This window comes from Miniopterus natalensis, chromosome 1 (assembly GCF_054644295.1).
Source record: "Miniopterus natalensis isolate mMinNat1 chromosome 1, mMinNat1.hap1, whole genome shotgun sequence".
Lineage (NCBI taxonomy): Eukaryota > Metazoa > Chordata > Mammalia > Chiroptera > Miniopteridae > Miniopterus > Miniopterus natalensis.
This window is the reverse complement of record NC_142081.1, coordinates 94,605,126-94,746,381: the sequence shown is the minus strand read 5'-3', so window position 1 is coordinate 94,746,381 and position 141,256 is coordinate 94,605,126.

Here is a 141,256-nt window from a genome sequence, read left to right as displayed (position 1 = left end):
TAGGGTTAGGGTTATGTTGAGGGCTAGGGTTAGAGAGACGGTTAGGGTTTCGATTCGACCTAGGGTTAGGTTTATGTTCAGGGCTAGGGTTAGAGATCCGGTTAGGGTTACGATTGGACCTAGGGTTAGGGTTATGTTGAGGGCTAGGGTTAGAGAGAAGGTTAGGGTTACGATTGGACCTAGGGTTAGGGTTATGTTGAGGGCTAGGGTTAGAGATCTGGTTAGGGTTACAATTGGACCTAGGATTAGGGTTATGTTCAGGGCTAGGGTTAGAGATCCGGTTAGGGTTACGATTGGACCTAGGGTTAGGGTTATGTTGAGGACTATGGTTAGAGATCCGATTAGGGTTACGATTGGACGTAGGGTTAGGGTTATGTTGAGGGCTAGGGTTAGAGAGACGGTTAGGGTTACGATTGGTCCTAGGGTTAGGGTTATGTTGAGGACTAGGGTTAGAGAGACGGTAGGGTTAGGATTAGACCTAGGGTTAGGGTTATGTTGAGGGCTAGGGTTAGAAAGACGGTTAGGGTTACGGTTGGACCTAGGGTTAGGGTTATGTTGAGGGCTAGGGTTAGAGAGACGGTTAGGGTTACTATTGGTCCTAGGGTTAGGGTTATGTTGAGGGCTAGCGTTAGAGAGAGGGTTAGGGTTACTATTGGTCCTAGGGTTAGGGTTATGTTGAGGGCTAGGGTTAGAGAGACGGTTAGGGTTACGATTGGACCTAGGGTTAGGGTTATGATGAGGGCTAGGGTTAGAGATCTGGTTAGGGTTACAATTGGACCTAGGGTTAGGGTTATGTTCAGGTCTAGGGTTAGAGATCCGGTTAGGGTTACGATTGGACCTAGGGTTAGGGTTTTGTTGATGGCTAGGGTTAGAGAGACGATTAGGGTTACGATTGGACCTAGGGTTAGGGTTATGTTGAGGGCTAGGGTTAGTGTTCTGGTTTGGGTTACAATTGGACCTAGGGTTAGGGTTATGTTCAGAGCAAGGGTTAGAGATCCGGTTAGGGTTACGATTGAACCTAGGGTTAGGGTTATGTTGCGGACTAGGGTTAGAGAGACGGTTAGGGTTACGATTGTTTCTAGGGTTAGGGTTATGTTGTGGGCTAGGTTTAGAGAGACGGTTAGGGTTATGATTGGACCTAGGGTTAGGGTTATGTTGTGGGCTAGGGTTAGAGAGACGGTTAGGGTTATGATTGGACCTAGGGTTAGGGTTATGTTGAGGACTAGGGTTAGAGAGACGGTTAGGGTTACGATTGGTCCTAGGGTTAGGGTTATGTTGTGGGCTAGGTTTAGAGAGACGGTTAGGGTTACGATTGGACCTAGGGTTAGGGTTATGTTGAGGGCTAGGGTTAGAGATATGGTGAGGGTTACAATTGAACCTAGGGTTAGGGTTATGTACAGGACCTGGGTTAGAGATCCGGTTAGGGTTACAATTGAACCTAGGGTTAGGGTTATGTTGAGGACTAGGGTTAGAGATCCGGTTAGGGTTACGATTGGACCTAGGGTTAGGGTTATGTTGAGGGCTAGGTTTAGAGAGACGGTTAGGGCTACGATTGGACCTAGGGTTAGGGTTATGTTGAGGGCTAGGGTTAGAGATCCGGTTAGGGTTACGATTGGACCTAGGGTTAGGGTTATGTTGAGGGCTAGGGTTAGAGATCCGGTTAGGGTTACAATTGGACCTAGGGTTAGGGTTATGTTGGACTAGGCTTAGAGATCCGGTTAGGGTTAAGATTGGACCTAGGGTTAGGGTTATGTTGAGGGCTAGAGTGAGAGATCCGGTTAGGGTTACAATTGGACCTAGGGGTAGGGTCATGTTGATGGCTAGGGTTAGAGAGACGGTCAGGGTTACGATTGGACCTAGGGTTAGGGTTATGTTGAGGGCTAGGGTTAGAGAGACGGTCAGGGTTACGATTGGACCTAAGGTTAGGGTTATGTTGAGGGCTAGGGTTAGAGATCTGGTTAGGGTTACAATTGGACCTAGGGTTAGGGTTATGTTCAGGGCTAGGGTTAGAGATCCGGTTAGGGTTACGATTGGACCTAGGGTTAGGGTTTTGTTGATGGCTTGGGTTAGAGAGACGGTTAGGGTTACGATTGGACCTAGGGTGAGGGTTTTGTTGATGGCTAGGGTTACAGAGTCAGTTAGGGTTACGATTGGACCTAGGGTTAAGGTTATGATGAGGGCTAGTGTTAGAGATCTGGTTAGGGTTACAATTGGACCTAGGGTTAGGGTTAAGTTCAGAGCTAGGGTTAGAGATCCGGTTAGGGTTACGATTGGACCTAGGGTTAGGGTTATGTTGAGGACTAGTGTTAGAGATCCGGTTAGGGTAACGATTGGACCTAGCGTTAGGGTTCTGTTGAGGGCTAGGTTTAGAGAGACGGTTAGGGTTACGGTTGGACCTAGGGTTAGGGTTATGTTCAGGGCTAGGGTTAGAGATCCGGTTAGGGTTACGATTGGACCTAGGGTTAGGGTTATGTTCAGGGCTAGGGTTAGAGATCCGGTTAGGGTTACGATTGGACCTAGAGTTAGGGTTTTGTTGATGGCTAGGGTTAGAGAGACGGTTAGGGTTCCATTGGACCTAGGGTTAGGGTTTTGTTGATGGCTAGGGTTACAGAGTCAGTTAGGGTTACGATTGGACCTAGGGTTAGGGTTATGTTGTGGACTAGTGTTAGAGATCCGGTTAGGGTAACGATTGGACCTAGGGTTAGGGTTCTGTTGAGGGCTAGGTTTAGAGAGACGGTTAGGGTTACGATTGGTCCTAGGGTTAGGGTTATGTTGAGGGCTAGCGTTAGAGAGACGGTGAGGGTTACGATTCTACCTAGGGTTAGGGTTATGTTGAGGGCCAGGGTTAGAGAGACGGTTAGGGTTACTATTGGTCCTAGCGTTAGGGTTATGTTGAGGGCTAAGGTTAGAGATCCGGTTAAGGTTACGATTGGACCTAGGGTTAGGGTTAGTTGAGGGCTAGGGTTAGAGAGACGGTTAGGGTTACGATTCGACCTAGGGTTAGGGTTATGTTCAGGGCTAAGGTTAGAGATCCGGTTAGGGTTACGATTGGACCTAGGGTTAGGGTTAGTTGAGGGCTAGGGTTAGAGCGACGGTTAGGGTTACGATTGGACCTAGGGTTAGGGTTATGTTGAGGGCTAGGGTTAGAGAGACGGTTAGGGTTACGATTGGTCCTTGGGTTAGGGTTATGTTGAAGGCTAGCGTTAGAGAGACGGTGAGGGTTACGATTGGACCTAGGGTTAGGGTTATGTTGAGGGCTAGGGTTAGAGAGACGGTTAGGGTTTCGATTCGACCTAGGGTTAGGTTTATGTTCAGGGCTAGGGTTAGAGATCCGGTTAGGGTTACGATTGGACCTAGGGTTAGGGTTATGTTGAGGGCTAGGGTTAGAGAGAAGGTTAGGGTTACGATTGGACCTAGGGTTAGGGTTATGTTGAGGGCTAGGGTTAGAGATCTGGTTAGGGTTACAATTGGACCTAGGATTAGGGTTATGTTCAGGGCTAGGGTTAGAGATCCGGTTAGGGTTACGATTGGACCTAGGGTTAGGGTTATGTTGAGGACTATGGTTAGAGATCCGATTAGGGTTACGATTGGACGTAGGGTTAGGGTTATGATGAGGGCTAGGGTTAGAGAGACGGTTAGGGTTACGATTGGTCCTAGGGTTAGGGTTATGTTGAGGACTAGGGTTAGAGAGACGGTAGGGTTAGGATTAGACCTAGGGTTAGGGTTATGTTGAGGGCTAGGGTTAGAAAGACGGTTAGGGTTACGGTTGGACCTAGGGTTAGGGTTATGTTGAGGGCTAGGGTTAGAGAGACGGTTAGGGTTACTATTGGTCCTAGGGTTAGGGTCATGTTGAGGGCTAGCGTTAGAGAGAGGGTTAGGGTTACTATTGGTCCTAGGGTTAGGGTTATGTTGAGGGCTAGGGTTAGAGAGACGGTTAGGGTTACGATTCGACCTAAGGTTAGGGTTATGTTCAGGGCTAGGGTTAGAGATCCGGTTAGGGTTATGATTGGACCTAGGGTTAGGGTTAGTTGAGGGCTGGGGTTAGAGAGACGGTTAGGGTTACGATTGGACCTAGGGTTAGGGTTATGTTGAGGGCTAGGGTTAGAGATCTGGTTAGGGTTACAATTGGACCTAGGGTTAGGGTTATGTTCAGGTCTAGGGTTAGAGATCCGGTTAGGGTTACGATTGGACCTAGGGTTAGGGTTTTGTTGATGGCTAGGGTTAGAGAGACGATTAGGGTTACGATTGGACCTAGGGTTAGGGTTATGTTGAGGGCTAGGGTTAGTGATCTGGTTTGGGTTACAATTGGACCTAGGGTTAGGGTTATGTTCAGAGCTAGGGTTAGAGATCCGGTTAGGGTTACGATTGAACCTAGGGTTAGGGTTATGTTGAGGACTAGGTTTAGAGAGACGGTTAGGGTTACAATTGGTCCTAGGGTTAGGGTTATGTTGTGGGCTAGGTTTAGAGAGACGGTTAGGGTTATGATTGGACCTAGGGTTAGGGTTATGTTGTGGGCTAGGGTTACAGAGACGGTTAGGGTTATGATTGGACCTAGGGTTAGGGTTATGTTGAGGACTAGGGTTAGAGAGACGGTTAGGGTTACGATTGGACCTAGGGTTAGGGTTATGTTCAGGGCTAGGGTTAGAGATCCGGTTAGGGTTACGATTGGACCTAGGGTTAGGGTTTTGTTGATGGCTAGGGTTAGAGAGACGGTTAGGGTTCCATTGGACCTAGGGTTAGGGTTTTGTTGATGGCTAGGGTTACAGAGTCAGTTAGGGTTACGATTGGACCTAGGGTTAGGGTTATGTTGTGGACTAGTGTTAGAGATCCGGTTAGGGTAACGATTGGACCTAGGGTTAGGGTTCTGTTGAGGGCTAGGTTTAGAGAGACGGTTAGGGTTACGATTGGTCCTAGGGTTAGGGTTATGTTGAGGGCTAGCGTTAGAGAGACGGTGAGGGTTACGATTCGACCTAGGGTTAGGGTTATGTTGAGGGCCAGGGTTAGAGAGACGGTTAGGGTTACTATTGGTCCTAGGGTTAGGGTTATGTTGAGGGCTAAGGTTAGAGATCCGGTTAGGGTTACGATTGGACCTAGGGTTAGGGTTAGTTGAGGGCTAGGGTTAGAGAGACGGTTAGGGTTACGATTCGACCTAGGGTTAGGGTTATGTTCAGGGCTAAGGTTAGAGATCCGGTTAGGGTTACGATTGGACCTAGGGTTAGGGTTAGTTGAGGGCTAGGGTTAGAGAGACGGTTAGGGTTACGATTGGACCTAGGGTTAGGGTTATGTTGAGGGCCAGGGTTAGAGATCTGGTTAGGGTTACAATTGGACCTAGGGTTAGGGTTATGTTCAGGTCTAGGGTTAGAGATCCGTTTAGGGTTACGATTGGACCTAGGGTTAGGTTTTTGTTGATGGCTAGGGTTAGAGAGACGGTTAGGGTTACGATTGGACCTAGGGTTAGGGTTATGTTGAGGGTTAGGGTTAGAGAGACGGTTAGGGTTACGATTGCACCTAGGGTTAGGGTTATGTTGAGGGCTAGGGTTATAGAGACGATTAGGGTTACGATTGGACCTAGGGTTAGGGTTATGTTGAGGGCTAGGGTTAGAGATATGGTGAGGGTTACGATTGGACCTAGGGTTAGGGTTAGTTGAGGGCTACGGTTAGAGAGACGGTTAGGGTTACGATTCGACCTAGGGTTAGGGTTATGTTCATGGCTAGGTATTAGAGATCCGGTTACGGTTACGATTGCACCTAGGGTTAGGGTTATGTTGAGGACTAGGGTTAGAGAGACGGTTAGGCTTACGATTGGACCTAGGGTTAGGGCTTTGTTGAGGGCTAGGGTTAGAGATATGGTGAGGATTACAATTGGACCTAGGGTTAGGGTTATGTTCAGGACCTGGGTTAGAGATCCGGTTAGGGTTACGATTGAACCTAGAGTTAGGGTTATGTTGAGGGCTAGGTTTTGAGAGACGGTTAGGGTTACTATTGGTCCTAGGGTTAGGGTTATGTTGAGGGCTAGGTTTTGAGAGACGGTTAGGGTTACTATTGGTCCTAGGGTTAGGGTTATGTTGAGGGCTAGCGTTAGAGAGAGGGTTAGGTTTACGATTGGACCTAGGGTTAGGGTTATGTTGAGGGCTAGGGTTAGAGAGACGGTTAGGGTTATGATTCGACCTAGGGTTAGGGTTATGTTCAGGGCTAGGGTTAGAGATCCGGTTAGGGTTACGATTGGACCTAGGGTTAGGGTTACTTGAGGGCTACGGTTAGAGAGACGGTTAGGGTTACGATTGGACCTAGGGTTAGGGTTATGTTTAGGGCCAGGGTTAGAGATCTGGTTAGGGTTACAATTGGACCTAGGGTTAGGGTTATGTTCAGGTCTAGGGTTAGAGATCCGTTTAGGGTTACGATTGGACCTAGGGTTAGGGTTTTGTTGATGGCTAGGGTTAGAGAGACGGTTAGGGTTACCATTGGACCTAGGGTTAGGGTTATGTTGAGGGTTAGGGTTAGAGAGACGGTTAGGGTTACGATTGCACCTAGGGTTAGGGTTATGTTGAGGGCTAGGGTTATAGAGACGGTTGGGTTACGATTGGACCTAGGGTTAGGGTTATGTTGAGGGCTAGGGTTAGAGATATGGTGAGGGTTACAATTGGACCTAGGGTTAGGGTTATGTTGAGGACTAGGGTTAGAGATCCGGTTAGGGTTACGATTGGACCTAGGGTTAGGGTGATGTTGAGGGCTAGGTTTAGAGAAACGGTTAGGACTACGATTGGACCTAGGGTTAGGGTTATGTTGAGGGCTAGGGTTAGAGATCCGGTTAGGGTTACGATTGGACCTAGGGTTAGGGTTTTGTTGATGGCTAGGGTTAGAGAGACGGTTAGGGTTACGATAGGACCTAGAGTTACGGTTATGTTGAGGGCTAGGGTTAGTGATCTGGTTAGGGTTACAATTGGACCTAGGGTTAGGGTTATGTTCAGAGCTAGGTTTACAGATCCGGTTAGGGTTACGATTGGACCTAGGGTTAGGGTTATGTTGAGGACTAGGGTTAGAGATCCGGTTAGGGTAACGATTGGACCTAGGGTTAGGGTTCTGTTGAGGGCTAGGTTTAGAGAGACGGTTAGGATTATGATTGGACCTAGGGTTAGGGTTATGTTGAGGGCTAGGTTTATAGAGACGGTTAGGGTTACAATTGGTCCTAGGGTTAGGGTTATGTTGAGGGCTAGCGTTAGAGAGACGGTTAGGGTTACGATTCGACCTAGGGTTAGGGTTATGTTCATGGCTAGGTATTAGAGATCCGGTTAGGGTTACGATTGCACCTAGGGTTAGGGTTATGTTGAGGGCTAGGGTTAGAGAGACGGTTAGGGTTACGATTGGACCTAGGGTTAGGGCTTTGTTGAGGGCTAGGGTTAGAGATATGGTGAGGATTACAATTGGACCTAGGGTTAGGGTTATGTTCAGGACCTGGGTTAGAGATCCGGTTAGGGTTACGATTGAACCTAGGGTTAGGGTTATGTTGAGGGCTAGGGTTAGAGAGACGGTTAGGGTTACGATTGGACCTAGGGTTAGGGTTATGTTGAGGGCTAGGGTTAGAGAGACGGTTAGGGTTACTATTGGTCCTAGGGTTAGGGTTATGTTGAGGGCTAGCGTTAGAGAGAGGGTTAGGGTTACGATTGGACCTAGGGTTAGGGTTTTGTTGATGGCTAGGGTTAGAGAGCCGGTTAGGGTTACGATTGGACCTAGGGTTAGGGTTATGTTGAGGGCTAGGGTTAGCGATCTGTTTAGGGTTACAATTGGACCTAGGGTTAGGGTTATGTTCAGAGCTAGGGTTAGAGATTCGGTTAGGGTTACGTTTGGACCTAGGGTTAGGGTTACGTTGAGGACTAGGGTTAGAGATCCGGTTAGGGTAACGATTGGACCTAGGGTTAGGGTTCTGTTGAGGGCTAGGTTTAGAGAGACGGTTAGGGTTACGATTGGACCTAGGGTTAGGGTTATGTTGAGGGCTAGGTTTAGAGAGACTGTGAGGGTTACGATTGGACCTAGGGTTAGGGTTATGTTGAGGGCTAGGGTTAGAGAGACGGTTAGGGTTACGATTGGTCCTAGGGTTAGGGTTATGTTGAGGGCTAGGGTTAGAGATCCGGTTAGGGTTACGATTGGACCTAGGGTTAGCGTTATGTTGAGGACTATGGTTAGAGATTCGGTTAGAGTTACCATTGGACGTAGGGTTAGGGTTATGTTGAGGGCTAGGGTTAGAGAGACAGTTAGGGTTACGATTGGTCCTAGGGTTAGGGTTATGTTGAGGTCTAGTGTTATAGAGACGGTAGGGTTACGATTGGACCTAGGGTTAGGGTTATGTTGAGGGCTAGGGTTAGAGAGACGGTTAGGTTACGATTGGACCTAGGGTTAGGGTTATGTTGAGTGCTAGGGTTAGAGAGACGGTTAGGGTTACTGTTGGTCCTAGGGTTAGGGTTATGTTGAGGGCTAGCGTTAGAGAGACGGTTACGGTTACGATTGAACCTAGGGTTAGTGTTATGTTGAGGGCTAGGGTTAGAGATCTGGTTAGGGTTACCATTGGACCTATGGTTAGGGTTATGTTCAGGGCTAGGGTTAGAGATACGGTAAGGGTTACGATTGGACCTAGGGTTAGGGTTTTGTTGATGGCTAGGGTTAGAGAGACGGTTAGGGTTACGATTGGACCTAGGGTTAGGGTTATTTTCAGTTCTAGGGTTAGAGATCCGGTTAGGGTTACGATTGGACCTAGGGTTAGGGTTATGTTGAGGGCTAGGGTTACAGAGTCAGTTAGGGTTACGATTGGACCTAGGGTTAGGGTTATGATGAGGGCTAGGGTTAGAGATCTGGTTAGGGTTACAATTGGACCTAGGGTTAGGGTTAAGTTCAGAGCTAGGGTTAGAGATCCGGTTAGGGTTACGGTTGGACCTAGGGTTAGGGTTTTGTTGATGGCTAGGGTTAGAGAGACGGTTAGGGTTCCATTGGACCTAGGGTTGGGGTTTTGTTGATGGCTAGGGTTACAGAGTCAGTTAGGGTTACGATTGGACCTAGGGTTAGGGTTATGTTGTGGACTAGTGTTAGAGATCCGGTTAGGGTAACGATTGGACCTAGGGTTAGGGTTCTGTTGAGGGCTAGGTTTAGAGAGACGGTTAGGGTTACGATTGGTCCTAGGGTTAGGGTTATGTTGAGGGCTAGCGTTAGAGAGACGGTGAGGGTTACGATTCGACCTAGGGTTAGGGTTATGTTGAGGGCCAGGGTTAGAGAGACGGTTAGGGTTACTATTGGTCCTAGGGTTAGGGTTATGTTGAGGGCTAAGGTTAGAGATCCGGTTAGGGTTACGATTGGACCTAGGGTTAGGGTTAGTTGAGGGCTAGGGTTAGAGAGACGGTTAGGGTTACGATTCGACCTAGGGTTAGGGTTATGTTCAGGGCTAAGGTTAGAGATCCGGTTAGGGTTACGATTGGACCTAGGGTTAGGGTTAGTTGAGGGCTAGGGTTAGAGAGACGGTTAGGGTTACGATTGGACCTAGGGTTAGGGTTATGTTGAGGGCTAGGGTTAGAGAGACGGTTAGGGTTACGATTCGACCTAGGGTTAGGGTTATGTTCAGGGCTAAGGTTAGAGATCCTGTTAGGGTTACGATTGGACCTAGGGTTAGGGTAAGTTGAGGGCTAGGGTTAGAGAGACGGTTAGGGTTACGATTGGACCTAGGGTTAGGGTTATGTTGAGGGCCAGGGTTAGAGATCTGGTTAGGGTTACAATTGGACCTAGGGTTAGGGTTATGTTCAGGTCTAGGGTTAGAGATCCGTTTAGGGTTACGATTGGACCTAGGGTTAGGTTTTTGTTGATGGCTAGGGTTAGAGAGACGGTTAGGGTTACGATTGGACCTAGGGTTAGGGTTATGTTGAGGGTTAGGGTTAGAGAGACGGTTAGGGTTACGATTGCACCTAGGGTTAGGGTTATGTTGAGGGCTAGGGTTATAGAGACGATTAGGGTTACGATTGGACCTAGGGTTAGGGTTATGTTGAGGGCTAGGGTTAGAGATATGGTGAGGGTTAAAATTGGACCTAGGGTTAGGGTTATGTTGAGGACTAGGGTTAGAGATCCGGTTAGGGTTACGATTGGACCTAGGGTTAGGGTTAGTTGAGGGCTACGGTTAGAGAGACGGTTAGGGTTACGATTCGACCTAGGGTTAGGGTTATGTTCATGGCTAGGTATTAGAGATCCGGTTACGGTTACGATTGCACCTAGGGTTAGGGTTATGTTGAGGACTAGGGTTAGAGAGACGGTTAGGCTTACGATTGGACCTAGGGTTAGGGCTTTGTTGAGGGCTAGGGTTAGAGATATGGTGAGGATTACAATTGGACCTAGGGTTAGGGTTATGTTCAGGACCTGGGTTAGAGATCCGGTTAGGGTTACGATTGAACCTAGAGTTAGGGTTATGTTGAGGGCTAGGGTTAGAGAGACGGTTAGGGTTACGATTGGACCTAGGGTTAGGGTTATGTTGAGGGCTAGGTTTTGAGAGACGGTTAGGGTTACTATTGGTCCTAGGGTTAGGGTTATGTTGAGGGCTAGCGTTAGAGAGAGGGTTAGGTTTACGATTGGACCTAGGGTTAGGGTTATGTTGAGGGCTAGGGTTAGAGAGACGGTTAGGGTTATGATTCGACCTAGGGTTAGGGTTATGTTCAGGGCTAGGGTTAGAGATCCGGTTAGGGTTACGATTGGACCTAGGGTTAGGGTTACTTGAGGGCTACGGTTAGAGAGACGGTTAGGGTTACGATTGGACCTAGGGTTAGGGTTATGTTTAGGGCCAGGGTTAGAGATCTGGTTAGGGTTACAATTGGACCTAGGGTTAGGGTTATGTTCAGGCCTAGGGTTAGAGATCCGTTTAGGGTTACGATTGGACCTAGGGTTAGGGTTTTGTTGATGGCTAGGGTTAGAGAGACGGTTAGGGTTACCATTGGACCTAGGGTTAGGGTTATGTTGAGGGTTAGGGTTAGAGAGACGGTTAGGGTTACGATTGCACCTAGGGTTAGGGTTATGTTGAGGGCTAGGGTTATAGAGACGGTTGGGTTACGATTGGACCTAGGGTTAGGGTTATGTTGAGGGCTAGGGTTAGAGATATGGTGAGGGTTACAATTGGACCTAGGGTTAGGGTTATGTTGAGGACTAGGGTTAGAGATCCGGTTAGGGTTACGATTGGACCTAGGGTTTGGGTGATGTTGAGGGCTAGGTTTAGAGAAACGGTTAGGACTACGATTGGACCTAGGGTTAGGGTTATGTTGAGGGCTAGGGTTAGAGATCCGGTTAGGGTTACGATTGGACCTAGGGTTAGGGTTTTGTTGATGGCTAGGGTTAGAGAGACGGTTAGGGTTACGATAGGACCTAGGGTTAGGGTTATGTTGAGGACTAGGGTTAGAGATCCGGTTAGGGTAACGATTGGACCTAGGGTTAGGGTTCTGTTGAGGGCTAGGTTTAGAGAGACGGTTAGGATTATGATTGGACCTAGGGTTAGGGTTATGTTGAGGGCTAGGGTTATAGAGACGGTTAGGGTTACAATTGGTCCTAGGGTTAGGGTTATGTTGAGGGCTAGCGTTAGAGAGACGGTTAGGGTTACGATTCGACCTAGGGTTAGGGTTATGTTCATGGCTAGGTATTAGAGATCCGGTTAGGGTTACGATTGCACCTAGGGTTAGGGTTATGTTGAGGGCTAGGGTTAGAGAGACGGTTAGGGTTACGATTGGACCTAGGGTTAGGGCTTTGTTGAGGGCTAGGGTTAGAGATATGGTGAGGATTACAATTGGACCTAGGGTTAGGGTTATGTTCAGGACCTGGGTTAGAGATCCGGTTAGGGTTACGATTGAACCTAGGGTTAGGGTTATGTTGAGGGCTAGGGTTAGAGAGACGGTTAGGGTTACGATTGGACCTAGGGTTAGGGTTATGTTGAGGGCTAGGGTTAGAGAGACGGTTAGGGTTACTATTGGTCCTAGGGTTAGGGTTATGTTGAGGGCTAGCGTTAGAGAGAGGGTTAGGGTTACGATTGGACCTAGGGTTAGGGTTTTGTTGATGGCTAGGGTTAGAGAGCCGGTTAGGGTTACGATTGGACCTAGGGTTAGGGTTATGTTGAGGGCTAGGGTTAGCGATCTGTTTAGGGTTACAATTGGACCTAGGGTTAGGGTTATGTTCAGAGCTAGGGTTAGAGATTCGGTTAGGGTTACGTTTGGACCTAGGGTTAGGGTTACGTTGAGGACTAGGGTTAGAGATCCGGTTAGGGTAACGATTGGACCTAGGGTTAGGGTTCTGTTGAGGGCTAGGTTTAGAGAGACGGTTAGGGTTACGATTGGACCTAGGGTTAGGGTTATGTTGAGGGCTAGGTTTAGAGAGACTGTGAGGGTTACGATTGGACCTAGGGTTAGGGTTATGTTGAGGGCTAGGGTTAGAGAGACGGTTAGGGTTACGATTGGTCCTAGGGTTAGGGTTATGTTGAGGGCTAGGGTTAGAGATCCGGTTAGGGTTACGATTGGACCTAGGGTTAGGGTTATGTTGAGGACTATGGTTAGAGATCCGGTTAGAGTTACCATTGGACGTAGGGTTAGGGTTATGTTGAGGGCTAGGGTTAGAGAGACAGTTAGGGTTACGATTGGTCCTAGGGTTAGGGTTATGTTGAGATCTAGTGTTATAGCGACGGTAGGGTTACGATTGGACCTAGGGTTAGGGTTATGTTGAGGGCTAGGGTTAGAGAGACGGTTAGGGTTACTGTTGGTCCTAGGGTTAGGGTTATGTTGAGTGCTAGGGTTAGAGAGACGGTTAGGGTTACTGTTGGTCCTAGGGTTAGGGTTATGTTGAGGGCTAGCGTTAGAGAGACGGTTAGGGTTACTGTTGGTCCTAGGGTTAGGGTTATGTTGAGTGCTAGGGTTAGAGAGACGGTTAGGGTTACTGTTGGTCCTAGGGTTAGGGTTATGTTGAGGGCTAGCGTTAGAGAGACGGTTACGGTTACGATTGAACCTAGGGTTAGTGTTATGTTGAGGGCTAGGGTTAGAGATCTGGTTAGGGTTACCATTGGACCTATGGTTAGGGTTATGTTCAGGGCTAGGGTTAGAGATACGGTAAGGGTTACGATTGGACCTAGGGTTAGGGTTTTGTTGATGGCTAGGGTTAGAGAGACGGTTAGGGTTACGATTGGACCTAGGGTTAGGGTTATTTTCAGTTCTAGGGTTAGAGATCCGGTTAGGGTTACGATTGGACCTAGGGTTAGGGTTATGTTGAGGGCTAGGGTTACAGAGTCAGTTAGGGTTACGATTGGACCTAGGGTTAGGGTTATGAGGAGGGCTAGGGTTAGAGATCTGGTTAGGGTTACAATTGGACCTAGGGTTAGGGTTAAGTTCAGAGCTAGGGTTAGAGATCCGGTTAGGGTTACGATTGGACCTAGGGTTAGGGTTATGTTGAGGGCTAGGTTTAGAGAGACTGTTAGGGTTACGATTGGACCTAGGGATAGGGTTATGTTGAGGGCTAGGGTTAGAGAGACGGTTAGGGTTACGATTCGACCTAGGGTTAGGTTTATGTTCAGGACTAGGGTTAGAGATCCGGTTAGGTTTACGATTGGACCTAGGGTTAGGGTTATGTTGAGGGCTAGGGTTAGAGAGACGGTTAGGGTTACGATTGGACCTAGGGTTAGGGTTATGTTGAGGGCTAGCGTTAGAGAGACGGTGAGGTTTGCGATTGGGCCTAGGGTTAGGGTTATGTTTAGGGCTAGGGTTAGAGAGACGGTTAGGGTTACTAGTGTTCCTAGGGTTAGGGTTATGTTGAGGGCTAGCGTTAGAGAGACGGTTAGGGTTACGATTGGACCTAGGGTTAGGGTTATGTTGAGGGGTAGGGTTATAGAGACGGTTAGGGTTACGATTCGACCTAGGGTTAGGGTTATGTTCAGGGCTAGGGTTAGAGATCCGGTTAGGGTTACGATTGGACCTAGGGTTAGGGTTAGTTGAGGGCTAGGGTTAGAGAGACGGTTAGGGTTACGATTGGACCTAGGGTTAGGGTTATATTGAGGGCAAGGGTTAGAGATCCGGTTAGGGTTACAGTTGGAACTAGGGTTAGGGTTATGTTCAGGTCTAGGGTTAGAGATCCGGTTAGGGTTACGATTGGACCTAGGGTTAGGGTTTTGTTGATGGCTAGGGTTAGAGAGACGGTTAGGGTTACGATAGGACCTAGAGTTACGGTTATGTTGAGGGCTAGGGTTAGTGATCTGGTTAGGGTTACAATTGGACCTAGGGTTAGGGTTATGTTCAGAGCTAGGGTTAGAGATCCGGTTAGGGTTACGATTGGACCTAGGGTTAGGGTTATGTTGAGGACTAGGGTTAGAGATCCGGTTAGGGTAACGATTGGACCTAGGGTTAGGGTTCTGTTGAGGGCTAGGTTTAGAGAGACGGTTAGGATTATGATTGGACCTAGGGTTAGGGTTATGTTGAGGGCTAGGATTAGAGAGACGGTTAGGGTTACAATTGGTCCTAGGGTTAGGGTTATGTTGAGGGCTAGCGTTAGAGAGACGGTTAGGATTACGATCGGACCTAGGGTTAGGGTTATGTTGAGGGCTAGGGTTAGAGAGACGGTTAGGGTTACTATTGGTCCTAGGGTTAGGGTTATGTGGAGGGCTAGAGTTAGAGAGAGGGTTAGGGTTACGATTGGACCTAGGGTTAGGGTTATGTTGAGGGCTAGGGTTAAAGATCTGGTTAGGGTTACAATTGGACCTAGGGTTAGGGTTATGTTGAAGACTAGGGTTAGAGATCCGGTTAGGGTAACGATTGGACCTACGGTTAGGGTTCTGTTGAAGGCTAGGTTTAGAGAGACGGTTAGGGTTATGATTGGACCTAGGGTTAGGGTTTTGTTGAGGGCTAGGGTTAGAGAGTCGGTTAGGGTTACGATTGGTCCTAGGGTTAGGGTTATGTTGAGGGCTAGCGTTAGAGAGCCGGTTAGGGTTACGATTGGACCTAGGGTTAGGGTTATGTTGAGGGCTAGGGTTAGAGAGAAGGTTAGGGTTACGATTCGACCTAGGGTTAGGGTTATGTTGAGGGCTAGGGTTAGAGAGACGGTTAGGGTTACGATTGTACCTAGGGTTAGGGTTATGTTGAGGGCTAGGGTTAGAGATCTGGTTAGGGTTACAATTGGACCTAGGGTTAGGGTTATGTTGAGGACCTGGGTTAGAGATCCGGTTAGGGTTATGATTGGACCTAGGGTTAGGGTTATGTTGAGGACTAGGGTTAGAGATCCGGTTAGGGTTACGATTGGACGTAGGGTTAGGGTTATGTTGAGGGCTAGGGTTAGAGAGACGGTTAGGGTTACGATTGGTCCTAGGGTTAGGGTTATGTTGAGGGCTAGAGTTAGAGAGACGGTTAGGGTTACGATTGGACCTAGGGTTAGGGTTATGTTGAGGGCTAGGGTTAGAGAGAAAGTTAGGGTTACGATTCGACCTAGGGTTAGGGTTATGTTCAGGGCTAGGGTTAGAGATCCGGTTAGGGTTACGATTGCACCTCGGGTTAGGGTTATGTTGAGGGCTAGGGTTGGAGGGACGGTTAGGGTTACGATTGGAGCTAGGGTTAGGGTTATGTTGAGGGCTAGGGTTAGAGATCTGGTTAGGGTTACAATTGGACCTAGGGTTACGGTTATGTTCAGAGCTAGGGTTAGAGATCCGGTTAGGGTTACGATTGGACCTAGGGTTAGGGTTATGTTGAGGACTAGGGTTAGAGATCCGGTTAGGGTTATGATTGGACGTCGGGTTAGGGTTATGTTGCGGGCTAGCGTTAGAGAGACGGTGAGGGATACGATTGGACCTAGGGTTAGGGTTATGTTGAGGGCTAGGCTTAGAGATCCGGTTAGGGTTCCGATTGAACCTAGGGTTGGGGTTATGTTGAGGGTTAGAGTGAGAGATCCGGTTAGGGTTATAATTGGACCTAGGATTAGGGTTATGTTGAAGTCTAGGCTTAGAGATCCGGTTAGGGTTAAGATTGGACCTACGGATAGGGTTATGTTTAGGGCTAGAGTGAGAGATCCGGTTAGGGTTACGATTGGACCTAGGGTTAGGGTTTTGTTGATGGCTAGGGTTAGAGAGACGGTTAGGGTTACGATCGGACCTAGGGTTAGGCTTATGTTCAGAGCTACGGTTAGAGATCCGGTTAGGGTTACGATTGGACCTAGGGTTAGGGTTATGTTGAGGGCTAGGGTTAGAGATCTGGTTAGGGTTACAATTGGACCTAGGGTTTGGCTTATGTTCAGAGCTAGGGTTAGAGATCCGGTTAGGGTTACGATTGGACCTAGGGTTAGCGTTTTGTTGATGGCTAGGGTTAGAGAGACGGTTAGGGTTACGATTGGACCTAGGGTTAGGGTTAAGTTGAGGGCTAGGGTTAGCGATCTGTTTAGGGTTACAATTGGATCTAGGGTTAGGGTTATGTTCAGAGCTAGGGTTAGAGATTCGGTTAGGGTTACGATTGAACCTAGGGTTAGGGTTATGTTGAGGACTAGGGTTAGAGATCCGGTTAGGGTTACGATTGCACCTAGGGTTAGGGTATGTTCAGAGCTAGGGTTAGAGATCCGGTTAGGCTTACGATTGGACCTAGGGTTAGGGTTATGTTGAGGGCTAGGGTTAGAGATCCGGTTAGGGTTACGATTGGACCTAGGGTTAGGGTTATGTTGAGGGCTAGCGTTAGAGAGACGGTGAGGGATACGATTGGACCTAGGGTTAGGGTTATGTTGAGGGCTAGGCTTAGAGATCCGGTTAGGGTTCCGATTGGACCTAGGGTTGGGGTTATGTTGAGGGCTAGAGTGAGAGATCCGGTTAGGGTTACAATTGGACCTAGGGTTAGGGTTATATTGAGGTCTAGGCTTAGAGATCCGGTTAGGGTTAAGATTGGACCTAGAGTTAGGGTTATGTTGAGGGCTAGAGTGAGAGATCCGGTTAGGGTTACAATTGGACCTAGGGTTAGGGTTATGTTGATGGCTAGGGTTAGAGAGACGGTCAGGGTTACGATTGAACCTAGGGTTAGGGTTATGTTGAGGGCTAGGGTTAGAGAGACGGTTAGGGTTACGATTGGACCTAGGGTTAGGGTTATGTTGAGGGCTAGGGTTAGTGATCTGGTTAGGGTTACAATTGGACCTAGGGTTAGGGTTATGTTCAGAGCTAGGGTTAGAGATCCGGTTAGGGTTACGATTGGACCTAGGGTTAGGGTTATGTTGAGGACTAGGGTTAGAGATCCGGTTAGGGTAACGATTGGACCTAGGGTTAGGGTTCTGTTGAGGGCTAGGTTTAGAGAGACGGTTAGGATTATGATTGGACCTAGGGTTAGGGTTATGTTGAGGGCTAGGGTTATAGAGACGGTTAGGGTTACAATTGGTCCTAGGGTTAGGGTTATGTTGAGGGCTAGCGTTAGAGAGACGGTTAGGGTTACGATTCGACCTAGGGTTAGGGTTATGTTCATGGCTAGGTATTAGAGATCCGGTTAGGGTTACGATTGCACCTAGGGTTAGGGTTATGTTGAGGGCTAGGGTTAGAGAGACGGTTAGGGTTACGATTGGACCTAGGGTTAGGGCTTTGTTGAGGGCTAGGGTTAGAGATATGGTGAGGATTACAATTGGACCTAGGGTTAGGGTTATGTTCAGGACCTGGGTTAGAGATCCGGTTAGGGTTACGATTGAACCTAGGGTTAGGGTTATGTTGAGGGCTAGGGTTAGAGAGACGGTTAGGGTTACGATTGGACCTAGGGTTAGGGTTATGTTGAGGGCTAGCGTTAGAGAGAGGGTTAGGGTTACGATTGGACCTAGGGTTAGGGTTTTGTTGATGGCTAGGGTTAGAGAGCCGGTTAGGGTTACGATTGGACCTAGGGTTAGGGTTATGTTGAGGGCTAGGGTTAGCGATCTGTTTAGGGTTACAATTGGACCTAGGGTTAGGGTTATGTTCAGAGCTAGGGTTAGAGATTCGGTTAGGGTTACGTTTGGACCTAGGGTTAGGGTTACGTTGAGGACTAGGGTTAGAGATCCGGTTAGGGTAACGATTGGACCTAGGGTTAGGGTTCTGTTGAGGGCTAGGTTTAGAGAGACGGTTAGGGTTACGATTGGACCTAGGGTTAGGGTTATGTTGAGGGCTAGGTTTAGAGAGACTGTGAGGGTTACGATTGGACCTAGGGTTAGGGTTATGTTGAGGGCTAGCGTTAGAGAGAGGGTTAGGGTTACGATTGGACCTAGGGTTAGGGTTTTGTTGATGGCTAGGGTTAGAGAGCCGGTTAGGGTTACGATTGGACCTAGGGTTAGGGTTATGTTGAGGGCTAGGGTTAGCGATCTGTTTAGGGTTACAATTGGACCTAGGGTTAGGGTTATGTTCAGAGCTAGGGTTAGAGATTCGGTTAGGGTTACGTTTGGACCTAGGGTTAGGGTTACGTTGAGGACTAGGGTTAGAGATCCGGTTAGGGTAACGATTGGACCTAGGGTTAGGGTTCTGTTGAGGGCTAGGTTTAGAGAGACGGTTAGGGTTACGATTGGACCTAGGGTTAGGGTTATGTTGAGGGCTAGGTTTAGAGAGACTGTGAGGGTTACGATTGGACCTAGGGTTAGGGTTATGTTGAGGGCTAGGGTTAGAGAGACGGTTAGGGTTACGATTGGTCCTAGGGTTAGGGTTATGTTGAGGGCTAGGGTTAGAGATCCGGTTAGGGTTACGATTGGACCTAGGGTTAGGGTTATGTTGAGGACTATGGTTAGAGATCCGGTTAGAGTTACCATTGGACGTAGGGTTAGGGTTATGTTGAGGGCTAGGGTTAGAGAGACAGTTAGGGTTACGATTGGTCCTAGGGTTAGGGTTATGTTGAGATCTAGTGTTATAGCGACGGTAGGGTTACGATTGGACCTAGGGTTAGGGTTATGTTGAGGGCTAGGGTTAGAGAGACGGTTAGGTTACGATTGGACCTACGGTTAGGGTTATGTTGAGTGCTAGGGTTAGAGAGACGGTTAGGGTTACTGTTGGTCCTAGGGTTAGGGTTATGTTGAGGGCTAGCGTTAGAGAGACGGTTACGGTTACAATTGAACCTAGGGTTAGTGTTATGTTGAGGGCTAGGGTTAGAGATCTGGTTAGGGTTACCATTGGACCTATGGTTAGGGTTATGTTCAGGGCTAGGGTTAGAGATACGGTAAGGGTTACGATTGGACCTAGGGTTAGGGTTTTGTTGATGGCTAGGGTTAGAGAGACGGTTAGGGTTACGATTGGACCTAGGGTTAGGGTTATTTTCAGTTCTAGGGTTAGAGATCCGGTTAGGGTTACGATTGGACCTAGGGTTAGGGTTATGTTGAGGGCTAGGGTTACAGAGTCAGTTAGGGTTACGATTGGACCTTTGGTTAGGGTTATGATGAGGGCTAGGGTTAGAGATCTGGTTAGGGTTACAATTGGACCTAGGGTTAGGGTTAAGTTCAGAGCTAGGGTTAGAGATCCGGTTAGGGTTACGATTGGACCTAGGGTTAGGGTTATGTTGAGGGCTAGGTTTAGAGAGACTGTTAGGGTTACGATTGGACCTAGGGATAGGGTTATGTTGAGGGCTAGGGTTAGAGAGACGGTTAGGGTTACGATTCGACCTAGGGTTAGGTTTATGTTCAGGACTAGGGTTAGAGATCCGGTTAGGTTTACGATTGGACCTAGGGTTAGGGTTATGTTGAGGGCTAGGGTTAGAGAGACGGTTAGGGTTACGATTGGACCTAGGGTTAGGGTTATGTTGAGGGCTAGCGTTAGAGAGACGGTGAGGTTTGCGATTGGGCCTAGGGTTAGGGTTATGTTTAGGGCTAGGGTTAGAGAGACGGTTAGGGTTACTAGTGTTCCTAGGGTTAGGGTTATGTTGAGGGCTAGCGTTAGAGAGACGGTTAGGGTTACGATTGGACCTAGGGTTAGGGTTATGTTGAGGGGTAGGGTTATAGAGACGGTTAGGGTTACGATTCGACCTAGGGTTAGGGTTATGTTCAGGGCTAGGGTTAGAGATCCGGTTAGGGTTACGATTGGACCTAGGGTTAGGGTTAGTTGAGGGCTAGGGTTAGAGAGACGGTTAGGGTTACGATTGGACCTAGGGTTAGGGTTATATTGAGGGCAAGGGTTAGAGATCCGGTTAGGGTTACAGTTGGAACTAGGGTTAGGGTTATGTTCAGGTCTAGGGTTAGAGATCCGGTTAGGGTTACGATTGGACCTAGGGTTAGGGTTTTGTTGATGGCTAGGGTTAGAGAGACGGTTAGGGTTACGATAGGACCTAGAGTTACGGTTATGTTGAGGGCTAGGGTTAGTGATCTGGTTAGGGTTACAATTGGACCTAGGGTTAGGGTTATGTTCAGAGCTAGGGTTAGAGATCCGGTTAGGGTTACGATTGGACCTAGGGTTAGGGTTATGTTGAGGACTAGGGTTAGAGATCCGGTTAGGGTAACGATTGGACCTAGGGTTAGGGTTCTGTTGAGGGCTAGGTTTAGAGAGACGGTTAGGATTATGATTGGACCTAGGGTTAGGGTTATGTTGAGGGCTAGGATTAGAGAGACGGTTAGGGTTACAATTGGTCCTAGGGTTAGGGTTATGTTGAGGGCTAGCGTTAGAGAGACGGTTAGGATTACGATCGGACCTAGGGTTAGGGTTATGTTGAGGGCTAGGGTTAGAGAGACGGTTAGGGTTACTATTGGTCCTAGGGTTAGGGTTATGTGGAGGGCTAGAGTTAGAGAGAGGGTTAGGGTTACGATTGGACCTAGGGTTAGGGTTATGTTGAGGGCTAGGGTTAAAGATCTGGTTAGGGTTACAATTGTACCTAGGGTTAGGGTTATGTTGAAGACTAGGGTTAGAGATCCGGTTAGGGTAACGATTGGACCTACGGTTAGGGTTCTGTTGAAGGCTAGGTTTAGAGAGACGGTTAGGGTTATGATTGGACCTAGGGTTAGGGTTTTGTTGAGGGCTAGGGTTAGAGAGTCGGTTAGGGTTACGATTGGTCCTAGGGTTAGGGTTATGTTGAGGGCTAGCGTTAGAGAGCCGGTTAGGGTTACGATTGGACCTAGGGTTAGGGTTATGTTGAGGGCTAGGGTTAGAGAGAAGGTTAGGGTTACGATTCGACCTAGGGTTAGGGTTATGTTGAGGGCTAGGGTTAGAGAGACGGTTAGGGTTACGATTGTACCTAGGGTTAGGGTTATGTTGAGGGCTAGGGTTAGAGATCTGGTTAGGGTTACAATTGGACCTAGGGTTAGGGTTATGTTGAGGACCTGGGTTAGAGATCCGGTTAGGGTTATGATTGGACCTAGGGTTAGGGTTATGTTGAGGACTAGGGTTAGAGATCCGGTTAGGGTTACGATTGGACGTAGGGTTAGGGTTATGTTGAGGGCTAGGGTTAGAGAGACGGTTAGGGTTACGATTGGTCCTAGGGTTAGGGTTATGTTGAGGGCTAGAGTTAGAGAGACGGTTAGGGTTACGATTGGACCTAGGGTTAGGGTTATGTTGAGGGCTAGGGTTAGAGAGAAAGTTAGGGTTACGATTCGACCTAGGGTTAGGGTTATGTTCAGGGCTAGGGTTAGAGATCCGGTTAGGGTTACGATTGCACCTCGGGTTAGGGTTATGTTGAGGGCTAGGGTTGGAGGGACGGTTAGGGTTACGATTGGAGCTAGGGTTAGGGTTATGTTGAGGGCTAGGGTTAGAGATCTGGTTAGGGTTACAATTGGACCTAGGGTTACGGTTATGTTCAGAGCTAGGGTTAGAGATCCGGTTAGGGTTACGATTGGACCTAGGGTTAGGGTTATGTTGAGGACTAGGGTTAGAGATCCGGTTAGGGTTATGATTGGACGTCGGGTTAGGGTTATGTTGCGGGCTAGCGTTAGAGAGACAGTGAGGGATACGATTGGACCTAGGGTTAGGGTTATGTTGAGGGCTAGGCTTAGAGATCCGGTTAGGGTTCCGATTGAACCTAGGGTTGGGGTTATGTTGAGGGTTAGAGTGAGAGATCCGGTTAGGGTTATAATTGGACCTAGGATTAGGGTTATGTTGAAGTCTAGGCTTAGAGATCCGGTTAGGGTTAAGATTGGACCTACGGATAGGGTTATGTTTAGGGCTAGAGTGAGAGATCCGGTTAGGGTTACGATTGGACCTAGGGTTAGGGTTTTGTTGATGGCTAGGGTTAGAGAGACGGTTAGGGTTACGATCGGACCTAGGGTTAGGCTTATGTTCAGAGCTACGGTTAGAGATCCGGTTAGGGTTACGATTGGACCTAGGGTTAGGGTTATGTTGAGGGCTAGGGTTAGAGATCTGGTTAGGGTTACAATTGGACCTAGGGTTTGGCTTATGTTCAGAGCTAGGGTTAGAGATCCGGTTAGGGTTACGATTGGACCTAGGGTTAGCGTTTTGTTGATGGCTAGGGTTAGAGAGACGGTTAGGGTTACGATTGGACCTAGGGTTAGGGTTAAGTTGAGGGCTAGGGTTAGCGATCTGTTTAGGGTTACAATTGGATCTAGGGTTAGGGTTATGTTCAGAGCTAGGGTTAGAGATTCGGTTAGGGTTACGATTGAACCTAGGGTTAGGGTTATGTTGAGGACTAGGGTTAGAGATCCGGTTAGGGTTACGATTGCACCTAGGGTTAGGGTATGTTCAGAGCTAGGGTTAGAGATCCGGTTAGGCTTACGATTGGACCTAGGGTTAGGGTTATGTTGAGGGCTAGGGTTAGAGATCCGGTTAGGGTTACGATTGGACCTAGGGTTAGGGTTATGTTGAGGGCTAGCGTTAGAGAGACGGTGAGGGATACGATTGGACCTAGGGTTAGGGTTATGTTGAGGGCTAGGCTTAGAGATCCGGTTAGGGTTCCGATTGGACCTAGGGTTGGGGTTATGTTGAGGGCTAGAGTGAGAGATCCGGTTAGGGTTACAATTGGACCTAGGGTTAGGGTTATATTGAGGTCTAGGCTTAGAGATCCGGTTAGGGTTAAGATTGGACCTAGAGTTAGGGTTATGTTGAGGGCTAGAGTGAGAGATCCGGTTAGGGTTACAATTGGACCTAGGGTTAGGGTTATGTTGATGGCTAGGGTTAGAGAGACGGTCAGGGTTACGATTGAACCTAGGGTTAGGGTTATGTTGAGGGCTAGGGTTAGAGAGACGGTTAGGGTTACGATTGGACCTAGGGTTAGGGTTATGTTGAGGGCTAGGGTTAGAGATCTGGTTAGGGTTACAATTGGACCTAGGGCTAGGGTTATATTCAGGCCTGGGTTAGAGATCCGGTTAGGGTTACGATTGGACCTAGGGTTAGGGTTAGTTGAGGGCTAGGGTTAGAGAGACGGTTAGGGTTACGATTGGACCTAGGGTTAGGGTTATGATGAGGGCTAGGGTTAGAGATCTGGTTAGGGTTACAATTGGACCTAGGGTTAGGGATATGATCAGGTCTAGGGCTAGAGATCCGGTTAGGGTTATGATTGTACCTAGGGTTAGGGTTTTGTTGATGGCTAGGGTTAGAGAGACGGTTAGGGTTACATTGGACCTAGGGGTAGGGTTATGTTGAGGGCTAGAGTGAGACATCCGGTTAGGGTTAAAATTGGACCTAGGGTTAGGGTTATGTTGATGGCTATGGTTAGAGAGACGGTCAGGGTTATGATTGGACCCAGGGTTAGGGTTATGTTGACGGCTAGGGTTAGAGATCTGGTTAGGGTTACAATTGGACTTAGGGTTAGGCTTATGTTCAGAGCTAGGGTTAGAGATCCAGTTAGGGTTACGATTGGACCTTGGGTTAGGGTTATGTTGACTGCTAGGGTTACAGAGTCAGTTAGGGTTACGATTGGACCTAGGCTTAGGGTTATGATGAGGGCTAGGGTTAGAGATCTGGTTAGGGTTACAATTGGACCTAGGGTTAGGGTTAAGTTCAGAGCTAGGGTTAGAGATCCGGTTAGGGTTACGATTGGACCTAGGGTTAGGGTTATGTTGAGGACTAGGGTTAGAGATCCGGTTAGGGTAACGATTGGACCTAGGGTTAGGGTTCTGTTGAGGGCTAGGTTTAGAGAGACGGTTAGGGTTACGATTGGACCTAGGGTTAGGGTTATGTTGAGGGCTAGGTTTAGAAAGACGGTGAGGGTTACGATTGGACCTAGGTTTAGGGTTATGTTGAGGGCTAGGGTTAGAGAGACGGCTAGGGTTACGATTCGACCTAGGGTTAGGGTTATGTTCAGGGCTAGGGTTAGAGATCCGGTTAGGGTTACTATTGGACCTAGGGTTAGGGTTATGTTGAGGGCTAGGGTTAGAGAGACGGTTAGGGTTACGATTGGACCTAGGGTTAGGGTTATGTTCAGGGCTAGGGTTAGAGATCCGGTTAGGGTTACGATTGGACCTAGGGTTAGGGTTATGTTGAGGACTATGGTTAGAGATCCGGTTAGGGTTACCATTGGACGTAGGGTTAGGGTTATGTTGAGGGCTAGGGTTAGAGAGACGGTTAGGGTTACGATTGGTCCTAGGGTTAGGGTTATGTTGAGGGCTAGCGTTAGAGAGACGGTAGGGTTACGATTGGACCTAGGGTTAGGGTTATGTTGAGGGCTAGGGTAAGAGAGACGGTTAGGGTTACGATTGGACCTAGGGTTAGGGTTATGTTGAGGGCTAGGGTTAGAGATCTGGTTAGGGTTACAATTGGACCTAGGGTTAGGGTTATGTTCAGGGCTAGGGTTAGAGATCCGGTTAGGGTTACGATTGGACCTAGGGTTAGGGTTTTGTTGATGGCTAGGGTTAGAGAGACGGTTAGGGTTACGATTGGACCTAGGGTTAGGGTTATTTTCAGTGCTAGGGTTAGAGATCCGGTTAGGGTTACGATTGAACCTAGGGTTAGGGTTATGTTGAAGGCTAGGGTTACAGAGTCAGTTAGGGTTACGATTGGACCTAGGGATAGGGTTATGATGAGGGCTAGGGTTAGAGATCTGGTTAGGGTTACAATTGGACCTAGGGTTAGTGTTAAGTTCAGAGCTAGGGTTAGAGAGACGGTTAGGGCTACGATTGGACCTAGGGTTAGGTTTATGTTGAGGGCTAGGGTTAGAGATCCTGTTAGGGTTACGATTGGACCTAGGGTTAGGGTTCTGTTGAGGGCTAGGGTTAGAGAGACGGTTAGGGTTACGATTGGTCCTAGGGTTAGGGTTATGTTCAGGGCTAGGGTTAGATTTCCGGTTAGGGTTACGATTGGACCTAGGGTTAGGGTTATGTTGAGGACTATGGTTAGAGATCCGGTTAGAGTTACGATTGGACGTAGGGTTAGGGTTATGTTGAGGGCTAGGGTTAGAGAGACAGTTAGGGTTACGATTGGTCCTAGGGTTAGGGTTATGTTGAGGTCTAGCGTTATAGAGACGGTAGGGTTACGATTGGACCTAGGGTTAGGGTTATGTTGAGGGCTAGGGTTAGAGAGACGGTTAGGTTACGATTGGACCTAGGGTTAGGGTTATGTTGAGGGCTAGGGTTAGAGAGACTGTTAGGGTTACTGTTGGTCCTAGGGTTAGGGTTATGTTGAGGGCCAGCGTTAGAGAGACGGTTACGGTTACGATTGAACCTAGGGTTAGTGTTATGTTGAGGGCTAGGGTTAGAGATCTGGTTAGGGTTACCATTGGACCTAGGGTTAGGGTTATGTTCAGGGCTAGGGTTAGAGATACGGTAAGGGTTACGATTGGACCTAGGGTTAGGGTATTGTTGATGGCTAGGGTTAGAGAGACGGTTAGGGTTACGATTGGACCTAGGGTTAGGGTTATTTTCAGTTCTAGGGTTAGAGATCCGGTTAGGGTTACGATTGGACCTAGGGTTAGGGTTATGTTGAGGGCTAGGGTTACAGAGTCAGTTAGGGTTACGATTGGACCTAGGGTTAGGGTTATGATGAGGGCTAGGGTTAGAGATCTGGTTAGGGTTACAATTGGACCTAGGGTTAGGGTTAAGTTCAGAGCTAGGGTTAGAGATCCGGTTAGGGTTACGATTGGACCTAGGGTTAGGGTTATGTTGAGGACTAGGGTTAGAGATCCGGTTAGGGTAACGATTGGACCTAGGGTTGGGGTTATGTTGAGGGCTAGGTTTAGAGAGACGGTTAGGGTTACGATTGGACCTAGGGATAGGGTTATGTTGAGGGCTAGGGTTAGAGAGACGGTTAGGGTTACGATTCGACCTAGGGTTAGGTTTATGTTCAGGACTAGGGTTAGAGATCCGGTTAGGTTTACGATTGGACCTAGGGTTAGGGTTATGTTGAGGCCTAGGGTTAGAGAGACGGTTAGGGTTACGATTGGACCTAGGGTTAGGGTTATGTTGAGGGCTAGGGTTAGAGATCTGCTTAGGGTTATAATTGGACCTAGGGTTAGGGTTATGTTCAGGGCTAGGGTTAGAGATCCGGTTAGGGTTACGATTGGACCTAGGGTTAGGGTTATGTTGAGGACTATGGTTAGAGATCCGGTTAGGGTAACGATCGGACCTAGGGTTAGGGTTATGTTGAGGGCTAGGGTTAGAGAGACGGTTAGGGTTACGATCGGACCTAGGGTTAGGGTTATGTTGAGGGCTAGGGTTAGAGAGACGGTTAGGGTTACTATTGGTCCTAGGGTTAGGGTTATGTGGAGGGCTAGAGTTAGAGAGAGGGTTAGGGTTACGATTGGACCTAGGGTTAGGGTTATGTTGAGGGCTAGGGTTAAAGATCTGGTTAGGGTTACAATTGGACCTAGGGTTAGGGTTATGTTGAAGACTAGGGTTAGAGATCCGGTTAGGGTAACGATTGGACCTAGGGTTAGGGTTCTGTTGAAGGCTAGGTTTAGAGAGACGGTTAGGGTTATGATTGGACCTAGGGTAGGGTTTTGTTGTGGGCTAGGGTTAGAGAGACGGTTAGGGTTACGATTGGTCCTAGGGTTAGGGTTATGTTGAGGGCTAGAGTTAGAGAGACGGTTAGGGTTACGATTGGACCTAGGGTTAGGGTTATGTTGAGGGCTAGGGTTAGAGATCTGGTTAGGGTTACGATTGGACCTAGGGTTAGGGTTTTGTTGATGGCTAGGGTTAGAGAGACGGTTAGGGTTACGATTGGACCTAGGGTTAGGGTTATTTTCAGTGCTAGGGTTAGAGATCCGGTTAGGGTTACGATTGAACCTAGGGTTAGGGTTATGTTGAAGGCTAGGGTTACAGAGTCAGTTAGGGTTACGATTGGACCTAGGGATAGGGTTATGATGAGGGCTAGGGTTAGAGATCTGGTTAGGGTTACAATTGGACCTAGGGTTAGGGTTATGTTCAGAGCTAGGGTTAGAGAGACGGTTAGGGCTACGATTGGACCTAGGGTTAGGGTTATGTTGAGGGCTAGGGTTAGAGATCCTGTTAGGGTTACGATTGGACCTAGGGTTAGGGTTCTGTTGAGGGCTAGGGTTAGAGAGACGGTTAGGGTTACGATTGGTCCTAGGGTTAGGGTTATGTTCAGGGCTAGGGTTAGAGATCCGGTTAGGGTTACGATTGGACCTAGGGTTAGGGTTATGTTGAGGACTATGGTTAGAGATCCGGTTAGAGTTACGATTGGACGTAGGGTTAGGGTTATGTTGAGGGCTAGGGTTAGAGAGACAGTTAGGGTTACGATTGGTCCTAGGGTTAGGGTTATGTTGAGGTCTAGCGTTATAGAGACGGTAGGGTTACGATTGGACCTAGGGTTAGGGTTATGTTGAGGGCTAGGGTTAGAGAGACGGTTAGGTTACGATTGGACCTAGGGTTAGGGTTATGTTGAGGGCTAGGGTTAGAGAGACTGTTAGGGTTACTGTTTGTCCTAGGGTTAGGTTTATGTTGAGGGCTAGCGTTAGAGAGACGGTTACGGTTACGATTGAACCTAGGGTTAGTGTTATGTTGAGGGCTAGGGTTAGAGAGACGGTCAGGGTTACGATTGAACCTAGGGTTAGGGTTATGTTGAGGGCTAGGGTTAGAGAGACGGTTAGGGTTACGATTGGACCTAGGGTTAGGGTTATGTTGAGGGCTAGGGTTAGAGATCTGCTTAGGGTTACAATTGGACCTAGGGGTAGGGTTATGTTCAGGCCTGGGTTAGAGATCCGGTTAGGGTTACGATTGGACCTAGGGTTAGGGTTAGTTGAGGGCTAGGGTTAGAGAGACGGTTAGGGTTACGATTGGACCTAGGGTTAGGGTTATGATGAGGGTTAGGGTTAGAGATCTGGTTAGGGTTACAATTGGACCTAGGGTTAGGGTTATGATCAGGTCTAGGGCTAGAGATCCGGTTAGGGTTATGATTGGACCTAGGGTTAGGGTTTTGTTGATGGCTAGGGTTAGAGAGACGGTTAGGGTTACGATTGGACCTAGGGTTAGGGTTATGTTGAGGGCTAGAGTGAGACATCCGGTTAGGGTTAAAATTGGACCTAGGGTTAGGGTTATGTTGATGGCTATGGTTAGAGAGACGGTCAGGGTTATGATTGGACCCAGGGTTAGGGTTATGTTGACGGCTAGGGTTAGAGATCTGGTTAGGGTTACAATTGGACTTAGGGTTAGGCTTATGTTCAGAGCTAGGGTTAGAGATCCAGTTAGGGTTACGATTGGACCTTGGGTTAGGGTTATGTTGACTGCTAGGGTTACAGAGTCAGTTAGGGTTACGATTGGACCTAGGCTTAGGGTTATGATGAGGGCTAGGGTTAGAGATCTGGTTAGGGTTACAATTGGACCTAGGGTTAGGGTTAAGTTCAGAGCTAGGGTTAGAGATCCGGTTAGGGTTACGATTGGACCTAGGGTTAGGGTTATGTTGAGGACTGGGGTTAGAGATCCGGTTAGGGTAACGATTGGACCTAGGGTTAGGGTTCTGTTGAGGGCTAGGTTTAGAGAGACGGTTAGGGTTACGATTGGACCTAGGGTTAGGGTTATGTTGAGGGCTAGGTTTAGAAAGACGGTGAGGGTTACGATTGGACCTAGGGTTAGGGTTATGTTGAGGGCTAGGTTTAGAGAGACGGTTAGGGTTACGATTCGACCTAGGGTTAGGGTTATGTTCAGGGCTAGGGTTAGAGATCCGGTTAGGGTTACGATTGGACCTAGGGTTAGGGTTATGTTGAGGGCTAGGCTTAGAGAGACGGTTAGGGTTACGATTGGACCTAGGGTTAGGGTTATGTTCAGGGCTAGGGTTACAGATCCGGTTAGGGTTACGATTGGACCTAGGGTTAGGGTTATGTTGAGGACTATGGTTAGAGATCCGGTTAGGGTTACCATTGGACGTAGGGTTAGGGTTATGTTGAGGGCTAGGGTTAGAGAGACGGTTAGGGTTACGATTGGTCCTAGGGTTAGGGTTATGTTGAGGGCTAGCGTTAGAGAGACGGTAGGGTTACGATTGGACCTAGGGTTAGGGTTATGTTGAGGGCTAGGGTAAGAGAGACGGTTAGGGTTACGATTGGACCTAGGGTTAGGGTTATGTTGAGGGCTAGGGTTAGAGATCTGTTTAGGGTTACAATTGGACCTAGGGTTAGGGTTATGTTCAGGGCTAGGGTTAGAGATCCGGTTAGGGTTACGATTGGGCCTAGGGTTAGGGTTTTGTTGATGGCTAGGGTTAGAGAGACGGTTAGGGTTACGATTGGACCTAGGGTTAGGGTTATTTTCAGTGCTAGGGTTAGAGATCCGGTTAGGGTTACGATTGAACCTAGGGTTAGGGTTATGTTGAAGGCTAGGGTTACAGAGTCAGTTAGGGTTACGATTGGACCTAGGGATAGGGTTATGATGAGGGCTAGGGTTAGAGATCTGGTTAGGGTTACAATTGGACCTAGGGTTAGGGTTAAGTTCAGAGCTAGGGTTAGAGAGACGGTTAGGGCTACGATTGGACCTAGGGTTAGGTTTATGTTGAGGGCTAGGGTTAAAGATCCTGTTAGGGTTACGATTGGACCTAGGGTTAGGGTTCTGTTGAGGGCTAGGGTTAGAGAGACGGTTAGGGTTACGATTGGTCCTAGGGTTAGGGTTATGTTCAGGGCTAGGGTTAGATTTCCGGTTAGGGTTACGATTGGACCTAGGGTTAGGGTTATGTTGAGGACTATGGTTAGAGATCCGGTTAGAGTTACGATTGGACGTAGGGTTAGGGTTATGTTGAGGGCTAGGGTTAGAGAGACAGTTAGGGTTACGATTGGTCCTAGGGTTAGGGTTATGTTGAGGTCTAGCGTTATAGAGACGGTAGGGTTACGATTGGACCTAGGGTTAGGGTTATGTTGAGGGCTAGGGTTAGAGAGACGGTTAGGTTACAATTGGACCTAGGGTTAGGGTTATGTCGAGGGCTAGGGTTAGAGAGACTGTTAGGTTTACTGTTGGTCCTAGGGTTAGGGTTATGTTGAGGGCTAGCGTTAGAGAGACGGTTACGGTTACGATTGAACCTAGGGTTAGTGTTATGTTGAGGGCTAGGTTTAGAGATCTGGTTAGGGTTACCATTGGACCTAGGGTTAGGGTTATGTTCAGGGCTAGGGTTAGAGATACGGTAAGGGTTACGATTGGACCTAGGGTTAGGGTATTGTTGATGGCTAGGGTTAGAGAGACGGTTAGGGTTACGATTGGACCTAGGGTTAGGGTTATTTTCAGTTCTAGGGTTAGAGATCCGGTTAGGGTTACGATTGGACCTAGGGTTAGGGTTATGTTGAGGACTAGGGTTAGAGATCCTGTTAGGGTAACGATTGGACCTAGGGTTAGGGTTATGTTGAGGGCTAGGGTTACAGAGTCAGTTAGCGTTACGATTGGACCTAGGGTTAGGGTTATGATGAGGGCTAGGGTTAGAGATCTGGTTAGGGTTACAATTGGACCTAGGGTTAGGGTTAAGTTCAGAGCTAGGGTTAGAGATCCGGTTAGGGTAACGATTGGACCTAGGGTTAGGGTTATGTTGAGGGCTAGGGTTACAGAGTCAGTTAGGGTTACGATTGGACCTAGGGTTAGGGTTATGATGAGGGCTAGGGTTAGAGATCTGGTTAGGGTTACAATTGGACCTAGGGTTAGGGTTAAGTTCAGAGCTAGGGTTAGAGATCCGGTTAGGGTTACGATTGGACCTAGGGTTAGGGTTATGTTGAGGACTAGGTTTAGAGATCCGGTTAGGGTAACGATTGGACCTAGGGTTAGGGTTATGTTGAGGGCTAGGTTTAGAGAGACGGTTAGGGTTACGATTGGACCTAGGGATAGGGTTATGTTGAGGGCTAGGGTTAGAGAGACGGTTAGGGTTACGATTCGACCTAGGGTTAGGTTTATGTTCAGGACTAGGGTTAGAGATCCGGATAGGTTTACGATTGGACCTAGGGTTAGGGTTATGTTGAGGGCTAGGGTTAGAGAGACGGTTAGGGTTACGATTGGACCTAGGGTTAGGGTTATGTTGAGGACTAGGGTTAGAGATCTGCTTAGGGTTATAATTGGACCTAGGGTTAGGGTTATGTTCAGGGCTAGGGTTAGAGATCCGGTTAGGGTTACGATTGGACCTAGGGTTAGGGTTATGTTGAGGACTATGGTTAGAGATCCGGTTAGGGTAACGATCGGACCTAGGGTTAGGGTTATGTTGAGGGCTAGGGTTAGAGAGACGGTTAGGGTTACTATTGGTCCTAGGGTTAGGGTTATGTGGAGGGCTAGAGTTAGAGAGAGGGCTAGGGTTACGATTGGACCTAGGGTTAGGGTTATGTTGAGGGCTAGGGTTAAAGATCTGGTTAGGGTTACAATTGGACCTAGGGTTAGGGTTATGTTGAAGACTAGGGTTAGAGATCCGGTTAGGGTAACGATTGGACCTAGGGTTAGGGTTCTGTTGAAGGCTAGGTTTAGAGAGACGGTTAGGGTTATGATTGGACCTAGGGTTAGGGTTTTGTTGTGGGCTAGGGTTAGAGAGACGTTTAGGGTTACGATTGGTCCTAGGGTTAGGGTTATGTTGAGGGCTAGAGTTAGAGAGACGGTTAGGGTTACGATTGGACCTAGGGTTAGGGTTATGTTGAGGGCTAGGGTTAGAGATCTGGTTAGGGTTACGATTGGACCTAGGGTTAGGGTTTTGTTGATGGCTAGGGTTAGAGAGACGGTTAGGGTTACGATTGGACCTAGGGTTAGGGTTATTTTCAGTGCTAGGGTTAGAGATCCGGTTAGGGTTACGATTGAACCTAGGGTTTGGGTTATGTTGAAGGCTAGGGTTACAGAGTCAGTTAGGGTTACGATTGGACCTAGGGATAGGGTTATGATGAGGGCTAGGGTTAGAGATCTGGTTAGGGTTACAATTGGACCTAGGGTTAGGGTTAAGTTCAGAGCTAGGGTTAGAGAGACTGTTAGGGCTACGATTGGACCTAGGGTTAGGGTTATGTTGAGGGCTAGGGTTAGAGATCCTGTTAGGGTTACGATTGGACCTCGGGTTAGGGTTCTGTTGAGGGCTAGGGTTAGAGAGACGGTTAGGGTTACGATTGGTCCTAGGGTTAGGGTTATGTTCAGGGCTAGGGTTAGAGATCCGGTTAGGGTTACCATTGGACCTAGGGTTAGGGTTATGTTGAGGACTATGGTTAGAGATCCGGTTAGAGTTACGATTGGACGTAGGCTTAGGGTTATGTTGAGGGCTAGGGTTAGAGAGACAGTTAGGGTTACGATTGGTCCTAGGGTTAGGGTTATGTTGAGGTCTAGCGTTATAGAGACGGTAGGGTTACGATTGGACCTAGGGTTAGGGTTATGTTGAGGGCTAGGGTTAGAGAGACGGTTAGGTTACGATTGGACCTAGGGTTATGGTTATGTTGAGGGCTAGGGTTAGAGAGACTGTTAGGGTTACTGTTGGTCCTAGGGTTAGGGTTATGTTGAGGGCTAGCGTTAGAGAGACGGTTACGGTTACGATTGAACCTAGGGTTAGTGTTATGTTGAGGGCTAGGGTTAGAGATCTGGTTAGGGTTACCATTGGACCTAGGGTTAGGGTTATGTTCAGGGCTAGGGTTAGAGATACGGTAAGGGTTACGATTGGACCTAGGGTTAGGGTTTTGTTGATGGCTACTGTTAGAGAGACGGTTAGGGTTACGATTGGACCTAGGGTTAGGGTTATTTTCAGTTCTAGGGTTAGAGATCCGGTTAGGGTTACGATTGGACCTAGGGTTAGGGTTATGTTGAGGGCTAGGGTTACAGAGTCAGTTAGGGTTACGATTGGACCTAGGGTTAGGGGTATGATGAGGGCTAGGGTTAGAGATCTGGTTAGGGTTACAATTGGACCTAGGGTTAGGGTTAAGTTCAGAGCTAGGGTTAGAGATCCGGTTAGGGTTACGATTGGACCTAGGGTTAGGGTTATGTTGAGGACTAGGGTTAGAGATCCGGTTAGGGTAACGATTGGACCTAGGGTTAGGGTTATGTTGAGGGCTAGGTTTAGAGAGACGGTTAGGGTTACGATTGGACCTAGGGATAGGGTTATGTTGAGGGCTAGGGTTAGAGAGACGGTTAGGGTTACGATTCGACCTAGGGTTAGGGTTATGTGGAAGGCTAGAGTTAGAGAGAGGGTTAGGGTTACGATTGGACCTAGGGATAGGGTTATGTTGAGGGCTAGGGTTAGAGAGACGGTTAGGGTTACTATTGGTCCTAGGGTTAGGGTTATGTGGAAGGCTAGAGTTAGAGAGAGGGTTAGGGTTACGATTGGACCTAGGGTTAGGGTTATGTTGAGGGCTAGGGTTAAAGATCTGGTTAGGGTTACAATTGGACCTAGGGTTAGGGTTATGTTGAAGACTAGGGTTAGAGATCCGGTTAGGGTAACGATTGGACCTAGGGTTAGGGTTCTGTTGAAGGCTAGGTTTAGAGAGACGGTTAGGGTTATGATTGGACCTAGGGTTAGGGTTTTGTTGTGGGCTAGGGTTAGAGAGACCGTTAGGGTTACGATTGGTCCTAGGGTTAGGGTTATGTTGAGGGCTAGAGTTAGAGAGACTGTTAGGGTTACGATTGGACCTAGGGTTAGGGTTATGTTGAGGGCTAGGGTTAGAGATCTGGTTAGGGTTACAATTGGACCTAGGGTTAGGGTTATGTTGAGGATCTGGGTTAGAGATCCGGTTAGGGTTATGATTGGACCTAGGGTTAGGGTTATGTTGAGGACTAGGATTAGAGATCCGGTTAGGGTTACGATTGCACGTAGGGTTAGGGTTATGTTGAGGATCTGGGTTAGAGATCCGGTTAGGGTTACGATTGGATCTAGGGTTAGGGTTATGTTGAGGGCTAGGGTTAGAGATCTGGTTAGGGTTACAATTGGACCTAGGGTTACGGTTATGTTCAGAGCTAGGGTTAGAGATCCGGTTAGGGTTACGATTGGACCTAGGGTTAGGGTTATGTTGAGGACTAGGGTTAGAGATCCGGTTAGGGTTACGATTGGACCTATGGTTAGGGTTATGTTGAGGGCTAGGTTTAGAGAGACGGTTAGGGTTATGATTGGAAGTCGGGTTAGGGTTATGTTGCGGGCTAGCGTTAGAGAGACGGTGAGGGATACGATTGGACCTAGGGTTAGGGTTATGTTGAGGGCTAGGCTTAGAGATCCGGTTAGGGTTCCGATTGAACCTAGGGTTGGGGTTATGTTGAGGGTTAGAGTGAGAGATTCGGTTAGGGTTACAATTGGACCTAGGATTAAGGTTATGTTGAGGTCTAGGCTTAGAGATCCGGTTAAGGTTAAGATTGGACTTAGGGTTAGGGTTATGTTTAGGGCTAGAGTGAGAGATCCGGTTAGGGTTACGATTGGACCTAGGGTTAGGGTTTTGTTGATGGCTAGGGTTAGAGAGACGGTTAGGGTTACGATCGGACCTAGGGTTAGGCTTATGTTCAGAGCTAGGGTTAGAGATCCGGTTAGGGTTACGATTGGACCTAGGGTTAGGGTTATGTTGAGGGCTAGGGTTAGAGATCTGGTTAGGGTTACAATTGGACCTAGGGTTAGGCTTATGTTCAGAGCTAGGGTTAGAGATCCGGTTAGGGTTACGATTGGACCTAGGGTTAGGGTTTTGTTGATGGCTAGGGTTAGAGAGACGGTTAGGGTTACGATTGGACCTAGGGTTAGGGTTAAGTTGAGGGCTAGGGTTAGCGATCTGTTTAGGGTTACAATTGGACCTAGGGTTAGGGTTATGTTCAGAGCTAGGGTTAGAGATTCGGTTAGGGTTACGATTGAACCTAGGTTTAGGGTTATGTTGAGGACTAGGGTTAGAGATCCGGTTAGGGTTACGATTGGACCTAGGGTTAGGGTATGTTCAGAGCTAGGGTTAGAGATCCGGTTAGGCTTACGATTGGACCTAGGGTTAGGGTTATGTTGAGGGCTAGGGTTAGAGAGACGGTTAGGCTTACGATTGGTCCTAGGGTTACGGTTATGTTGAGGGCTAGCGTTAGAGAGACGGTTAGGGTTACGATTCGACCTAGGGTTAGGGTTATGTTCAGGGCTAGGGATTAGAGATCCGGTTAGGGTTACGATTGCTCCTAGGGTTAGGGTTATGTTGAGGGCTAGGGTTAAAGATATGGTTAGGGTTACAATTGGACCTAGGGTTAGGGTTATGTTCAGGACCTGGGTTAGAGATCCGGTTAGGGTTACGATTGAACCTAGGGTTAGGGTTATGTTGAGGACTAGGGTTAGAGATCCGGTTAGGGTTACGATTGGACCTAGGGTTGGGATTATGTTGAGGGCTAGAGTGAGAGATCCGGTTAGGGTTACAATTGGACCTAGGGTTAGGGTTATGATGACGTCTAGGCTTAGAGATCCGGTTAGGGTTAAGATTGGACCTAGAGTTAGGGTTATGTTGAGGGCTAGAGTGAGAGATCCGGTTAGGGTTACAATTGGACCTAGGGTTAGGGTTATGTTGATGGCTAGGGTTAGAGAGACGGTCAGGGTTACAATTGAACCTAGGGTTAGGGTTATGTTGAGGGCTAGGGTTAGAGAGACGGTTAGGGTTACGATTGGACCTAGGGTTAGGGTTATGTTGAGGGCTAGGGTTAGAGATCTGGTTAGGGTTACAATTGGACCTAGGGCTAGGGTTATGTTCAGGCCTGGGTTAGAGATCCGGTTAGGGTTACGATTGGACCTAGGGTTAGGGTTAGTTGAGGGCTAGGGTTAGAGAGACGGTTAGGGTTACGATTGGACCTAGGGTTAGGGTTATGTTGAGGGCTAGGGTTAGAGATCTGGTTAGGGTTACAATTGGACCTGGGGTTAGGGTTATGATCAGGTCTAGGGCTAGAGATCCGGTTAGGGTTATGATTGGACCTAGGGTTAGGGTTTTGTTGATGGCTAGGGTTAGAGAGACGGTTAGGGTTACGATTGGACCTAGGGTTAGGGTTATGTTGAGGGCTAGAGTGAGACATCCGGTTAGGGTTAAAATTGGACCTAGGGTTAGGGTTATGTTGATGGCTATGGTTAGAGAGACGGTCAGGGTTATGATTGGACCCAGGGTTAGGGTTATGTTGACGGCTAGGGTTAGAGATCTGGTTAGGGTTACAATTGGACTTAGGGTCAGGCTTATGTTCAGAGCTAGGGTTAGAGATCCAGTTAGGGTTACGATTGGACCTTGGGTTAGGGTTATGTTGACTGCTAGGGTTACAGAGTCAGTTAGGGTTACGATTGGACCTAGGCTTAGGGTTATGATGAGGGCTAGGGTTAGAGATCTGGTTAGGGTTACAATTGGACCTAGGGTTAGGGTTAAGTTCAGAGCTAGGTTTAGAGATCCGGTTAGGGTTACGATTGGACCTAGGGTTAGGGTTATGTTGAGGACTAGGGTTAGAGATCCGCTTAGGGTAACGACTGGACCTAGGGTTAGGGTTCTGTTGAAGGCTAGGTTTAGAGAGACGGTTCGGGTCACGATTGGACCTAGGGTTAGGGTTACGTTGAGGGCTAGGTTTAGAAAGACGGTGAGGGTTACGATTGGACCTAGGGTTAGGGTTATGTTGAGGGCTAGGGTTAGAGAGACGGTTAGGGTTACGATTCGACCTAGGGTTAGGGTATGTTCATGGCTAGGGTTAGAGATCCGGTTAGGGTTACGATTGGACCTAGGGTTAGGGTTATGTTCAGGGCTAGGGTTAGAGATCCGGTTAGGGTTACGATTGGACCTAGGGTTAGGGTTATGTTGAGGACTATGGTTAGAGATCCGGTTAGGGTTACCATTGGACGTAGGGTTAGGGTTATGTTGAGGGCTAGGGTTAGAGAGACGGTTAGGGTTACGATTGGTCCTAGGGTTAGGGTTATGTTGAGGGCTAGCGTTAGAGAGACGGTAGGGTTACGATTGGACCTAGGGTTAGGGTTATGTTGAGGGCTAGGGTAAGAGAGACGGTTAGGGTTACGATTGGACCTAGGGTTAGGGTTATGTTGAGGGCTAGGGTTAGAGATCTGGTTAGGGTTACAATTGGACCTAGGGTTAGGGTTATGTTCAGGTCTAGGGTTAGAGATCCGGTTAGGGTTACGATTGGACCTAGGGTTAGGGTTTTGTTGATGGCTAGGGTTAGAGAGACGGTTAGGGTTACGATTGGACCTAGGGTTAGGGTTATGTTGAGGGCTAGGGTTAGAGAGACGGTTAGGCTTACGATTGGTCCTAGGGTTACGGTTATGTTGAGGGCTAGCGTTAGAGAGACGGTTAGGGTTACGATTCGACCTAGGGTTAGGGTTATGTTCAGGGCTAGGGATTAGAGATCCGGTTAGGGTTACGATTGCACCTAGGGTTAGGGTTATGTTGAGGGCTAGGGTTAAAGATATGGTTAGGGTTACAATTGGACCTAGGGTTAGGGTTATGTTCAGGACCTGGGTTAGAGATCCGGTTAGGGTTACGATTGAACCTAGGGTTAGGGTTATGTTGAGGACTAGGGTTAGAGATCCGGTTAGGGTTACGATTGGACCTAGGGTTAGGGTTATGTTGAGGACTAGGGTTAGAGATCCGGTTAGGGTTACGATTGGACCTAGGGTTAGGGTATGTTCAGAGCTAGGGTTAGATATCCGGTGAGGGTTACGGTTGGACCTAGGGTTAGTGTTTTGTTGATGGCCAGGGTTAGAGAGACGGTTAGGGTTACGATTGGACCTAGGGTTAGGGTTATTTTCAGTGCTAGGGTTAGAGATCCGGTTAGGGTTACGATTGGACCTAGGGTTAGGGTTATGATGAGGGCTAGGGTTAGAGATCTGGTTAGGGTTACAATTGGACCTAGGGTTAGGGTTAAGTTCAGAGCTAGGGTTAGAGATCCGGTTAGGGTTACGATTGGACCTAGTGTTAGGGTTATGTCGAGGACTAGGGTTAGAGATCCGGTTAGGGTTACGATTGGACCTAGGGTTAGGGTTATGTTGAGGACTAGGGTTAGAGATCCGCTTAGGGTAACGACTGGACCTAGGGTTAGGGTTCTGTTGAGGGCTAGGTTTAGAGAGACGGTTCGGGTCACGATTGGACCTAGGGTTAGGGTTATGTTGAGGGCTAGGTTTAGAAAGACGGTGAGGGTTACGATTGGACCTAGGGTTAGGGTTATGTTGAGGGCTAGGGTTAGAGAGACGGTTAGGGTTACTATTCGACCTAGGGTTAGGGTATGTTCATGGCTAGGGTTAGAGATCCGGTTAGGGTTACGATTGGACGTAGGGTTAGGGTTATGTTCAGGGCTAGGGTTAGAGATCCGGTTAGGGTTAAGATTGGACCTAGGGTTAGGGTTATGTTGAGGACTATGGTTAGAGATCCGGTTAGGGTTATCATTGGACGTAGGGTTAGGGTTATGTTGAGGGCTAGGGTTAGAGAGACGGTTAGGGTTACGATTGGTCCTAGAGTTAGGGTTATGTTGAGGGCTAGCGTTAGAGAGACGGTAGGGTTACGATTGGACCTAGGGTTAGGGTTATGTTGAGGGCTAGGGTTAGAGATTTGGTTAGGGTTACAATTGGACCTAGGGTTAGGGTTATGTTCAGGGCTAGGGTTAGAGATCCGGTTAGGGTTACGATTGGACCTAGGGTTAGGGTTTTGTTGATGGCTAGGGTTAGAGAGACGGTTAGGGTTACGATTGGACCTAGGGTTAGGGTTATTTTCAGTGCTAGGGTAGAGATCCGGTTAGGGTTACGATTGGACCTAGGGTTAGGGTTATGTTGAGGGCTAGGGTTACAGAGTCAGTTAGGGTTACGATTGGACCTAGGTATAGGGTTATGATGAGGGCTAGGGTTAGAGATCTGGTTAGGGTTACAATTGTACCTAGGGTTAGTGTTAAGTTCAGAGCTAGGGTTAGAGAGACGGTTAGGGCTACGATTGGATCTAGGGTTAGGGTTATGTTGAGGGCTAGGGCTAGAGATCCTGTTAGGGTTACGATTGGACCTAGGGTTAGGGTTCTGTTGAGGGCTAGGCTTAGAGATCCGGTAGGGTTCCGATTGGACCTAGGGTTGGGGTTATGTTGAGGGTTAGAGTGAGAGATCCGGTTAGGGTTACAATTGGACGTAGGGTTAGGGTTCTGTTGAGGGCTAGGTTTAGAGAGAAGGTTAGGGTTATGATTGGTCCTAGGGTTAGGGTTATGTTGAGGGCTAGCGTTAGAGAGACGGTTAGGGTTACGATTCGACCTAGGGTTAGGGTTATGTTCAGGGCTAGGTATTAGAGATCCGGTTAGGGTTACGATTGCACCTAGGGTTAGGGTTATGTTGAGGACTAGGGTTAGAGATCCGATTAGGGTTACGATTGGACCTAGGGTTAGGGTTATGTTGAGGGCTAGGTTTAGAGAGACGGTTAGGGCTACGATTGGACCTAGGGTTAGGGTTATGTTGAGGGCTAGGGTTAGAGATCCGGTTAGGGTTACAATTGGACCTAGGGTTAGGGTTATGTTGAGGGCTAGCGTTAGAGAGACGGTGAGGGATACGATTGGACCTAGGGTTAGGGTTATGTTGAGGCCTAGAGTGAGAGATCCGGTTAGGGTTACAATTGGACCTAGGGTGAGGGTTATGTTGAGGTCTAGGCTTAGAGATCCGGTTAGGGTTAAGATTGGACCTAGGGTTAGGGTTATGTTGAGGGCTAGAGTGAGAGATCCGGTTAGGGTTACAATTGGACCTAGGGTTAGGGTTATGTTGATGGCTAGGGTTAGAGAGACGGTCAGGGTTATGATTGGACCCAGGGTTAGGGTTATGTTGACGGCTAGGGTTAGAGATCTGGTTAGGGTTACAATTGGACCTAGGGTTAGGCTTATGTTCAGAGCTAGGGTTAGAGATCCGGTTAGGGTTACGATTGGACGGAGGGTTAGGGTTATGTTGAGGACTAGGGTTAGAGATCCGGTTAGGGTAACGATTGGACCTAGGGTTAGGGTTCTATTGAGGGCTAGGTTTAGAGAGACGGTTAGGGTTACGATTGGACCTAGGGATAGGGTTATATTGAGGGCTAGGGTTAGAGAGACGGTGAGGGTTACGATTGGACCTAGGGTTATGGTTATGTTGAGGGCTAGGGTTAGAGAGACGGTTAGGGTTACGATTGGACCTAGGGTTAGGGTTCTGTTGAGGGCTAGGTTTAGAGAGACGGTTAGGGTTACGATTGGACCTAGGGTCAGGGTTATGTTGAGGGCTAGTGTTAGAGAGACGGTTATGGTTAAGATTGTACTTAGGGTTAGGGTTATGTTGAGGGCTAGGGTTAGATATCCGGTGAGGGTTACGGTTGGACCTAGGGTTTGGGTTATGTTGAGGACTAGGGTTAGAAAGACGGTTAGAGTTACGATTGACCCTAGGGTTACTGTTATGTTGAGGGCTAGGGTTAGAGAGACTGTTAGGGTTACGATTAGACCTAGGGTTAGTGTTATGTTGACGGCTAGGGTTAAAGAGACGGTTAGGGTTACGATTGGACCTACGGTTAGGGTTATGTTGAGAGCTAGGGTTAAAGAGACGGTTACGGTTACGATTGGACCTAAGCTTAGGGTTATTTTCAGTGCTAGGGTTAGAGATCTGCTTAGGGTTACGATTGGACCTAGGGTTAGTGTTTTGTTGATGGCCAGGGTTAGAGAGACGGTTAGGGTTACGATTGGACCTAGGGTTAGGGTTATTTTCAGTGCTAGGGTTAGAGATCCGGTTAGGGTTACGATTGGACCTAGGGTTAGGGTTATGATGAGGGCTAGGGTTAGAGATCTGGTTAGGGTTACAATTGGACCTAGGGTTAGGGTTAAGTTCAGAGCTAGGGTTAGAGATCCGGTTAGGGTTACGATTGGACCTAGTGTTAGGGTTATGTCGAGGACTAGGGTTAGAGATCCGGTTAGGGTTACGATTGGACCTAGGGATAGGGTTATGTTGAGGGCTAGGGTTAGAGAGACGGTTAGGGTTACGATTGGTCCTAGGGTTAGGGTTATGTTGAGGGCTAGCGTTAGAGAGACGGTGAGGGTTACGATTGGACCTAGGGTTAGGGTTATGTTGAGGGCTAGGATTAGAGAGACGGTGAGGGTTACGATTGGACCTAGGGTTAAGGTTATGTTGAGGGCTAGGGTTAGAGATCTGGTTAGGGTTACAATTGGACCTAGGGTTAGGGTTATGTTCAGGGCTAGGGTTAGAGAGACGGTGAGGGTTACGATTGGTGCTAGGGTTAGTGTTATGTTGAGGGCTAGCGTTAGAGAGACGGTGAGGGTTACGATTGGACCTAGGGTTATGGTTATGTAGAGGGCTAGGGTTAGAGAGACGGTTAGGGTTACGATTGGTCCTAGGGTTAGGGTTATGTTGAGGGCTAGGGTTAGAGAGACGGTTAGGGTTACGATTGGTCCTAGGGTTAGGGTTATGTTGAGGGCTAGTGTTAGAGAGACGGTGAGGGTTACGATTGGACCTAGGGTTAGGGTTATGTTGAAGACTATGGTTAGAGATTCGGTTAGGGTTACGATTGGACATAGGGTTAGGGTTATGTTGAGGGCTAGGGTTAAAGAGACGGTTAGGGTTACGATTGGTCCTAGGGTTAGCGTTATGTTGAGGGCTAGGGTTAGAGAGACGGTTAGGGTTACGATTGGACCTAGGGTTAGGGTTATGTTGAGGGCTAGGGTTAGAGAGACGGTTAGGGTTACGATTCGACCTAGGGTTAGGGTATGTTCATGGCTAGGGTTAGAGATCCGGTTAGGGTTACGATTGGACCTAGGGTTAGGGTTATGTTCAGGGCTAGGGTTAGAGATCCGGTTAGGGTTACGATTGGACCTAGGGTTAGGGTTATGTTGAGGACTATGGTTAGAGATCCGGTTAGGGTTACCATTGGACGTAGGGTTAGGGTTATGTTGAGGGCTAGGGTTAGAGAGACGGTTAGGGTTACGATTGGTCCTAGGGTTAGGGTTATGTTGAGGGCTAGCGTTAGAGAGGCGGTAGGGTTACGATTGGACCTAGGGTTAGGGTTATGTTGAGGGCTAGGGTAAGAGAGACGGTTAGGGTTACGATTGGACCTAGGGTTAGGGTTATGTTGAGGGCTAGGGTTAGAGATCTGGTTAGGGTTACAATTGGACCTAGGGTTAGGGTTATGTTCAGGGCTAGGGTTAGAGATCCGGTTAGGGTTACGATTGGACCTAGGGTTAGGGTTTTGTTGATGGCTAGGGTTAGAGAGACGGTTAGGGTTACGATTGGACCTAGGGTTAGGGTTATTTTCAGTGCTAGGGTAGAGATCCGGTTAGGGTTACGATTGGACCTAGGGTTAGGGTTATGTTGAGGGCTAGGGTTACAGAGTCAGTTAGGGTTACGATTGGACCTAGGGATAGGGTTATGATGAGGGCTAGGGTGAGAGATCTGGTTAGGGTTACAATTGTACCTAGGGTTAGTGTTAAGTTCAGAGCTAGGGTTAGAGAGACGGTTAGGGCTACGATTGGACCTAGGGTTAGGGTTATGTTGAGGGCTAGGGTTAGAGATCCTGTTAGGGTTACGATTGGACCTAGGGTTAGGGTTCTGTTGAGGGCTAGGTTTAGAGAGACGGTTAGGGTTACGATTGGACCTAGGGTTAGGGTTATGTTGAGGGCTAGGCTTAGAGATCCGGTTAGGGTTCCGATTGGACCTAGGGTTGGGGTTATGTTGAGGGTTAGAGTGAGAGATCCGGTTAGGGTTACAATTGGACCTAGGGTTAGGGTTCTCTTGAGGGCTAGGTTTAGAGAGAAGGTTAGGGTTATGATTGGTCCTAGGGTTAGGGTTATGTTGAGGGCTAGCGTTAGAGAGACGGTTAGGGTTACGATTCGACCTAGGGTTAGGGTTATGTTCAGGGCTAGGTATTAGAGATCCGGTTAGGGTTACGATTGCACCTAGGGTTAGGGTTATGTTGAGGACTAGGGTTAGAGATCCGATTAGGGTTACGATTGGACCTAGGGTTAGGGTTATGTTGAGGGCTAGGTTTAGAGAGACGGTTAGGGCTACGATTGGACCTAGGGTTAGGGTTATGTTGAGGGCTAGAGTTAGAGATCCGGTTAGGGTTACGATTGGACCTAGGGTTAGGGTTATGTTGAGGGCTAGCGTTAGAGAGACGGTGAGGGATACGATTGGACCTAGGGTTAGGGTTATGTTGAGGGCTAGGCTTAGAGATCCGGTTAGGGTTCCGATTGGACCTAGGGTTGGGGTTATGTTGAGGCCTAGAGTGAGAGATCCGGTTAGGGTTACAATTGGACCTAGGGTGAGGGTTATGTTGAGGTCTAGGCTTAGAGATCCGGTTAGGGTTAAGATTCGACCTAGGGTTAGGGTTATGTTGAGGGCTAGAGTGAGAGATCCGGTTAGGGTTACAATTGGACCTAGGGTTAGGGTTATGTTGATGGCTAGGGTTAGAGAGACGGTCAGGGTTATGATTGGACCCAGGGTTAGGGTTATGTTGACGGCTAGGGTTAGAGATCTGGTTAGGGTTACAATTGGACCTAGGGTTAGGCTTATGTTCAGAGCTAGGGTTAGAGATCCGGTTAGGGTTACGATTGGACGGAGGGTTAGGGTTATGTTGAGGACTAGGGTTAGAGATCCGGTTAGGGTAACGATTGGACCTAGGGTTAGGGTTCTATTGAGGGCTAGGTTTAGAGAGACGGTTAGGGTTACGATTGGACCTAGGGATAGGGTTATATTGAGGGCTAGGGTTAGAGAGACGGTTAGGGTTACGATTGGTCCTTGGGTTAGGGTTATGTTGAGGGCTAGCGTTAGAGAGACGGTGAGGGTTACGATTGGACCTAGGGTTATGGTTATGTTGAGGGCTAGGGTTAGAGAGACGGTTAGGGTTACGATTGGACCTAGGGTTAGGGTTCTGTTGAGGGCTAGGTTTAGAGAGACGGTTAGGGTTACGATTGGACCTAGGGTCAGGGTTATGTTGAGGGCTAGTGTTAGAGAGACGGTTATGGTTAAGATTGTACTTAGGGTTAGGGTTATGTTGAGGGCTAGGGTTAGATATCCGGTGAGGGTTACGGTTGGACCTAGGGTTTGGGTTATGTTGAGGACTAGGGTTAGAAAGACGGTTAGAGTTACGATTGACCCTAGGGTTACTGTTATGTTGAGGGCTAGGGTTAGAGAGACTGTTAGGGTTACGATTGGACCTAGGGTTAGTGTTATGTTGACGGCTAGGGTTAAAGAGACGGTTAGGGTTACGATTGGACCTACGGTTAGGGTTATGTTGAGAGCTAGGGTTAAAGAGACGGTTAGGGTTACGATTGGACCTAAGCTTAGGGTTATTTTCAGTGCTAGGGTTAGAGATCTGGTTAGGGTTACGATTGGACCTAGGGTTAGTGTTTTGTTGATGGCCAGGGTTAGAGAGACGGTTAGGGTTACGATTGGACCTAGGGTTAGGGTTATTTTCAGTGCTAGGGTTAGAGATCCGGTTAGGGTTACGATTGGACCTAGGGTTAGGGTTATGATGAGGGCTAGGGTTAGAGATCTGGTTAGGGTTACAATTGGACCTAGGGTTAGGGTTAAGTTTAGAGCTAGGGTTAGAGATCCGGTTAGGGTTACGATTGGACCTAGTGTTAGGGTTATGTCGAGGACTAGGGTTAGAGATCCGGTTAGGGTTACGATTGGACCTAGGGATAGGGTTATGTTGAGGGCTAGGGTTAGAGAGACGGTTAGGGTTACGATTGGTCCTAGGGTTAGGGTTATGTTGAGGGCTAGCGTTAGAGAGACGGTGAGGGTTACGATTGGACCTAGGGTTAGGGTTATGTTGAGGGCTAGGATTAGAGAGACGGTGAGGGTTACGATTGGACCTAGGGTTAAGGTTATGTTGAGGGCTAGGGTTAGAGATCTGGTTAGGGTTACAATTGGACCTAGGGTTAGGGTTATGTTCAGGGCTAGGGTTAGAGAGACGGTGAGGGTTACGATTGGTGCTAGGGTTAGTGTTATGTTGAGGGCTAGCGTTAGAGAGACGGTGAGGGTTACGATTGGACCTAGGGTTATGGTTATGTAGAGGGCTAGGGTTAGAGAGACGGTTAGGGTTACGATTGGTCCTAGGGTTAGGGTTATGTTGAGGGCTAGGGTTAGAGAGACGGTTAGGGTTACGATTGGTCCTAGGGTTAGGGTTATGTTGAGGGCTAGTGTTAGAGAGACGGTGAGGGTTACGATTGGACCTAGGGTTAGGGTTATGTTGAAGACTATGGTTAGAGATTCGGTTAGGGTTACGATTGGACATAGGGTTAGGGTTATGTTGAGGGCTAGGGTTAAAGAGACGGTTAGGGTTACGATTGGTCCTAGGGTTAGCGTTATGTTGAGGGCTAGGGTTAGAGAGACGGTTAGGGTTACGATTGGACCTAGGGTTAGGGTTATGTTGAGGGCTAGGGTTAGAGAGACGGTTAGGGTTACGATTCGACCTAGGGTTAGGGTATGTTCATGGCTAGGGTTAGAGATCCGGTTAGGGTTACGATTGGACCTAGGGTTAGGGTTATGTTCAGGGCTAGGGTTAGAGATCCGGTTAGGGTTACGATTGGACCTAGGGTTAGGGTTATGTTGAGGACTATGGTTAGAGATCCGGTTAGGGTTACCATTGGACGTAGGGTTAGGGTTATGTTGAGGGCTAGGGTTAGAGAGACGGTTAGGGTTACGATTGGTCCTAGGGTTAGGGTTATGTTGAGGGCTAGCGTTAGAGAGACGGTAGGGTTACGATTGGACCTAGGGTTAGGGTTATGTTGAGGGCTAGGGTAAGAGAGACGGTTAGGGTTACGATTGGACCTAGGGTTAGGGTTATGTTGAGGGCTAGGGTTAGAGATCTGGTTAGGGTTACAATTGGACCTAGGGTTAGGGTTATGTTCAGGGCTAGGGTTAGAGATCCGGTTAGGGTTACGATTGGACCTAGGGTTAGGGTTTTGTTGATGGCTAGGGTTAGAGAGACGGTTAGGGTTACGATTGGACCTAGGGTTAGGGTTATTTTCAGTGCTAGGGTAGAGATCCGGTTAGGGTTACGATTGGACCTAGGGTTAGGGTTATGTTGAGGGCTAGGGTTACAGAGTCAGTTAGGGTTACGATTGGACCTAGGGATAGGGTTATGATGAGGGCTAGGGTGAGAGATCTGGTTAGGGTTACAATTGTACCTAGGGTTAGTGTTAAGTTCAGAGCTAGGGTTAGAGAGACGGTTAGGGCTACGATTGGACCTAGGGTTAGGGTTATGTTGAGGGCTAGGGTTAGAGATCCTGTTAGGGTTACGATTGGACCTAGGGTTAGGGTTCTGTTGAGGGCTAGGTTTAGAGAGACGGTTAGGGTTACGATTGGACCTAGGGTTAGGGTTATGTTGAGGGCTAGGCTTAGAGATCCGGTTAGGGTTCCGATTGGACCTAGGGTTGGGGTTATGTTGAGGGTTAGAGTGAGAGATCCGGTTAGGGTTACAATTGGACCTAGGGTTAGGGTTCTGTTGAGGGCTAGGTTTAGAGAGAAGGTTAGGGTTATGATTGGTCCTAGGGTTAGGGTTATGTTGAGGGCTAGCGTTAGAGAGACGGTTAGGGTTACGATTCGACCTAGGGTTAGGGTTATGTTCAGGGCTAGGTATTAGAGATCCGGTTAGGGTTACGATTGCACCTAGGGTTAGGGTTATGTTGAGGACTAGGGTTAGAGATCCGATTAGGGTTACGATTGGACCTAGGGTTAGGGTTATGTTGAGGGCTAGGTTTAGAGAGAGGGTTAGGGCTACGATTGGACCTAGGGTTAGGGTTATGTTGAGGGCTAGAGTTAGAGATCCGGTTAGGGTTACGATTGGACCTAGGGTTAGGGTTATGGTGAGGGCTAGCGTTAGAGAGACGGTGAGGGATACGATTGGACCTAGGGTTAGGGTTATGTTGAGGGCTAGGCTTAGAGATCCGGTTAGGGTTCCGATTGGACCTAGGGTTGGGGTTATGTTGAGGCCTAGAGTGAGAGATCCGGTTAGGGTTACAATTGGACCTAGGGTGAGGGTTATGTTGAGGTCTAGGCTTAGAGATCCGGTTAGGGTTAAGATTCGACCTAGGGTTAGGGTTATGTTGAGGGCTAGAGTGAGAGATCCGGTTAGGGTTACAATTGGACCTAGGGTTAGGGTTATGTTGATGGCTAGGGTTAGAGAGACGGTCAGGGTTATGATTGGACCCAGGGTTAGGGTTATGTTGACGGCTAGGGTTAGAGATCTGTTTAGGGTTACAATTGGACCTAGGGTTAGGCTTATGTTCAGAGCTAGGGTTAGAGATCCGGTTAGGGTTACGATTGGACGGAGGGTTAGGGTTATGTTGAGGACTAGGGTTAGAGATCCGGTTAGGGTAACGATTGGACCTAGGGTTAGGGTTCTATTGAGGGCTAGGTTTAGAGAGACGGTTAGGGTTACGATTGGACCTAGGGATAGGGTTATATTGAGGGCTAGGGTTAGAGAGACGGTTAGGGTTACGATTGGTCCTTGGGTTAGGGTTATGTTGAGGGTTAGCGTTAGAGAGACGGTGAGGGTTACGATTGGACCTAGGGTTATGGTTATGTTGAGGGCTAGGGTTAGAGAGACGGTTAGGGTTACGATTGGACCTAGGGTTAGGGTTCTGTTGAGGGCTAGGTTTAGAGAGACGGTTAGGGTTACGATTGGACCTAGGGTCAGGGTTATGTTGAGGGCTAGTGTTAGAGAGACAGTTATGGTTAAGATTGTACTTAGGGTTAGGGTTATGTTGAGGGCTAGGGTTAGATATCCGGTGAGGGTTACGGTTGGACCTAGGGTTTGGGTTATGTTGAGGACTAGGGTTAGAAAGACGGTTAGAGTTACGATTGACCCTAGGGTTACTGTTATGTTGAGGGCTAGGGTTAGAGAGACTGTTAGGGTTACGATTGGACCTAGGGTTAGTGTTATGTTGACGGCTAGGGTTAAAGAGACGGTTAGGGTTACGATTGGACCTACGGTTAGGGTTATGTTGAGAGCTAGGGTTAAAGAGACGGTTAGGGTTACGATTGGACCTAAGCTTAGGGCTATTTTCAGTGCTAGGGTTAGAGATCTGGTTAGGGTTACGATTGGACCTAGGGTTAGTGTTTTGTTGATGGCCAGGGTTAGAGAGACGGTTAGGGTTACGATTGGACCTAGGGTTAGGGTTATTTTCAGTGCTAGGGTTAGAGATCCGGTTAGGGTTACGATTGGACCTAGGGTTAGGGTTATGATGAGGGCTAGGGTTAGAGATCTGGTTAGGGTTACAATTGGACCTAGGGTTAGGGTTAAGTTCAGAGCTAGGGTTAGAGATCCGGTTAGGGTTACGATTGGACCTAGTGTTAGGGTTATGTCGAGGACTAGGGTTAGAGATCCGGTTAGGGTTACGATTGGACCTAGGGATAGGGTTATGTTGAGGGCTAGGGTTAGAGAGACGGTTAGGGTTACGATTGGTCCTAGGGTTAGGGTTATGTTGAGGGCTAGCGTTAGAGAGACGGTGAGGGTTACGATTGGACCTAGGGTTAGGGTTATGTTGAGGGCTAGGATTAGAGAGACGGTGAGGGTTACGATTGGACCCAGGGTTAAGGTTATGTTGAGGGCTAGGGTTAGAGATCTGGTTAGGGTTACGATTGGACCTAGGGTTATGGTTATGTTGAGGGCTAGGGTTAGAGAGACGGTTAGGGTTACGATTGGTCCTAGGGTTAGGGTTATGTTGAGGGCTAGGGTTAGAGAGACGGTTAGGGTTACGATTGGTCCTAGGGTTAGGGTTATGTTGAGGGCTAGTGTTAGAGAGACGGTGAGGGTTACGATTGGACCTAGGGTTAGGGTTATGTTGAGGACTATGGTTAGAGATTCGGTTAGGGTTACGATTGGACATAGGGTTAGGGTTATGTTGAGGGCTAGGGTTAGAGAGACGGTTAGGGTTACGATTGGTCCTAGGGTTAGCGTTATGTTGAGGGCTAGGGTTAGAGAGACGGTTAGGGTTACGATTGGACCTAGGGTTAGGGTTATGTTGAGGGCTAGGGTTAGAGAGACGGTTAGGGTTACGATTCGACCTAGGGTTAGGGTTGTGTTCAGGGCTAGGGTTAGAGATCCGGTTAGGGTTACGATTGGACCTAGGATTAGCGTTATGTTGAGGGCTAGGGTTAGAGAGACGGTTAGGGTTACGACGGGCCTAGGGTTAGGGTTATGTTGAGGGCTAGGATTAGAGAGACGGTGAGGGTTACGATTGGACCTAGGGTTAAGGTTATGTTGAGGGCTAGGATTAGAGAGACGGTGAGGGTTACGATTGGACCTAGGGTTAAGGTTATGTTGAGGGCTAGGGTTAGAGATCTGGTTAGGGTTACAATTGGACCTAGGGTTAGGGTTATGTTCAGGGCTAGGGTTAGAGAGACGGTGAGGGTTACGATTGGTCCTAGGGTTAGTGTTATGTTGAGGGCTAGCGTTAGAGAGACTGTGAGGGTTACGATTGGACCTAGGGTTATGGTTATGTTGAGGGCTAGGGTTAGAGAGACGGTTAGGGTTACGATTGGTCCTAGGGTTAGTGTTATGTTGAGGGCTAGCGTTAGAGAGACTGTGAGGGTTACGATTGGACCTAGGGTTAGGGTTATGTTGAGGGCTAGGGTTAGAGAGACGGTTAGGGTTACGATTGGTCCTAGGGTTAGGGTTATGTTGAGGGCTAGTGTTAGAGAGACGGTGAGGGTTACGATTGGACCTAGGGTTAGGGTTATGTTGAGGACTATGGTTAGAGATTCGGTTAGGGTTACGATTGGGCATAGGGTTAGGGTTATGTTGAGGGCTAGGGTTAGAGAGACGGTTAGGGTTACGATTGGTCCTAGGGTTAGCGTTATGTTGAGGGCTAGGGTTAGAGAGACGGTTAGGGTTACGATTGTACCTAGGGTTAGAGTTATGTTGAGGGATAGGGTTAGAGAGACGGTTAGGGTTACGATTCGACCTAGGGTTAGGGTTATGTTCAGGGCTAGGGTTAGAGATCCGGTTAGGGTTACGATTGGACCTAGGATTAGGGTTATGTTGAGGGCTAGGGTTAGAGAGACGGTTAGGGTTACAATGGGCCTAGGGTTAGGGTTATGTTGAGGGCTAGCGTTAGAGAGACGGTGAGGGTTACGATTGGACCTAGGGTTGAGGGCTAGGGTTAGAGAGACGGTGAGGGTTACGATTGGACCTAGGTTTGAGGGCTAGGGTTAGAGAGACGGTTAGGGTTACGATTGGTCCCAGGGTTATGGTTATGTTGAGGGCTAGGTTTCGAGAGACGTTTAGGGTTACGATTGGACCTAGGGTTAGGTTTATGTTGAGGGCTAGGGTTAGAGATCTGGTTAGGGTTACAATTGGACCTAGGGTTAGGGTTATGTTCAGGGCTAGGGTTAGAGATCCGGTTAGGGTTACGATTGCACCTAGGGTTAGGGTTATGTTGAGGGCAAGTGTTAGAGAGACGGTTAGGGTTACGATTGGACCTACGGTTAGGGTTATGTTGAGGGCTAGGTTTAGAGAGACGGTTAGGGCTACGATTGGACCTAGGGTTAGGGTTACGTTGAGGGCTAGGGTTAGAGATCCGGTTAGGGTTACGATTGGACCTAGGGTTACGATTATGTTGAGGGATTGGGTTAGAGAGACGCTTAGGGTTACGATTGGACGTAGGGTTAGGGTTATGTTGAGGGCTAGCGTTAGAGAGACGGTGAGGGTTACGATTGGACCTAGGGTTAGGGTTATGTTGAGGGCTAGGTTTAGAGAGACGGTTAGGGTTACGATTGGACCTACGGTTAGGGTTATGTTGAGAGCTAGGGTTAAAGAGACGGTTAGGGTTACGATTGGACCTAAGGTTAGGGTCATTTTCAGTGCTAGGGTTAGAGATCTGGTTAATGTTACGATTGGACATAGGGTTAGGGTTTTGTTGATGGCCAGGGTTAGAGAGACGGTTAGGGTTACGATTGGACCTAGGGTTAGGGTTATTTTCAGTGCTAGGGTTAGAGATCCGGTTAGGGTTACGATTGGACCTAGGGTTAGGGTTATGATGAGGGCTAGGGTTAGAGATCTGGTTAGGGTTACAATTGGACGTAGGGTTAGGGTTAAGTTCAGAGCTAGGGTTAGAGATCCGGTTAGGGTTACGATTGGACCTAGGGTTAGGGTTATGTTGAGGGCTAGGGTTAGAGAGACGGTTAGGGTTACGATTGGTCCTAGGGTTAGGGTTATGTTGAGGGCTAGGGTTAGAGAGACGGTTAGGGTTACGATTGGTCCTAGGGTTAGGGTTATGTTGAGGGCTAGTGTTAGAGAGACGGTGAGGGTTACGATTGGACCTAGGGTTAGGGTTATGTTGAGGACTATGGTTAGAGATTCGGTTAGGGTTACGATTGGACATAGGGTTAGGGTTATGTTGAGGGCTAGGGTTAGAGAGACGGTTAGGGTTACGATTGGTCCTAGGGTTAGCGTTATGTTGAGGGCTAGGGTTAGAGAGACGGTTAGGGTTACGATTGGACCTAGGGTTAGGGTTATGTTGAGGGCTAGGGTTAGAGAGACGGTTAGGGTTACGATTCGACCTATGGTTAGGGTTGTGTTCAGGGCTAGGGTTAGAGATCCGGTTAGGGTTACGATTGGACCTAGGATTAGGGTTATGTTGAGGGCTAGGGTTAGAGAGACGGTTAGGGTTACGATGGGCCTAGGGTTAGGGTTATGTTGAGGGCTAGGATTAGAGAGACGGTGAGGGTTACGATTGGACCTAGGGTTAAGGTTATGTTGAGGGCTAGGATTAGAGAGACGGTGAGGGTTACGATTGGACCTAGGGTTAAGGTTATGTTGAGGGCTAGGGTTAGAGATCTGGTTAGGGTTACAATTGGACCTAGGGTTAGGGTTATGTTCAGGGCTAGGGTTAGAGAGACGGTGAGGGTTACGATTGGTCCTAGGGTTAGTGTTATGTTGAGGGCTAGCGTTAGAGAGACTGTGAGGGTTACGATTGGACCTAGGGTTATGGTTATGTTGAGGGCTAGGGTTAGAGAGACGGTTAGGGTTACGATTGGTCCTAGGGTTAGTGTTATGTTGAGGGCTAGCGTTAGAGAGACTGTGAGGGTTACGATTGGACCTAGGGTTAGGGTTATGTTGAGGGCTAGGGTTAGAGAGACGGTTAGGGTTACGATTGGTCCTAGGGTTAGGGTTATGTTGAGGGCTAGTGTTAGAGAGACGGTGAGGGTTACGATTGGACCTAGGGTTAGGGTTATGTTGAGGACTATGGTTAGAGATTCGGTTAGGGTTACGATTGGGCATAGGGTTAGGGTTATGTTGAGGGCTAGGGTTAGAGAGACGGTTAGGGTTACGATTGGTCCTAGGGTTAGCGTTATGTTGAGGGCTAGGGTTAGAGAGACGGTTAGGGTTACGATTGTACCTAGGGTTAGAGTTATGTTGAGGGATAGGGTTAGAGAGACGGTTAGGGTTACGATTCGACCTAGGGTTAGGGTTATGTTCAGGGCTAGGGTTAGAGATCCGGTTAGGGTTACGATTGGACCTAGGATTAGGGTTATGTTGAGGGCTAGGGTTAGAGAGACGGTTAGGGTTACAATGGGCCTAGGGTTAGGGTTATGTTGAGGGCTAGCGTTAGAGAGACGGTGAGGGTTACGATTGGACCTAGGGTTGAGGGCTAGGGTTAGAGAGACGGTGAGGGTTACGATTGGACCTAGGTTTGAGGGCTAGGGTTAGAGAGACGGTTAGGGTTACGATTGGTCCCAGGGTTATGGTTATGTTGAGGGCTAGGTTTCGAGAGACGTTTAGGGTTACGATTGGACCTAGGGTTAGGTTTATGTTGAGGGCTAGGGTTAGAGATCTGGTTAGGGTTACAATTGGACCTAGGGTTAGGGTTATGTTCAGGGCTAGGGTTAGAGATCCGGTTAGGGTTACGATTGCACCTAGGGTTAGGGTTATGTTGAGGGCAAGTGTTAGAGAGACGGTTAGGGTTACGATTGGACCTACGGTTAGGGTTATGTTGAGGGCTAGGTTTAGAGAGACGGTTAGGGCTACGATTGGACCTAGGGTTAGGGTTACGTTGAGGGCTAGGGTTAGAGATCCGGTTAGGGTTACGATTGGACCTAGGGTTACGATTATGTTGAGGGATTGGGTTAGAGAGACGCTTAGGGTTACGATTGGACGTAGGGTTAGGGTTATGTTGAGGGCTAGCGTTAGAGAGACGGTGAGGGTTACGATTGGACCTAGGGTTAGGGTTATGTTGAGGGCTAGGTTTAGAGAGACGGTTAGGGTTACGATTGGACCTACGGTTAGGGTTATGTTGAGAGCTAGGGTTAAAGAGACGGTTAGGGTTACGATTGGACCTAAGGTTAGGGTCATTTTCAGTGCTAGGGTTAGAGATCTGGTTAATGTTACGATTGGACATAGGGTTAGGGTTTTGTTGATGGCCAGGGTTAGAGAGACGGTTAGGGTTACGATTGGACCTAGGGTTAGGGTTATTTTCAGTGCTAGGGTTAGAGATCCGGTTAGGGTTACGATTGGACCTAGGGTTAGGGTTATGATGAGGGCTAGGGTTAGAGATCTGGTTAGGGTTACAATTGGACGTAGGGTTAGGGTTAAGTTCAGAGCTAGGGTTAGAGATCCGGTTAGGGTTACGATTGGACCTAGGGTTAGGGTTATGTTGAGGGCTAGGGTTAGAGATCCGGTTAGGCTTACGATTGGACCTAGGGATAGGGTTATGTTGAGGGCTAGGGTTAGAGAGACGGTGAGGGTTACGATTGGACCTAGGGTTAGGGTTATGTTGAGGGCTAGGGTCAGAGAGACGGTGAGGGTTACGATTGGACCTAGGGTTAGGGTTATGTTGAGGACTATGGTTAGAGATTCGGTTAGGGTTACGATTGGACTTAGGGTTAGGGTTATGTTGAGGGCTAGGTTTAGAGAGACTGTTAGGGTTACGATTGGTCCTAGGGTTAGGGTTATGTTGAGGGCTAGCGTTAGAGAGACGGTTAGGGTTACGATTCGACCTAGGGTTAGGGTTATGTTCAGGGCTAGGGTTAGAGATCCGGTTAGGGTTACGATTGGACCTAGGGTTAGGGTTATGTTGAGGGCTAGGGTTAGAGAGACGGTTAGGGTTACGATTGGGCCTAGGGTTAGGGTTATGTTGAGGGCTAGCTTTAGAGAGACGGTGAGGGTTACGATTGGACCTAGGGTTAGGGTTATGTTGAGGGCTAGGGTTAGAGAGACGGTTAGGGTTACGATTGGACCTAGGGTTAGGGTTATGTTGAGGGCTAGGGTTCGAGAGAGGGTTAGGATTACGATTGGACCTAGGGTTAGGGTTATGTTGAGGGCTAGGGTTAGAGATCTGCATAGGGTTACAATTGGACCTAGGGTTAGGGTTATGTTCAGGGCTAGGGTTAGAGATCCGGTTAGGGTTACGATTGGACCTAGGGTTAGGGTTATGTTGAGGACTATGGTTAGAGATCCAGTTAGGGTTACGACTGGACGTAGGGTTAGGGTTATGTTGAGGGCTAGGTTTAGAGAGACGGTTAGGGTTATGATTGGTCTTAGGGTTAGGGTTATGTTGAGGGCTAGCGTTAGAGAGACGGTTAGGGTTACGATTGGACCTAGGGTTAGGGTTATGTTGAGGGATAGGGTTAGAGAGACGGTTAAGGTTACGATTCGACCTAGGGTTAGGGTTATGTTCAGGGCTAGGGTTAGAGTTCCGGTTAGGGTTACAATTGGACCTAGGGTTAGGGTTTTGTTGATGGCTAGGGTTAGAGAGACGGTTAGGGTTACGATTGGACCTAGGGTTAGGGTTATGTTGAGGGCTAGGGTTAGAGATCTGGTTAGGGTTACAATTGGACCTAGGGTTAGGGTTATGTTCAGAGCTAGGGTTAGAGATCCGGTTAGGGTTAGGATTGGACCTAGGGTTTGGGTTATGTTGAGGACTAGGGTTAGAGATCCGGTTAGGGTAACGATTGGACCTAGGGTTAGGGTTCTGTTGAGGGCTAGGTTTAGAGAGACAGTTAGGGTTATGATTGGACCTAGGGGTAGGGTTATGTTCAGAGCTAGGGTTAGAGATCCTGTTAGGGTTACGATTGGACCTAGGGTTAGGGTTATGTTGAGGGCTAGGGTTAGAGAAACGGTTAGGGTTGCGACTGGACCTAGGGTTAGGGTTATGTTGAGGGCTAGGGTTAGAGATCTGGTTAGGGTTACAATTGGACCTAGGGTTAGGGTTATGTTCAGGGCTAGGGTTAGAGATCCGGTTAGGGTTACGATTGGACCTAGGGTTAGGGTTTTGTTGATGGCTAGGGTTAGGGAGAAGGTTAGGGTTACGATTGGACCTAGGGTTAGGGTTATGTTGAGGGCTAGGGTTAGAGATCTGGTTAGGGTTACAATTGGACCTAGGGTTAGGGTTATGTTCAGAGCTAGGGTTAGAGATCCGGTTAGGGTTAGGATTGGACCTAGGGTTAGGGTTATGTTGAGGGCTAGGTTTAGAGAGACAGTTAGGGTTATGATTGGACCTAGGGGAAGGGTTATGTTGCGGGCTAGGGTTAGAGAGACGGTTAGGGTTACGATTGGACCTAAGGTTAGGGTTATTTTCAGTGCTAGGGTTAGAGATCCGGTTAGGGTTACGATTGGACCTAGGGTTAGGGTTATGATGAGGGCTAGGGTTAGAGATCTGGTTAGGGTTACAATTGGACCTTGGGTTAGGGTTATGTTCAGGGCTAGGGTTAGAGATCCGGTTAGGGTTACGATTGGACCTAGGGTTAGGGTTATGTTGAGGACTAGGGTTAGAGATCCGGTTAGTGTTACGATTGGACCTAGGGATAGCGTTATGTTGAGGGCTAGGGTTAGAAATCTGGTTAGGGTTACGATTGTACCGAGGTTTAAGGTTATGTTCAGAGCTAGGTTTAGAGAGACGGTTAGGATTATGATTGGACCTAGGGTTAGAGTTATGTTGAGGGCTAGGGTTAGAGAGACGCTTAGGGTTACGATTGGACGTAGGGTTAGGGTTATGTTGAGCGCTTGCGTTAGAGAGACGGTGAGGGTTACGATTGGATCTAGGGTTAGGGTTATGTTGAGGGCTAGGTTTAGAGAGACGGTTAGGGTTACGATTAGACCTAGGGTTAGGGTTCTGTTGAGGGCTAGGTTTAGAGAGAAGGTTAGAGTTACGATTGGACCTAGGGTCAGGGTTATGTTGAGGGCTAGTGTTAGAGAGACGGTTATGGTTAAGATTGTACTTAGAGTTAGGGTTATGTTGAGGGCTAGGGTTAGATATCCGGTGAGGGTTACGGTTGGACCTAGGGTTTGGGTTATGTTAAGGACTAGGGTTAGAAAGACGGTTAGAGTTACGATTGACCCTAGGGTTAGTGTTATGTTGAGGGCTAGGGTTAGAGAGACTGTTAGGGTTACGATTGGACCTAGGGTTAGTGTTATGTTGACGGCTAGGGTTAAAGAGACGGTGAGGGTTACGATTGGACCTAGGGTTAGGGTTATGTTGAGGGCTAGGGTTAGAGAGACGGTTAGGGTTACGATTGGACCTAGGGTTAGGGTTATGTTGAGGGCTAGGGTTCGAGAGAGGGTTAGGATTACGATTGGACCTAGGGTTAGGGTTATGTTGAGGGCTAGGGTTAGAGATCTGCTTAGGGTTACAATTGGACCTAGGGTTAGGGTTATGTTCAGGGCTAGGGTTAGAGATCCGGTTAGGGTTACGATTGGACCTAGGGTTAGGGTTATGTTGAGGACTATGGTTAGAGATCCAGTTAGGGTTACGACTGGACGTAGGGTTAGGGTTATGTTGAGGGCTAGGTTTAGAGAGACGGTTAGGGTTATGATTGGTCTTAGGGTTAGGGTTATGTTGAGGGCTAGCGTTAGAGAGACGGTTAGGGTTACGATTGGACCTAGGGTTAGGGTTATGTTGAGGGCTAGGGTTAGAGAGACGGTTAAGGTTACGATTCGACCTAGGGTTAGGGTTATGTTCAGGGCTAGGGTTAGAGTTCCGGTTAGGGTTACAATTGGACCTAGGGTTAGGGTTTTGTTGATGGCTAGGGTTAGAGAGACGGTTAGGGTTACGATTGGACCTAGGGTTAGGGTTATGTTGAGGGCTAGGGTTAGAGATCTGGTTAGGGTTACAATTGGACCTAGGGTTAGGGTTATGTTCAGAGCTAGGGTTAGAGATCCGGTTAGGGTTAGGATTGGACCTAGGGTTTGGGTTATGTTGAGGACTAGGGTTAGAGATCCGGTTAGGGTAACGATTGGACCTAGGGTTAGGGTTCTGTTGAGGGCTAGGTTTAGAGAGACAGTTAGGGTTATGATTGGACCTAGGGGTAGGGTTATGTTCAGAGCTAGGGTTAGAGATCCTGTTAGGGTTACGATTGGACCTAGGGTTAGGGTTATGTTGAGGGCTAGGGTTAGAGAGACGGTTAGGGTTGCGACTGGACCTAGGGTTAGGGTTATGTTGAGGGCTAGGGTTAGAGATCTGGTTAGGGTTACAATTGGACCTAGGGTTAGGGTTATGTTCAGGGCTAGGGTTAGAGATCCGGTTAGGGTTACGATTGGACCTAGGGTTAGGGTTTTGTTGATGGCTAGGGTTAGGGAGAAGGTTAGGGTTACGATTGGACCTAGGGTTAGGGTTATGTTGAGGGCTAGGGTTAGAGATCTGGTTAGGGTTACAATTGGACCTAGGGTTAGGGTTATGTTCAGAGCTAGGGTTAGAGATCCGGTTAGGGTTAGGATTGGACCTAGGGTTAGGGTTATGTTGAGGGCTAGGTTTAGAGAGACAGTTAGGGTTATGATTGGACCTAGGGGAAGGGTTATGTTGCGGGCTAGGGTTAGAGAGACGGTTAGGGTTACGATTGGACCTAAGGTTAGGGTTATTTTCAGTGCTAGGGTTAGAGATCCGGTTAGGGTTACGATTGGACCTAGGGTTAGGGTTATGATGAGGGCTAGGGTTAGAGATCTGGTTAGGGTTACAATTGGACCTTGGGTTAGGGTTATGTTCAGGGCTAGGGTTAGAGATCCGGTTAGGGTTACGATTGGACCTAGGGTTAGGGTTATGTTGAGGACTAGGGTTAGAGATCCGGTTAGTGTTACGATTGGACCTAGGGATAGCGTTATGTTGAGGGCTAGGGTTAGAAATCTGGTTAGGGTTACGATTGTACCGAGGTTTAAGGTTATGTTCAGAGCTAGGTTTAGAGAGACGGTTAGGATTATGATTGGACCTAGGGTTAGAGTTATGTTGAGGGCTAGGGTTAGAGAGACGCTTAGGGTTACGATTGGACGTAGGGTTAGGGTTATGTTGAGGGCTTGCGTTAGAGAGACGGTGAGGGTTACGATTGGACCTAGGGTTAGGGTTATGTTGAGGGCTAGGTTTAGAGAGACGGTTAGGGTTACGATTAGACCTAGGGTTAGGGTTCTGTTGAGGGCTAGGTTTAGAGAGAAGGTTAGAGTTACGATTGGACCTAGGGTCAGGGTTATGTTGAGGGCTAGTGTTAGAGAGACGGTTATGGTTAAGATTGTACTTAGGGTTAGGGTTATGTTGAGGGCTAGGGTTAGATATCCGGTGAGGGTTACGGTTGGACCTAGGGTTTGGGTTATGTTAAGGACTAGGGTTAGAAAGACGGTTAGAGTTACGATTGACCCTAGGGTTAGTGTTATGTTGAGGGCTAGGGTTAGAGAGACTGTTAGGGTTACGATTGGACCTAGGGTTAGTGTTATGTTGACGGCTAGGGTTAAAGAGACGGTGAGGGTTACGATTGGACCTAGGGTTAGGGTTATGTTGAGGACTATGGTTAGAGATTCGGTTAGGGTTACGATTGGGCATAGGGTTAGGGTTATGTTGAGGGCTAGGGTTAGAGAGACGGTTAGGGTTACGATTGGTCCTAGGGTTAGCGTTATGTTGAAGGCTAGGGTTAGAGAGACGGTTAGGGTTACGATTGTACCTAGGGTTAGAGTTATGTTGAGGGATAGGGTTAGAGAGACGGTTAGGGTTACGATTCGACCTAGGGTTAGGGTTATGTTCAGGGCTAGGGTTAGAGATCCGGTTAGGGTTACGATTGGACCTAGGATTAGGGTTATGTTGAGGGCTAGGGTTAGAGAGACGGTTAGGGTTACAATGGGCCTAGGGTTAGGGTTATGTTGAGGGCTAGCGTTAGAGAGACGGTGAGGGTTACGATTGGACCTAGGGTTGAGGGCTAGGGTTAGAGAGACGGTGAGGGTTACGATTGGACCTAGGTTTGAGGGCTAGGGTTAGAGAGACGGTTAGGGTTACGATTGGTCCCAGGGTTATGGTTATGTTGAGGGCTCTGTTTCGAGAGACGTTTAGGGTTACGATTGGACCTAGGGTTAGGTTTATGTTGAGGGCTAGGGTTAGAGATCTGGTTAGGGTTACAATTGGACCTAGGGTTAGGGTTATGTTCAGGGCTAGGGTTAGAGATCCGGTTAGGGTTACGATTGCACCTAGGGTTAGGGTTATGTTGAGGGCAAGTGTTAGAGAGACGGTTAGGGTTACGATTGGACCTACGGTTAGGGTTATGTTGAGGGCTAGGTTTAGAGAGACGGTTAGGGCTACGATTGGACCTAGGGTTAGGGTTACGTTGAGGGCTAGGGTTAGAGATCCGGTTAGGGTTACGATTGGACCTAGGGTTACGATTATGTTGAGGGATTGGGTTAGAGAGACGCTTAGGGTTACGATTGGACGTAGGGTTAGGGTTATGTTGAGGGCTAGCGTTAGAGAGACGGTGAAGGTTACGATTGGACCTACGGTTAGGGTTATGTTGAGGGCTAGGTTTAGAGAGACGGTTAGGGTTACGATTGGACCTACGGTTAGGGTTATGTTGAGAGCTAGGGTTAAAGAGACGGTTAGGGTTACGATTGGACCTAAGGTTAGGGTCATTTTCAGTGCTAGGGTTAGAGATCTGGTTAATGTTACGATTGGACATAGGGTTAGGGTTTTGTTGATGGCCAGGGTTAGAGAGACGGTTAGGGTTACGATTGGACCTAGGGTTAGGGTTATTTTCAGTGCTAGGGTTAGAGATCCGGTTAGGGTTACGATTGGACCTAGGGTTAGGGTTATGATGAGGGCTAGGGTTAGAGATCTGGTTAGGGTTACAATTGGACGTAGGGTTAGGGTTAAGTTCAGAGCTAGGGTTAGAGATCCGGTTAGGGTTACGATTGGACCTAGGGTTAGGGTTATGTTGAGGGCTAGGGTTAGAGATCCGGTTAGGCTTACGATTGGACCTAGGGATAGGGTTATGTTGAGGGCTAGGGTTAGAGAGACGGTGAGGGTTACGATTGGACCTAGGGTTAGGGTTATGTTGAGGGCTAGGGTCAGAGAGACGGTGAGGGTTACGATTGGACCTAGGGTTAGGGTTATGTTGAGGACTATGGTTAGAGATTCGGTTAGGGTTACGATTGGACTTAGGGTTAGGGTTATGTTGAGGGCTAGGGTTAGAGAGACTGTTAGGGTTACGATTGGTCCTAGGGTTAGGGTTATGTTGAGGGCTAGCGTTAGAGAGACGGTTAGGGTTACGATTCGACCTAGGGTTAGGGTTATGTTCAGGGCTAGGGTTAGAGATCCGGTTAGGGTTACGATTGGACCTAGGGTTAGGGTTATGTTGAGGGCTAGGGTTAGAGAGACGGTTAGGGTTACGATTGGGCCTAGGGTTAGGGTTATGTTGAGGGCTAGCTTTAGAGAGACGGTGAGGGTTACGATTGGACCTAGGGTTAGGGTTATGTTGAGGGCTAGGGTTAGAGAGACGGTTAGGGTTACGATTGGACCTAGGGTTAGGGTTATGTTGAGGGCTAGGGTTCGAGAGAGGGTTAGGATTACGATTGGACCTAGGGTTAGGGTTATGTTGAGGGCTAGGGTTAGAGATCTGCTTAGGGTTACAATTGGACCTAGGGTTAGGGTTATGTTCAGGGCTAGGGTTAGAGATCCGGTTAGGGTTACGATTGGACCTAGGGTTAGGGTTATGTTGAGGACTATGGTTAGAGATCCAGTTAGGGTTACGACTGGACGTAGGGTTAGGGTTATGTTGAGGGCTAGGTTTAGAGAGACGGTTAGGGTTATGATTGGTCTTAGGGTTAGGGTTATGTTGAGGGCTAGCGTTAGAGAGACGGTTAGGGTTACGATTGGACCTAGGGTTAGGGTTATGTTGAGGGCTAGGGTTAGAGAGACGGTTAAGGTTACGATTCGACCTAGGGTTAGGGTTATGTTCAGGGCTAGGGTTAGAGTTCCGGTTAGGGTTACAATTGGACCTAGGGTTAGGGTTTTGTTGATGGCTAGGGTTAGAGAGACGGTTAGGGTTACGATTGGACCTAGGGTTAGGGTTATGTTGAGGGCTAGGGTTAGAGATCTGGTTAGGGTTACAATTGGACCTAGGGTTAGGGTTATGTTCAGAGCTAGGGTTAGAGATCCGGTTAGGGTTAGGATTGGACCTAGGGTTAGGGTTATGTTGAGGACTAGGGTTAGAGATCCGGTTAGGGTAACGATTGGACCTAGGGTTAGGGTTCTGTTGAGGGCTAGGTTTAGAGAGACAGTTAGGGTTATGATTGGACCTACGGTAGGGTTATTTTCAGAGCTAGGGTTAGAGATCCTGTTAGGGTTACGATTGGACCTAGGGTTAGGGTTATGTTGAGGGCTAGGGTTAGAGAGACGGTTAGGGTTGCGACTGGACCTAGGGTTAGGGTTATGTTGAGGGCTAGGGTTAGAGATCTGGTTAGGGTTACAATTGGACCTAGGGTTAGGGTTATGTTCAGGGCTAGGGTTAGAGATCCGGTTAGGGTTACGATTGGACCTAGGGTTAGGGTTTTGTTGATGGGTAGGGTTAGGGAGAAGGTTAGGGTTACGATTGGACCTAGGGTTAGGGTTATGTTGAGGGCTAGGGTTAGAGATCTGGTTAGGGTTACAATTGGACCTAGGGTTAGGGTTATGTTCAGAGCTAGGGTTAGAGATCCGGTTAGGGTTAGGATTGGACCTAGGGTTAGGGTTATGTTGAGGACTAGGGTTAGAGATCCGGTTAGAGTAACGATTGGACCTAGGGTTAGGGTTCTGTTGAGGGCTAGGTTTAGAGAGACAGTTAGGGTTATGATTGGACCTAGGGGAAGGGTTATGTTGCGGGCTAGGGTTAGAGAGACGGTTAGGGTTACGATTGGACCTAAGGTTAGGGTTATTTTCAGTGCTAGGGTTAGAGATCCGGTTAGGGTTACGATTGGACCTAGGGTTAGGGTTATGATGAGGGCTAGGGTTAGAGATCTGGTTAGGGTTACAATTGGACCTTGGGTTAGGGTTATGTTCAGGGCTAGGGTTAGAGATCCGGTTAGGGTTACGATTGGACCTAGGGTTAGGGTTATGTTGAGGACTAGGGTTAGAGATCCGGTTAGTGTTACGATTGGACCTAGGGATAGCGTTATGTTGAGGGCTAGGGTTAGAAATCTGGTTAGGGTTACGATTGTACCGAGGTTTAAGGTTATGTTCAGAGCTAGGTTTAGAGAGACGGTTAGGATTATGATTGGACCTAGGGTTAGAGTTATGTTGAGGGCTAGGGTTAGAGAGACGCTTAGGGTTACGATTGGACGTAGGGTTAGGGTTATGTTGAGGGCTAGCGTTAGAGAGACGGTGAGGGTTACGATTGGACCTAGGGTTAGGGTTCTGTTGAGGGCTAGGTTTAGAGAGACGGTTAGGTTTACGATTGGACCTAGGGTCAGGGTTATGTTGAGGGCTAGTGTTAGAGAGACGGTTATGGTAAAGATTGTACTTAGGGTTAGGGTTATGTTGAGGGCTAGGGTTAGATATCCGGTTAGGGTTACGGTTGGACCTAGGGTTTGGGTTATGTTGAGGACTAGGGTTAGAAAGACGGTTAGAGTTACGTTTGACCCTAGGGTTAGGGTTATGTTGAGGGCTAGGGTTAGAGAGACTGTTAGGGTTACGATTGGACCTAGGGTTAGTGTTATGTTGACGGCTAGGGTTAAAGAGACGGCTAGGGTTACGATTGGACCTACGGTTAGGATTATGTTGAGAGCTACGGTTAGAGATCCGGTTAGGGTTACGATTGGACCTAGGGTTAGGGTTATGTTGAGGGCTAGGGTTAGAGATCTGGTTAGGGTTACAATTGGACCTAGGGTTAGGGTTATGTTGAGGGCTAGGGTTAGAGATCCGGTTAAGGTTACGATTGGACCTAGGGTTAGGGTTATGTTGAGGGCTAGGGTTAGAGAGACGGTTAGGTTTACGATTGGTCATAGGGTTAGGGTTATGTAGAGGGCTAGCGTTAGATAGACTGTAGGGTTACGATTGGACCTAGGGTTAGGGTTATGTTGACTGCTAGGGTTAGAGAGACGGTTAGGGTTACGATTGGACCTAGGGTTAGGGTTATGTTGAGGACTAGGGTTAGAGATCCGGTTAGGGTAACGATTGGACCTAGGGTTAGGGTTCTGTTGAGGGCTAGGTTTAGAGAGACGGTTAGGATTATAATTGGACCTAGGGTTAGGGTTATGTTGAGGGCTAGGGTTAGAGATCTGGTTAGGGTTACAATTGGACCTAGGGTTAGGGTTATGTTCAGGGCTAGGGTTAGAGATCCGGTTAGGGTTACGATTGGACCTAGGGTTAGGGTTTTGTTGATGGCTAGGGTTAGAGAGACGGTTAGGGTTACGATTGGACCTAGGGTTAGGGTTATGTTGAGGGCTAGGGTTAGAGATCTGGTTAGGGTTACAATTGGACCTAGGGTTAGGGTTATGTTCAGAGCTAGGGTTAGAGATCCGGTTAGGGTTAGGATTGGACCTAGGGTTAGGGTTATGTTGAGGGCTAGGGTTAGAGAGACGGTTAGGGTTACGATTCGACCTAGGGTTAGGGTTATGTTCAGATCTAGGGTTAGAGATCCGGTTACGGTTACGATTGGACCTAGGGTTAGGGTTATGTTGAGGGCTAGGGTTAGAGAGACGGTTAGGGTTACGATTGGACCTAGGGTTAGGGTTATGTTGAGTGCTAGGGTTAGAGATCTGGTTAGGGTTACAATTGGACCTAGGGTTAGGGTTATGTTCAGGGCTAGGGTTAGAGATCCAGTTAGGGTTACGATTGGACCTAGGGTTAGGGTTATGTTGAGGGCTAGGGTTAGAGAGACGGTTAGGGTTACGATTGGACCTGGGGTTAGGGTTATGTTGACTGCTAGGGTTAGAGATCTGGTTAGGGTTACAATTGGACCTAGGGTTAGGGTTATGTTCAGGGCTAGGGTTAGAGATCCGGTTAGGGTGACGATTGGACCTAGGGTTAGTGTTTTGTTGATGGCTAGGATTAGAGAGACGGTTAGGGTTATGATTGGTCCTAGGGTTAGGTTTATTTTCAGTGCTAGGGATAGAGATCCGGTTAGGGTTACGATTTGACCTAGGGTTAGGGTTATGTTGAGGGCTAGGGTTACAGAGTCAGTTAGGGTTACGATTGGACCTAGGGTAAGGGTTATGTTGAGGGCTAGGGTTAGAGATCTGGTTAGGGTTACGATTGGACCTAGGGTTAGGGTTATGTTGAGGACTATGGTTAGAGATTCGGTTAGGGTTACGATTGGACTTAGGGTTAGGGTTATGTTGAGGGCTAGGGTTAGAGAGACTGTTAGGGTTACGATTGGTCCTAGGGTTAGGGTTATGTTGAGGGCTAGCGTTAGAGAGACGGTTAGGGTTACGATTCGACCTAGGGTTAGGGTTATGTTCAGGGCTAGGGTTAGAGATCCGGTTAGTGTTACGATTGGACCTAGGGTTAGGGTTATGTTGAGGGCTAGGGTTAGAGAGACGGTTAGGGTTACGATTGGGCCTAGGGTTAGGGTTATGTTGAGGGCTAGCTTTAGAGAGACGGTGAGGGTTACGATTGGACCTAGGGTTAGGGTTATGTTGAGGGCTAGGGTTAGAGAGACGGTTAGGGTTACGATTGGACCTAGGGTTAGGGTTATGTTGAGGGCTAGGGTTCGAGAGAGGGTTAGGATTACGATTGGACCTAGGGTTAGGGTTATGTTGAGGGCTAGGGTTAGAGATCTGCTTAGGGTTACAATTGGACCTAGGGTTAGGGTTATGTTCAGGGCTAGGGTTAGAGATCCGGTTAGGGTTACGATTGGACCTAGGGTTAGGGTTATGTTGAGGACTATGGTTAGAGATCCAGTTAGGGTTACGACTGGACGTAGGGTTAGGGTTATGTTGAGGGCTAGGTTTAGAGAGACGGTTAGGGTTATGATTGGTCTTAGGGTTAGGGTTATGTTGAGGGCTAGCGTTAGAGAGACGGTTAGGGTTACGATTGGACCTAGGGTTAGGGTTATGTTGAGGGCTAGGGTTAGAGAGACGGTTAAGGTTACGATTCGACCTAGGGTTAGGGTTATGTTCAGGGCTAGGGTTAGAGTTCCGGTTAGGGTTACAATTGGACCTAGGGTTAGGGTTTTGTTGATGGCTAGGGTTAGAGAGACGGTTAGGGTTACGATTGGACCTAGGGTTAGGGTTATGTTGAGGGCTAGGGTTAGAGATCTGGTTAGGGTTACAATTGGACCTAGGGTTAGGGTTATGTTCAGAGCTAGGGTTAGAGATCCGGTTAGGGTTAGGATTGGACCTAGGGTTAGGGTTATGTTGAGGACTAGGGTTAGAGATCCGGTTAGGGTAACGATTGGACCTAGGGTTAGGGTTCTGTTGAGGGCTAGGTTTAGAGAGACAGTTAGGGTTATGATTGGACCTAGGGGTAGGGTTATGTTCAGAGCTAGGGTTAGAGATCCTGTTAGGGTTACGATTGGACCTAGGGTTAGGGTTATGTTGAGGGCTAGGGTTAGAGATCTGGTTAGGGTTACAATTGGACCTAGGGTTAGGGTTATGTTCAGAGCTAGGGTTAGAGATCCGGTTAGGGTTAGGATTGGACCTAGGTTTAGGGTTATGTTGAGGACTAGGGTTAGAGATCCGGTTAGGGTAACGATTGGACCTAGGGTTAGGGTTCTGTTGAGGGCTAGGTTTAGAGAGACAGTTAGGGTTATGATTGGACCTAGGGGAAGGGTTATGTTGCGGGCTAGGGTTAGAGAGACGGTTAGGGTTACGATTGGACCTAAGGTTAGGGTTATTTTCAGTGCTAGGGTTAGAGATCCGGTTAGGGTTACGATTGGACCTAGGGTTAGGGTTATGATGAGGGCTAGGGTTAGAGATCTGGTTAGGGTTACAATTGGACCTTGGGTTAGGGTTATGTTCAGGGCTAGGGTTAGAGATCCGGTTAGGGTTACGATTGGACCTAGGGTTAGGGTTATGTTCAGGGCTAGGGTTAGAGATCCGGTTAGGGTTACGATTGGACCTAGGGTTAGGGTTTTGTTGATGGCTAGGGTTAGGGAGAAGGTTAGGGTTACGATTGGACCTAGGGTTAGGGTTATGTTGAGGGCTAGGGTTAGAGAGACGGTTAGGGTTACAATTGGACCTAGGGTTAGGGTTATGTTCAGAGCTAGGGTTAGAGATCCGGTTAGGGTTAGGATTGGACCTAGGTTTAGGGTTATGTTGAGGACTAGGGTTAGAGATCCGGTTAGGGTAACGATTGGACCTAGGGTTAGGGTTCTGTTGAGGGCTAGGTTTAGAGAGACAGTTAGGGTTATGATTGGACCTAGGGGAAGGGTTATGTTGCGGGCTAGGGTTAGAGAGACGGTTAGGGTTACGATTGGACCTAAGGTTAGGGTTATTTTCAGTGCTAGGGTTAGAGATCCGGTTAGGGTTACGATTGGACCTAGGGTTAGGGTTATGATGAGGGCTAGGGTTAGAGATCTGGTTAGGGTTACAATTGGACCTTGGGTTAGGGTTATGTTCAGGGCTAGGGTTAGAGATCCGGTTAGGGTTACGATTGGACCTAGGGTTAGGGTTATGTTGAGGACTAGGGTTAGAGATCCGGTTAGTGTTACGATTGGACCTAGGGATAGCGTTATGTTGAGGGGTAGGGTTAGAAATCTGGTTAGGGTTACGATTGTACCGAGGTTTAAGGTTATGTTCAGAGCTAGGTTTAGAGAGACGGTTAGGATTATGATTGGACCTAGGGTTAGAGTTATGTTGAGGGCTAGGGTTAGAGAGACGCTTAGGGTTACGATTGGACGTAGGGTTAGGGTTATGTTGAGGGCTAGCGTTAGAGAGACGGTGAGGGTTACGATTGGACCTAGGGTTAGGGTTATGTTGAGGGCTAGGTTTAGAGAGACGGTTAGGGTTACGATTAGACCTAGGGTTAGGGTTTTGTTGATGGCTAGGGTTAGGGAGAAGGTTAGGGTTACGATTGGACCTAGGGTTAGGGTTATGTTGAGGGCTAGGGTTAGAGAGACGGTTAGGGTTACAATTGGACCTAGGGTTAGGGTTATGTTCAGAGCTAGGGTTAGAGATCCGGTTAGGGTTAGGATTGGACCTAGGTTTAGGGTTATGTTGAGGACTAGGGTTAGAGATCCGGTTAGGGTAACGATTGGACCTAGGGTTAGGGTTCTGTTGAGGGCTAGGTTTAGAGAGACAGTTAGGGTTATGATTGGACCTAGGGGAAGGGTTATGTTGCGGGCTAGGGTTAGAGAGACGCTTAGGGTTACGATTGGACCTAAGGTTAGGGTTATTTTCAGTGCTAGGGTTAGAGATCCGGTTAGGGTTACGATTGGACCTAGGGTTAGGGTTATGATGAGGGCTAGGGTTAGAGATCTGGTTAGGGTTACAATTGGACCTTGGGTTAGGGTTATGTTCAGGGCTAGGGTTAGAGATCCGGTTAGGGTTACGATTGGACCTAGGGTTAGGGTTATGTTGAGGACTAGGGTTAGAGATCCGGTTAGTGTTACGATTGGACCTAGGGATAGCGTTATGTTGAGGGGTAGGGTTAGAAATCTGGTTAGGGTTACGATTGTACCGAGGTTTAAGGTTATGTTCAGAGCTAGGTTTAGAGAGACGGTTAGGATTATGATTGGACCTAGGGTTAGAGTTATGTTGAGGGCTAGGGTTAGAGAGACGCTTAGGGTTACGATTGGACGTAGGGTTAGGGTTATGTTGAGGGCTAGCGTTAGAGAGACGGTGAGGGTTACGATTGGACCTAGGGTTAGGGTTATGTTGAGGGCTAGGTTTAGAGAGACGGTTAGGGTTACGATTAGACCTAGGGTTAGGGTTCTGTTGAGGGCTAGGTTTAGAGAGAAGGTTAGAGTTACGATTGGACCTAGGGTCAGGGTTATGTTGAGGGCTAGTGTTAGAGAGACGGTTATGGTTAAGATTGTACTTAGGGTTAGGGTTATGTTGAGGGCTAGGGTTAGATATCCGGTGAGGGTTACGGTTGGACCTAGGGTTTGGGTTATGTTAAGGACTAGGGTTAGAAAGACGGTTAGAGTTACGATTGACCCTAGGGTTAGTGTTATGTTGAGGGCTAGGGTTAGAGAGACTGTTAGGGTTACGATTGGACCTAGGGTTAGTGTTATGTTGACGGCTAGGGTTAAAGAGACGGTTAGGGTTACGATTGGACCTACGGTTAGGGTTATGTTGAGAGCTAGGGTTAAAGAGACGGTTAGGGTTACGATTGGACCTAAGGTTAGGGTCATTTTCAGTGCTAGGGTTAGAGATCTGGTTAGGGTTACGATTGGATCTAGGGTTAGGGTTTTGTTGATGGCCAGGGTTAGAGAGACGGTTAGGGTTACGATTGGACCTAGGGTTAGGGTTATTTTCAGTGCTAGGGTTAGAGATCCGGTTAGGGTTACGATTGGACCTAGGGTTAGGTTTATGTTGAGGGCTAGGGTTAGAGATCTGGGTAGGGTTACAGTTGGACCTAGGGTTAGGGTTATGTTCAGGACCTGGGTTAGAGATCCGATTAGGGTTACGATTGGACCTAGGGTTAGGGTTATGTTGAGGGCTTGGGTTAGAGAGACGCTTAGGGTTACGATTGGACGTAGGGTTAGGGTTATGTTGAGGGCTAGCGTTAGAGAGACGGTGAGGGATACGATTGGACCTAGGATTAGGGTTATGTTGAGGGCTAGGTTTAGAGAGACGGTTAGGTTTACGATTGGACCTAGGGTTAGGGTTCTGTTGAGGGCTAGGTTTAGAGAGACGGTTAGGTTTACGATTGGACCTAGGGTCAGGGTTATGTTGAGGGCTAGTGTTAGAGAGACGGTTATGGTAAAGATTGTACTTAGGGTTAGGGTTATGTTGAGGGCTAGGGTTAGATATCCGGTTAGGGTTACGGTTGGACCTAGGGTTTGGGTTATGTTGAGGACTAGGGTTAGAAAGACGGTTAGAGTTACGTTTGACCCTAGGGTTAGGGTTATGTTGAGGGCTAGGGTTAGAGAGACTGTTAGGGTTACGATTGGACCTAGGGTTAGTGTTATGTTGACGGCTAGGGTTAAAGAGACGGCTAGGGTTACGATTGGACCTACGGTTAGGATTATGTTGAGAGCTAGGGTTAGAGATCCGGTTAGGGTTACGATTGGACCTAGGGTTAGGGTTATGTTGAGGGCTAGGGTTAGAGATCTGGTTAGGGTTACAATTGGACCTAGGGTTATGGTTATGTTGAGGGCTAGGGTTAGAGATCCGGTTAGGGTTACGATTGGACCTAGGGTTAGGGTTATGTTGAGGGCTAGGGTTAGAGAGACGGTTAGGGTTACGATTGGTCATAGGGTTAGGGTTATGTAGAGGGCTAGCGTTAGATAGACTGTAGGGTTACGATTGGACCTAGGGTTAGGGTTATGTTGACTGCTAGGGTTAGAGAGACGGTTAGGGTTACGATTGGACCTAGGGTTAGGGTTATGTTGAGGACTAGGGTTAGAGATCCGGTTAGGGTAACGATTGGACCTAGGGTTAGGGTTCTGTTGAGGGCTAGGTTTAGAGAGACGGTTAGGATTATAATTGGACCTAGGGTTAGGGTTATGTTGAGGGCTAGGGTTAGAGATCTGGTTAGGGTTACAATTGGACCTAGGGTTAGGGTTATGTTCAGGGCTAGGGTTAGAGATCCGGTTAGGGTTACGATTGGACCTAGGGTTAGGGTTTTGTTGATGGCTAGGGTTAGAGAGACGGTTAGGGTTACGATTGGACCTAGGGTTAGGGTTATGTTGAGGGCTAGGGTTAGAGATCTGGTTAGGGTTACAATTGGACCTAGGGTTAGGGTTATGTTCAGAGCTAGGGTTAGAGATCCGGTTAGGGTTAGGATTGGACCTAGGGTTAGGGTTATGTTGAGGGCTAGGGTTAGAGAGACGGTTAGGGTTACGATTCGACCTAGGGTTAGGGTTATGTTCAGATCTAGGGTTAGAGATCCGGTTAGGGTTACGATTGGACCTAGGGTTAGGGTTATGTTGAGGGCTAGGGTTAGAGAGACGGTTAGGGTTACGATTGGACCTAGGGTTAGGGTTATGTTGAGTGCTAGGGTTAGAGATCTGGTTAGGGTTACAATTGGACCTAGGGTTAGGGTTATGTTCAGGGCTAGGGTTAGAGATCCAGTTAGGGTTACGATTGGACCTAGGGTTAGGGTTATGTTGAGGGCTAGGGTTAGAGAGACGGTTAGGGTTACGATTGGACCTGGGGTTAGGGTTATGTTGACTGCTAGGGTTAGAGATCTGGTTAGGGTTACAATTGGACCTAGGGTTAGGGTTATGTTCAGGGCTAGGGTTAGAGATCCGGTTAGGGTGACGATTGGACCTAGGGTTAGTGTTTTGTTGATGGCTAGGGTTAGAGAGACGGTTAGGGTTATGATTGGTCCTAGGGTTAGGTTTATTTTCAGTGCTAGGGATAGAGATCCGGTTAGGGTTACGATTTGACCTAGGGTTAGGGTTATGTTGAGGGCTAGGGTTACAGAGTCAGTTAGGGTTACGATTGGACCTTGGGTAAGGGTTATGTTGAGGGCTAGGGTTAGAGATCTGGTTAGGGTTACGATTGGACCTAGGGTTAGGGTTATGTTGAGGGTTAGGGTTAGAGATCTGGTTAGGGTTACAATTGGACCTAGGGTTAGGGTTATGTTCAGGGCTCGAGTTAGAGATCCGGTTAGGGTTACGATTGGACCTAGGGTTAGGGTTATGTTGAGGACTATGGTTAGAGATCCGGTTAGGGTTACGATTGGTCCTAGGGTTAGGGTTATGTTGAGGGCTAGCGTTAGAGAGACGGTAGGGTTACGATTGTACCTAGGGTTAGGGTTATGTTGAGGGCTAGGGTTAGAGAAACGGTTAGGGTTACTATTGGTCCTAGGGTTAGGGTTATGTTGAGGGCTAGCGTTAGACAGACGGTAGGGTTACGATTGGACCTAGGGTTAGGGTTATGTTGAGGTCTAGCGTTAGAGAGACGGTAGGGTTACTATTGGACCTAGGGTTAGGGTTATGTTGAGGGCTAGGGTTACAGAAACGGTTAGGGTTACTATTGGTCCTAGGGTTTGGGTTATGTTGAGGGCTAGCTTTAGAGAGACGGTTAGGGTTACGATTGGACCTAGGGTTAGGGTTATGTTGAGGGCTAGGGTTAGAGATCTGGTTAGGGGTACAATTGGACCGAGGGTTAGGGTTATGTTCAGAGCTAGGTTTAGAGATCCGGTTAGGGTTACGATTGGAGCTAGGGTTAGGGTTATGTTGAGGACTAGGGTTAGAGATCCGGTTAGGGTAACGATTGGACCTTGGGTTAGGGTTCTGTTGAGGGCTAGGTTTAGAGAGACCGTTAGGATTATAATTGGACGTAGGGTTAGGGTTATGTTGAGGGCTAGGGTTAGAGATCTGGTTAGGGTTACAATTGGACCTAGGGTTAGGGTTATGTTCAGGGCTAGGGTTAGAGATCCGGTTAGGGTTACGATTGGACCTAGGGTTAGGGTTTTGTTGATGGCTAGGGTTAGAGAGACGGTTAGGGTTACGATTGGACCTAGGGTTAGGGTTATGTTGAGGGCTAGGGTTAGAGATCTGGTTAGGGTTACAATTGGACCTAGGGATAGGGTTATGTTCAGAGCTAGGGTTAGAGATCCGGTTAGGGTTAGGATTGGACCTAGGGTTAGGGTTATGTTGAGGACTAGGGTTAGAGATCCGGTTAGGGTTAGGATTGGACCTAGGGTTAGGGTTATGTTGAGGACTAGGGTTAGAGATCCGGTTAGGGTAACGATTGGACCTAGGGGTAGGTTTCTGTTGAGGGCTAGGTTTAGAGAGACGGTTAGGGTTACGATTGGACCTAGGGTTAGGGTTATGTTGAGGGCTAGGTTTAGAGAGACGGTTAGGTTTACGATTGGACCTAGGGTTAGGGTTCTGTTGAGGGCTAGGTTTAGAGAGACGGTTAGGGTTACGATTGGACCAAGGGTCAGGGTTATGTTGAGGGCTAGTGTTAGAGAGACGGTTATGGTTAAGATTGTACTTAGGGTTAGGGTTATGTTGAGGGCCAGGGTTAGATATCCGGTTAGGGATACGGTTGGACCTAGGGTTTGGATTATGTTGAGGACTAGGGTTAGAAAGACGGTTAGAGTTACGATTGACCCTAGGGTTAGGGTTTTGTTGAGGGCTAGGGTTAGAGAGACTGTTAGGGTTACGATTGGACCTAGGGTTAGTGTTATGTTGACGGCTAGGGTTAAAGAGACGGTTAGGGTTACGATTGGACCTACGGTTAGGATTATGTTGAGACCTAGGGTTAAAGAGACGGTTAGGGTTACGATTGGACCTAAGGTTAGGGTTATTTTCAGTGCTAGGGTTAGAGATCTGGTTAGGGTTACGATTGGACCTAGGGTTAGGGTTTTGTTGATGGCCAGGGTTAGAGAGACGGTTAGGGTTACGATTGGACCTAGGGTTAGGGTTATTTTCAGTGCTAGGGTTAGAGATCCGGTTAGGGTTACAATTGGACCTAGGATTAGGGTTATGTTGAGGGCTAGGGTTGAAGATCTGCTTAGGGTTACAATTGGACCTAGGGTTAGGGTTATGTTCAGGGCTAGGGTTAGTGAGACGGTTAGGGTTACGATTGGACCTAGGTTTTGGGTTATGTTGAGGGTTAGGGTTAGAGATCCGGTTAGGGTTACGATTGGACCTAGGGTTAGGGTTATGTTGAGGACTATGGTTAGAGATCCGGTTAGGGTTACGATTGGACGTAGGGTTAGGGTTATGTTGAGGGCTAGGGTTAGATAGACGGTAGGGTTACGATTGGACCTAGGGTTAGGGTTATGTTGACTGCTAGGTTTAGAGAGACGGTTAGGGTTACGATTGGACCTAGGGCTAGGGTTATGTTGAGGGCTAGGGTTAGAGAAACTGTTAGGGTTACTATTGGTCCTAGGGTTAGGGTTATGTTGAGGGCTAGGGTTAGAGAGACGGTTAGGGTTACGATTCGACCTAGGGTTAGGTTTATGTTCAGATCTAGGGTTAGAGATCCGGTTAGGGTTACGATTGGACCTAGGGTTAGGGTTATGTTGAGTGCTAGGGTTAGAGATCTGGTTAGGGTTACAATAGGACCTAGGGTTAGGGTTATGTTCAGGGTAGGGTTACAGATCCGGTTAGGGTTACGATTGCACCTAGGGTTAGGGTGTTGTTGATGGCTAGGGTTAGAGAGACGGTTAGGGTTATGATTGGTCCTAGGGTTAGGTTTATTTTCAGTTCTAGGGATAGAGATGCGGTTAGGGTTACGATTGGACCTAGGGTTAGGGTTATGTTGAGGGCTAGGGTTACAGAGTCAGTTAGGGTTACGATTGGACCTAGGGTTAGGGTTATGTTGAGGGCTAGGGTTCGAGATCTGGTTAGGGTTACAATTGGACCTAGGGTTAGTGTTATGTTCATGGCTAGGGTTAGAGAGACGGTTAGGGTTACGATTGGACCTAGGGTTAGGGTTATGTTGAGGGCTAGGGTTAGAGATCTGGTTAGGGTTACAATTGGACCTAGGGTTAGGGTTATGTTCAGGGCTAGGGTTAGAGATCCGGATAGGGTTACGATTGGTCCTAGGGTTAGGGTTATGTTGAGGGCTAGCGTTAGAGAGACGGTAGGGTTACGATTGTACCTAGGGTTAGGGTTATGTTGAGGGCTAGGGTTAGAGAAACGGTTAGGGTTACTATTGGTCCTAGGGTTAGGGTATGTTGAGGGCTAGCGTTAGAGAGACGGTAGGGTTACGATTGGACCTAGGGTTAGGGTTATGTTGAGGGCTAGGGTTAGAGAAACGGTTAGGGTTACTATTGGTCCTAGGGTTAGGGTTATGTTGAGGGCTAGCGTTAGAGAGACGGTTAGGGTTACGATTGGACCTAGGGTTAGGGTTATGTTGAGGGCTAGGGTTAGAGAGACAGTTAGGGTTACGATTCGACCTAGGGTTAGGGTTATGTTCAGGGCTAGGGTTAGAGATCCGGTTAGGGTTACGATTGGACCTAGGGTTAGGGTTATGTTGAGAGCTAGGATAAGAGAGACGGTTAGGGTTACGATTGGACCTAGGGTTAGGGTTATGTTGAGGGCTAGGGTTAGAGATCTGGTTAGGGTTACAATTGGACCTAGGGTTAGGGTTATGATCAGGGCTAGGGTTAGAGATCCGGTTAGGGTTACGATTGGACCTAGGGTTAGGGTTATGTTGAGGACTATGGTTAGAGATCCGGTTAGGGTTACGATTGGACGTAGGGTTAGGGTTATGTTGAGGGCTAGGGTTAGAGAGACGATTAGGGTTACGATTGGTCCTAGGGTAAGGGTTATGTTGAGGGCTAGCGTTAGAGAGACGGTAGGGTTACGATTGGCCCTAGGGTTACGGTTATGTTGAGGGCTAGGGTTAGATATCTGGTTAGGGTTACAATTGGACCTAGGGTTAGGGTTATGTTCAGGGCTAGGGTTAGAGATCCGGTTAGGGTTACGATTGGACCTAGGGTTAGTGTTTTGTTGATGGCTAGGGTTAGAGAGACGGTTAGGGTTACGATTGGACCTAGGGTTAGGGTTATGTTGAGGGATAGGTTTAGAGATCTGGTTAGGGTTACAATTAGACCTAGGGTTAGGATTATGTTCAGAGCTAGGGTTAGAGATCCGGTTAGGGTTACGATTGGACATAGGGTTAGGGTTATGTTGAGGACTAGGTTTTGAGTTCCGGTTAGGGTAACGATTGGACCTAGGGTTAGGGTTTTGTTGAGGGCTAGGTTTAGAGAAACGGTTAGGGTTACGATTTGACCTAGGGTTAGGGTTATGTTGAGGGCTAAGGTTAGAGAGACGGTTAGAGTTACGATTGGTCCTAGGGTTCGGGTTATATTGAGGGCTAGCGTTAGAGAGACGGTTAGGGTTACGATTGGACCTAGGGTTAGGGTTATGTTGAGGGCTAGGGTTAGAGAGACGGTTAGGGTTACGATTGGACCCAGGGTTAGGGTTATGTTGAGGGCTAGGTTTAGAGATCTGGTTAGGGTTACAATTGGACCTAGGGTTAGACTTATGTTCAGAGCTAGGGTTAGAGATCCGGTTAGGGTTACGATTGGACCTAGGGTTAGGGTTATGTTGAGGACTAGGGTTAGAGATCCGGTTAGGGTAACGATTGGACCTAGGGTTAGGGTTCTGTTGAGGGCTAGGTTTAGAGAGACGGTTAGGGTTACGATTGGACCTAGGGTTAGGGTTATGTTGAGGGCTAGGGTTAGAGAGACGGTTATGGTTAAGATTGTACTTAGGGTTAGGGTTATGTTGAGGGCTAGGGTTAGATATCCGGTTAGGGTTACGGTTGGACCTAGGGTTAGGGTTATGTTGAGGACTAGGGTTAGAAAGACGGTTAGAGTTACGATTGACCCTAGGGTTAAGGGTATGTTGAGGGCTAGGGTTAGAGAGACTGTTAGGGTTACGATTGGACCTAGGGTTAGTGTTATGTTGTCGGCTAGGCTTAAAGAGACGGTTAGGGTTACGATTGGACCTACGGTTAGAGTTATGTTGAGAGCTAGGGTTAAAGAGACGGTTAGGGTTACGATTGGACCTAGGGTTAGGTTTATTTTCAGTGCTAGGGTTAGAGATCCGGTTAGGGTTACAATTGGACCTAGGGTTAGGGTTATGTTGAGGACTATGGTTAGAGATCTGGTTAAGGTTCCGATTGGACGTAGGGTTAGGGTTATGTTGAGGGCTAGCGTTAGAGAGACGGTAGGGTTACGATTGGACCTAGGGTGAGGGTTATGTTGAGGGCTAGGGTTAGAGATCTGGTTAGGGTTACAATTGGAACTAGGGTTAGGGTTATGTTCAGGACCTGGGTTAGAGATCCGGTTAGGGCTACGATTGGACCTAGGGTTAGGGTTATGTTGAGGACTAGGGTTAGAGATCCGGTTAGGGTTAAGATTGGACCTAGGGTTAGGGTTATGTTGAGGGCTAGGTTTAGAGAGACGGTTAGGGCTACGATTGGACCTAGGGTTAGGGTTATGTTGAGGGCTAGGTTTAGAGAGACGGTTAGGGCTACGATTGGACCTAGGGTTAGGGTTATGTTGAGGGCTAGCGTTAGAGAGACGGTAGGGTTACGATTGGACCTAGGGTTAGGGTTATGTTGAGCGCTAGGCTTAGAGATCCGGTTAGGGTTCCGATTGGACCTGGGGTTGGTGTTATGTTGAGGGCTAGAGTGAGAGATCCGGTTAGGGTTACAATTGGACCTAGGGTTAGGGTTATGTTGAGGTCTAGGCGTAGAGATCCGGTTAGGGTTAAGATTGGACCTAGGGTTAGGGTTATGTTGAGGGCTAGAGTGAGAGATCCGGTTAGGGTTACAATTGGACCTAGGGTTAGGGTTATGTTGATGTCTAGGGTTAGAGAGACGGTTAGGGTTACGATTGGACCCAGGGTTAGGGTTATTTTGAGAGCTAGGGTTAGAGCTCTGGTTAGGGTTACAATTGGACCTAGGGTTAGGTTTATGTTCAGAGCTAGGGTTAGAGATCCGCTTAGGGTTACGATTGGACCTAGGGTTAGTGTTATGTTGACGGCTAGGGTTAAAGAGACGGTTAGGGTTACGATTGGACCTACGGTTAGGGTTATGTTGAGAGCTAGGGTTAAAGAGACGGTTAGGGTTACTATTGGTCCTAGTGTTAGGGTTATTTTCAGTGCTAGGGTTAGAGATCCGGTTAGGGTTACGATTGGACCTAGGGTTAGGGTTATGTTGAGGGCTAGGGTTACAGAGTCAGTTAGGGTTACGATTGGACCTAGGATTAGGGTTATGATGAGGGCTAGGGTTAGAGATCTGGTTAGGGTTACAATTGGACCTAGGGTTAGGGTTAAGTTCAGAGCTAGGGTTAGAGATCCTGTTAGGGTTACGATTGGACCTAGGGTTAGGGTTATGTTGAGGACTAGGGTTAGAGATCCGGTTAGGGTAACGATTGGACCTGGGTTAGGGTTCTGTTGAGGGCTAGGTTTAGAGAGACGGTTAGGGTTACGATTGGACCTAGGGTTAGGGTTATGTTGAGGGCTAGGGTTAGAGAGACGGTTAGGGTTACGATTGGGCCTAGGGTTAGGGTTATGTTGAGGGCTAGCGTTAGAGAGACGGTGAGGGTTAAAATTGGACCTAGGGTTCGGGTTATGTTCAGGGCTAGGGTTAGAGATACGGTTAGGGTTACGATTGGACCTAGGGTTAGGGTTTTGTTGATGGCTAGGGTTAGAGATCTGGTTAGGGTTACAATTGGACCTAGGTTTAGGGTTATGTTCAGAGCTAGGTTTAGAGATCCGGTTAGGGTTAAGATTGGACCTAGGGTTAGGGTTATGTTGAGGACTAGGGTTAGAGATCCGGTTAGGGTAACGATTGGACCTAGGGTTAGGGTTCTGTTGAGGGCTAGGTTTAGAGAGACGGTTAGGGTTACGATTGGACCTAGGGTCAGGGTTATGTTGAGGGCTAGGGTTAGAGAGACGGTTATGGTTAAGATTGTACTTAGGGTTAGGGTTATGTTGAGGGCTAGGGTTAGATATCCGGTTAGGGTTACGGTTGGACCTAGGGTTAGGGTTATGTTGAGGACTAGGGTTAGAAAGACGGTTAGAGTTACGATTGACCCTAGGGTTAGTGTTATGTTGAGGGCTAGGGTTAGAGAGACTGTTAGGGTTACGATTGGACCTAGGGTTAGTGTTATGTTTACGGCTAGGGTTAAAGACACGGTTAGAGTTACGATTGGACCTAAAGTTAGGGTTATGTTGAGAGCTAGGGTTAAAGAGACGGTTAGGGTTACGATTCGACCTAAGGTTAGGGTTATTTTCAGTGCTAGGGTTGGAGATCTGGTTAGGGTTTCGATTGGACCTAGGGTTAGGGTTTTGTTGATGGCCAGGGTTAGAGAGATGGATAGGCTTACGATTCTACCTAGGGTTAGGTTTATTTTCAGTGCTAGGGTTAGAGATCCGGTTAGGGTTACGATTGGACCTAGGGTTAGGGTTATGTTGAGGGCTAGGGTTACAGAGTCAGTTAGGGTTACGATTGGACCTAGGGTTAGGGTTATGATGAGGGGTAGGGTTAGAGATCTGGTTAGGGTTACAATTGGACCTAGGGTTAGGGTTAAGTTCATAGCTAGGGTTAGAGATCTGGTTAGGGTTACGATTGGACCTAGGGTTAGGGTTATGTTGAGCACTAGGGTTAGAGATCCGGTTAGGGTAACGATTGGACCTAGGGTTAGGGTTCTTTTGAGGGCTAGGTTTAGAGAGACGGTTAGGGTTACGATTGGTCCTAGGGATAGGCTTATTTTGAGAGCTAGGGTTACAGAGACGGTCAGGGTTACGATTGGTCCTAGGGTTAGGGTTATGTTGAGGGCTAGCGTTAGAGAGATGGTGAGGGTTACGATTGGACCTAGGGTTAGGGTTATGTTGAGGGCTAGGGTTAGAGAGACGGTGAGGGTTAGGATTGGTCGTAGGGTTAGGGTTATGTTGAGGGCTAGCGTTAGAGAGACGGTGAGGGTTACGATTGGACCTAGGGTTATGGTTATGTTGAGGGCTAGGGTTAGAGAGACGGTTAGGGTTGCGATTGCACCTAGGGTTAGGGTTATGTTGAGGGCTAGGGTTAGAGAGACGGTTAGGGTTACGATTCGACCTAGGGTTAGGGTTATGTTCAGGGCTAGGGTTAGAGATCCGGTTAGGGTTACGATTGGACCTAGGATTAGGGTTATGTTGAGGCCTAGGGTTAGAGAGACGGTTAGGGTTACGATTGGACCTAGGGTTAGGGTTATGTTGAGGGCTAGGGTTAGAGAGACGGTTAGGGTTAGGATTGGTCCTAGGGTTAGGGTTATTATGAGGACTAGCGTTAGTGAGACGGTTAGGGTTACGATTGGACCTAGGGTTCGGGTTATGTTGAGGGCTAGGGTTAGAGATCTGGTTAGGGTTACAATTGGACCTAGGGTTAGGGTTATGTTCAGGGCTAGGTTTAGAGATCCGGTTAGGGTTATGATTGCACCTAGGGTTAGGGTTATGTTGAGGGCTAGGGTTAGAGAGACGGTTAGGGTTACGATTCGACCTAGGGTTAGGGTTATGTTCAGGGCTAGGGTTAGAGATCCGGTTAGGGTTACGATTGGACCTAGGATTAGGGTTATGTTGAGGCCTAGGGTTAGAGAGACGGTTAGGGTTACGATTGGACCTAGGGTTAGGGTTATGTTGAGGGCTAGGGTTAGAGATCTGGTTAGGGTTACAATTGGACCTAGGGTTAGGGTTATGTTCAGGGGTAGGGTTAGAGATCCGGTTAGGGTTACGATTGCACCTAGGGTTAGGGTTATGTTGAGGGCTAGGTTTAGAGAGACGGTTAGGGTTACGATTGACCCTAGGGTTAGGGTTATGTTGAGGGCTAGGGTTAGAGAGACTGCTAGGGTTATGATTGGACCTAGGGTTAGTGTTATGTTGACGGCTAGGGTTAAAGAGACGGTTAGGGTTACGATTGGACCTACGGTTAGGGTTATGTTGAGGGCTAGGGTTACAGAGTCAGTTAGGGTTACGATTGGTCCTAGGGTTAGGGTTATGTTGAGGGCTAGCATTAGAGAGACGCTAGGGTTACGATTGGACCTAGGGTTAGGGTTAAGTTGAGGGCTAGAGTTAGAGAGACGGTTAGGGTTACGATTGGACCTAGGGTTAGGGTTATGTTGAGGGTTAGGGTTAGAGATCTGGTTAGGGTTACAATTGGACCTAGGGTTAGGGTTAGGTTCAGGGCTAGGGTTAGAGATCCGGTTAGGGTTACGATTGGACCTAGGGTTAGGGTTATGTTGAGGACTATGGTTAGAGATCCGGTTAGGGTTACGATTGGACGTACGGTTAGGGTTATGTTGAGGGCTAGGGTTAGAGAGACGGATCGGGTTACGATTGGTCCTAGGGTTAGGGTTATGTTGAGGGCTAGCGTTAGAGAGACGGTAGGGTTACGATTGTACCTAGGGTTAGGGTTATGTTGAGGGCTAGGGTTAGAGAAACGGTTAGGGTTATTATTGGTCCTAGGGTTAGGGTTATGTTGAGGGCTAGCGTTAGACAGACGGTAGGGTTACGATTGGACCTAGTGTTAGGGTTATGTTGAGGTCTAGCGTTAGAGAGACGGTAGGGTTACGATTGGACCTAGGGTTAGGGTTCTGTTGAGGGCTAGGGTTAGAGAAACGGTTAGGGTTACTATTGGTCCTAGGGTTAGGGTTATGTTGAGGGCTAGCGTTAGAGAGACGGTTAGGGTTACGATTGGACCTAGGGTTAAGGTTATGTTGAGGGCTAGGGTTAGAGATCTGGTTAGGGTTACAATTGGACCGAGGTTTAGGGTTATGTTCAGAGCTAGGTTTAGAGATCCGGTTAGGGTTACGATTGGGCCTAGGGTTAGGGTTATGTTGAGGACTAGGGTTAGAGATCCGGTTAGGGTAACGATTGGACCTAGGGTTAGGGTTCTGTTGAGGGCTAGGTTTAGAGAGACGGTTAGGATTATGATTTGACCTAGGGTTAGGGTTATGTTGAGGGCTAGGGTTAGAGAGACGGTTAGGGTTACGATTGGTCCTAGGGTTAGGGTTATGTTGAGGGCTAGGGTTAGAGATCTGGTTAGGGTTACAATTGGACCTAGGGTTAGGGTTATGTTTAGGGCTAGGGTTAGAGCGACGGTTAGGGTTACGATTGGACCTAGGGTTAGGGTTATGTTGAGGGCTAGGGTTAGAGATCTGGTTAGGGTTACAATTGGAACTAGGGTTAGGGTTATGTTCAGGGCTAGGGTTAGAAATCCGGTTAGGGTTACGATTGGACTTAGGGTTAGGGTTATGTTGAGGGCTAGGGTTAGAGTGACGGTTAGGGCTACGATTGGTCATAGGGTTAGGGTTATGTAGAGGGCTAGCGTTAGATAGACGGTAGGGTTACGATTGGACCTAGGGTTAGGGTTATGTTGACTGCTAGGTTTAGAGAGACGGTTAGGGTTACGATTGGACCTAGGGTTAGGGTTATGTTGAGGGCTAGGGTTAGAGAGACGGTTAGGGTTACGATTCGACCTAGGGTTAGGGTTATGTTGAGGGCTAGGGTTAGAGAGACAGTTAGGGTTACGATTCGACCTAGGGTTAGATTTATGTTCAGATCTAGGGTTAGAGATCCGGTTAGGGTTACGGTTGGACCTAGGGTTAGGGTTATGTTGAGGGCTAGGGTTACAGAGTCAGTTAGGGTTACGATTGGACCTAGGGTTAAGGTTATGATGAGGGCCAGGGTTAGAGATCTGGTTAGGGTTACAATTGGACCTAGGGTTAGGGTTAAGTTCATAGCTAGGGTTAGAGATCTGGTTAGGGTTACGATTGGACCTAGGGTTAGGGTTATGTTGAGGACTAGGGTTAGAGATCCGGTTAGGGTAACGATTGGACCTAGGGTTAGGGTTCTTTTGAGGGCTAGGTTTAGAGAGACGGTTAGGGTTACGATTGGTCCTAGGGATAGGCTTATTTTGAGAGCTAGGGTTACAGAGACGGTTAGGGTTACGATTGGTCCTAGGGTTAGGGTTATGTTGAGGGCTAGCGTTAGAGAGATGGTGAGGGTTACGATTGGACCTAGGGTTAGGGTTATGTTGAGGGCTAGGGTTAGAGAGACGGTGAGGGTTACGATTGGACCTAGGGTTAGGGTTATGTTGAGGGCTAGGGTTAGAGATCTGGTTGGGGTTACAATTGGACCTAGGGTTAGGGTTATGTTCAGGGCTAGGGTTAGAGAGACGGTGAGGGTTAGGATAGGGCGTAGGGTTAGGGTTATGTTGAGGGCTAGCGTTAGAGAGACGGTGAGGGTTACGATTGGACCTAGGGTTATGGTTATGTTGAGGGCTAGGGTTAGAGAGACGGTTAGGGTTACGATTGCACCTAGGGTTAGGGTTATGTTGAGGGCTAGGGTTAGAGAGACGGTTAGGGTTACGATTCGACCTAGGGTTAGGGTTATGTTCAGGGCTAGGGTTAGAGATCCGGTTAGGGTTACGATTGGACCTAGGATTAGGGTTATGTTGAGGCCTAGGTTTAGAGAGACGGTTAGGGTTACGATTGGACCTAGGGTTAGGGTTATGTTGAGGGCTAGGGTTAGAGAGACGGTTAGGTTTAGGATTGGTCCTAGGGTTAGGGTTATTATGAGGACTAGCGTTAGAGAGACGGTTAGGGTTACGATTGGACCTAGGGTTCGGGTTATGTTGAGGGCTAGGGTTAGAGATCTGGTTAGGGTTACAATTGGACCTAGGGTTAGGGTTATGTTCAGGGCTAGGGTTAGAGATCCGGTTAGGGTTACGATTGCACCTAGGGTTAGGGTTATGTTGAGGGCTAGGGTTAGAGAGACGGTTAGGGTTACGATTCGACCTAGGGTTAGGGTTATGTTCAGGGCTAGGGTTAGAGATCCGGTTAGGGTTACGATTGGACCTAGGATTAGGGTTATGTTGAGGCCTAGGGTTAGAGAGACGGTTAGGGTTACAATTGGACCTAGGGTTAGGGTTATGTTGAGGGCTAGCGTTAGAGAGACGGTTGGGGTTACGATTGGACCTAGGGTTAGGGTTATGTTGAGGGCTAGGGTTAGAGAGACGGTTAGGGTTACGATTGGACCTACGGTGAGGGTTATGTTGAGAGCTAGGGTTAAAGAGACGGTTAGGGTTACGATTGGACCTAAGGTTAGGGTTATTTTCAGTGCTAGGGTTAGAGATCTGGTTAGGGTTACGATTGGACCTAGGGTTAGGGTTATGTTGAGGGCTAGGGTTACAGAGTCAGTTAGGGTTACGATTGGTCCTAGGGTTAGGGTTATGTTGAGGGCTAGCATTAGAGAGACGCTAGGGTTACGATTGGACCTAGGGTTAGGGTTAAGTTGAGGGCGAGCGTTAGAGAGACGGTTAGGGTTACGATTGGTCCTAGGGTTAGGGTTATGTTGAGGGCTAGAGTTAGAGAGACGGTTGGGGTTACGATTGGACCTAGGGTTAGGGTTATGTTGAGGGCTAGGGTTAGAGAGACGGTTAGGGGTGCGATTCGACCTAGGGTTAGGGTTATGTTCAGGACTAGGGTTAGAGATCCGGTTAGGGTTACGATTGGACCTAGGGCTAGGGATATGTTGAGGGCTAGGGTTAGAGATCTGGTTAGGGTTACAATTGGACCTAGGGTTAGGGTTATGTTCAGGGCTAAGGTTAGAGATCCGGTTAGGGTTACGATTGGACCTAGGGTTAGGTTTATGTTGAGGACTATGGTTAGAGATCCGGTTAGGGTAACGATTGGACCTAGGGTTAGGGTTATGTTGATGGCTAGCGTTAGAGACACGGTTAGGGTTAAGATTGGACCTAGGGTTAGGGTTATGTTGAGGGCTAGAGTGAGAGATCCGGTTAGGGTTACAATTGGACCTAGGGTTAGGGTTATGTTGATGGCTAGGGTTAGAGAGACGGTTAGGGTTACGATTGGACCCAGGGTTAGGGTTATTTTGAGGGCTAGGGTTAGAGATCTGGTTAGGGTTACAATTGGACCTAGGGTTAGGCTTATGTTCAGAGCTAGGGTTAGAGATCCGGTTAGGGTTACGATTGGACCTAGGGTTAGGGTTATGTTGAGGACTAGGGTTAGAGATCCGGTTAGGGTAACGATTTGACCTAGGGTTGGGGTTCTGTTGAGGGCTAGGTTTAGAGAGACGGTTAGGGTTACGATTGGACCTAGGGTTAGTGTTATGTTGAAGGCTAGGGTTAAAGAGACGGTTAGGGTTACGATTGGACCTACGGTTAGGGTTATGTTGAGAGCTAGGGTTATAGAGACGGTTACGGTTACGATTGGACCTAGGGTTAGGGTTATTTTCAGTGCTAGGGTTAGAGATCCGGTTAGGGTTACGATTGGCCCTAGGGTTAGGGTTATGTTGAGGGCTAGGGTTACAGAGTCAGTTAGGGTTACGATTGGACCTAGGATTAGGGTTATGATGAGGGCTAGGGTTAGAGATCTGGTTAGGGTTACAATTGGACCTAGGGTAAGGGTTAAGTTCAGAGCTAGGGTTAGAGATCCGGTTAGGGTTACGATTGGACCTAGGGTTAGGGTTATGTTGAGGACTAGGGTTAGAGATCCCGTTAGGGTAACGATTGGACCTGGGTTAGGGTTCTGTTGAGGGCTAGGTTTAGAGAGACGGTTAGGGTTACTATTGGACCTAGGGTTAGGGTTATGTTGAGGGCTAGGGTTAGAGAGACGGTTAGGGTTACGATTTGTCCTAGGGTTAGGGTTATGTTGAGGGCTAGCGTTAGAGAGACGGTGAGGGTTACAATTGGACCTAGGGTTAGGGTTATGTTCAGGGCTAGGGTTAGAGATACGGTTAGGGTTACGATTGGACCTAGGGTTAGGGTTTTGTTGAAGGCTAGGGTTAGAGAGACGGTTAGGGTTACGATTGGACCTAGGGTTAGGGTTATGTTCAGAGCTAGGTTTAGAGATCCGGTTAGGGTTACGATTGGACCTAGGGTTAGGGTTATGTTGAAGACTAGGGTTAGAGATCCGGTTAGGGTTACGATTGGATCTAGGGTTAGGGTTCTGTTGAGGGCTAGGTTTAGAGAGACGGTTAGGGTTACGATTGGACCTAGGGATAGGGTTATGTTGAGGGCTAGGGTCAGAGAGACAGATAGGGTTACGATTGGTCCTAGGGTTAGGGTTATGTTGAGGGCTAGCGTTAGAGAGACGGTGAGGGTTACGATTGGACCTAGGGTTAGAGTTATGTTGAGGTCTAGGGTTAGAGAGACGGTTAGGGTTACGATTCGACCTAGGGTTAGGTTTATGTTCAGGGCTAGGGTTAGAGATCCGGTTAGGGTTACGATTGGACCTAGGGTTAGGGTTATGTTTCGGACTATGGTTAGAGAGACGGTTAGGGTTACGATTGGTCCTAGGGTTAGGGTTATGTTGAGGGCTAGCGTTAGAGAGACGGTAGGGTTACGATTGGACCTAGGGTTAGGGTTATGTTGAGGGCTAGGGTTAGAGAGACGGTTAGGGTTACGATTGGACCTGGGGTTAGGGTTATGTTGAGGGCGAGGGTTAGAGAGACGGTTAGGGTTAATATTGGTCCTAGGGTTAGGGTTATGTTGAGGGCTAGCGTTAGAGAGACGGTTAGGGTTACGATTGGACCTAGGGTTAGGGTTATGTTGAGGGCTAGGGTTAGAGAGACGGTTAGGGTTACGATTCGACCTACCGTTAGGGTTATGTTCAGGGCTAGGCTTAGAGATCCGGTTAGGGTTACGATTGGACCTAGGGTTAGGGTTTTGTTGATGGCTAGGGTTAGAGAGACGGTTAGGGTTACGATTGGACCTAGGGTTAGGGTTATGTTGAGGGCTAGGGTTAGAGAGACGGTTAGGGTTACAATTGGACCTAGGGTTAACGTTATGTTCAGAGCTAGGGTTAGAGATCCGGTTAGGGTTACGATTGGACCTAGGGTTAGGGTTATGTTGACGGCTAGGTTTAGAGAGATGGTTAGGGCTACGATTGGACCTAGGGTTAGGGTTATGATGAGGGCTAGGGTTAGAGATCCGGTTAGGGTTACGATTGGACCTAGGGTTAGGGTTATGTTGACGGCTAGGTTTAGAGAGATGGTTAGGGTTACAATTGGACCTAGGGTTAGGGTTAAGTTCAGAGCTAGGGTTAGAGATCTGGTTAGGGTTACGATTGGACCTAGGGTTAGGGTTATGTTGAGGACTAGGGTTAGAGATCCGGTTAGGGTAACGATTGGACCTAGGGTTAGGGTTATGTTGAGGGCTAGGTTTAGAGAGACTGTTAGGGTTACGATTGGACCTAGGGATAGGGTTATGTTGAGGGCTAGCGTTAGAGAGACGGTGAGGGTTACGATTGGACCTAGGGTTAGGGTTATGTTGAGGGCTAGGGTTAGAGAGACGTTTAGGGTTACGATTCGAACTAGGGTTAGGGTTATGTTCAGGGCTAGGGTTAGAGATCGGGTTAGGGTTACAATTGGACCTAGGGTTAGGGTTATGTTGAGGGCTAGGGTTAGAGAGACGGTTAGGGTTACGATTGGACCTAGGGTTAGGGTTATGTTGAGGGCTATGGTTAGAGATCTGGTTAGGGTTACAATTGGACCTAGGGTTAGGGTTATGTTCAGGGCTAGGGTTAGAGATCCGGTTAGGGTTACGATTGGACCTAGGGTTAGGATTATGTTGAGGACTATGGTTAGAGATCTGGTTAGGGTTACGATTGGACCTAGGGTTAGGGTTATGTTGAGGGCTAGGGTTAGAGAGACGGTTAGGGTTACGATTGGGCCTAGGGTTAGGGTTATGTTGAGGGCTAGCGTTAGAGAGACGGTGAGGGTTACGATTGGACCTAGGGTTAGGGTTATGTTGAGGGCTAGGGTTAGAGAGACGATTAGGGTTACCATTGGACCTAGGGTTAGGGTTATGTTGAGGGCTAGGGTTAGAGAGACGGTTAGGGTTACGATTGGACCCAGGGTTAGGGTTATGTTGAGGGCTAGAGTTAGAGATCTGGTTAGGGTTACAATTGGACCTAGGGTTAGGGTTATGTTCAGGGCTAGGGTTAGAGCTCCGGTTAGGGTTACGATTGGACCTACGGTTAGGGTTATGTTGAGGACTATGGTTAGAGATCCAGTTAGGGTTACGATTGGACGTAGGGTTAGGGTTATGTTGAGGGCTAGGTTTAGAGAGACGGTTAGGGTTACGATTGGTCCTAGGGTTAGGGTTATGTTGAGGGCTAGCGTTAGAGAGACGGTTAGGGTTACGATTGGACCTAGGGTTAGTGTTATGTTGAGGGCTAGGGTTAGAGATCTGGTTAGGGTTACAATTGGACCTAGGGTTAGGGTTATGTTCAGGGCTAGGGTTAGAGATCCGGTTAGGGTTACGATTGGACCTATGGTTAGGGTTTTGTTGATGGCTAGTTTTAGAGAGACGGTTAGGCTTACGATTGGACCTAGGGTTAGGGTTATGTTTAGGGCTAGGGTTAGAGATCTGGTTAGGGTTACAATTGGACCTAGGGTTAGGGTTATGTTCAGAGCTAGGTTTAGAGATCCGGTTAGGGTTACGATTGGACCTAGGGTTATGGTTCTGTTGAAGGCTAGGTTTAGAGAGACGGTTAGGGTTATGATTGGACCTAGGGTTAGGGTTATGTTGAGGGCTAGGGTTAGAGAGACGGTTAGGGTTACGATTGGTCCTAGGGTTAGGGTTATGTTGAGGGCTAGCGTTAGAGAGACGGTTAGGGTTACGATTGGACCTAGGGTTAGTGTTATGTTGACGGCTAGGGTTAAAGAGACGGTTAGGGTTACGATTGGACCTACGGTTAGGCTTATGTTGAGAGCTAGGGTTATAGAGACGGTTAGGGTTACGATTGGACCTAGGGTTAGGGTTATTTTCAGTGCTAGGGTTAGAGATCCGGTTAGGGTTACGATTGGACCTAGGGTTAGGGTTATGTTGAGGGCTAGGGTTACAGAGTCAGTTAGGGTTACGATTGGACCTAGGATTAGGATTATGATGAGGGCTAGGGTTAGAGATCTGGTTAGGGTTACAATTGGACCTAGGGTTAGGGTTAGGTTCAGAGCTAGGGTTAGAGATCCGGTTAGGGTTACGATTGGACCTAGGGTTATGGTTATGTTGAGGACTAGGGTTCGAGATCCGGTTAGGGTAACGATTGGACCTGGGTTAGGGTTCTGTTGAGGGCTAGGTTTAGAGAGACGGTTAGGGTTACGATTGGACCTAGGGTTAGGGTTATGTTGAGGGCTAGGGTTAGAGAGACGGTTAGGGTTACGATTTGGCCTAGGGTTAGGGTTATGTTGAGGGCTAGCGTTAGAGAGACGGTGAGGGTTACAATTGGACCTAGGGTTAGGGTTATGTTCAGGGCTAGGGTTAGAGATACGGTTAGGGTTACGATTGGAACTAGGGTTAGGGTTTTGTTGAAGGCTAGGGTTAGAGAGACGGTTAGGGTTACGATTGGACCTAGGGTTAGGGTTATGTTTAGGGCTAGGGTTAGAGATCTGGTTAGGGTTACGATTGGACCTAGGGTTAGGGTTATGTTGAAGACTAGGGTTAGAGATCCGGTTAGGGTTACGATTGGACCTAGGGTTAGGGTTCTGTTGAGGGCTAGGTTTAGAGAGACGGTTAGGGTTACGATTGGACCTAGGGATAGGGTTATGTTGAGGGCTAGGGTCAGAGAGACAGATAGGGTTACGATTGGTCCTAGGGTTAGGGTTATGTTGAGGGCTAGCGTTAGAGAGACGGTGAGGGTTACGATTGGACCTAGGGTTAGAGTTATGTTGAGGTCTAGGGTTAGAGAGACGGTTAGGGTTACGATTCGACCTAGGGTTAGGGTTATGTTCAGGGCTAGGGTTAGAGATCCGGTTAGGGTTACGATTGGACCTAGGGTTAGGGTTATGTTTCGGACTATGGTTAGAGAGACGGTTAGGGTTACGATTGGTCCTAGGGTTAGGGTTATGTTGAGGGCTAGCGTTAGAGAGACGGTAGGGTTACGATTGGACCTAGGGTTAGGGTTATGTTGAGGGCTAGGGTTAGAGAGACGGTTAGGGTTACGATTGGACCTGGGGTTAGGGTTATGTTGAGGGCTAGGGTTAGAGAGACGGTTAGGGTTAATATTGGTCCTAGGGTTAGGGTTATGTTGAGGGCTAGCGTTAGAGAGACGGTTAGGGTTACGATTGGACCTAGGGTTAGGGTTATGTTGAGGGCTAGGGTTAGAGAGACGGTTAGGGTTACGATTCGACCTACCGTTAGGGTTATGTTCAGGGCTAGGCTTAGAGATCCGGTTAGGGTTACGATTGGACCTAGGGTTAGGGTTTTGTTGATGGCTAGGGTTAGAGAGACGGTTAGGGTTACGATTGGACCTAGGGTTAGGGTTATGTTGAGGGCTAGGGTTAGAGAGACGGTTAGGGTTACGATTGGGCCTAGGGTTAGGGTTATGTTGAGGGCTAGCGTTAGAGAGACGGTGAGGGTTACGATTGGACCTAGGGTTAGGGTTATGTTGAGGGCTAGGGTTAGAGAGACGATTAGGGTTACCATTGGACCTAGGGTTAGGGTTATGTTGAGGGCTAGGGTTAGAGAGACGGTTAGGGTTACGATTGGACCCAGGGTTAGGGTTATGTTGAGGGCTAGAGTTAGAGATCTGGTTAGGGTTACAATTGGACCTAGGGTTAGGGTTATGTTCAGGGCTAGGGTTAGAGCTCCGGTTAGGGTTACGATTGGACCTACGGTTAGGGTTATGTTGAGGACTATGGTTAGAGATCCAGTTAGGGTTACGATTGGACGTAGGGTTAGGGTTATGTTGAGGGCTAGGTTTAGAGAGATGGTTAGGGTTACGATTGGTCCTAGGGTTAGGGTTATGTTGAGGGCTAGCGTTAGAGAGACGGTTAGGGTTACGATTGGACCTAGGGTTAGTGTTATGTTGAGGGCTAGGGTTAGAGATCTGGTTAGGGTTACAATTGGACCTAGGGTTAGGGTTATGTTCAGGGCTAGGGTTAGAGATCCGGTTAGGGTTACGATTGGACCTATGGTTAGGGTTTTGTTGATGGCTAGTTTTAGAGAGACGGTTAGGGTTACGATTGGACCTAGGGTTAGGGTTATGTTTAGGGCTAGGGTTAGAGATCTGGTTAGGGTTACAATTGGACCTAGGGTTAGGGTTATGTTCAGAGCTAGGTTTAGAGATCCGGTTAGGGTTACGATTGGACCTAGGGTTATGGTTCTGTTGAAGGCTAGGTTTAGAGAGACGGTTAGGGTTATGATTGGACCTAGGGTTAGGGTTATGTTGAGGGCTAGGGTTAGAGAGACGGTTAGGGTTACGATTGGTCCTAGGGTTAGGGTTATGTTGAGGGCTCGCGTTAGAGAGACGGTTAGGGTTACGATTGGACCTAGGGTTAGTGTTATGTTGACGGCTAGGGTTAAAGAGACGGTTAGGGTTACGATTGGACCTACGGTTAGGCTTATGTTGAGAGCTAGGGTTATAGAGACGGTTAGGGTTACGATTGGACCTAGGGTTAGGGTTATTTTCAGTGCTAGGGTTAGAGATCCGGTTAGGGTTACGATTGGACCTAGGGTTAGGGTTATGTTGAGGGCTAGGGTTACGGAGTCAGTTAGGGTTACGATTGGACCTAGGATTAGGATTATGATGAGGGCTAGGGTTAGAGATCTGGTTAGGGTTACAATTGGACCTAGGGTTAGGGTTAGGTTCAGAGCTAGGGTTAGAGATCCGGTTAGGGTTACGATTGGACCTAGGGTTATGGTTATGTTGAGGACTAGGGTTCGAGATCCGGTTAGGGTAACGATTGGACCTGGGTTAGGGTTCTGTTGAGGGCTAGGTTTAGAGAGACGGTTAGGGTTACGATTGGACCTAGGGTTAGGGTTATGTTGAGGGCTAGGGTTAGAGAGACGGTTAGGGTTACGATTTGGCCTAGGGTTAGGGTTATGTTGAGGGCTAGCGTTAGAGAGACGGTGAGGGTTACAATTGGACCTAGGGTTAGGGTTATGTTCAGGGCTAGGGTTAGAGATACGGTTAGGGTTACGATTGGACCTAGGGTTAGGGTTTTGTTGAAGGCTAGGGTTAGAGAGACGGTTAGGGTTACGATTGGACCTAGGGTTAGGGTTATGTTTAGGGCTAGGGTTAGAGATCTGGTTAGGGTTACAATTGGACCTAGGGTTAGGGTTATGTTCAGAGCTAGGTTTAGAGATCCGGTTAGGGTTACGATTGGACCTAGGGTTAGGGTTATGTTGAAGACTAGGGTTAGAGATCCGGTTAGGGTTACGATTGGACCTAGGGTTAGGGTTCTGTTGAGGGCTAGGTTTAGAGAGACGGTTAGGGTTACGATTGGACCTAGGGATAGGGTTATGTTGAGGGCTAGGGTCAGAGAGACAGATAGGGTTACGATTGGTCCTAGGGTTAGGGTTATGTTGAGGGCTAGCGTTAGAGAGACGGTGAGGGTTACGATTGGACCTAGGGTTAGAGTTATGTTGAGGTCTAGGTTTAGAGAGACGGTTAGGGTTACGATTCGACCTAGGGTTAGGGTTATGTTCAGGGCTAGGGTTAGAGATCCGGTTAGGGTTACGATTGGACCTAGGGTTAGGGTTATGTTTCGGACTATGGTTAGAGAGACGGTTAGGGTTACGATTGGTCCTAGGGTTAGGGTTATGTTGAGGGCTAGCGTTAGAGAGACGGTAGGGTTACGATTGGACCTAGGGTTAGGGTTATGTTGAGGGCTAGGGTTAGAGAGACGGTTAGGGTTACGATTGGACCTGGGGTTAGGGTTATGTTGAGGGCTAGGGTTAGAGAGACGGTTAGGGTTAATATTGGTCCTAGGGTTAGGGTTATGTTGAGGGCTAGCGTTAGAGAGACGGTTAGGGTTACGATTGGACCTAGGGTTAGGATTATGTTGAGGGCTAGGGTTAGAGAGACGGTTAGGGTTACGATTCGACCTACCGTTAGGGTTATGTTCAGGGCTAGGCTTAGAGATCCGGTTAGGGTTACGATTGGACCTAGGGTTAGGGTTTTGTTGATGGCTAGGGTTAGAGAGACGGTTAGGGTTACGATTGGACCTAGGGTTAGGGTTATGTTGAGGGCTAGGGTTAGAGAGACGGTTAGGGTTACAATTGGACCTAGGGTTAACGTTATGTTCAGAGCTAGGGTTAGAGATCCGGTTAGGGTTACGATTGCACCTAGGGTTAGGGTTATGTTGACCGCTAGGTTTAGAGAGATGGTTAGGGCTACGATTGGACCTAGGGTTAGGGTTATGATGAGGGCTAGGGTTAGAGATCTGGTAGGGTTACAATTGGACCTAGGGTTAGGGTTAAGTTCAGAGCTAGGGTTAGAGATTCGGTTAGGGTTACGATTAGACCTAGGGTTAGGGTTATGTTGAGGGCTAGGGTTACAGAGTCAGTTAGGGTTACGATTGGACCTAGGGTTAGGGTTATGATGAGGGCTAGGGTTAGAGATCTGGTAGGGTTACAATTGGACCTAGGGTTAGGGTTAAGTTCAGAGCTAGGGTTAGAGATCTGGTTAGGGTTATGATTGGACCTAGGGTTAGGGTTATGTTGAGGACTAGGGTTAGAGATCCGTTTAGGGTAACGATTGGACCTAGGGTTAGGGTTATGTTGAGGGCTAGGTTTAGAGAGACTGTTAGGGTTACGATTGGACCTAGGGATAGGGTTATGTTGAGGGCTAGCGTTAGAGAGACGGTGAGGGTTACGATTGGACCTAGGGTTAGGGTTATGTTGAGGGCTAGGGTTAGAGAGACGTTTAGGGTTACGATTCGACCTAGGGTTAGGGTTATGTTCAGGGCTAGGGTTAGAGATCGGGTTAGGGTTACAATTGGACCTAGGGTTAGGGTTATGTTGAGGGCTAGGGTTAGAGAGACGGTTAGGGTTACGATTGGACCTAGGGTTAGGGTTATGTTGAGGGCTATGGTTAGAGATCTGGTTAGGGTTACAATTGGACCTAGGGTTAGGGTTATGTTCAGGTCTAGGGTTAGAGATCCGGTTAGGGTTACGATTGGATCTAGGGTTAGGATTATGTTGAGGACTATGGTTAGAGATCTGGTTAGGGTTACGATTGGACCTAGGGTTAGGGTTATGTTAAGGGCTAGGGTTAGAGAGACGGTTAGGGTTACGATTGGGCCTAGGGTTAGGGTTATGTTGAGGGCTAGCGTTAGAGAGATGGTTAGGGTTACGATTGGTCCTAGGGTTAGGGTTATGTTGAGGGCTAGCGTTAGAGAGACGGCTAGGGTTACGATTGGACCTAGGGTTAGTGTTATGTTGAGGGCTAGGGTTAGAGATCTGGTTAGGGTTACAATTGGACCTAGGGTTAGGGTTATGTTCAGGGCTAGGGTTAGAGATCTGGTTAGGGTTATGATTGGACCTAGGGTTAGGGTTATGTTGAGGACTAGGGTTAGAGATCCGTTTAGGGTAACGATTGGACCTAGGGTTAGGGTTATGTTGAGGGCTAGGTTTAGAGAGACTGTTAGGGTTACGATTGGACCTAGGGATAGGGTTATGTTGAGGGCTAGCGTTAGAGAGACGGTGAGGGTTACGATTGGACCTAGGGTTAGGGTTATGTTGAGGGCTAGGGTTAGAGAGACGTTTAGGGTTACGATTCGACCTAGGGTTAGGGTTATGTTCAGGGCTAGGGTTAGAGATCGGGTTAGGGTTACAATTGGACCTAGGGTTAGGGTTATGTTGAGGGCTAGGGTTAGAGAGACGGTTAGGGTTACGATTGGACCTAGGGTTAGGGTTATGTTGAGGGCTATGGTTAGAGATCCGGTTAGGGTTACAATTGGACCTAGGGTTAGGGTTATGTTCAGGTCTAGGGTTAGAGATCCGGTTAGGGTTACGATTGGATCTAGGGTTAGGATTATGTTGAGGACTATGGTTAGAGATCTGGTTAGGGTTACGATTGGACCTAGGGTTAGGGTTATGTTAAGGGCTAGGGTTAGAGAGACGGTTAGGGTTACGATTGGGCCTAGGGTTAGGGTTATGTTGAGGGCTAGCGTTAGAGAGATGGTTAGGGTTACGATTGGTCCTAGGGTTAGGGTTATGTTGAGGGCTAGCGTTAGAGAGACGGCTAGGGTTACGATTGGACCTAGGGTTAGTGTTATGTTGAGGGCTAGGGTTAGAGATCTGGTTAGGGTTACAATTGGACCTAGGGTTAGGGTTATGTTCAGGGCTAGGGTTAGAGATCCGGTTAGGGTTACGATTGGACCTAGGGTTAGGGTTTTGTTGATGGCTAGTTTTAGAGAGACGGTTAGGGTTACGATTGGACCTAGGGTTAGGGTTATGTTTAGGGCTAGGGTTAGAGATCTGGTTAGGGTTACAATTGGACCTAGGGTTAGGGTTATGTTCAGAGCTAGGTTTACAGATCCGGTTAGGGTTACGATTGGACCTAGGGTTAGGGTTATGTTCAGGGCTAGGGTTAGAGATCCGGTTAGGGTTACGATTGGACCTAGGGTTAGGGTTTTGTTGATGGCTAGGGTTAGAGATCTGGTTAGGGTTACGATTGGACCTAGGGTTAGGGTTATGTTCAGAGCTAGGGTTCGAGATCCGGTTAGGGTTACGATTGGACCTAGGGTTAGGGTTATGTTGAGGACTAGGGTTAGAGATCCGGGTAGGGTAACGATTGGACCTAGGGTTATGGTTCTGTTGAAGGCTAGGTTTAGAGAGACGGTTAGGGTTATGATTGGACCTAGGGTTAGGGTTATGTTGAGGGCTAGGGTTAGAGAGACGGTTAGGGTTACGATTGGTCCTAGGGTTAGGGTTATGTTGAGGGCTAGCGTTAGAGAGACGGTTAGGGTTACGATTGGACCTAGGGTTAGGGTTATGTTGAGGGCTAGGGTTAGAGATCTGGTTAGGGTTACAATTAGACCTAGGGTTAGGGTTATGTTCAGGGCTAGGGTTAGAGATCCGGTTAGGGTTACGATTGTACCTAGGTTTAGGGTTATGTTGAGGGCGAGGGTTAAAGAGACGGTTAGGGTTACGATTCGACCTAGGGTTAGGGTTATGTTCAGGGCTAGGGTTAGAGATTCGCTTAGGGTTACGATTGGACCTAGGGTTAGGGTTATGTTGAGGCCTAGGGTTAGAGAGACGGTTAGGGTTACGATTGGACCTAGGGTTAGGGTTATGTTGAGGGCTAGGGTTAGATATCTGGTTAGGGTTACAATTGGACCTAGGGTTAGGGTTATGTTCAGGGCTAGGGTTAGAGATCCGGTTAGGGTTACGATTGGACCTAGGGTTAGGGTTATGTTGAGGACTAGGGTTAGAGATCCGGTTAGGGTAACGATTGGACCTAGGGTTGGGGTTCTGTTGAGGGCTAGGTTTAGAGAGACGGTTAGGGTTACGATTGGACCTAGGGTTAGTGTTATGTTGACGGCTAGGGTTAAAGAGACGGTTAGGGTTACGATTGGACCTAAGGTTAGGGTTATGTTGAGAGCTAGGGTTATAGAGACGGTTAGGGTTACGATTGGACCTAGGGTTAGGGTTATTTTCAGTGCTAGGGTTAGAGATCCGGTTAGGGTTACGATTGTACCTAGGGTTAGGGTTATGTTGAGGGCTAGGGTTACAGAGTCAGTTAGGGTTACGATTGGACCTAGGATTAGGGTTATGATGAGGGCTAGGGTTAGAGATCTGGATAGGGTTACAATTGGACCTAGGGTTAGGGTTAAGTTCAGAGCTAGGGTTAGAGATCCGTTTAGGGTTACGATTGGACCTAGGGTTAGGGTTATGTTGAGGACTAGGGTTAGAGATCCGGTTAGGGTAACGATTGGACCTGGGTTAGGGTTCTGTTGAGGGCTAGGTTTAGAGAGACGGTTAGGGTTACGATTGGACCTAGGGTTAGGGTTATGTTGAGGGCTAGGGTTAGAGAGACGGTTAGGGTTACGATTTGGCCTAGGGTTAGGGTTATGTTGAGGGCTAGCGATAGAGAGACGGTGAGGGTTACAATTGGACCTAGGGTTAGGGTTATGTTCAGGGCTAGGGTTAGAGATACTGTTAGGGTTACGATTGGACCTAGGGTTAGGGTTTTGTTGAAGGCTAGGGTTAGAGAGACGGTTAGGGTTACGATTGGACCTAGGGTTAGGGTTATGTTTAGGGCTAGGGTTAGAGATCTGGTTAGGGTTACAATTGGACCTAGGGTTAGGGTTATGTTCAGAGCTAGGTTTAGAGATCCGGTTAGGGTTACGATTGGACCTAGGGTTAGGGTTATGTTGAAGACTAGGGTTAGAGATCCGGTTAGGGTTACGATTGGACCTAGGGTTAGGGTTCTGTTGAGGGCTAGGTTTAGAGAGACGGTTAGGGTTACGATTGGACCTAGGGATAGGGTTATGTTGAGGGCTAGGGTCAGAGAGACAGATAGGGTTACGATTGGTCCTAGGGTTAGGGTTATGTTGAGGGCTAGCGTTAGAGAGACGGTGAGGGTTACGATTGGACCTAGGGTTAGAGTTATGTTGAGGTCTAGGGTTAGAGAGACGGTTAGGGTTATGATTCGACCTAGGGTTAGGGTTATGTTCGGGGCTAGGTTTAGAGATCCGGTTAGGGTTACGATTGGACCTAGGGTTAGGGTTATGTTTCGGACTATGGTTAGAGAGACGGTTAGGGTTACGATTGGTCCTAGGGTTAGGGTTATGTTGAGGGCTAGCGTTAGAGAGACGGTAGGGTTACGATTGGACCTAGGGTTAGGGTTATGTTGAGGGCTAGGGTTAGAGAGACGGTTAGGGTTACGATTGGACCTGGGGTTAGGGTTATGTTGAGGGCTAGGGTTAGAGAGACGGTTAGGGTTAATATTGGTCCTAGGGTTAGGGTTATGTTGAGGGCTAGCGTTAGAGAGACGGTTAGGGTTACGATTGGACCTAGGGTTAGGGTTATGTTCAGGGCTAGGGTTAGCGAGACGGTTAGGGTTACGATTCGACCTACCGTTAGGGTTATGTTCAGGGCTAGGCTTAGAGATCCGGTTAGGGTTACGATTGGACCTAGGGTTAGGGTTTTGTTGATGGCTAGGGTTAGAGAGACGGTTAGGGTTACGATTGGACCTAGGGTTAGGGTTATGTTGAGGGCTAGGGTTAGAGAGACGGTTAGGGTTACAATTGGACCTAGGGTTAACGTTATGTTCAGAGCTAGGGTTAGAGATCCGGTTAGGGTTACGATTGGACCTAGGGTTAGGGTTATGTTGACGGCTAGGTTTAGAGAGATGGTTAGGGCTACGATTGGACCTAGGGTTAGGGTTATGATGAGGGCTAGGGTTAGAGATCTGGTAGGGTTACAATTGGACCTAGGGTTAGGGTTAAGTTCAGAGCTAGGGTTAGAGATCCGGTTAGGGTTACGATTAGACCTAGGGTTAGGGTTATGTTGAGGGCTAGGGTTACAGAGTCAGTTAGGGTTACGATTGGACCTAGGGTTAGGGTTATGATGAGGGCTAGGGTTAGAGATCTGGTAGGGATACAATTGGACCTAGGGTTAGGGTTAAGTTCAGAGCTAGGGTTAGAGACCTGGTTAGGGTTACGATTGGACCTAGGGTTAGGGTTATGTTGAGGACTAGGGTTAGAGATCCGGTTAGGGTAACGATTGGACCTATGGTTAGGGTTATGTTGAGGGCTAGGTTTAGAGAGACTGTTAGGGTTACGATTGGGCCTAGGGATAGGGTTATGTTGAGGGCTAGCGTTAGAGAGACGGTGAGGGTTACGATTGGACCTAGGGTTAGGGTTATGTTGAGGGCTAGGGTTAGAGAGACGTTTAGGGTTACGATTCGACCTAGGGTTAGGGTTATGTTCAGGGCTAGGGTTAGAGATCGGGTTAGGGTTACAATTGGACCTAGGGTTAGGGTTATGTTGAGGGCTAGGGTTAGAGAGACGGTTAGGGTTACGATTGGACCTAGGGTTAGGGTTATGTTGAGGGCTATGGTTAGAGATCTGGTTAGGGTTACAATTGGACCTAGGGTTAGGGTTATGTTCAGGGCTAGGGTTAGAGATCCGGTTAGGGTTACGATTGGACCTAGGGTTAGGATTATGTTGAGGACTATGGTTAGAGATCTGGTTAGGGTTACGATTGGACCTAGGGTTAGGGTTATGTTGAGGGCTAGGGTTAGAGAGACGGTTAGGGTTACGATTGGGCCTAGGGTTAGGGTTATGTTGAGGGCTAGCGTTAGAGAGACGGTGAGGGTTACGATTGGACCTAGGGTTAGGGTTATGTTGAGGGCTAGGGTTAGAGAGACGGTTAGGGTTACCATTGGACCTAGGGTTAGGGTTATGTTGAGGGCTAGGGTGAGAGAGACGGTTAGGGTTACGATTGGACCTAGGGTTAGGGTTATGTTGAGGGCTAGGGTTAGAGATCTGGTTAGGGTTACAATTGGACCTAGGGTTAGGGTTATGTTCAGGGCTAGGGTTAGAGCTCCGGTTAGGGTTACGATTGGACCTACGGTTAGGGTTATGTTGAGGACTATGGTTAGAGATCCAGTTAGGGTTACGATTGGACGTAGGGTTAGGGTTATGTTGAGGGCTAGGTTTAGAGAGACGGTTAGGGTTACGATTGGTCCTAGGGTTAGGGTTATGTTGAGGGCTAGCGTTAGAGAGACGGTTAGGGTTACGATTGGACCTAGGGTTAGTGTTATGTTGAGGGCTAGGGTTAGAGATCTGGTTAGGGTTACAATTGGACCTAGGGTTAGGGTTATGTTCAGGGCTAGGGTTAGAGATCCGGTTAGGGTTACGATTGGACCTAGGGTTAGGGTTTTGTTGATGGCTAGTTTTAGAGAGACGGTTAGGGTTACGATTGGACCTAGGGTTAGGGTTATGTTTAGGGCTAGGGTTAGAGATCTGGTTAGGGTTACAATTGGACCTAGGGTTAGGGTTATGTTCAGAGCTAGGTTTAGAGATCCGGTTAGGGTTACGATTGGACCTAGGGTTAGGGTTCTGTTGAAGGCTAGGTTTAGAGAGACGGTTAGGGTTATGATTGGACCTAGGGTTAGGGTTATGTTGAGGGCTAGGGTTAGAGAGACAGTTAGGGTTACGATTGGTCCTAGGGTTAGGGTTATGTTGAGGGCTAGGGTTAGAGAGACGGTTAGGGTTACGATTGGACCTAGGGTTAGGGTTATGTTGAGGACTAGGGTTAGAGATCCGGTTAGGGTAACGATTGGACCTAGGGTTAGGGTTATGTTGAGGGCTAGGTTTAGAGAGACTGTTAGGGTTACGATTGGACCTAGGGATAGGGTTATGTTGAGGGCTAGCGTTAGAGAGACGGTGAGGGTTACGATTGGACCTAGGGTTAGGGTTATGTTGAGGGCTAGGGTTAGAGAGAGGTTTAGGGTTACGATTCGACCTAGGGTTAGGGTTATGTTCAGGGCTAGGGTTAGAGATCGGGTTAGGGTTACAATTGGACCTAGGGTTAGGGTTATGTTGAGGGCTAGGGTTAGAGAGACGGTTAGGGTTACGATTGGACCTAAGGTTAGGGTTATGTTGAGGGCTATGTTTAGAGATCTGGTTAGGGTTACAATTGGACCTAGGGTTAGGGTTATGTTCAGGGCTAGGGTTAGAGATCCGGTTAGGGTTACGATTGGACCTAGGGTTAGGATTATGTTGAGGACTATGGTTAGAGATCTGGTTAGGGTTACGATTGGACCTAGGGTTAGGGTTATGTTGAGGGCTAGGGTTAGAGAGACGGTTAGGGTTACGATTGGGCCTAGGGTTAGGGTTATGTTGAGGGCTAGCGTTAGAGAGACGGTGAGGGTTACGATTGGACCTAGGGTTAGGGTTATGTTGAGGGCTAGGGTTAAAGAGACGGTTAGGGTTACCATTGGACCTAGGGTTAGGGTTATGTTGAGGGCTAGGGTTAGAGAGATGGTTAGGGTTACGATTGGACCTAGGGTTAGGGTTATGTTGAGGGCTAGAGTTAGAGATCTGGTTAGGGTTACAATTGGACCTAGGGTTAGGGTTATGTTCAGGGCTAGGGTTAGAGCTCCGGTTAGGGTTACGATTGGACCTACGGTTAGGGTTATGTTGAGGACTATGGTTAGAGATCCAGTTAGGGTTACGATTGGACGTAGGGTTAGGGTTATGTTGAGGGCTAGGTTTAGAGAGACGGTTAGGGTTACGATTGGTCCTAGGGTTAGGGTTATGTTGAGGGCTAGCGTTAGAGAGACGGTTAGGGTTACGATTGGACCTAGGGTTAGTGTTATGTTGAGGGCTAGGGTTAGAGATCTGGTTAGGGTTACAATTGGACCTAGCGTTAGGGTTATGTTCAGGGCTAGGGTTAGAGATCCGGTTAGGGTTACGATTGGACCTAGGGTTAGGGTTTTGTTGATGGCTAGTTTTAGAGAGACGGTTAGGGTTACGATTGGACCTAGGGTTAGGGTTATGTTTAGGGCTAGGGTTAGAGATCTGGTTAGGGTTACAATTGGACCTAGGGTTAGGGATATGTTCAGAGCTAGGTTTAGAGATCCGGTTAGGGTTACGATTGGACCTAGGGTTAGGGTTATGTTCAGGGCTAGGGTTAGAGATCCGGTTAGGGTTACGATTGGACCTAGGGTTAGGGTTTTGTTGATGGCTAGGGTTAGAGATCTGGTTAGGGTTACGATTGGACCTAGGGTTAGGGTTCTGTTGAAGGCTAGGTTTAGAGAGACGGTTAGGGTTATGATTGGACCTAGGGTTAGGGTTATGTTGAGGGCTAGGGTTAGAGAGACGGTTAGGGTTACGATTGGTCCTAGGGTTAGGGTTATGTTGAGGGCTAGCGTAAGAGAGACGGTTAGGGTTACGATTGGACCTAGGGTTAGGGTTATGTTGAGGGCTAGTGTTAGAGAATGGTTAGGGTTACAATTAGACCTAGGGTTAGGGTTATGTTCAGGGCTAGGGTTAGAGATCCGGTTAGGGTTACGATTGTACCTAGGTTTAGGGTTATGTTGAGGGCTAGGGTTAGAGAGACGGTTAGGGTTATGATTCGACCTAGGGTTAGGGTTATGTTCAGGGCTAGGGTTAGAGATTCGGTTAGGGTTACAATTGGACCTAGGGTTAGGGTTATGTTGAGGCCTAGGGTTAGAGAGACGGTTAGGGTTACGATTGGACCTAGGGTTAGGGTTATGTTGAGGGCTAGGGTTGGATATCTGGTTAGGGTTACAATTGGACCTAGGGTTAGGGTTATGTTCAGGGCTAGGGTTAGAGATCCGGTTAGGGTTACGATTGCACCTAGGGTTAGGGTTATGTTGAGGGCTAGGGTCAGAGAGACGGTTAGGGTTACGATTGGACCTAGGGTTAGGGTTATGTTGAGGGCTAGGGTTAGAGATCTGGTTAGGGTTACAATTAGACCTAGGGTTAGGGTTATGTTCAGGACCTGGGTTAGAGATTCGGTTAGGGTTACGATTGTACCTAGGGTTAGGGTTATGTTGAGGACTAGGGTTAGAGATCCTGTTAGGGTTACGATTCGACCTAGGGTTAGGGTTATGTTGAGGGCTAGGTTTAGAGAGACGGTTACGGCTACGATTGGACCTAGGGTTAGGGTTATGTTGAGGGCTAGGGTTAGAGATTCGATTAGGGTTACGATTGGACCTAGGGTTAGGGTTATGTTCAGGGCTAGGCTTAGTCATCAGGTTAGGGTTGCGATTGGACCTAGGGTTGGGGTTATGTTGAGGGCTAGAGTGAGAGATCCGGTTAGGGTTACAATTGGACCTAGGGTTAGGGTTATGTTGAGGTCTAGGCTTAGAGATCCGGTTAGGGTTAAGATTGGACCTAGGGTTAGGGTTATGTTCAGGGCTAGGTTTAGAGATCCGGTTAGGGTTACGATTGCACCTAGGGTTAGGGTTATGTTGAGGGCTAGGTTTAGAGAGACGGTTAGGGTTACGATTGGACCTAGGGTTAGGTTTCTGTTGAGGGGTAGGGTTAGAGATCTGGTTAGGGTTACAATTGGACCTAGGGTTAGGGTTATGTTCAGGGCTAGGGTTAGAGATCCGGTTAGGGTTACGATTGCACCTAGGGTTAGGGTTATGTTGAGGGCTAGGGTCAGAGAGATGGTTAGGGTTACGATTGGACCTAGGGTTAGGGTTATGTTGAGGGCTAGGGTTAGAGATCTGGTTAGGGTTACAATTAGACCTAGGGTTAGGGTTATGTTCAGGACCTGGGTTAGAGATTCGGTTAGGGTTACGATTGGACCTAGGGTTAGGGTTATGTTGAGGACTAGGGTTAGAGATCCTGTTAGGGTTACGATTCGACCTAGGGTTAGGGTTATGTTGAGGGCTAGGTTTAGAGAGACGGTTACGGCTACGATTGGACCTAGGGTTAGGGTTATGTTGAGGGCTAGGGTTAGAGATTCGATTAGGGTTACGATTGGACCTAGGGTTAGGGTTATGTTCAGGGCTAGGCTTAGTCATCAGGTTAGGGTTGCGATTGGACCTAGGGTTGGGGTTATGTTGAGGGCTAGAGTGAGAGATCCGGTTAGGGTTACAATTGGACCTAGGGTTAGGGTTATGTTGAGGTCTAGGCTTAGAGATCCGGTTAGGGTTAAGATTGGACCTAGGGTTAGGGTTATGTTCAGGGCTAGGTTTAGAGATCCGGTTAGGGTTACGATTGCACCTAGGGTTAGGGTTCTTTTGAGGGCTAGGTTTAGAGAGACGGTTAGGGTTACGATTGGACCTAGGGTTAGGTTTCTGTTGAGGGGTAGGGTTAGAGATCTGGTTAGGGTTACAATTGGACCTAGGGTTAGGGTTATGTTCAGGGCTAGGGTTAGAGATCCGGTTAGGGTTACGATTGCACCTAGGGTTAGGGTTATGTTGAGTGCTAGATTAGGGAGACGGTTAGGGTTACGATTGGACCTAGGGTTAGGGTTATGTTGAGGGCTAGGGTTAGAGATCTGGTTAGGGTTACAGTTGGACCTAGGGTTAGGGTTATGTTCAGGACCTGGGTTAGAGATCCGGTTAGGGTTACGATTGGACCTAGGGTTAGGGTTATGTTGAGGACTAGCGTTAGAGATCCGGTTAGGGTTCCGATTGGACCTAGGGTTAGGGTTATGTTGAAGGCTAGGTTTAGAGAGACGGTTAAGGCTACGATTGGACCTAGGGTTAGGGTTATGTTGAGGGCTAGGTTTAGAGATCCGGTTAGGGTTACGACTGGACCTAGGGTTAGGGTTATGTTGAGGGCTTGGGTTAGAAAGACGCTTAGGGTTACGATTGGACGTAGGGTTAGGGTTATGTTGAGGGCAAGAGTTAGAGAGACGGTGAGGGATACGATTGGACCTAGGGTTAGCGTTATGTTGAGGGCTAGGCTTAGTGATCCGTTTAGGGTTCCGATTGGACCTAGGGTTGGGGTTATGTTGAGGGCTAGAGTGAGAGATCCGGTTAGGGTTACAACTGGACCTAGGGTTTAGGGTTATGTTGAGGTCTAGGCTTAGAGATCCGGTTAGAGTTAAGATTGGACCTAGGGTTAGGGTTATGTTGAGGGCTAGAGTGAGAGATCCGGTTAGGGTTACAATTGGACCTAGGGTTAGGGTTATGTTAATGCCTAGGGTTAGAGAGACGGTTAGGGTTACGATTGGACCTAGGGTTAGGGTTATGTTGAGGGCTAGGGTTAGAGATCTGGTTAGGGTTACAATTGGACCTAGGGTTAGGCTTATGTTCAGAGCTAGGGTTAGAGATCCGGTTAGGGTTAAGATTGGACCTAGGGTTAGGGTTATGTTGAGGACTATGGTTAGAGATCCGGTTAGGGTAACGATTGGACCTAGGGTTAGGGTTCTGTTGAGGGCTAGTTTTAGAGAGACGGTTAGGGTTACAATTGGACCTAGGGTTAGGCTTATGTTCAGAGCTAGGGTTAGAGAGACGGTTATGGTTAAGATTGTACTTAGGGTTAGGGTTATGTTGAGGGCTAGGGTTAGATATCCGGTTAGGGTTACGGTTGGGCCTAGGGTTAGGGTTATGTTGAGGACTAGGGTTAGAAAGACGGTTAGAGTTACGATTGACCCTAGGGTTAGGGTTATGTTGAGGGCTAGGGTTAGAGAGACTGTTAGGGTTACGATTGGACCTAGGGGTAGTGTTATGTTTACGGCTAGGGTTAAAGAGACGGTTAGAGTTACGATTGGACCTACAGTTAGGGTTATGTTGAGAGCTAGGGTTAAAGAGACGGTTAGGGTTACGATTCGACCTAAGGTAAGGGTTATTTTCAGTGCTAGGGTTAGAGATCTGGTTAGGGTTTCGATTGGAGCTAGGGTTAGGGTTTTGTTGATGGCCAGGGTTAGAGAGACGGATAGGCTTACGATCGGACCTAGGGTTAGGTTTTTTTTCAGTGCTAGGGTTAGAGATCCGGTTAGGGTTACGATTGGACCTAGGGTTAGGGTTATGTTGAGGGCTAGGTTTACAGAGTCAGTTAGGGTTACGATTGGACCTAGGGTTAGGGTTATGATGAGGGCTAGGGTTAGAGATCTGGTTAGGGTTACAATTGGACCTAGGGTTAGGGTTAAGTTCAGAGCTAGGGTTAGAGATCCGGTTAGGGTTACGATTGGACCTAGGGTTAGGGTTATGTTGAGGACTAGGGTTAGAGATCCGGTTAGGTTAACGATTGGACCTAGGGTTAGGGTTCTTTTGAGGGCTAGGTTTAGAGAGACGGTTAGGGTTACGATTGGTCCTATGGATAGGCTTATGTTGAGGGCTAGGGTTACAGAGACGGTTAGGGTTACGATTGGTCCTAGGGTTAGGGTTATGTTGAGGGCTAGGGTTAGAGAGACGGTGAGGGTTAAGATTGGACCTAGGGTTAGGGTTATGTTGAGGGCTAGGGTTAGAGATCTGGTTAGGGTTACAATTGGACCTAGGGTTAGGGTTATGTTCAGGTCTAGGGTTAGAGAGACGGTTAGAGTTACGATTGACCCTAGGGTTAGGGTTATGTTGAGGGCTAGGGTTAGAGAGACTGTTAGGGTTACGATTGGACCTAGGGGTAGTGTTATGTTTACGGCTAGGGTTAAAGAGACGGTTAGAGTTACGATTGGACCTACAGTTAGGGTTATGTTGAGAGCTAGGGTTAAAGAGACGGTTAGGGTTACGATTCGACCTAAGGTAAGGGTTATTTTCAGTGCTAGGGTTAGAGATCTGGTTAGGGTTTCGATTGGACCTAGGGTTAGGGTTTTGTTGATGGCCAGGGTTAGAGAGACGGATAGGCTTACGATCGGACCTAGGGTTAGGTTTTTTTTCAGTGCTAGGGTTAGAGATCCGGTTAGGGTTACGATTGGACCTAGGGTTAGGGTTATGTTGAGGGCTAGGTTTACAGAGTCAGTTAGGGTTACGATTGGACCTAGGGTTAGGGTTATGATGAGGGCTAGGGTTAGAGATCTGGTTAGGGTTACAATTGGACCTAGGGTTAGGGTTAAGTTCAGAGCTAGGGTTAGAGATCCGGTTAGGGTTACGATTGGACCTAGGGTTAGGGTTATGTTGAGGACTAGGGTTAGAGATCCGGTTAGGTTAACGATTGGACCTAGGGTTAGGGTTCTTTTGAGGGCTAGGTTTAGAGAGACGGTTAGGGTTACGATTGGTCCTATTGATAGGCTTATGTTGAGGGCTAGGGTTACAGAGACGGTTAGGGTTACGATTGGTCCTAGGGTTAGGGTTATGTTGAGGGCTAGGGTTAGAGAGACGGTGAGGGTTAAGATTGGACCTAGGGTTAGGGTTATGTTGAGGGCTAGGGTTAGAGATCTGGTTAGGGTTACAATTGGACCTAGGGTTAGGGTTATGTTGAGGGCTAGGGTTAGAGAGACGGTTAGGGTTACGATTGGTCCTAGGGTTAGGGTTATGTTGAGGGCTAGCGTTAGAGAGACGGTAGGGTTACGATTGGACCTAGGGTAAGGGTTATGTTGAGGGCTAGGGTTAGAGAGACGGTTAGGGTTACGATTGGACCTGGGGTTAGGGTTATGTTGAGGGCTAGGGTTAGAGATCCGGTTAGGGTTACGATTGGACCTAGGGTTAGGGTTATGTTGAGGCCTAGGGATAGAGAGACTGTTAGGGTTACGATTGGACCTAGGGTTAGGGTTATGTTGAGGGCTAGGGTTAGATATCTGGTTAGGGTTACAATTGGACCTAGGGTTAGGGTTATGTTCAGGGCTAGGGTTAGAGATCCGGTTAGGGTTACGATTGCACCTAGGGTTAGGGTTATGTTGAGGGCTAGAGTTAGAGAGACGGTTAGGGTTACGATTGGACCTAGGGTTAGGGTTATGTTGAGGGCTAGGGTTAGAGATCTGGTTAGGGTTACAATTGGACCTAGGGTTAGGGTTATGTTCAGGACCTGGGTTAGAGATCCGGTTAGGGTTACGATTGGACCTATGGTTAGGGGTATGTTGAGGACTAGGGTTAGAGATCCGGTTAGGGTTACGATTGGACCTAGGGTTAGGGTTATGTTGAGGGCTAGGTTTAGAGAGACGGTTAGGGCTACGATTGGACCTAGGGTTAGGGTTATGTTGAGGGCTAGGGTTAGAGATTCGATTAGGGTTACGATTGGACCTAGGGTTAGGGTTATGTTCAGGGCTAGGCTTAGTGATCAGGTTAGGGTTGCGATTGGACCTAGGGTTAGGGTTATGTTGAAGGCTAGAGTGAGAGATCCGATTAGGGTTACAATTGGACCTAGGGTTAGGGTTATGTTGAGGTCTAGGCTTAGAGATCCGGTTAGGGTTAAGATTGGACCTAGGGTTAGGGTTATGTTCAGGGCTAGGTTTAGAGATCCGGTTAGGGTTACGATTGCACCTAGGGTTAGGGTTATGTTGAGGGCTAGGGTTAGAGAGACGGTTAGGGTTACGATTGGACCTAGGGTTAGGTTTCTGTTGAGGGGTAGGGTTAGAGATCTGGTTAGGGTTACAATTGGACCTAGGGTTAGGGTTATGTTCAGGGCTAGGGTTAGAGATCCGGTTAGGGTTACGATTGGACCTAGGGTTAGGGTTTTGTTGATGGCTAGTTTTAGAGAGACGGTTAGGGTTACGATTGGACCTAGGGTTAGGGTTATGTTTAGGGCTAGGGTTAGAGATCTGGTTAGGGTTACAATTGGACCTAGGGTTAGGGTTATGTTCAGAGCTAGGTTTACAGATCCGGTTAGGGTTACGATTGGACCTAGGGTTAGGGTTATGTTCAGGGCTAGGGTTAGAGATCCGGTTAGGGTTCCGATTGGACCTAGGGTTAGGGTTATGTTGAGGACTAGCGTTAGAGATCCGGTTAGGGTTCCGATTGGACCTAGGGTTAGGGTTATGTTGAGGGCTAGGTTTAAAGAGAAGGTTAAGGCTACGATTGGACCTAGGGTTAGGGTTATGTTGAGGGCTAGGTTTAGAGATCCGGTTAGGGTTACGATTGGACCTAGGGTTAGGGTTATGTTGAGGGCTTGGGTTAGAAAGACGCTTAGGGTTACTATTGGACGTAGGGTTAGGGTTATGTTGAGGGTAAGCGTTAGAGAGACGGTGAAGGATACGATTGGACCTAGGGTTAGGGTTATGTTGAGGGCTAGGCTTAGTGATCCGTTTAGGGTTCCGATTGGACCTAGGGTTGGGGTTATGTTGAGGGCTAGAGTGAGAGATCCGGTTAGGGTTACAATTGGACCTAGGGTTAGGGTTATGTTGAGGTCTAGGCTTAGAGATCCGGTTAGGGTTAAGATTGGACCTAGGGTTAGGGTTATGTTGAGGGCTAGAGTGAGAGATCCGGTTAAGGTTACAATTGGACCTAGGGTTAGGGTTATGTTGATGCCTAGGGTTAGAGAGACGGTTAGGGTTACGATTGGACCTAGGGTTAGGGTTATGTTGAGGGCTAGGGTTAGAGTTCCGGTTAGGGTTAAGATTGGACCTAGGGTTAGGGTTATCTTGAGGACTAGGGTTAGAGATCCGGTTAGGGTAACGATTGGACCTAGGGTTAGGGTTCTTTTGAGGGCTAGGTTTAGAGAGACGGTTAGGGTTACGATTGGTCTTATGGATAGGCTTATGTTGAGGGCTAGGGTTACAGAGACGGTTAGGGTTACGATTGGTCCTAGGGTTAGGGTTATGTTGAGGGCTAGCGTTAGAGAGACGGTGAGGGTTACGATTGGACCTAGGGTTAGGGTTATGTTGAGGGCTAGGGTTACAGAGACGGTGAGGGTTACGATTGGACCTAGGGTTAGGGTTATGTTGAGGGCTAGGGTTAGAGATCTGGTTAGGGTTACAATTGGACCAAGGGTTAGGGTTATGTTCAGGGCTAGGGTTAGAGAGACGGTGAGGGTTACGATTGGACGTAGGCTTAGGGTTATGTTGAGGGCTAGGGTTAGAGAGACGGTTAGGGTTACGATTGGTCCTAGGGTTAGGGTTATGTTGAGGGCTAGCGTTAGAGAGACGGTAGGGTTACGATTGGACCTAGGGTAAGGGTTATGTTGAGGGCTAGGGTTAGAGAGACGGTTAGGGTTAATATTGGTCCTAGGGTTAGGGTTATGTTGAGGGTTAGCCTTAGAGAGACGGTTAGGGTTACGACTGGACCTAGGGTTAGGGTTATGTTGAGGGCTAGGGTTAGAGAGACGGTTAGGGTTACGATTCGACCGAGCGTTAGGGTTATGTTCAGGGCTAGGCTTAGAGATCCGGTTATGGTTACGATTGGACCTAGGGTTAGGGTTTTGTTAATGGCTAGGGTTAGAGAGACGGTTAGGGTTACGATTGGACCTAGGGTTAGGGTTATGTTGAGGGCTAGGGTTAGAGAGACGGTTAGGGTTACAATTGGACCTAGGGTAAGCGTTATGTTCAGAGCTAGGGTTAGAGATCCGGTTAGGGTTACGATTGGACCTAGGGTTAGGGTTATGTTGAGGACTAGTGTTAGAGATCCGGTTAGGGTAACGATTGGACCTAGGGTTAGGGTTCTGTTGAAGGCTAGGTTTAGAGAGACGGTTAGGGTTATGATTCGACCTAGGGTTAGGGTTATCTTAAGGGCTAGGGTTGGAGAGACGGTTAGGTTTACGATTGTTCCTAGGGTTAGGGTTATGTTGAGGGCTAGCGTTACAGAGACGGCTAGGGTTACGATAGGACCTAGGGTTAGGGTTATGTTGAGGGCTAGGGTTAGAGAGACGGTTAGGGTTACGTTTCGACCTAGCGTTAGGGTTATGTTCAGGGCTAGGGTTAGAGATCCGGTTAGGGTTACGATTGCACCTAGGGTTTGGGTTATGTTGAGGACTAGGTTTAGAGATCCGGTTAGGGTTACGATTGGACCTAGGGTTAGGGTTATGTTGAGGGCTAGGGTTAGAGAGACCGTTCGGGTTACGATTGGTCCTAGGGTTAGGGTTATGTTGAGGGCTAGCGTTAGAGAGACGGTAGGGTTACGATTGGACCTAGGGTTAGGGTTATGTTGAGGGTTAGGGTTAGAGAGACGGTTAGGGTTACGATTGGACCTAGGGTTAGGGTTATGTTGAGGGCTAGGGTTACAGAGTCAGTTAGGGTTACGATTGGACCTAGGGTTAGGGTTATGATGAGGGCTAGGGTTAGAGATCTGGTAGGGTTACAATTGGACCTAGGGTTAGGGTTAAGTTCAGAGCTAGGGTTAGAGATCCGGTTAGGGTTACTATTGGCCCTATGGTTAGGGTTATGTTGAGGGCTAGCGTTAGAGAGACGGTGAGAGTTACGATTGGACCTAGGGTTAGGGTTATGTTGAGGGCTAGGGTTAGAGAGACTGTTAGGGTTACGATTCGACCTAGGGTTAGGGTTATGTTCAGGGCTAGGGTTAGAGATCGGGTTAGGGTTACAATTGGACCTAGGGTTAGGGTTATGTTGAGGGCTAGGGTTAGAGAGACGGTTAGGGTTACGATTGGGCCTAGGGTTAGGGTTATGTTGAGGGCTATGGTTAGAGATCTGGTTAGGGTTACAATTGGACCTAGGGTTAGGGTTATGTTCAGGGCTAGGGTTAGAGATCCGGTTAGGGTTACGATTGGACCTAGGGTTAGGGTTATGTTGAGGACTATGGTTAGAGATCCGGTTAGGGTTACGATTGGACGTAGGGTTAGGGTTATGTTGAGGTCTGGGTTAGAGAGACGGTTAGGGTTACGATTGGACCTAGGCTTAGGGTTATGTTGAGGGCTAGGGTTAGAGAGACGGTTAGGGTTACTATTGGTCCTAGGGTTAGGGTTATGTTGAGGGCTAGCGTTAGAGAGACGGTTAGGGTTACTATTGGACCTAGGGTTAGGGTTATGTTGAAGGCTAGGGTTAGAGAGACGGTTAGGGTTATGATTCGACCTAGGGTTAGGGTTATGTTGAGGGCTAGGGTTAGAGATCTGGTTAGGGTTACAATTGGACCTAGGGTTAGGGTTATGTTCAGGACCTGGGTTAGAGATCCGGTTAGGGTTACGATTGGACCTAGGGTTAGGGTTATGTTGAGGGCTAGCGTTAGAGAGACGGTAGGGTTACGATTGGACCAGGGTAAGGGTTATGTTGAGGGCTAGGGTTAGAGAGACGGTCAGGGTTACGATTGGACCTAGGGTTAGGGTTATGTTCAGGGCTAGGCTTAGAGATCTGGTTAGGGTTACGATTGGACCTAGGGTTAGGGTTTTGTTAATGGCTAGGGTTAGAGAGACGGTTAGGGTTACGATTGGACCTAGGGTTAGGGTTATGTTCAGGGCTAGGCTTAGAGATCTGGTTAGGGTTACGATTGGACCTAGGGTTAGGGTTTTGTTAATGGCTAGGGTTAGAGAGACGGTTAGGGTTACGATTGGACCTAGGGTTAGGGTTCTTTTGAGGGCTAGGTTTAGAGAGACGGTTAGGGTTACGATTGGTCCTATGGATAGGCTTATGTTGAGGGCTAGGGTTACAGAGACGGTTAGGGTTACGATTGGTCCTAGGGTTAGGGTTATGTTGAGGGCTAGCGTTAGAGAGACGGTGAGGGTTACGATTGGACCTAGGGTTAGGGTTATGTTGAGGGCTAGGGTTAGAGAGACGGTGAGGGTTACGATTGGACCTAGGGTTAGGGTTATGTTGAGGGCTAGGGTTAGAGATCTGGTTAGGGTTACAATTGGACCAAGGGTTAGGGTTATGTTCAGGGCTAGGGTTAGAGAGACGGTGAGGGTTACGATTGGACGTAGGCTTAGGGTTATGTTGAGGGCTAGCGTTAGAGAGACGGTTAGGGTTACGATTGGTCCTAGGGTTAGGGTTATGTTGAGGGCTAGCGTTAGAGAGACGGTAGGGTTACGATTGGACCTAGGGTAAGGGTTATGTTGAGGGCTAGGGTTAGAGAGACGGTTAGGGTTAATATTGGTCCTAGGGTTAGGGTTATGTTGAGGGCTAGCCTTAGAGAGACGGTTAGGGTTACGACTGGACCTAGGGTTAGGGTTATGTTGAGTGCTAGGGTTAGAGAGACGGTTAGGGTTACGATTCGACCGAGCGTTAGGGTTATGTTCAGGGCTAGGCTTAGAGATCCGGTTAGGGTTACGATTGGACCTAGGGTTAGGGTTTTGTTAATGGCTAGGGTTAGAGAGACGGTTAGGGTTACGATTGGACCTAGGGTTAGGGTTATGTTGAGGGCTAGGGTTAGAGAGACGGTTAGGGTTACAATTGGACCTAGGGTAAGCGTTATGTTCAGAGCTAGGGTTAGAGATCCGGTTAGGGTTACGATTGGACCTAGGGTTATGGTTATGTTGAGGACTAGTGTTAGAGATCCGGTTAGGGTAACGATTGGACCTAGGGTTAGGGTTCTGTTGAAGGCTAGGTTTAGAGAGACGGTTAGGGTTATGATTCGACCTAGGGTTAGGGTTATGTTAAGGGCTAGGGTTGGAGAGACGGTTAGGTTTACGATTGTTCCTAGGGTTAGGGTTATGTTGAGGGCTAGCGTTACAGAGACGGCTAGGGTTACGATAGGACCTAGGGTTAGGGTTATGTTGAGGGCTAGGGTTAGAGAGACGGTTAGGGTTACGTTTTGACCTAGCGTTAGGGTTATGTTCAGGGCTAGGGTTAGAGATCCGGTTAGGGTTACGATTGCACCTAGGGTTTGGGTTATGTTGAGGACTAGGGTTAGAGATCCGGTTAGGGTTACGATTGGACCTAGGGTTAGGGTTATGTTGAGGGCTAGGGTTAGAGAGACCGTTCGGGTTACGATTGGTCCTAGGGTTAGGGTTATGTTGAGGGCTAGCGTTAGAGAGACGGTAGGGTTACGATTGGACCTAGGGTTAGGGTTATGTTGAGGGTTAGGGTTAGAGAGACGGTAGGGTTACGATTGGACCTAGGGTTAGGGTTATGTTGAGGGTTAGGGTTAGAGAGACGATTAGGGTAACGATTGGACCTAGGGTTAGGGTTCTGTTGAAGGCTAGGTTTAGAGAGACGGTTAGGGTTATGATTCGACCTAGGGATAGGGTTATGTTGAGGGCTAGGGTCAGAGAGACAGATAGGGTTACGATTGGTCCTAGGGTTAGGGTTATGTTGAGGGCTAGCGTTAGAGAGACGGTGAGGGTTACGATTGGACCTAGGGTTAGAGTTATGTTGAGGTCTAGGGTTAGAGAGACGGTTAGGGTTACGATTCGACCTAGGGTTAGGGTTATGTTCAGGGCTAGGGTTAGAGATCCGGTTAGGGTTACGATTGGACCTAGGGTTAGGGTTATGTTTCGGACTATGGTTAGAGAGACGGTTAGGGTTACGATTGGTCCTAGGGTTAGGGTTATGTTGAGGGCTAGCGTTAGAGAGACGGTAGGGTTACGATTGGACCTAGGGTTAGGGTTATGTTGAGGGCTAGGGTTAGAGAGACGGTTAGGGTTACGATTCTACCTGGGGTTAGGGTTATGTTGAGGGCTAGGGTTAGAGAGACGGTTAGGGTTAATATTGGTCCTAGGGTTAGGGTTATGTTGAGGGCTAGCGTTAGAGAGACGGTTAGGGTTACGATTGGACCTAGGGTTAGGGTTATGTTGAGGGCTAGGGTTAGAGAGACGGTTAGGGTTACGATTCGACCTACCGTTAGGGTTATGTTCAGGGTTAGGCTTAGAGATCCGGTTAGGGTTACGATTGGACCTAGGGTTAGGGTTTTGTTGATGGCTAGGGTTAGAGAGACGGTTAGGGTTACGATTGGACCTAGGGTTAGGGTTATGTTGAGGGCTAGGGTTAGAGAGACGGTTAGGGTTACAATTGGACCTAGGGTTAACGTTATGTTCAGAGCTAGGGTTAGAGATCCGGTTAGGGTTACGATTGCACCTAGGGTTAGGGTTATGTTGACGGCTAGGTTTAGAGAGATGGTTAGGGCTACGATTGGACCTAGGGTTAGGGTTATGATGAGGGCTAGGGTTAGAGATCTGGTAGGGTTACAATTGGACCTAGGGTTAGGGTTAAGTTCAGAGCTAGGGTTAGAGATCTGGTTAGGGTTATGATTGGACCTAGGTTTAGGGTTATGTGGAGGACTAGGGTTAGAGATCCGTTTAGGGTAACGATTGGACCTAGGGTTAGGGTTATGTTGAGGGCTAGGTTTAGAGAGACTGTTAGGGTTACGATTGGACCTAGGGATAGGGTTATGTTGAGGGCTAGCGTTAGAGAGACGGTGAGGGTTACGATTGGACCTAGGGTTAGGGTTATGTTGAGGGCTAGGGTTAGAGAGACGTTTAGGGTTACGATTCGACCTAGGGTTAGGGTTATGTTCAGGGCTAGGGTTAGAGATCGGGTTAGGGTTACAATTGGACCTAGGGTTAGGGTTATGTTGAGGGCTAGGGTTAGAGAGACGGTTAGGGTTACGATTGGACCTAGGGTTAGGGTTATGTTGAGGGCTATGGTTAGAGATCTGGTTAGGGTTACAATTGGACCTAGGGTTAGGGTTATGTTCAGGTCTAGGGTTAGAGATCCGGTTAGGGTTACGATTGGACCTAGGGTTAGGATTATGTTGAGGACTATGGTTAGAGATCTGGTTAGGGTTACGATTGGACCTAGGGTTAGGGTTATGTTAAGGGCTAGGGTTAGAGAGACGGTTAGGGTTACGATTGGGCCTAGGGTTAGGGTTATGTTGAGGGCTAGCGTTAGAGAGATGGTTAGGGTTACCATTGGTCCTAGGGTTAGTGTTATGTTGAGGGCTAGGGTTAGAGATCTGGTTAGGGTTACAATTGGACCTAGGGTTAGGGTTATGTTCAGGGCTAGGGTTAGAGATCCGGTTAGGGTTACGATTGGACCTAGGGTTAGGGTTTTGTTGATGGCTAGTTTTAGAGAGACGGTTAGGGTTACGATTGGACCTAGGGTTAGGGTTATGTTTAGGGCTAGGGTTAGAGATCTGGTTAGGGTTACAATTGGACCTAGGGTTAGGGTTATGTTCAGAGCTAGGTTTACAGATCCGGTTAGGGTTACGATTGGACCTAGGGTTAGGGTTATGTTCAGGGCTAGGGTTAGAGATCCGGTTAGGGTTACGATTGGACCTAGGGTTAGGGTTTTGTTGATGGCTAGGGTTAGAGATCTGGTTAGGGTTACGATTGGACCTAGGGTTAGGGTTATGTTCAGAGCTAGGGTTCGAGATCCGGTTAGAGTTACGATTGCACCTAGGGTTAGGGTTATGTTGAGGACTAGGGTTAGAGATCCGGGTAGGGTAACGATTGGACCTAGGGTTATGGTTCTGTTGAAGGCTAGGTTTAGAGAGACGGTTAGGGTTATGATTGGACCTAGGGTTAGGGTTATGTTGAGGGCTAGGGTTAGAGAGACGGTTAGGGTTACGATTGGTCCTAGGGTTAGGGTTATGTTGAGGGCTAGCGTTAGAGATCTGGTTAGGGTTACAATTAGACCTAGGGTTAGGGTTATGTTCAGGGCTAGGGTTAGAGATCCGGTTAGGGTTACGATTGTACCTAGGTTTAGGGTTATGTTGAGGGCGAGGGTTAGAGAGACGGTTAGGGTTACGATTCGACCTAGGGTTAGGGTTATGTTCAGGGCTAGGGTTAGAGATTCGCTTAGGGTTACGATTGGACCTAGGGTTAGGGTTATGTTGAGGCCTAGGGTTAGAGAGACGGTTAGGGTTACGATTGGACCTAGGGTTAGGGTTATGTTGAGGGCTAGGGTTAGATATCTGGTTAGGGTTACAATTGGACCTAGAGTTAGGGTTATGTTCAGGGCTAGGGTTAGAGATCCGGTTAGGGTTACGATTGGACCTAGGGATAGGGTTATGTTGAGGACTAGGGTTAGAGATCCGGTTAGGGTAACGATTGGACCTAGGGTTGGGGTTCTGTTGAGGGCTAGGTTTAGAGAGACGGTTAGGGTTACGATTGGACCTAGGGTTAGTGTTATGTTGACGGCTAGGGTTAAAGAGACGGTTAGGGTTACGATTGGACCTACGGTTAGGGTTATGTTGAGAGCTAGGGTTATAGAGACGGTTAGGGTTACGATTGGACCTAGGGTTAGGGTTATTTTCAGTGCTAGGGTTAGAGATCCGGTTAGGGTTACGATTGTACCTAGGGTTAGGGTTATGTTGAGGGCTAGGGTTACAGAGTCAGTTAGGGTTACGATTGGACCTAGGGTTAGGGTTATGATGAGGGCTAGGGTTAGAGATCTGGTAGGGATACAATTGGACCTAGGGTTAGGGTTAAGTTCAGAGCTAGGGTTAGAGATCTGGTTAGGGTTACGATTGGACCTAGGGTTAGGGTTATGTTGAGGACTAGGGTTAGAGATCCGGTTAGGGTAACGATTGGACCTAGGGTTAGGGTTATGTTGAGGGCTAGGTTTAGAGAGACTGTTAGGGTTACGATTGGACCTAGGGATAGGGTTATGTTGAGGGCTAGCGTTAGAGAGACGGTGAGGGTTACGATTGGACCTAGGGTTAGGGTTATGTTGAGGGCTAGGGTTAGAGAGACGTTTAGGGTTACGATTCGACCTAGGGTTAGGGTTATGTTCAGGGCTAGGGTTAGAGATCGGGTTAGGGTTACAATTGGACCTAGGGTTAGGGTTATGTTGAGGGCTAGGGTTAGAGAGACGGTTAGGGTTACGATTGGACCTAGGGTTAGGGTTATGTTGAGGGCTATGGTTAGAGATCTGGTTAGGGTTACAATTGGACCTAGGGTTAGGGTTATGTTCAGGGCTAGGGTTAGAGATCCGGTTAGGGTTACGATTGGACCTAGGGTTAGGATTATGTTGAGGACTATGGTTAGAGATCTGGTTAGGGTTACGATTGGACCTAGGGTTAGGGTTATGTTGAGGGCTAGGGTTAGAGAGATGGTTAGGGTTACGATTGGGCCTAGGGTTAGGGTTATGTTGAGGGCTAGCGTTAGAGAGACGGTGAGGGTTACGATTGGACCTAGGGTTAGGGTTATGTTGAGGGCTAGGGTTAGAGAGACGGTTAGGGTTACCATTGGACCTAGGGTTAGGGTTATGTTGAGGGCTAGGGTGAGAGAGACGGTTAGGGTTACGATTGGACCTAGGGTTAGGGTTATGTTGAGGGCTAGGGTTAGAGATCTGGTTAGGGTTACAATTGGACCTAGGGTTAGGGTTATGTTCAGGGCTAGGGTTAGAGCTCCGGTTAGGGTTACGATTGGACCTACGGTTAGGGTTCTGTTGAGGACTATGGTTAGAGATCCAGTTAGGGTTACGATTGGACGTAGGGTTAGGGTTATGTTGAGGGCTAAGTTTAGAGAGACGGTTAGGGTTACGATTGGTCCTAGGGTTAGGGTTATGTTGAGGGCTAGCGTTAGAGAGACGGTTAGGGTTACGATTGGACCTAGGGTTAGTGTTATGTTGAGGGCTAGGGTTAGAGATCTGGTTAGGGTTACAATTGGACCTAGGGTTAGGGTTATGTTCAGGGCTAGGGTTAGAGATCCGGTTAGGGTTACGATTGGACCTAGGGTTAGGGTTTTGTTGATGGCTAGTTTTAGAGAGACGGTTAGGGTTACGATTGGACCTAGGGTTAGGGTTATGTTTAGGGCTAGGGTTAGAGATCTGGTTAGGGTTACAATTGGACCTAGGGTTAGGGTTATGTTCAGAGCTAGGTTTAGAGATCCGGTTAGGGTTACGATTGGACCTAGGGTTAGGGTTCTGTTGAAGGCTAGGTTTAGAGAGACGGTTAGGGTTATGATTGGACCTAGGGTTAGGGTTATGTTGAGGGCTAGGGTTAGAGAGACAGTTAGGGTTACGATTGGTCCTAGGGTTAGGGTTATGTTGAGGGCTAGGGTTAGAGAGACGGTTAGGGTTACGATTGGACCTAGGGTTAGGGTTATGTTGAGGACTAGGGTTAGAGATCCGGTTAGGGTAACGATTGGACCTAGGTTTAGGGTTATGTTGAGGGCTAGGTTTAGAGAGACTGTTAGGGTTACGATTGGACCTAGGGATAGGGTTATGTTGAGGGCTAGGTTTAGAGATCCGGTTAGGGTTACGATTGGACCTAGGGTTAGGGTTATGTTGAGGGCTTGGGTTAGAAAGACGCTTAGGGTTACGATTGGACGTAGGGTTAGGGTTATGTTGAGGGCAAGAGTTAGAGAGACGGTGAGGGATACGATTGGACCTAGGGTTAGGGTTATGTTGAGGGCTAGGCTTAGTGATCCGTTTAGGGTTCCGATTGGACCTAGGGTTGGGGTTATGTTGAGGGCTAGAGTGAGAGATCCGGTTAGGGTTACAATTGGACCTAGGGTTTAGGGTTATGTTGAGGTCTAGGCTTAGAGATCCGGTTAGGGTTAAGATTGGACCTAGGGTTAGGGTTATGTTGAGGGCTAGAGTGAGAGATCCGGTTAGGGTTACAATTGGACCTAGGGTTAGGGTTATGTTAATGCCTAGGGTTAGAGAGACGGTTAGGGTTACGATTGGACCTAGGGTTAGGGTTATGTTGAGGGCTAGGGTTAGAGATCTGGTTAGGGTTACAATTGGACCTAGGGTTAGGCTTATGTTCAGAGCTAGGGTTAGAGATCCGGTTAGGGTTAAGATTGGACCTAGGGTTAGGGTTATGTTGAGGACTATGGTTAGAGATCCGGTTAGGGTAACGATTGGACCTAGGGTTAGGGTTCTGTTGAGGGCTAGTTTTAGAGAGACGGTTAGGGTTACAATTGGACCTAGGGTTAGGCTTATGTTCAGAGCTAGGGTTAGAGAGACGGTTATGGTTAAGATTGTACTTAGGGTTAGGGTTATGTTGAGGGCTAGGGTTAGATATCCGGTTAGGGTTACGGTTGGGCCTAGGGTTAGGGTTATGTTGAGGACTAGGGTTAGAAAGACGGTTAGAGTTACGATTGACCCTAGGGTTAGGGTTATGTTGAGGGCTAGGGTTAGAGAGACTGTTAGGGTTACGATTGGACCTAGGGGTAGTGTTATGTTTACGGCTAGGGTTAAAGAGACGGTTAGAGTTACGATTGGACCTACAGTTAGGGTTATGTTGAGAGCTAGGGTTAAAGAGACGGTTAGGGTTACGATTCGACCTAAGGTAAGGGTTATTTTCAGTGCTAGGGTAAGAGATCTGGTTAGGGTTTCGATTGGACCTAGGGTTAGGGTTTTGTTGATGGCCAGGGTTAGAGAGACGGATAGGCTTACGATCGGACCTAGGGTTAGGTTTTTTTTCAGTGCTAGGGTTAGAGATCCGGTTAGGGTTACGATTGGACCTAGGGTTAGGGTTATGTTGAGGGCTAGGTTTACAGAGTCAGTTAGGGTTACGATTGGACCTAGGGTTAGGGTTATGATGAGGGCTAGGGTTAGAGATCTGGTTAGGGTTACAATTGGACCTAGGGTTAGGGTTAAGTTCAGAGCTAGGGTTAGAGATCCGGTTAGGGTTACGATTGGACCTAGGGTTAGGGTTATATTGAGGACTAGGGTTAGAGATCCGTTTAGGTTAACGATTGGACCTAGGGTTAGGGTTCTTTTGAGGGCTAGGTTTAGAGAGACGGTTAGGGTTACGATTGGTCCTATGGATAGGCTTATGTTGAGGGCTAGGGTTACAGAGACGGTTAGGGTTACGATTGGTCCTAGGGTTAGGGTTATGTTGAGGGCTAGCGTTAGAGAGACAGTGAGGGTTACGATTGGACCTAGGGTTAGGGTTATGTTGAGGGCTAGGGTTAGAGAGACGGTGAGGGTTAAGATTGGACCTAGGGTTAGGGTTATATTGAGGGCTAGGGTTAGAGATCTGGTTAGGGTTACAATTGGACCTAGGGTTAGGGTTATGTTCAGGTCTAGGGTTAGAGAGACGGTGAGGGTTACGATTGGACGTAGGGTTAGGGTTATGTTGAGGGCTAGGGTTAGAGAGACGGTTAGGGTTACGATTGGTCCTAGGGTTAGGGTTATGTTGAGGGCTAGCGTTAGAGAGACGGTAGGGTTACGATTGGACCTAGGGTAAGGGTTATGTTGAGGGCTAGGGTTAGAGAGACGGTTAGGGTTACGATTGGACCTGGGGTTAGGGTTATGTTGAGGGCTAGGGTTAGAGAGACGGTTAGGGTTAATATTGGTCCTAGGGTTAGGGTTATGTTGAGGGCTAGCGTTAGAGATCCGGTTAGGGTTACGATTGGACCTAGGGTTAGGGTTATGTTGAGGCCTAGGGTTAGAGAGACTGTTAGGGTTACGATTGGACCTAGGGTTAGGGTTATGTTGAGGGCTAGGGTTAGATATCTGGTTAGGGTTACAATTGGACCTAAGGTTAGGGTTATGTTCAGGGCTAGGGTTAGAGATCCGGTTAGGGTTACGATTGCACCTAGGGTTAGGGTTATGTTGAGGGCTAGGGTTAGAGAGACGGTTAGGGTTACGATTGGACCTAGGGTTAGGGTTATGTTGAGGGCTAGGGTTAGAGATCTGGTTAGGGTTACAATTGGACCTAGGGTTAGGGTTATGTTCAGGGCTAGGCTTAGTGATCAGGTTAGGGTTGCGATTGGACCTAGGGTTGGGGTTATGTTGAAGGCTAGAGTGAGAGATCCGGTTAGGGTTACAATTGGACCTAGGGTTAGGGTTATGTTGAGGTCTAGGCTTAGAGATCCGGTTAGGGTTAAGATTGGACCTAGGGTTAGGGTTATGTTCAGGGCTAGGTTTAGAGATCCGGTTAGGGTTACGATTGCACCTAGGGTTAGGGTTATGTTGAGGGCTAGGGTTAGAGAGACGGTTAGGGTTACGATTGGACCTAGGGTTAGGTTTCTGTTGAGGGGTAGGGTTAGAGATCTGGTTAGGGTTACAATTGGACCTAGGGTTAGGGTTATGTTGAGGACTAGCGTTAGAGATCCGGTTAGGGTTCCGATTGGACCTAGGGTTAGGGTTATGTTGAGGGCTAGGTTTAAAGAGAAGGTTAAGGCTACGATTGGACCTAGGGTTAGGGTTATGTTGAGGGCTAGGTTTAGAGATCCGGTTAGGGTTACGATTGGACCTAGGGTTAGGGTTATGTTGAGGGCTTGGGTTAGAAAGACGCTTAGGGTTACGATTGGACGTAGGGTTAGGGTTATGTTGAGGGCAAGCGTTAGAGAGACGGTGAAGGATACGATTGGACCTAGGGTTAGGGTTATGTTGAGGGCTAGGCTTAGTGATCCGTTTAGGGTTCCGATTGGACCTAGGGTTGGGGTTATGTTGAGGGCTAGAGTGAGAGATCCGGTTAGGGTTACAATTGGACCTAGGGTTAGGGTTATGTTGAGGTCTAGGCTTAGAGATCCGGTTAGGGTTAAGATTGGACCTAGGGTTAGGGTTATGTTGAGGGCTAGAGTGAGAGATCCGGTTAAGGTTACAATTGGACCTAGGGTTAGGGTTATGTTGATGCCTAGGGTTAGAGAGACGGTTAGGGTTACGATTGGACCTAGGGTTAGGGTTATGTTGAGGGCTAGGGTTAGAGTTCCGGTTAGGGTTAAGATTGGACCTAGGGTTAGGGTTATCTTGAGGACTAGGGTTAGAGATCCGGTTAGGGTAACGATTGGACCTAGGGTTAGGGTTCTGTTGAGGGCTAGGTTTAGAGAGACGGTTAGGGTTACGATTGGACCTAGGGTCAGGGTTATGTTGAGGGCTAGGGTTAGAGAGACGGTTATGGTTAAGATTGTACTTAGGGTTAGGGTTATGTTGAGGACTAGGGTTAGAAAGACGGTTAGAGTTACGATTGACCCTAGGGTTAGGGTTATGTTGAGGGCTAGGGTTAGAGAGACTGTTAGGGTTACGATTGGACCTAGGGTTAGGGTTATGTTGAGGGCTATGGTTAGAGATCTGGTTAGGGTTACAATTGGACCTAGGGTTAGGGTTATGTTCAGGGCTAGGGTTAGAGATCCGGTTAGGGTTACGATTGGACCTAGGGTTAGGATTATGTTGAGGACTATGGTTAGAGATCTGGTTAGGGTTACGATTGGACCTAGGGTTAGGGTTATGTTGAGGGCTAGGGTTAGAGAGATGGTTAGGGTTACGATTGGGCCTAGGGTTAGGGTTATGTTGAGGGCTAGCGTTAGAGAGACGGTGAGGGTTACGATTGGACCTAGGGTTAGGGTTATGTTGAGGGCTAGGGTTAGAGAGACGGTTAGGGTTACCATTGGACCTAGGGTTAGGGTTATGTTGAGGGCTAGGGTGAGAGAGACGGTTAGGGTTACGATTGGACCTAGGGTTAGGGTTATGTTGAGGGCTAGGGTTAGAGATCTGGTTAGGGTTACAATTGGACCTAGGGTTAGGGTTATGTTCAGGGCTAGGGTTAGAGCTCCGGTTAGGGTTACGATTGGACCTACGGTTAGGGTTCTGTTGAGGACTATGGTTAGAGATCCAGTTAGGGTTACGATTGGACGTAGGGTTAGGGTTATGTTGAGGGCTAGGTTTAGAGAGACGGTTAGGGTTACGATTGGTCCTAGGGTTAGGGTTATGTTGAGGGCTAGCGTTAGAGAGACGGTTAGGGTTACGATTGGACCTAGGGTTAGTGTTATGTTGAGGGCTAGGGTTAGAGATCTGGTTAGGGTTACAATTGGACCTAGGGTTAGGGTTATGTTCAGGGCTAGGGTTAGAGATCCGGTTAGGGTTACGATTGGACCTAGGGTTAGGGTTTTGTTGATGGCTAGTTTTAGAGAGACGGTTAGGGTTACGATTGGACCTAGGGTTAGGGTTATGTTTAGGGCTAGGGTTAGAGATCTGGTTAGGGTTACAATTGGACCTAGGGTTAGGGTTATGTTCAGAGCTAGGTTTAGAGATCCGGTTAGGGTTACGATTGGACCTAGGGTTAGGGTTCTGTTGAAGGCTAGGTTTAGAGAGACGGTTAGGGTTATGATTGGACCTAGGGTTAGGGTTATGTTGAGGGCTAGGGTTAGAGAGACAGTTAGGGTTACGATTGGTCCTAGGGTTAGGGTTATGTTGAGGGCTAGGGTTAGAGAGACGGTTAGGGTTACGATTGGACCTAGGGTTAGGGTTATGTTGAGGACTAGGGTTAGAGATCCGGTTAGGGTAACGATTGGACCTAGGTTTAGGGTTATGTTGAGGGCTAGGTTTAGAGAGACTGTTAGGGTTACGATTGGACCTAGGGATAGGGTTATGTTGAGGGCTAGGTTTAGAGATCCGGTTAGGGTTACGATTGGACCTAGGGTTAGGGTTATGTTGAGGGCTTGGGTTAGAAAGACGCTTAGGGTTACGATTGGACGTAGGGTTAGGGTTATGTTGAGGGCAAGAGTTAGAGAGACGGTGAGGGATACGATTGGACCTAGGGTTAGGGTTATGTTGAGGGCTAGGCTTAGTGATCCGTTTAGGGTTCCGATTGGACCTAGGGTTGGGGTTATGTTGAGGGCTAGAGTGAGAGATCCGGTTAGGGTTACAATTGGACCTAGGGTTTAGGGTTATGTTGAGGTCTAGGCTTAGAGATCCGGTTAGGGTTAAGATTGGACCTAGGGTTAGGGTTATGTTGAGGGCTAGAGTGAGAGATCCGGTTAGGGTTACAATTGGACCTAGGGTTAGGGTTATGTTAATGCCTAGGGTTAGAGAGACGGTTAGGGTTACGATTGGACCTAGGGTTAGGGTTATGTTGAGGGCTAGGGTTAGAGATCTGGTTAGGGTTACAATTGGACCTAGGGTTAGGCTTATGTTCAGAGCTAGGGTTAGAGATCCGGTTAGGGTTAAGATTGGACCTAGGGTTAGGGTTATGTTGAGGACTATGGTTAGAGATCCGGTTAGGGTAACGATTGGACCTAGGGTTAGGGTTCTGTTGAGGGCTAGTTTTAGAGAGACGGTTAGGGTTACAATTGGACCTAGGGTTAGGCTTATGTTCAGAGCTAGGGTTAGAGAGACGGTTATGGTTAAGATTGTACTTAGGGTTAGGGTTATGTTGAGGGCTAGGGTTAGATATCCGGTTAGGGTTACGGTTGGGCCTAGGGTTAGGGTTATGTTGAGGACTAGGGTTAGAAAGACGGTTAGAGTTACGATTGACCCTAGGGTTAGGGTTATGTTGAGGGCTAGGGTTAGAGAGACTGTTAGGGTTACGATTGGACCTAGGGGTAGTGTTATGTTTACGGCTAGGGTTAAAGAGACGGTTAGAGTTACGATTGGACCTACAGTTAGGGTTATGTTGAGAGCTAGGGTTAAAGAGACGGTTAGGGTTACGATTCGACCTAAGGTAAGGGTTATTTTCAGTGCTAGGGTAAGAGATCTGGTTAGGGTTTCGATTGGACCTAGGGTTAGGGTTTTGTTGATGGCCAGGGTTAGAGAGACGGATAGGCTTACGATCGGACCTAGGGTTAGGTTTTTTTTCAGTGCTAGGGTTAGAGATCCGGTTAGGGTTACGATTGGACCTAGGGTTAGGGTTATGTTGAGGGCTAGGTTTACAGAGTCAGTTAGGGTTACGATTGGACCTAGGGTTAGGGTTATGATGAGGGCTAGGGTTAGAGATCTGGTTAGGGTTACAATTGGACCTAGGGTTAGGGTTAAGTTCAGAGCTAGGGTTAGAGATCCGGTTAGGGTTACGATTGGACCTAGGGTTAGGGTTATATTGAGGACTAGGGTTAGAGATCCGTTTAGGTTAACGATTGGACCTAGGGTTAGGGTTCTTTTGAGGGCTAGGTTTAGAGAGACGGTTAGGGTTACGATTGGTCCTATGGATAGGCTTATGTTGAGGGCTAGGGTTACAGAGACGGTTAGGGTTACGATTGGTCCTAGGGTTAGGGTTATGTTGAGGGCTAGCGTTAGAGAGACAGTGAGGGTTACGATTGGACCTAGGGTTAGGGTTATGTTGAGGGCTAGGGTTAGAGAGACGGTGAGGGTTAAGATTGGACCTAGGGTTAGGGTTATATTGAGGGCTAGGGTTAGAGATCTGGTTAGGGTTACAATTGGACCTAGGGTTAGGGTTATGTTCAGGTCTAGGGTTAGAGAGACGGTGAGGGTTACGATTGGACGTAGGGTTAGGGTTATGTTGAGGGCTAGGGTTAGAGAGACGGTTAGGGTTACGATTGGTCCTAGGGTTAGGGTTATGTTGAGGGCTAGCGTTAGAGAGACGGTAGGGTTACGATTGGACCTAGGGTAAGGGTTATGTTGAGGGCTAGGGTTAGAGAGACGGTTAGGGTTACGATTGGACCTGGGGTTAGGGTTATGTTGAGGGCTAGGGTTAGAGAGACGGTTAGGGTTAATATTGGTCCTAGGGTTAGGGTTATGTTGAGGGCTAGCGTTAGAGATCCGGTTAGGGTTACGATTGGACCTAGGGTTAGGGTTATGTTGAGGCCTAGGGTTAGAGAGACTGTTAGGGTTACGATTGGACCTAGGGTTAGGGTTATGTTGAGGGCTAGGGTTAGATATCTGGTTAGGGTTACAATTGGACCTAAGGTTAGGGTTATGTTCAGGGCTAGGGTTAGAGATCCGGTTAGGGTTACGATTGCACCTAGGGTTAGGGTTATGTTGAGGGCTAGGGTTAGAGAGACGGTTAGGGTTACGATTGGACCTAGGGTTAGGGTTATGTTGAGGGCTAGGGTTAGAGATCTGGTTAGGGTTACAATTGGACCTAGGGTTAGGGTTATGTTCAGGGCTAGGCTTAGTGATCAGGTTAGGGTTGCGATTGGACCTAGGGTTGGGGTTATGTTGAAGGCTAGAGTGAGAGATCCGGTTAGGGTTACAATTGGACCTAGGGTTAGGGTTATGTTGAGGTCTAGGCTTAGAGATCCGGTTAGGGTTAAGATTGGACCTAGGGTTAGGGTTATGTTCAGGGCTAGGTTTAGAGATCCGGTTAGGGTTACGATTGCACCTAGGGTTAGGGTTATGTTGAGGGCTAGGGTTAGAGAGACGGTTAGGGTTACGATTGGACCTAGGGTTAGGTTTCTGTTGAGGGGTAGGGTTAGAGATCTGGTTAGGGTTACAATTGGACCTAGGGTTAGGGTTATGTTGAGGACTAGCGTTAGAGATCCGGTTAGGGTTCCGATTGGACCTAGGGTTAGGGTTATGTTGAGGGCTAGGTTTAAAGAGAAGGTTAAGGCTACGATTGGACCTAGGGTTAGGGTTATGTTGAGGGCTAGGTTTAGAGATCCGGTTAGGGTTACGATTGGACCTAGGGTTAGGGTTATGTTGAGGGCTTGGGTTAGAAAGACGCTTAGGGTTACGATTGGACGTAGGGTTAGGGTTATGTTGAGGGCAAGCGTTAGAGAGACGGTGAAGGATACGATTGGACCTAGGGTTAGGGTTATGTTGAGGGCTAGGCTTAGTGATCCGTTTAGGGTTCCGATTGGACCTAGGGTTGGGGTTATGTTGAGGGCTAGAGTGAGAGATCCGGTTAGGGTTACAATTGGACCTAGGGTTAGGGTTATGTTGAGGTCTAGGCTTAGAGATCCGGTTAGGGTTAAGATTGGACCTAGGGTTAGGGTTATGTTGAGGGCTAGAGTGAGAGATCCGGTTAAGGTTACAATTGGACCTAGGGTTAGGGTTATGTTGATGCCTAGGGTTAGAGAGACGGTTAGGGTTACGATTGGACCTAGGGTTAGGGTTATGTTGAGGGCTAGGGTTAGAGTTCCGGTTAGGGTTAAGATTGGACCTAGGGTTAGGGTTATCTTGAGGACTAGGGTTAGAGATCCGGTTAGGGTAACGATTGGACCTAGGGTTAGGGTTCTGTTGAGGGCTAGGTTTAGAGAGACGGTTAGGGTTACGATTGGACCTAGGGTCAGGGTTATGTTGAGGGCTAGGGTTAGAGAGACGGTTATGGTTAAGATTGTACTTAGGGTTAGGGTTATGTTGAGGACTAGGGTTAGAAAGACGGTTAGAGTTACGATTGACCCTAGGGTTAGGGTTATGTTGAGGGCTAGGGTTAGAGAGACTGTTAGGGTTACGATTGGACCTAGGGGTAGTGTTATGTTTACGGCTAGGGTTAAAGAGACGGTTAGAGTTACGATTGGACCTACACTTAGGGTTATGTTGAGAGCTAGGGTTAAAGAGACGGTTAGGGTTACGATTCGACCTAAGGTTTAGAGAGACGGTTAGGGTTACGATTGGTCCTATGGATAGGCTTATGTTGAGGGCTAGGGTTACAGAGACGGTTAGGGTTACAATTGGACCTAGGGTAAGCGTTATGTTCAGAGCTAGGGTTAGAGATCCGGTTAGGGTTACGATTGGACCTAGGGTTAGGGTTATGTTGAGGACTAGTGTTAGAGATCCGGTTAGGGTAACGATTGGACCTAGGGTTAGGGTTCTTTTGAGGGCTAGGTTTAGAGAGACGGTTAGGGTTACGATTGGTCTTATGGATAGGCTTATGTTGAGGGCTAGGGTTACAGAGACGGTTAGGGTTACGATTGGTCCTAGGGTTAGGGTTATGTTGAGGGCTAGCGTTAGAGAGACGGTGAGGGTTACGATTGGACCTAGGGTTAGGGTTATGTTGAGGGCTAGGGTTAGAGAGACGGTGAGGGTTACGATTGGATCTAGGGTTAGGGTTATGTTGAGGGCTAGGGTTAGAGATCTGGTTAGGGTTACAATTGGACCAAGGGTTAGGGTTATGTTCAGGGCTAGGGTTAGAGAGACGGTGAGGGTTACGATTGGACGTAGGCTTAGGGTTATGTTGAGGGCTAGGGTTAGAGAGACGGTTAGGGTTACGATTGGTCCTAGGGTTAGGGTTATGTTGAGGGCTAGCGTTAGAGAGACGGTAGGGTTACGATTGGACCTAGGGTAAGGGTTATGTTGAGGGCTAGGGTTAGAGAGACGGTTAGGGTTAATATTGGTCCTAGGGTTAGGGTTATGTTGAGGGTTAGCCTTAGAGAGACGGTTAGGGTTACGACTGGACCTAGGGTTAGGGTTATGTTGAGGGCTAGGGTTAGAGAGACGGTTAGGGTTACGATTCGACCGAGCGTTAGGGTTATGTTCAGGGCTAGGCTTAGAGATCCGGTTATGGTTACGATTGGACCTAGGGTTAGGGTTTTGTTAATGGCTAGGGTTAGAGAGACGGTTAGGGTTACGATTGGACCTAGGGTTAGGGTTATGTTGAGGGCTAGGGTTAGAGAGATGGTTAGGGTTACAATTGGACCTAGGGTAAGCGTTATGTTCAGAGCTAGGGTTAGAGATCCGGTTAGGGTTACGATTGGACCTAGGGTTAGGGTTATGTTGAGGACTAGTGTTAGAGATCCGGTTAGGGTAACGATTGGACCTAGGGTTAGGGTTCTGTTGAAGGCTAGGTTTAGAGAGACGGTTAGGGTTATGTATCGACCTAGGGTTAGGGTTATCTTAAGGGCTAGGGTTGGAGAGACGGTTAGGTTTACGATTGTTCCTAGGGTTAGGGTTATGTTGAGGGCTAGCGTTACAGAGACGGCTAGGGTTACGATAGGACCTAGGGTTAGGGTTATGTTGAGGGCTAGGGTTAGAGAGACGGTTAGGGTTACGTTTCGACCTAGCGTTAGGGTTATGTTCAGGGCTAGGGTTAGAGATCCGGTTAGGGTTACGATTGCACCTAGGGTTTGGGTTATGTTGAGGACTATGTTTAGAGATCCGGTTAGGGTTACGATTGGACCTAGGGTTAGGGTTATGTTGAGGGCTAGGGTTAGAGAGACCGTTCGGGTTACGATTGTTCCTAGGGTTAGGGTTATGTTGAGGGCTAGCGTTAGAGAGGCGGTAGGGTTACGATTGGACCTAGGGTTAGGGTTATGTTGAGGGTTAGGGTTAGAGAGACGGTTAGGGTTACGATTGGACCTAGGGTTAGGGTTATGTTGAGGGCTAGGGTTACAGAGTCAGTTAGGGTTACGATTGGACCTAGGGTTAGGGTTATGATGAGGGCTAGGGTTAGAGATCTGGTAGGGTTACAATTGGACCTAGGGTTAGGGTTAAGTTCAGAGCTAGGGTTAGAGATCCGGTTAGGGTTACTATTGGCCCTATGGTTAGGGTTATGTTGAGGGCTAGCGTTAGAGAGACGGTGAGAGTTACGATTGGACCTAGGGTTAGGGTTATGTTGAGGGCTAGGGTTAGAGAGACGGTTAGGGTTACGATTCGACCTAGGGTTAGGGTTATGTTCAGGGCTAGGGTTAGAGATCGGGTTAGGGTTACAATTGGACCTAGGGTTAGGGTTATGTTGAGGGCTAGGGTTAGAGAGACGGTTAGGGTTACGATTGGACCTAGGGTTAGGGTTATGTTGAGGGCTATGGTTAGAGATCTGGTTAGGGTTACAATTGGACCTAGGGTTAGGGTTATGTTCAGGGCTAGGGTTAGAGATCCGGTTAGGGTTACGATTGGACCTAGGGTTAGGGTTATGTTGAGGACTATGGTTAGAGATCCGGTTAGGGTTACGATTGGACGTAGGGTTAGGGTTATGTTGAGGTCTGGGTTAGAGAGACGGTTAGGGTTACGATTGGACCTAGGCTTAGGGTTATGTTGAGGGCTAGGGTTAGAGAGACGGTTAGGGTTACTATTGGTCCTAGGGTTAGGGTTATGTTGAGGGCTAGCGTTAGAGAGACGGTTAGGGTTACTATTGGACCTAGGGTTAGGGTTATGTTGAAGGCTAGGGTTAGAGAGACGGTTAGGGTTATGATTCGACCTAGGGTGAGGGTTATGTTGAGGGCTAGGGTTAGAGATCTGGTTAGGGTTACAATTGGACCTAGGGTTAGGGTTATGTTCAGGACCTGGGTTAGAGATCCGGTTAGGGTTACGATTGGACCTAGGGTTAGGGTTATGTTGAGGGCTAGCGTTAGAGAGACGGTAGGGTTACGATTGGACCAGGGTAAGGGTTATGTTGAGGGCTAGGGTTAGAGAGACGGTTAGGGTTAATATTGTTCCTAGGGTTAGTGTTATGTTGAGGGCTAGCCTTAGAGAGACGGTTAGGGTTACGATTGGACCTAGGGTTAGGGTTATGTTGAGGGCTAGGGTTAGAGAGACGGTCAGGGTTACGATTGGACCTAGGGTTAGGGTTATGTTCAGGGCTAGGCTTAGAGATCTGGTTAGGGTTACGATTGGACCTAGGGTTAGGGTTTTGTTAATGGCTAGGGTTAGAGAGACGGTTAGGGTTACGATTGGACCTAGGGTTAGGGTTATGTTCAGGGCTAGGCTTAGAGATCTGGTTAGGGTTACGATTGGACCTAGGGTTAGGGTTTTGTTAATGGCTAGGGTTAGAGAGACGGTTAGGGTTACGATTGGACCTAGGGTTAGGGTTCTTTTGAGGGCTAGGTTTAGAGAGACGGTTAGGGTTACGATTGGTCCTATGGATAGGCTTATGTTGAGGGCTAGGGTTACAGAGACGGTTAGGGTTACGATTGGTCCTAGGGTTAGGGTTATGTTGAGGGCTAGCGTTAGAGAGACGGTGAGGGTTACGATTGGACCTAGGGTTAGGGTTATGTTGAGGGCTAGGGTTAGAGAGACGGTGAGGGTTACGATTGGACCTAGGGTTAGGGTTATGTTGAGGGCTAGGGTTAGAGATCTGGTTAGGGTTACAATTGGACCAAGGGTTAGGGTTATGTTCAGGGCTAGGGTTAGAGAGACGGTGAGGGTTACGATTGGACGTAGGCTTAGGGTTATGTTGAGGGCTAGGGTTAGAGAGACGGTTAGGGTTACGATTGGTCCTAGGGTTAGGGTTATGTTGAGGGCTAGCGTTAGAGAGACGGTAGGGTTACGATTGGACCTAGGGTAAGGGTTATGTTGAGGGCTAGGGTTAGAGAGACGGTTAGGGTTAATATTGGTCCTAGGGTTAGGGTTATGTTGAGGGCTAGCCTTAGAGAGACGGTTAGGGTTACGACTGGACCTAGGGTTAGGGTTATGTTGAGGGCTTGGGTTAGAGAGACGGTTAGGGTTACGATTCGACCGAGCGTTAGGGTTATGTTCAGGGCTAGGCTTAGAGATCCGGTTAGGGTTACGATTGGACCTAGGGTTAGGGTTTTGTTAATGGCTAGGGTTAGAGAGACGGTTAGGGTTACGATTGGACCTAGGGTTAGGGTTATGTTGAGGGCTAGGGTTAGAGAGACGGTTAGGGTTACAATTGGACCTAGGGTAAGCGTTATGTTCAGAGCTAGGGTTAGAGATCCGGTTAGGGTTACGATTGGACCTAGGGTTAGGGTTATGTTGAGGACTAGTGTTAGAGATCCGGTTAGGGTAACGATTGGACCTAGGGTTAGGGTTCTGTTGAAGGCTAGGTTTAGAGAGACGGTTAGGGTTATGATTCGACCTAGGGTTAGGGTTATGTTAAGGGCTAGGGTTGGAGAGACGGTTAGGTTTACGATTGTTCCTAGGGTTAGGGTTATGTTGAGGGCTAGCGTTACAGAGACGGCTAGGGTTACGATAGGACCTAGGGTTAGGGTTATGTTGAGGGCTAGGGTTAGAGAGACGGTTAGGGTTACGTTTCGACCTAGCGTTAGGGTTATGTACAGGGCTAGGGTTAGAGATCCGGTTAGGGTTACGATTGCACCTAGGGTTTGGGTTATGTTGAGGACTAGGGTTAGAGATCCGGTTAGGGTTACGATTGGACCTAGGGTTAGGGTTATGTTGAGGGCTAGGGTTAGAGAGACCGTTCGGGTTACGATTGGTCCTAGGGTTAGGGTTATGTTGAGGGCTAGCGTTAGAGAGACGGTAGGGTTACGATTGGACCTAGGGTTAGGGTTATGTTGAGGGTTAGGGTTAGAGAGACGGTTAGGGTTACGATTGGACCTAGGGTTAGGGTTATGTTGAGGGCTAGGGTTACAGAGTCAGTTAGGGTTACGATTGGACCTAGGGTTAGGGTTATGATGAGGGCTAGGGTTAGAGATCTGGTAGGGTTACAATTGGACCTAGGGTTAGGGTTAAGTTCAGAGCTAGGGTTAGAGATCCGGTTAGGGTTACTATTGGCCCTATGGTTAGGGTTATGTTGAGGGCTAGGGTTAGAGAGACGGTTAGGGTTACGATTCGACCTAGGGTTAGGGTTATGTTCAGGGCTAGGGTTAGAGATCGGGTTAGGGTTACAATTGGACCTAGGGTTAGGGTTATGTTGAGGGCTAGGGTTAGAGAGACGGTTAGGGTTACGATTGGACCTAGGGTTAGGGTTATGTTGAGGGCTATGGTTAGAGATCTGGTTAGGGTTACAATTGGACCTAGGGTTAGGCTTATGTTCAGGGCTAGGGTTAGAGATCCGGTTAGGGTTACGATTGGACCTAGGGTTAGGGTTATGTTGAGGACTATGGTTAGAGATCCGGTTAGGGTTACGATTGGACCTAGGGTTAGGGTTATGTTGAGGGCTAGGGTTAGAGAGACGGTTAGGGTTACGATTGGACCTAGGCTTAGGGTTATGTTGAGGGCTAGGGTTAGAGAGACGGTTAGGGTTACTATTGGTCCTAGGGTTAGGGTTATGTTGAGGGCTAGCGTTAGAGAGACGGTTAGGGTTACGATTGGACCTAGGGTTAGGGTTATGTTGAAGGCTAGGGTTAGAGAGACGGTAAGGGTTATGATTCGACCTAGGGTTAGGGTTATGTTGAGGGCTAGGGTTAGAGATCTGGTTAGGGTTACAATTGGACCTAGGGTTAGGGTTATTTTCAGGACCTGGGTTAGAGATCCGGTTAGGGTTACGATTGGACCTAGGGTTAGGGTTATGTTGAGGGCTAGCGTTAGAGAGACGGTAGGGTTACGATTGGACCTAGGGTTAGGGTTTTGTTAATGGCTAGGGTTAGAGAGACGGTTAGGGTTACGATTGGACCTAGGGTTAGGGTTATGTTCAGGGCTAGGCTTAGAGATCTGGTTAGGGTTACGATTGGACCTAGGGTTAGGGTTTTGTTAATGGCTAGGGTTAGAGAGACGGTTAGGGTTACGATTGGACCTAGGGTTAGGGTTATGTTGAGGGCTAGGGTTAGAGAGACGGTTAGGGTTACAATTGGACCTAGGGTAAGCGTTATGTTCAGAGCTAGGGTTACAGATCCGGTTAGGGTTACGATTGGACCTAGGGTTAGGGTTATGTTGAGGACTAGTGTTAGAGATCCGGTTAGGGTAACGATTGGACCTAGGGTTAGGGTTCTGTTGAAGGCTAGGTTTAGAGAGACGGTTAGGGTTATGATTTGACCTAGGGTTAGGGTTATGTTGAGGGCTAGCGTTAGAGAGACGGTAGGGTTACGATTGGACCTGGGGTTAGGGTTATGTTGAGGGCTAGGGTTAGAGAGACCGTTAGGGTTAATATTGGTCCTAGGGTTAGGGTTATGTTGAGGGCTAGCCTTAGAGAGACGGTTAGGGTTACGATTGGACCTAGGGTTAGGGTTATGTTGAGGGCTAGGGTTACAGAGTCAGTTAGGGTTACGATTGGACCTAGGGTTAGGGTTATGATGAGGGCTAGGGTTAGAGATCTGGTTAGGGTTACAATTGGACCTAGGGTTAGGGTTAAGTTCAGAGCTAGGGTTAGAGATCCGGTTAGAGTTACGATTGGACCTAGGGTTAGGGTTATGTTGAGGACTAGGGTTAGAGATCCGGTTAGGGTAACGATTGGAACTAGGGTTAGGGTTCTTTTGAGGGCTAGGTTTAGAGAGACGGTTAGGGTTACGATTGGTCCTATGGATAGGCTTATGTTGAGGGCTAGGGTTACAGAGACGGTTAGGGTTACGATTGGTCCTAGGGTTAGGGTTATGTTGAGGGCTAGCGTTAGAGAGACGGTGAGGGTTACGATTGGACCTAGGGTTAGGGTTATGTTGAGGGCTAGGGTTAGAGAGACGGTGAGGGTTACGATTGGACCTAGGGTTAGGGTTATGTTGAGGGCTAGGGTTAGAGATCTGGTTAGGGTTACAATTGGACCAAGGGTTAGGGTTATGTTCAGGGCTAGGGTTAGAGAGACGGTGAGGGTTACGATTAGACGTAGGCTTAGGGTTATGTTGAGGTCTAGGGTTAGAGAGACGGTTAGGGTTACGATTGGTCCTAGGGTTAGGGTTATGTTGAGGGCTAGCGTTAGAGAGACGGTAGGGTTACGATTGGACCTAGGGTAAGGGTTATGTTGAGGGCTAGGGTTAGAGAGACGGTTAGGGTTAATATTGGTCCTAGGGTTAGGGTTATGTTGAGGGCTAGCCTTAGAGAGACGGTTAGGGTTACGACTGGACCTAGGGTTAGGGTTATGTTGAGGGCTAGGGTTAGAGAGACGGTTAGGGTTACGATTCGACCGAGCGTTAGGGTTATGTTCAGGGCTAGGCTTAGAGATCCGGTTAGGGTTACGATTGGACCTAGGGTTAGGGTTTTGTTAATGGCTAGGGTTAGAGAGACGGTTAGGGTTACGATTGGACCTAGGGTTAGGGTTATGTTGAGGGTTAGGGTTAGAGAGACGGTTAGGGTTACGATTGGACCTAGGGTTAGGGTTATGTTGAGGGCTAGGGTTACAGAGTCAGTTAGGGTTACGATTGGACCTAGGGTTAGGGTTATGATGAGGGCTAGGGTTAGAGATCTGGTAGGGTTACAATTGGACCTAGGGTTAGGGTTAAGTTCAGAGCTAGGGTTAGAGATCCGGTTAGGGTTACTATTGGCCCTATGGTTAGGGTTATGTTGAGGGCTAGCGTTATAGAGACGGTGAGGGTTACGATTGGACCTAGGGTTAGGGTTATGTTGAGGGCTAGGGTTAGAGAGACGGTTAGGGTTAGGATTCGACCTAGGGTTAGGGTTATGTTCAGGGCTAGGGTTAGAGATCGGGTTAGGGTTACAATTGGACCTAGGGTTAGGGTTATGTTGAGGGCTAGGGTTAGAGAGACGGTTAGGGTTACGATTGGACCTAGGGTTAGGGTTATGTTGAGGGCTATGGTTAGAGATCTGGTTAGGGTTACAATTGGACCTAGGGTTAGGCTTATGTTCAGGGCTAGGGTTAGAGATCCGGTTAGGGTTACGATTGGACCTAGGGTTAGGGTTATGTTGAGGACTATGGTTAGAGATCCGGTTAGGGTTACGATTGGACCTAGGGTTAGGGTTATGTTGAGGGCTAGGGTTAGAGAGACGGTTAGGGTTACGATTGGACCTAGGCTTAGGGTTATGTTGAGGGCTAGGGTTAGAGAGACGGTTAGGGTTACTATTGGTCCTAGGGTTAGGGTTATGTTGAGGGCTAGCGTTAGAGAGACGGTTAGGGTTACGATTGGACCTAGGGTTAGGGTTATGTTGAAGGCTAGGGTTAGAGAGACGGTTAGGGTTATGATTCGACCTAGGGTTAGGGTTATGTTGAGGGCTAGGGTTAGAGATCTGGTTAGGGTTACAATTGGACCTAGGGTTAGGGTTATTTTCAGGACCTGGGTTAGAGATCCGGTTAGGGTTACGATTGGACCTAGGGTTAGGGTTATGTTGAGGACTAGTGTTAGAGATCCGGTTAGGGTAACGATTGGACCTAGGGTTAGGGTTCTGTTGAAGGCTAGGTTTAGAGAGACGGTTAGGGTTATGATTTGACCTAGGGTTAGGGTTATGTTGAGGGCTAGCGTTAGAGAGACGGTAGGGTTACGATTGGACCTGGGGTTAGGGTTATGTTGAGGGCTAGGGTTAGAGAGACCGTTAGGGTTAATATTGGTCCTAGGGTTAGGGTTATGTTGAGGGCTAGCCTTAGAGAGACGGTTAGGGTTACGATTGGACCTAGGGTTAGGGTTATGTTGAGGGCTAGGGTTACAGAGTCAGTTAGGGTTACGATTGGACCTAGGGTTAGGGTTATGATGAGGGCTAGGGTTAGAGATCTGGTTAGGGTTACAATTGGACCTAGGGTTAGGGTTAAGTTCAGAGCTAGGGTTAGAGATCCGGTTAGAGTTACGATTGGACCTAGGGTTAGGGTTATGTTGAGGACTAGGGTTAGAGATCCGGTTAGGGTAACGATTGGACCTAGGGTTAGGGTTCTTTTGAGGGCTAGGTTTAGAGAGACGGTTAGGGTTACGATTGGTCCTATGGATAGGCTTATGTTGAGGGCTAGGGTTACAGAGACGGTTAGGGTTACGATTGGTCCTAGGGTTAGGGTTATGTTGAGGGCTAGCGTTAGAGAGACGGTGAGGGTTACGATTGGACCTAGGGTTAGGGTTATGTTGAGGGCTAGGGTTAGAGAGACGGTGAGGGTTACGATTGGACCTAGGGTTAGGGTTATGTTGAGGGCTAGGGTTAGAGATCTGGTTAGGGTTACAATTGGACCAAGGGTTAGGGTTATGTTCAGGGCTAGGGTTAGAGAGACGGTGAGGGTTACGATTAGACATAGGCTTAGGGTTATGTTGAGGTCTAGGGTTAGAGAGACGGTTAGGGTTACGATTGGTCCTAGGGTTAGGGTTATGTTGAGGGCTAGCGTTAGAGAGACGGTAGGGTTACGATTGGACCTAGGGTAAGGGTTATGTTGAGGGCTAGGGTTAGAGAGACGGTTAGGGTTAATATTGGTCCTAGGGTTAGGGTTATGTTGAGGGCTAGCCTTAGAGAGACGGTTAGGGTTACGACTGGACCTAGGGTTAGGGTTATGTTGAGGGCTAGGGTTAGAGAGACGGTTAGGGTTACGATTCGACCGAGCGTTAGGGTTATGTTCAGGGCTAGGCTTAGAGATCCGGTTAGGGTTACGATTGGACCTAGGGTTAGGGTTTTGTTAATGGCTAGGGTTAGAGAGACGGTTAGGGTTACGATTGGACCTAGGGTTAGGGTTATGTTGAGGGTTAGGGTTAGAGAGACGGTTAGGGTTACGATTGGACCTAGGGTTAGGATTATGTTGAGGGCTAGGGTTACAGAGTCAGTTAGGGTTACGATTGGACCTAGGGTTAGGGTTATGATGAGGGCTAGGGTTAGAGATCTGGTAGGGTTACAATTGGACCTAGGGTTAGGGTTAAGTTCAGAGCTAGGGTTAGAGATCCGGTTAGGGTTACTATTGGCCCTATGGTTAGGGTTATGTTGAGGGCTAGCGTTATAGAGACGGTGAGGGTTACGATTGGACCTAGGGTTAGGGTTATGTTGAGGGCTAGGGTTAGAGAGACGGTTAGGGTTAGGATTCGACCTAGGGTTAGGGTTATGTTCAGGGCTAGGGTTAGAGATCGGGTTAGGGTTACAATTGGACCTAGGGTTAGGGTTATGTTGAGGGCTAGGGTTAGAGAGACGGTTAGGGTTACGATTGGACCTAGGGTTAGGGTTATGTTGAGGGCTATGGTTAGAGATCTGGTTAGGGTTACAATTGGACCTAGGGTTAGGCTTATGTTCAGGGCTAGGGTTAGAGATCCGGTTAGGGTTACGATTGGACCTAGGGTTAGGGTTATGTTGAGGACTATGGTTAGAGATCCGGTTAGGGTTACGATTGGACCTAGGGTTAGGGTTATGTTGAGGGCTAGGGTTAGAGAGACGGTTAGGGTTACGATTGGACCTAGGCTTAGGGTTATGTTGAGGGCTAGGGTTAGAGAGACGGTTAGGGTTACTATTGGTCCTAGGGTTAGGGTTATGTTGAGGGCTAGCGTTAGAGAGACGGTTAGGGTTACGATTGGACCTAGGGTTAGGGTTATGTTGAAGGCTAGGGTTAGAGAGACGGTTAGGGTTATGATTCGACCTAGGGTTAGGGTTATGTTGAGGGCTAGGGTTAGAGATCTGGTTAGGGTTACAATTGGACCTAGGGTTAGGGTTATTTTCAGGACCTGGGTTAGAGATCCGGTTAGGGTTACGATTGGACCTAGGGTTAGGGTTATGTTGAGGGCTAGCGTTAGAGAGACGGTAGGGTTACGATTGGACCTAGGGTAAGGGTTATGTTGAGGGCTAGGGTTAGAGAGACGGTTAGGGTTAATATTGGTCCTAGGGTTAGGGTTATGTTGAGGGCTAGCCTTAGAGAGACGGTTAGGGTTATGATTGGACCTAGGGTTAGGGTTATGTTGAGGGCTAGGGTTAGAGAGACGGTTAGGGTTACGATTGGACCTAGGGTTAGGGTTATGTTCAGGGCTAGGCTTAGAGATTTGGTTAGGGTTACGATTGGACCTAGGGTTAGGGTTTTGTTAATGGCTAGGGTTAGAGAGACGGTTAGGGTTACGATTGGACCTAGGGTTAGGGTTATGTTCAGGGCTAGGCTTAGAGATCTGGTTAGGGTTACGATTGGACCTAGGGTTAGGGTTTTGTTAATGGCTAGGGTTAGAGAGACGGTTAGGGTTACGATTGGACCTAGGGTTAGGGTTATGTTGAGGGCTAGGGTTAGAGAGACGGTTAGGGTTACAATTGGACCTAGGGTAAGCGTTATGTTCAGAGCTAGGGTTACAGATCCGGTTAGGGTTACGATTGGACCTAGGGTTAGGGTTATGTTGAGGACTAGTGTTAGAGATCCGGTTAGGGTAACGATTGGACCTAGGGTTAGGGTTCTGTTGAAGGCTAGGTTTAGAGAGACGGTTAGGGTTATGATTTGACCTAGGGTTAGGGTTATGTTGAGGGCTAGCGTTAGAGAGACGGTAGGGTTACGATTGGACCTGGGGTTAGGGTTATGTTGAGGGCTAGGGTTAGAGAGACCGTTAGGGTTAATATTGGTCCTAGGGTTAGGGTTATGTTGAGGGCTAGCCTTAGAGAGACGGTTAGGGTTACGATTGGACCTAGGGTTAGGGTTATGTTGAGGGCTAGGGTTACAGAGTCAGTTAGGGTTACGATTGGACCTAGGGTTAGGGTTATGATGAGGGCTAGGGTTAGAGATCTGGTTAGGGTTACAATTGGACCTAGGGTTAGGGTTAAGTTCAGAGCTAGGGTTAGAGATCCAGTTAGAGTTACGATTGGACCTAGGGTTAGGGTTATGTTGAGGACTAGGGTTAGAGATCCGGTTAGGGTAACGATTGGACCTAGGGTTAGGGTTCTTTTGAGGGCTAGGTTTAGAGAGACGGTTAGGGTTATGATTGGTCCTATGGATAGGCTTATGTTGAGGGCTAGGGTTACAGAGACGGTTAGGGTTACGATTGGTCCTAGGGTTAGGGTTATGTTGAGGGCTAGCGTTAGAGAGACGGTGAGGGTTACGATTGGACCTAGGGTAAGGGTTATGTTGAGGGCTAGGGTTAGAGAGACGGTTAGGGTTAATATTGGTCCTAGGGTTAGGGTTATGTTGAGGGCTAGCCTTAGAGAGACGGTTAGGGTTACGACTGGACCTAGGGTTAGGGTTATGTTGAGGGCTAGGGTTAGAGAGACGGTTAGGGTTACGATTCGACCGAGCGTTAGGGTTATGTTCAGGGCTAGGCTTAGATATCCGGTTAGGGTTACGATTGGACCTAGGGTTAGGGTTTTGTTAATGGCTAGGGTTAGAGAGACGGTTAGGGTTACGATTGGACCTAGGGTTAGGGTTATGTTGAGGGCTAGGGTTAGAGAGACGGTTAGGGTTACAATTGGACCTAGGGTAAGCGTTATGTTCAGAGCTAGGGTTAGAGATCCGGTTAGGGTTACGATTGGACCTAGGGTTAGGGTTATGTTGAGGACTAGTGTTAGAGATCCGATTAGGGTAACGATTGGACCTAGGGTTAGGGTTCTGTTGAAGGCTAGGTTTAGAGAGACGGTTAGGGTTATGATTCGCCCTAGGGTTAGGGTTATGTTAAGGGCTAGGGTTGGAGAGACGGTTAGGTTTACGATTGTTCCTAGGGTTAGGGTTATGTTGAGGGCTAGCGTTACAGAGACGGCTAGGGTTACGATAGGACCTAGGGTTAGGGTTATGTTGAGGGCTAGGGTTAGAGAGACGGTTAGGGTTACGTTTCGACCTAGCGTTAGGGTTATGTTCAGGGCTAGGGTTAGAGATCCGGTTAGGGTTACGATTGCACCTAGGGTTTGGGTTATGTTGAGGACTAGGGTTAGAGATCGGGTTAGGGTTACGATTGGACCTAGGGTTAGGGTTATGTTGAGGGCTAGGGTTAGAGAGACCGTTCGGGTTACGATTGGTCCTAGGGTTAGGGTTATGTTGAGGGCTAGCGTTAGAGAGACGGTAGGGTTACGATTGGACCTAGGGTTAGGGTTATGTTGAGGGTTAGGGTTAGAGAGACGGTTAGGGTTACGATTGGACCTAGGGTTAGGGTTATGTTGAGGGCTAGGGTTACAGAGTCAGTTAGGGTTACGATTGGACCTAGGGTTAGGGTTATGATGAGGGCTAGGGTTAGAGATCTGGTAGGGTTACAATTGGACCTAGGGTTAGGGTTAAGTTCAGAGCTAGGGTTAGAGATCCGGTTAGGGTTACTATTGGCCCTATGGTTAGGGTTATGTTGAGGGCTAGCGTTAGAGAGACGGTGAGGGTTACAATTGGACCTAGGGTTAGGGTTATGTTGAGGGCTAGGGTTAGAGAGACGGTTAGGGTTACGATTCGACCTAGGGTTAGGGTTATGTTCAGGGCTAGGGTTAGAGATCGGGTTAGGGTTACAATTGGACCTAGGGTTAGGGTTATGTTGAGGGCTAGGGTTAGAGATCTGGTTAGGGTTACAATTGGACCTAGGGTTAGGGTTATGTTGAGGACTATGGTTAGAGATCCGGTTAGGGTTACGATTGGACCTAGGGTTAGGGTTATGTTGAGGGCTAGGGTTAGAGAGACGGTTAGGGTTACGATTGGACCTAGGCTTAGGGTTATGTTGAGGGCTAGGGTTAGAGAGACGGTTAGGGTTACTATTGGTCCTAGGGTTAGGGTTATGTTGAGGGCTAGCGTTAGAGAGACGGTTAGGGTTACGATTGGACCTAGGGTTAGGGTTATGTTGAAGGCTAGGGTTAGAGAGACGGTTAGGGTTACGATTCGACCTAGGGTTAGGGTTATGTTCAGGGCTAGGGTTAGAGATCTGGTTAGGGTTACAATTGGACCTAGGGTTAGGGTTATGTTCAGGGCTAGGGCTAGAGATCCGGTTAGGGTTACGATTGGACCTAGGGTTAGGGTTATGTTGAGGACTATGGTTAGAGATCCGGTTAGGGTTACGATTGAACCTAGGGTTAGGGTTATGTTTTGGGCTAGGGTTAGAGAGACGGTTAGGGTTACGATTGGTCCTAGGGTTAGGGTTATTTTGAGGGCTAGGGTTAGAGAGACGGTAGGGTTACGATTGGTCCTAGGGTTAGGGTTATGTTGAGGGCTAGGGTTAGAGAGACGGTTAGGGTTACGATTGGACCTAGGCTTAGGGTTATGTTGAGGGCTAGGGTTAGAGAGACGGTTAGGGTTACTATTGGTCCTAGGGTTAGGGTTATGTTGAGGGCTAGGGTTAGAGAGACGGTTAGGGTTACGATTGCACCTAGGGTTAGGGTTATGTTGAGGGCTAGGGTTAGAGATATGGTTAGGGTTACAATTGGACCTAGGGTTAGGGTTATGTTCAGGACCTAGATTAGAGATACGGTTAGGGTTACGATTGAACCTAGGGTTAGGGTTATGTTGAGGACCTGGGTTAGAGATACTGTTAGGGTTACGATTGGAACTAGGGTTAGGGTTATGTTGAGGGCTAGGGTTAGAGATCTGTTTAGGGTTACAGTTGGACCTAGGGTTAGGGTTATGTTCAGGACCTGGGTTAGAGATCCGGTTAGGGTTACGATTGGACCTAGGGTTAGGGTTATGTTGAGGACTAGCGTTAGAGATCCGGTTAGCGTTCCGATTGGACCTAGGGTTAGGGTTATGTTGAGGGCTAGGTTTAGAGAGACGGTTAAGGCTACGATTGGACGTAGGGTTAGGGTTATGTTGAGGGCAAGCGTTAGAGAGACGGTGAAGGATACGATTGGACCTAGGCTTAGGGTTATGTTGAGGGCTAGGGTTAGAGAGACGGTTAGGGTTACTATTGGTCCTAGGGTTAGGGTTATGTTGAGGGCTAGCGTTAGAGAGACGGTTAGGGTTTTGATTGGACCTAGGGTTAGGGTTATGTTGAAGGCTAGGGTTAGAGAGACGGTTAGGGTTACGATTCGACCTAGGGTTAGGGTTATGTTCAGGGCTAGGGTTAGAGATCTGGTTAGGGTTACAATTGCACCTAGGGTTAGGGTTATGTTCAGGGCTAGGGTTAGAGATCCGGTTAGGGTTACGATTGGACCTAGGTTTAGGGTTATGTTGAGGACTATGGTTAGAGATCCGGTTAGGGATAAAATTGGACCTAGGGTTAGGGTTATGTTTTGGGCTAGGGTTAGAGAGACTGTTAGGGTAACGATTGGTCCTAGGGTTAGGGTTATTTTGAGGGCTAGGGTTAGAGAGACGGTTAGGGTTACGATTGGACCTAGGGTTAGGGTTATGTTGAGGACTAGTGTTAGAGATCCGGTTAGGGTAACGATTGGACCTAGGGTTAGGGTTCTGTTGAAGGCTAGGTTTAGAGAGACGGTTAGGGTTATGATTCGACCTAGGGTTAGGGTTATGTTAAGGGCTAGGGTTGGAGAGACGGTTAGGTTTA